The sequence below is a fragment of the Leptosomus discolor genome, chromosome 15, assembly GCF_034619465.1.
Source record: "Leptosomus discolor isolate bLepDis1 chromosome 15, bLepDis1.hap2, whole genome shotgun sequence".
Lineage (NCBI taxonomy): Eukaryota > Metazoa > Chordata > Aves > Leptosomiformes > Leptosomidae > Leptosomus > Leptosomus discolor.
Window position 1 is genome coordinate 1537590 of NC_141405.1, and position 124060 is coordinate 1661649.

At 41.3% G+C, this 124060-nt stretch overlaps 5 protein-coding genes across 8 annotated transcripts; 2 read left to right on the forward strand and 3 right to left on the reverse strand.

The window, feature by feature from the left end:
* The first annotated feature begins 10197 nt into the window (after positions 1 to 10197).
* On the forward strand, positions 10198 to 16621 carry MILR1 (mast cell immunoglobulin like receptor 1). Its single transcript, XM_086473427.1, has 9 exons — positions 10198 to 10231; positions 10322 to 10366; positions 11199 to 11486; positions 11806 to 12090; positions 12589 to 12702; positions 13158 to 13247; positions 14318 to 14380; positions 14728 to 14787; positions 16589 to 16621. The coding sequence occupies exons 1-8, from the start codon at positions 10198 to 10200 to the stop codon at positions 14778 to 14780; spliced, it is 972 nt and encodes a 323-aa protein (XP_086329553.1). The 3' UTR covers positions 14781 to 14787; positions 16589 to 16621.
* Positions 16459 to 21935, reverse strand: POLG2 (DNA polymerase gamma 2, accessory subunit). Its single transcript, XM_009955917.2, has 8 exons — positions 21389 to 21935; positions 20840 to 20963; positions 20577 to 20682; positions 20025 to 20198; positions 19151 to 19291; positions 18231 to 18311; positions 17562 to 17662; positions 16459 to 16658 (listed from the first exon to the last, which is right to left on the reverse strand). Exons 1-8 carry the CDS (start codon positions 21933 to 21935, stop codon positions 16493 to 16495), a joined length of 1440 nt encoding a protein of 479 aa, XP_009954219.2. The 3' UTR covers positions 16459 to 16492.
* A 2241-nt stretch (positions 21936 to 24176) lies between these two features.
* Positions 24177 to 31842, reverse strand: DDX5 (DEAD-box helicase 5). 2 transcript variants are annotated; one of them, XM_086473595.1, is made up of 13 exons: positions 31725 to 31842; positions 30031 to 30196; positions 29784 to 29880; positions 29567 to 29700; positions 29378 to 29443; positions 28775 to 28916; positions 28536 to 28696; positions 28186 to 28358; positions 27880 to 27990; positions 27584 to 27645; positions 27447 to 27506; positions 25969 to 26193; positions 24177 to 25383 (listed from the first exon to the last, which is right to left on the reverse strand). In XM_086473595.1, exons 1-13 carry the CDS (start codon positions 31730 to 31732, stop codon positions 25001 to 25003), a joined length of 1788 nt encoding a protein of 595 aa, XP_086329721.1. In that variant the 5' UTR covers positions 31733 to 31842; the 3' UTR covers positions 24177 to 25000. The 2 variants fall into 2 exon arrangements, with proteins under 2 accessions (XP_086329721.1, XP_086329720.1); XM_086473594.1 differs by having other exon boundaries at positions 31701 to 31842.
* Positions 31843 to 35619: 3777 nt separating this feature from the next.
* Positions 35620 to 53148, forward strand: CEP95 (centrosomal protein 95). 3 transcript variants are annotated; one of them, XM_086473563.1, is made up of 22 exons: positions 35620 to 35646; positions 37156 to 37284; positions 38244 to 38351; positions 39230 to 39340; positions 40618 to 40723; positions 41156 to 41265; positions 41974 to 42108; positions 42949 to 43163; positions 43574 to 43643; positions 44248 to 44348; positions 45554 to 45672; positions 45993 to 46125; positions 46306 to 46417; positions 47194 to 47372; positions 47646 to 47738; positions 48569 to 48719; positions 49897 to 50057; positions 50557 to 50631; positions 51148 to 51300; positions 52395 to 52541; positions 52634 to 52705; positions 52777 to 53148. In XM_086473563.1, exons 1-22 carry the CDS (start codon positions 35625 to 35627, stop codon positions 52951 to 52953), a joined length of 2679 nt encoding a protein of 892 aa, XP_086329689.1. In that variant the 5' UTR covers positions 35620 to 35624; the 3' UTR covers positions 52954 to 53148. The 3 variants fall into 3 exon arrangements, with proteins under 3 accessions (XP_086329689.1, XP_086329690.1, XP_086329691.1); XM_086473564.1 differs by having other exon boundaries at positions 44302 to 44348; XM_086473565.1 differs by having other exon boundaries at positions 44302 to 44348; positions 45996 to 46125.
* A 4818-nt stretch (positions 53149 to 57966) lies between these two features.
* Positions 57967 to 121595, reverse strand: SMURF2 (SMAD specific E3 ubiquitin protein ligase 2). Its single transcript, XM_086473824.1, has 20 exons — positions 121544 to 121595; positions 92818 to 92856; positions 91105 to 91213; positions 84538 to 84567; positions 82662 to 82795; positions 81400 to 81465; positions 77490 to 77574; positions 76110 to 76193; positions 74518 to 74720; positions 74264 to 74348; positions 71422 to 71580; positions 66952 to 67162; positions 65363 to 65466; positions 63736 to 63850; positions 63106 to 63284; positions 62474 to 62611; positions 62125 to 62245; positions 60472 to 60673; positions 58589 to 58664; positions 57967 to 58366 (listed from the first exon to the last, which is right to left on the reverse strand). The coding sequence occupies exons 1-20, from the start codon at positions 121593 to 121595 to the stop codon at positions 58267 to 58269; spliced, it is 2292 nt and encodes a 763-aa protein (XP_086329950.1). The 3' UTR covers positions 57967 to 58266.
* Between the last annotated feature and the right edge of the window lie 2465 nt (positions 121596 to 124060).

Sequence of the window (124060 nt, forward strand, 5' to 3'; positions counted from 1 at the left end):
CCTTTGCTATTCGACCTCAGCAGATCTTTGAGCAAGTATTTTCCTTCATCCTGACATGGAGAAGTCTTTCAGAGAATACATGTACATAATTATTCATTTTTCCCTTTTATCTCCGTTTCTAGGTCTCTCATCTTTGCTGTGGCAAAGCACAGCTTTATATAGGGTGCACAATAAATTCAAATTATCTCAAACCATAGCTACTGTAATGTTAGACTAAAATATTGACAGGCAGACGTCTCATACTACCATCATACAACAAAACCACGGAACTGCACAAGATTTTATTTTATGTAGTTAGGACAGTGCAAATGATACACAATCATAAAACTTAAACTCCACAGGAAAAGAATGAGTTGGAGCTTCATTTCTCAGCAGAAATCTGAAGCAGCACTGGCACAATCTGAAATAGAGAATGCTGGAGCAGGCCAGTAGCTTGACACTGTTTGAATTCAGGCATCCCTAAGAGATCTGCTGAACTCTTCTGCGTTGTTTAATTTTTTGCAACGGTATAAGTAGCCTGACAACATGACAGCCAACCCGAAATCAGGGATGATTGACTCTGCATCCAAAACACTGAAAACAGAACTTGACAAAAGTAGTCAAGGAGCAGGAGAAGTTCCAAACATTCTACTTCAGCATTTTGCCCTCAGTTTCCACAGGTATATAAATGTCTGCCTGAGATACAGTCAGGAACTGACGTAAAATTCAGAACACTTGAATTACTTGACTTCCTCTAACAAAATGGAGGGGGGGTTTCTGATTATGGATGAAAGCCTGAGGAAAGTAAAAAGCCTAAAGAAAGCCTGAACACAAGTAAATCAGTAGCCATCAGCTTTGATTTAGGTGGAATTGTTCTGAAGAAGACTAGTTGTGAAGAAAAGTAAAATGTAGTCATTATCCAAAATCTCATTACCATGGCCAGTTTATTGGTATTCAAATAGAGAGGGGCTGGGAGAGATGGGCAGAACAAGAAAATCAAGAGGATTACGGAGATACTGTCCTGTCCCTACCTCTCCTCTTCTGCTTTTCTTACTTTAGTACTATAATTTTTTTGTATGAATATGCTTTTAATCTTAAATACTCTGACACTGAAGAAGTGGCAGATTTAACACCAATTTAATTTTTCCAGAAAAAATTTACTCTGTAACGTTTAGGAATTCAATGTTCCGTACCTTTCAGTTGTTCAGGGTATTCCTTTCTCGGTTTATCAGTCCACTTCTAAGTCAGTCCACTTCTAAGTCAGACTTAAGTCATTCCACTTGAGCCCTAACACTAACTCAGTCTATATGCTTGATAAAGCGAGTTGAAATCATGCCCTCCAAAAATTGTTTCTCAAGTTGTGTGTTCTAGAACTTCCTAAGCAGTGATTTAGTTATTCTTGAAAATTGAATGCTCAACTCAATCCTTTAGTTTCTTTCCTTTGTAGACAGTCAATGCTCTCCTTTACTTCCAGTGACATTTTCCAGGCTTGTTAAAATACTGCTTCAAACAATACTAAATATATTCACAGAAGCCTATAAATGAGATGTACAGTTCTCATAAGCTTTGCTGTTCATATGAAACCCCTTTTTTTCTTCTGGGGTCAATGAAAACTGTATTTTTTTCCAAAAAAAACCCAATAGTTTAAAGCTGTAAGTGTACGTTAATGCTCGTATTGCACACATAAGCGTGGTATTTCACAAAAGGAAGCAGGAGGGAAACACTCATCAGTTAAACAATGTATCAGCAATACAAACCAGCATCTACCCAGCTGCTTGGCAGGGAGGGAGTACAGAATGGCACAATAGTCACAGCAATTAATGACTAAGAAGTAAGCTGGTTAACTAGCTGTCCTGTTTAATCTAGTTTGCAATACACCACTAACAAAAGACTGATGGTTTGGCTGGTTGCCAACAATGGTCTCCAGAGCCAGGTAAAGGAAAAGGGGAGGAGGACACGAGGCAGGTGGAGAACAAAGGTAGATCAACTTTTGCTATTGATAACAAAAAATAGGAAGGAAGGAGATTTCCCCTTTCCCCATAAAATAATTCATCAGGACGTACAAAGCTCAGCAAAAACACAGCAGTCTTTCCCACGGAGGGGACAAAGGCTCTCCTCTTAGCCACAGTGAGGGAAGAAGAAAGTGAGTCGGCCAATAGCCTTCAGAGTGAACCAATACGGTTGAGTTCAGAACCAGGCCAGTTTCAGACTGAGGTGGAAAGGCCAGCTTTTAGGACGAAATCCTAACAGGAGTAAGGTTTAATGGTGCCAAAACCTGAGGCTGTTGTGAGATGTTGCTCCCAAGCGAAGGATGTTCCATTAAGTTCTTACAGGCCAATTAGACTGTCATTATCTTGATAAATCCTCAACATTGCCCTGGAGAGGAAAATCTAGCTGGTACTGACCAAAACTCAAGAAGTAAAATTCAACCGCAGGAATTTAAACCAAAATATCATGAAACTTGGGAGAAAAGCATTTCAAAAGCAAAAAAAATGGCTTGAGACCAACTTCCATTGTTAAAGTGGAAATCAGATTGACCTAAAGAATTTAAACCTAAAAGTAGATGTGCCAGTAATACAGCTGCATATTTTCCTAACGGTCATCTTACTATAATCCTTCAAGATAACTTTGATCTTGCGTATTGCAGAAAAATGTATTCTGACATACATCATATAAAGAACTCTATTCGGTCCCTAGTATATTTGTGGGAAAAGTAGGATTAACCTCAAAAATGCAACACACCTTCCGAAGCAGACAAAATAGTCATTATAATCTGACACAATGCTCTTTGAAACCTCTGGGAATCCTTACGTTTAACCTACCGCGCAATGAATCAGACCTTTAAATGCAGGCTGGGTCCCCTGCTACTTGCTTACATGTGACATTTCCTTAAAAACATCAACTCTGTCATTTGAACAGAGCCTAAAATCAGAGGCAAAGCCTATTTTCCTAACTAAGGGCAAAATGCTGAATAAGATTTTCAAATTTTTCCCTCTGCAAACACAACGTTTTCAGCCAGACCCTTATGACAGGAAAGGAAGCTCGTTCACACCACATTTCAGCTGTTTGTTTTCATTTGCTCTCCAGCTGGCTGGCATGACAGTAAAGAGCACACCGAAGTGCCGATCTTTAGGACTGACATCTTACTTCCTCACAGAGCACACGCTGATTCCAGTGAATCTTCTGGGACCCCTAAACTTTGTTTCCTGGTCTCAAATGCCCATTCCTGATGGGAGTTTCACTTTCTTCAGAAGAGATGAACTCTCTACATGTGTTGCCTTCAAGTTCTATGTCACTGATTTCCTGAAATTTCTCTTAATACAACATTATGAGGTCATCAAATTTTGTCCATGCTAATGGAGGCTCCAGCTAATTTCTTGCTTAAGGTCACTGATTTTAAAAACAGTTAATTGCTATAGAGGTCTATCTACAAACGCTTGGGATTTTCTAAATTTTATTTTTAAATGTATAAAATTTCAGAGATCTATGTCCATCTACAGTGAAGTCAACACAAGCTTTCCAGTAACTAAATCAAGAATAGAAAAAAGCTCTGACTTCTAATCACCCAGTCCCTGATGCATATAATCGTGTAAATGTTTCGGTTCCTTACAATGTGAATTATTTTGCTTACTTACCACTTTCTGTTTCAGTATACTCATAGATAATAAGAGTTATAACAAACATTGCTGTTTTCACAGATCTAGACAAATCCCTGGGGAACTGGGAATGAACTGAATTTGTTCTACAAACATTTTTGGGGTATATTGTCTTCTCTTGTACGCGCGACATTCGCATAATTTGTCTTTATTTTAAGTGTCTCTTTATACCTCCCTGGAGAAGAATAAAAAAGTAATTTTATCCCTGGATTTGAATATTTACAAAGAACATTAAAGAAATGAACATTTTTTTCCAGAAGGCTATAATTTACAGAAACTGCAGATTGCCAAAAGTTTGTGCTTCTCAGAATAAATTGCATTTCACAATGGCACCATCTACCGGGAGATGGCCACTGTGGTTCCCTCACTTCTCTCTTTCGCAATTAAACCTATGATTATTGATATCCAGCACCTCCTCCAAATGGCAATATAAATTACAGCCGGAAAAGTAACTGAAGGAAGCAGGAAGCTGATAATGAGAGAATATCACTGAGGCTTTCACACTGAAATTTTGCTTTTGAATACAACAGGAGCTAATATTACTTGACGCTTCCTTACCAATACGGTGAACACCGAAAAGAACACTAGGAATCTGAAGTCTTGTATTGCATGTAGCAAGCACCTCCACGTACCTTAAAAATTCATTCAGACAAAAGGAAAGAAATTCCTTCTTTCAGAGGTGTGAAATCTGTTTGTTGGTTTACATTATGATCGTGGTCTCTGATAACACCTCTCAAACTTTCTCTGTTCCAGCAGTGTGCCTAAGTGACTGATTCCACCCCTTGAGGGCATTTTTAACTGCCATCTTCTACTGGGTTAACAAGTTCCTCAGTTTAGAAACAGACACCACAGCCTGTGTCACTATCACACAGTGCGCTTATCTGGCGATGTACCAGAATTTGCACTTGTTTTGCTTAACATCCAGTATTTCTGGATGTAGCAGAAAAACAGCCTTGAGCTCTGCAATAATATTCATCGCGGAGTATGGACAGTGCCAGAGAAAAGGTCAGAACCTTCTGGCTGGAGAGGGAATTAATTCTGGAAATATTTTTCCTTCTTTGTACATTCCCATTGTTTCGTATTGCTTGATGATTCTCCAAGCATTATTCCACATCAGTTTCATAAGCAAAATTCAGTTGGCAGTCACTCCACAAGCTGGTCCAAGTTGACAGAAAATCTTTCAGCAGACTTTACACAAACCAAGACGACGACTTTTTCTACTTCCTGATCTGCAGCAGGTGTCCACACATAGCCATTGCTGCTACTCACATAACTCCTGGTTAGGATGCACACAGGCACAGATACTCCTCAGAGTACACAAACAGAAGTCTGAAAAGGGCTGAAAAACAGATGTAGTCCCAACAGGCATATTTTTAAACAGTTTTTTCACTATGTTAGGTATTCAAAGGAAAAAAAAAAAAAAAAGGAAAGAAAAAAGTTAATTTTTATCAGAGATTAGGAAGCAGAAAAAAGTTAAAATTACATCTATGAATTTGTAAAGAAGGCTGATTAAGAGAGTGCTCTATATTTTTCAACCTATAGTATTCTTACAGCAAATCCTGATCACATTTGTCTGGAACACTTTTCAGACAGTGATGTCAGAATTTATCCCAAGAGAAATGCATTAGTAACCCCAGTTTCTGGTGTCTCATCAATTTTTTTTCTTTCTTTTTCCTTTTCTTAGAGGGAGGGAGAGAGAGGTCAGAGGGAAGACATACCATTTAAAAACATTTCATCTTTGGGGGATTTGGGATCTGCTAAGTTAATCAAATTAAGTACCCAAAAGTTCCTTTCACGTGCTGACATGATCCTTGCAATTTGTAGTTCATTGAAAACCATTCACTACATTAAAATTCTCATTCAGAACCTGAGGATCACAAAAGGAAATTTAAAGATACCTTAAGAGATCCTTTCCTCTTCTACCCTTACTTGTCCTCTAGAAAAACAATCTTCTCACAATCAAGTACCAAGTAGTTAAAATAAACAGCAGGCTTGCCACCACAGCCATTTTGAGTGGGAGTGTAAAATCATGGTATTCTGTGATGATCTAGCTATATCAGAAAAACCTTTCTGCAGACAAAACAGAAGCGCTTAATTTAATTCATCACCAGACATAACTGTCAGTATATGGTGATTTTTAGCAAACCTTCTGCAGACATCTACTGTAGCAGACATTCTTCCAGAATAGAGGACCTCTGAGGATGAGAAACTGGGAATAACTTTTACAAGTCTCCTGAAACATGACAATTCCCCTGGAAGCTTACAACAGGACAGATACAGTGTGAAGCCTTCACAGCCTTACTACAGAATGCTCTCTCACACTATTTTCATTCTCAAGTCAAAGAACTGACTTTGTGAATGAAAGTTCGGTTTGGCTTTTAATTCTCTTCCACCTGCTTGCTTGAGGCAGAATATTGTTACAGCACCAAGTGATACACATCTCCCTTTCAGACTTTTTAACTTACTTGTTTGGGCTGGATGACTTCTGTTCATTACTTTTTGTTAAATTTTCTCAGTTCTTCCTAGATATAGAAATACATCAATTCCAGGCAGGAAACACATAAATCTGGTAAAAAGGGAACTCCAAGCTCGCACAGTATCTTACTGATGCTATAAAACTCTATGCATATATGCTGAACTGATCAACATCATATTAGTCCAAAGTCAATAGCCAACTCTGCCAGAAAAACAATCAACATGGAAGTAAACTTTGTTTACTACTATCTAGGACACTCTTCAAGAGATTAATGAGCTAGTTAGTATTCAAAGTAAAAGTCAGTTTTCAAAACCTCACAGAAAGGTAATGCCAAGGGATATTTTTGCCTTTTTTCCCTGTTTCACATTGACAATATGGACAACTGAATGCCATACGGACAACATGGATGCTGTTCTCCTTGCTGAAGGGCAAAATAAGATAGTAACATTTTGTCTCAGAGTAATACTACAGGATTTAATGACGCTTGTTCTCTTAAATTTGAGACAATTCCAGCACATGTGGAAAAAATACTGCCTTAAAGCCTTTTACAAAGCTGCCATAAAGATGCTATCCACCTTCAGATCTGTTGAATACTCATCATAATTATATCCACATAAACCAGCAGAAATTAAAAGCATCATTCCAAGAGCAGTGCTTGAGAATAATAACGCAGCATTGGCACGCACAACTCCCATGAGTACACACAGTCCGCTGGACTACGCTTTAACAAAATTCTAGTACATCCAGCCCTTCCTTGCCCTATAGGACTGAGTAGTCAAGTCAGTTTTTCTGTAAGGTTCATTATATCAACCTAACATAATCATTTACATTATGAACTTCCTCTGAAGTCTCATTTTCTAACTAGTACACATTATTACTTCCCCAGTGGTGATCTAGCAATTGCAGTCTGGCTTTTTACAAACCCCATCAGTAAGCCTCAGCTACAAAATCCAATTACAATGGTTCAAAAATCTTTTTACATAGGCAGTGTCTCCATGAGTGCTCTGCAAAGCAATAGTAAAAGTTGAAAAGTAAACAGATATTTGAGCAGATGAAACAACTAGGCTCAAGTATTGGACAGTTAAACGAAACCCTACCATTCTGTGATTCTGTGAAACAGTTTTTCCCCATAATCCTATTGTTGAGATGGATGTGACATGTCAGAGAAAACATATTCCCTCCTGTTCCAGACTCTGAACTCAAATTTCAAGCAGAACAAAACCCAAACCAAACACTGAGGACACAGATGCAGGTAACTACAGGATCTCCACCCAAGGGAAGAGGGTAGGGTTGCTTGGCAGAGTCCAAACCAGCCAGAAAAGGCACAGTCAGCTCTGGAAGACTCTCCTCACGTCCCAAAGAGAAACTGGTGCTTTGAACCAGTCCTTGCCTTCCCTGGATAGCCAGGCCGCGCGTCCCGAGGTAACTGAGCAAGTTCCCCGTGCCCACGGTACTTAAAGCTGCTGTACGCAAGAGGTCCTAGTGACCACGAAACTTCTCTTTTTTTAAAAGGTCCGGACAAATTCACCAGTTAGAGTAACTATTTGCCATTAGACGCACACGCACAACATGAATCAGCTTCTTAGAAAATGTAAAGCTTTCAGTTCCGGGTGAGCACCGTCAGCCGGTCCCGAGGCGGGGGCCGTGCGCTCCCCGCAGGCCGCCGCCAGCTGCGTGTGTGGCAGCCGGCTGCCCGCAGCCCCTCCCGCCCTCCTCGGGTCGGGCCGGGCCGCCCCGGGCCGCCCGCGCCTCAGGCGAAGGGAGCGCGGCCCAGGCCTCCTCACCGCCCGCAGCCACCGGCGCAGCGCCGCGAAGACACCGAAACCGCCGGCGGGAGCGACGGGCGGCTTCCCGCCACAGCCCTCAGGAGCCTCCGGGCGGCTGCGCGAGCCGGCGCCCCCTCCTCCCGACAGCAGGGCGAGACACGGGCTCCCCGCAGCTTTCGGGACACTCTCCGCCTCCATCACTTGGCTGCGAGCGTGGTGAGGACTTTTTCTGGTGGTTTTTCTGTCAAAGAACAGGCTCCCACAACAGGAAAATGCACAAACACTCCCAGTTCTTCCGACAGCTGCGTTTACACACGTGCTTCCTGCCAGCTGCAAAAAAATATTTCAGTCTTGTGGTTAGTGGTCAGCATTTCCACATAAGAAACATTTGCGAGGGCAGGGCGCAGGTTGCCTTGAAAGAAGTTAAACAACAACAAAAAAACCAAACCAAAACAAGGAGGGAAGAAGTCGCACACAAAATTCCATGAGGAAACTTTGCAATGCTGTGACAGACCAGGCTTTGGGAGGGATTCTGCATGACACAGGCGAAGGGGACAGACTCTGTAGGGCCTTGTCTTGTTGCCTTCAGAAACTGGAGGCAAAGAAATAAGGCAAAGATCGCAACAACACTTTAAGGCGTTCTCTGTGAAAGCAGTTATTTCTTCGCGTACAACAGGGCCTGGAGTTGTTCAGAAGGCATTGCCCACGAATAGCTAAACATTACATTTACTTTGCCCGGAGGATGACAAATAAAGAACATCTGCTAGCTGTACTATGTTAGATGACCAAATTAGTTATCAAATTTGTTTCTGCAGTAGTGTTGAACTCAAGTTCATGATGAGATTTGTACCTTCTAGTACTCTCTAGTACTAGATCTCACTTCCTCACAACTTAGTATGTGAAGTTTGACCAAAATATTTCCCTAACAAGTGGGCTAGCTATAAACATTTATTAGCATATGCCGTGACCCACTCAGAAGAGAGGGGCATGTGACTCAGATTCACAAATCCCCAGTGGTGTGGACTAAGGTGAGACAACTCTCAGAGTCCATACACAAACATTAGCCCACAGTGATTAATGTATGTCTTAATTAGGTCCATGACAGTTGGTTAAGTATATAACAAATTACAGCAAGCGGTAAGGTATGCCTTGCGTTACTTAATTCTAAGAGAAAACAGAGGATGGGGGAGAGAAAGAGGTAAAGAGATCACTGGTCATGGTTCCCCCCTCAGTCCAGCCAACAGGGGTGTGCATCTCTGGTTCTTAGGAGCGCTCTTCTCTGTGTGTTTTCTTCGCTTATTTCCCCTCACGTTTTGTGGCACTTACCTCTTCTTTTATGTTCGCCATATCAGTATGACCCACCCCACCGTTTGGTTTCAGGTTCCTCTCCGCTCCCCCAGGTAATGCATAGCATGATCTGGGTGGAGAGACAAGTGCTATAGTCACATATGTTTAGCGTGATCTCCAAAACCTTCATTAGCATCTAGAGGGGGGTCAACTTTAATATGCATTTTGCGGATAACGAGGCAAAGGTCATTCATCGGACGATGGCCCTGAGAACAAACAAGTTGTGCCAGAGCAGAACGGCCCTGTCTCCACAGGGCTCCCTCCTCCAGCCACATCCTGTGCTATCCAGGCACACAAGAGGGAAGCAAGCGTAGCCTTATCAGTTCGTTGAGCACAAGGTCTGTGTTACCCAGCAAGTGTTTGAGACATTCCTTGGGGAAGCTTGGAGGGCCTTTGCTCTCCTCTCCCTTCTCAGGCTTTTGTTTCAGGGAATTCCAATTCGTCTCTTGCAGCATCTTAAAACGTCTATAGATTTTTTTTTTTTGACAATTCTTTTTACATTACATTGCTGCTAAAAAAACCCCGGACAACACACTCTCTTAGTCTCAGCCATACAGTTACTTGCATTATCTCTAGCAATTGTGTGACTGTTTGATACGAATCAGTGATCGCATTCCCTTATAAGAACACTGCTAGAGAAACTACATAGTCTTGTATACTGCATGGCAGCACGGTTCTACCGCACGGCTCTCACATGGAAAAGCTGCTGATTGTGTCAGCAACGTCCCAGAACGACTGTATGGAACATTCAGTTGTATCCCAGACTGCTGTTCCTCACTTCACAGCTTTTTCTTCTGCCCAGTGCTCTGCCTGCCATAGGCTAAGCGTAAGTGGAATATGACAAAAGTCTTTACACAAACATCAGTGAAGATCCGCACTGTTTCCGTATTCAGGACTTCCTCAACCCCTAGAGCCACTCCTCAAAGATCTCATTAGTGTAACTCTACCAGCTCTCTTGCTCAGTAGCAAGAAAATGTTTTTTCTCACAATTCTGCTGTTTTCCTACTGTAAGCTAAAGACGTAATTCTTACATATTACAAATCTTTCTAAACAGGAACCGTTGATTTTTGTCTGAATGCTTTCTTTTCTTCTCTTAGTTCAAATGTCTCAGCAGATTCAGAAAACCACTGCAAATGGCAAAGGTAAGTTCTCTTTTTTGGTTTTGGGATATGTGCTGAAATCTGCTGTTATAAAAAAAGCGGGAGGGATTTAAAAACATCCAAAATCTTCAGTAAAATTTAATCTTTTGCCCCTGTCTGTGCAGTGAGACAGTTTACAAGTTTCTATACAAAGTTAACTGTCTCTTTGCTGACTTTTATGTCCAGTCAAAATTGCTCTAAGTTGTTAAAACATAATTTTTCTCCTCTAGAAGTGTCATAATTTATCTTAATCATGACTACTTTATCACCATTTTCTATGAAATTATATTATAAGCTTTTATTGCCAATTATTTGTATAACCTCATAAAAGCAAACTAATTTGATAGACTATCAAGGCTCCTGCTGCTACTATTCAAAACTTCAATCTACTTACATAAGGTTAATTCTGCCTGTTTACATACAGCCACAAATAAAATACTGCTTTTACTTTCAGGTTCACATGCTGCCTCTCAACTAGCAGATAAGGTTACTTTCTCCTATAACTAGCATCCCATAATATTTATATTTTTCTTTTCTACTTCTTTTTTCATTGCTGCTGTAGTTCAAAACTGTTTTTGTTGGTTCATCTGACTAAATCTATTGGCTTTGTGTGTATATGCTCTCTTTTGCACAGACATGTGTTTTTAATTGAGTGTTCGAAGCTGCATCCTGATTTTGAAAAACAGAGAGTTGTGTTGCCTGCTACCGAAAGTGGAAAAAAATATAATTTTGACAGAAATAAGTATAGCCAGGTCCTCAACATATTTTGGGAAAAATATGAGAGTTTCTTGGATGATAGGTGCAGTGAACTCACTCAGAAGTTTCTTCTTTCCAGAGATGCTGTCCAATCCAAGGCTTCTATCTGTTCAGGAGACATCAAATGTAGTGATGAACCAGAACGTGACACTCTCCTGCCACTTGGACTCTGGATCTCCACCTGTCAGATACACATTGTTCAGACAAAATCAGAAGGTATCCACGTTAAATAGGACAGACTTGACCCCTGGTTTGTTTAACTTGACTATCAACTCTGCCAGTGACGTGGGTGAATACAAATGCAAAGCTCAGAATAACATCTCCAGAGACGGAAAATACAGCAACGGTCTCAACTTCACCCTTACAGGTATGTCTGGCTCATACCTTCTCAGCACATGGCACTGCAGGCGCACACAGCCGTGTCTGATGCAATGCACCTGCAGCAGCAGGAGTCAGGGGGTAGTTTGCAGCAGGCGCTGTTCTGGGCTGCAGCGTGCACCTGCCCGGATTGCGGAGCCGAGCTTCACTGCAGCCGGCCGCGACTTCCTTCAGAGCCGGCAGCGCTGTTGTGCTCTGGCTCGCCGAGCCCTCCATCCGCGATGCCAGTGCCGCCGCTTAACTCTGAGCTTTGCTTCGGAGCTTGTCCTGTGCTTAGTGACGCAGCCTTTTCAGTTTTCTTTTTGCAGAACCAATTTCCCAGCCAGTGCTGAGCTCACCCACCTCTCAAGCAAAGAGAGGCCAGAACGTGACCCTGTCTTGTTTCTCGGAGAACGGCTCTCTTCCAATCACCTACGTATTCTTCAAAGGAAGGCAAAGCATCAGGCCCCCAGTGAAGATGCAGAAGAGGGAAGCAGCTGTGATTTTTCTATTTATCAATTCCTCTAGTGACTTCGGAACCTATAAATGCAGAGCTGAAAATAGCTTTTCCAATAATACAAAATACAGCAACAGTTTCAACTTTACATTAGCAGGTATGCACGTGTGAAACATTTTACCACTGTCAATAAACAGGGATCGTAAAAATTCAGAATGTTGTAACAGTGCAAATTTTTTAGCCAGAAATTTTGTTCCTGCAATGTAATGTTCAAAAATAATTTAAGTTTCTAAAATGAATGCAAAAAGAGTATTCCAAGCACCCTAGATAGAAGTTGAAGCGACCATGAAGGATGACTGTAAAAGATTCACTTGTACAAGAGTCCCCCAGTCCACCTTGCTCCACCTTGGAGAGAGTCTAGTTTCACTTTTCTCTCTGGTTTTGTGAAAGTCTACTGGCACCAGCAAGCTCCCTTCCTTCTGCTGTGGCAGTGTGCACTTGGGACGCTCCTGTGCAGTTACATTAAAACCACAGTTAATCCAAAAGCTGAAAGATATGCAAAGTCTTTAATTTAATTTACGGAAAAAACTTAGAACATGAAACAACGTTTCATTGCATAAATACTTTTTTTTTTTTTTTTTTTTCTTTTTGGCAGAAGAGAGAAACCATTCTCAACACTTGATCATTTGTCTTGGGCTGATCTTGCCACTATTTGTAATAGGATTTGCTCTGGCAATTCTGTTTTTCATAATTCCTTCATATAAAGCAAGTGAGTCATTTGAATGTCTGTTTCATTTTCCAGAGCTGCTCATTTATGCTGTCAATACATTTTAGCGTAGAGTTAGGCTCTTGGTATTTTGGGACGTTGTCAAGTCTCCTCTTAACCAGCATAGCCAACTTAACAAGACAGTGACAAGGCAAAACCTCCGAGCGATGTTTTAGATGGCAGTCTGGGATGGGGGAAGCAAAGTAACACCTAATTTAATACTATATTTTTATTTTAAAACAATAATATAAATGTTGGAAGGAATTTGACCTCTGTTCCTAGTAAAGAAAGGAAATTCTATTAAAAATGCCCTTCATTTAAGAGTAATTTTTATCAAAATAACATTTTCCAAGATCACCAAGTATTCAAAGAATGTCATGGAGCTGTTTATTTCCCTGTAAGAAAAAAACTGATACATGTATATAAGCATGTGTTTGTTTTTCTTTTACAATTTGCAGAAAAACTCAAGTCTGCTAGGCCTTCAACCAGACTTACTTCAACAACGAACGCAGAAGAGTCTGAAAACTACGTCATATACACAGAGATTGGTAAGTTTGTGTTACTCCTCATGCAGTCATGAAACTTACTGGTGGGAGTTTGGTTGAAGAATGCCATTATACTTTCTGTAGCTAGCATGGGCAAGTTTCTTCAGGTACTGCAAAAGCAGCGGAAGGGGACACCTACTACTACTCCGTAGGTGAGCTGCTAATCCTCCTACTGACCGTGCCTGGCAGGGGCGTTATTTGAAGTCCCTCAGGATCCCCATTTGGCACTACCCGTCAGCCATGCAGCCAAAACTGCAACTCGTAAAATGAACTGAAGTTCTACACAAAAATCTATTGGAAAGAGCTGTAAAATGAAGAATCGAATTTGGCAACTCATGGCGAGGATTAAAATAGCCATTTCAGAAGAAAAGAAAATTAAAAGACAGTAAGTAGATCAGAGGTGCAATGCCCATTTACTAAGAGACAGAAGTGGGCTATACGCAAGTTGTAGCGCAATAGAACTTACGTAGCTCCTGCATTCTGTTAAAAATTGGTCAATATTCAATAGTTCTTTATTACGTTTCTTAACTTTGAAAAGACTCAAAGTATGAAGTAATGCTGGAGAACAAAGCAACTGACCTGCGTTAAGACACTGTGCTACTTAACTGCAGAGAACATAAAATGAAGACATTACACGAGAGCTGTGATGCTATCAACTTGTAGTTTTCCACATTTGCCTTATACATGAATGCCAGTATTGTCAAGGGAAAAAGAAACCCCCGAACAAAGCAAAGGCAAAGTATTAATTTCCTGTTTCTAAACACCAAAAACTGAATCAGTCGCTACGAACAAACCTACCTTCCTGTTCATGCAGCAGCAGCTCTAGCTGCTCTGCCGGGTTAGCCAAGCGCTCTGTGCAGATGCTCATGCCAGATACCAGTCAGCATTCTACCCACCGAGCCCGCAAGGACAGTGACAATAGCTCTCATAAGGCCCATGAACGCTACAGAAAGCATGGTAGATTTATATCCAATACGGAATCTCACTGCTTTGTTTCCAAGATTATTAAAAAAAATAAATTCTGGTGAGTCTCTTGTAATAGAGTTAACTGCTGTTCATCATCTTTAATCCAGAGCCTGTTAAACCAGAAGAAGAATATGTCAACTTTTCTGTTACTAGAAGAGAAGATGAAAAAGGTGAAAGCCTCAAGCTGTAACATTGGAACATCTGTTGTGCACAAATACAGGTTTGGGGGATTTTGCTGGGGGGAAGCCAGGTTTAAATAGTAGCAGTTACATACTGAAACTGCTTACTTACTATGGAGAAATTAAAATAACTTTTAAGACTTTGAGGGGAAAAAAAGCAAATAAAAAACCCCAAATAAAAAGCCAATCACCATCCCATGACCCAAAAATTCAACAGCCTCATTATGAAACGATGCAGGAGATACTATTACTGACCAAGCTGCTGATGGGATATTAAATCTTCTGTTGTGTATCTGTTCCAAAAAAGGAAATTTGAATTATGTTATTCTGGCTTTCAGCAGAGAAGAGGGAATGTACTACAGTCTATACGAAGGTCCTCATCAGAGACTGAGTGCAAGGTAAGATCTCTTTTGTGATTAACTTAATCACATATTTTAAAAGAATCTTTCAGTCCTCAGATGTGGCAAGTACCACCAAGTCTGCACAGAAAGAGATGATGTTTAGATGCTAGTTTCCTGGCCTAATTATGTTGCAGACAGACAATATAGCTCATTCTTTACTAGCAAGAAAAATCCCCAAGTCATAATCTCTAAGGACTTGAACTTAAAAGAAAAGGCAGAACAGATAAAAACTGGGATTAACAAAGACCCAAACAGCAATTAGACAAACAGCAGCTTATTGCCCAAATAGCACCATAAAAAACAAAACGATGCAATCACTGTCAGGTAAGATCCTGATGGACACTATATATATAGTCTGGCATTATATGCATCTGAACAAACAGAAAGGAATAAATGATGTGGAGCTTCCACTCAGAGCCAAGGTCCTGTACATTTACCAACTCTCCTGAAGTAGAAACCGGATTGTATGCAAACACAAGATAATCAAAAGGCTTTAGTCAACTATTAAAAAAAACCCCATCCCAACTGTGTTGTCCTCTTAGACACACGCTAGAGGATCCGTATTTGGCCTCTGTACCTGCTGTTACCTAGCAGCGAGGATGGCAATTTCTCAGTTCAACATTACTTCAGCTCTCAGAGCAGGGACAGGATGCTAAAATTAACTTTTGGGACTGCTAACTCCAAAACAAATTCTGCATCCTGCTATAGGCTGTTTCTCAGATGTTTCTGGCTTGTTTTAATGCCGTTCCATAGCCAGCTTACACAGAATTCCAGAAGTTCAGTAAGTCCCACAGCCACTGTATGCTAGCCTTGCATTATATCTGGCATAATTACACTATGCAGGAATTAATATTATTTAGTGTATAGCGCTTACAAGTAACATGTTTATAGTTAAATAGGCACCACGGTAATGTTTAAGGCAGGTTCTTGTGTTTCCTGACATTAATGACTATCCGTGGCCACCCGCCTTGTTGCGTACGCCCTAAAGCACTTTAACACAGTGACTTAAGCTGTACACGCGTGGCAAATCTACAGAAGATCAGAATCACTCAATTTTGTATCTATACAAACTCTTTTATCTGATTTTTACTATAACTTGTAAAGGATAAATATGATCACACATTAGTCCTTTTTCACCATTTTCTATGTCCACAAAAATGCTTGGCAAAAACTGTTGACAATTTATTTCTTTATCTCCTGTTATGCTTCATAATGTATTCCTGATTGTCATGTCTATCAAGTGCAAGTTGAAGTAGCTTAAATGCTGAAGAACTGAGGCCATATGATTAAAATACATTCCTACAAACAGATAACACAAAGATACTTACTGATGTTATTAAAACATTTAAGATTTGGAAGTCTTTTATATAAAATACCGTTTCCCAGCAGACACCATAATTGTGTCAGCAATACACAGATGAAAGATAAATTTGTAGGGTAGGATGGGAGTGTTCTCAATAAGACAGTAAAACTGAGGACATGAAAGAGAAAATGATTAGTCTGGCTAAGGAGGGACAAGTTTGTCTCTTCCTTCTTTTCAATGCAACCTGGAAGACCTAGATGGTCTAGGTTTGACAGAAAACAGATGCACCAGCAAGTTTTATCAGAATTATTTGCAGAGAAACCACTAAGTCCTTGGCACCATAGGAGCCAGTTCAGGCACAGGTGTTTAAGAAACTCCTTTTATTCAACAAATTTAAGTTTACACATTTCTGGCTGACGTTACATACTTAATTAAAAAGTCCTTCAGCCTAGAAATGTGCATCATTTCCTTCATGGTGGTGTCTCTGCTTCTCAGCTGGACCACTCCATTCTCTAGAGTGGCATCAGTTATCAAGACCATGAAGAGAACACTCATCTCATCGTACCTGCAAAGAAAAGAGCACACCTGTTACTGCTTTCGGTGTATGAAAATTCAGATAAGTTACCTACAAAGGACCATAAGCTGTAAATACTTATTTTTGCTATACTGCACGAAGTCCAGCGTGAAGTCACCAGTTTTCTTGTTGCCATATTCCTTGCTTTCCTGATTACATTTCTTTAAAGTATTTACTTACTTTAGTACATAAAAAGAATGCTATTTAGTGACCTATTACAAGAGTATTTTTGTAGAAGCAGAATATATCTTTCTTCTGTTATTTACTTTGAAGACCACTGCACAGAACAAATACTTGTATTTATTTTTCTCAGGAAAAAATCAGTATGCTAAAGATCCATTGATACGAGCAGCGATATGCTCAAAATTCATTCCTGATCAACAAACCATATATGAAGCCCTCAATTGGAATTGTAGTTTTTATCTGCACAAAAAATTCCATCACATACACTAATGGTAATGGTTCCAGACCTGAAGGACTTTGAAGTTCAAGATGAGGCACAGTGTGCTATTTGAAATAGCACTTAATGAAACACAGAATCAGTCCAGATGCAAAAAAGGGGGATGAGGGTAGGAAACAGTTCTGCGACGAACGACTCATCTGAAGAAATTTATTTTCCACAGGAAAGTCTCTACAAGGCATTTCACAGTTCCAGAGAAACAACAATAACATGTGAAAGGCTTATACTTCACTTCATTTTAAAAATGAACTACCTGAGATTGCTCTTTGTAATAAAACTAATTGAATCCAAGTTTATAGTTCAGGACACATGACTTCAGTCATGTGGTTACTGCACTCGATGACTTCTTCCTGAAACAGGTATATTTTTGCTAGTCCACACAGAGTCATCTTTCACCTTCACAGTTTAATTTACAGAAGATTGTTTCTCCTTACTTTGTAAAAAGCTGTTCCAAAGATACCTGCACAGTTTCAAGATAACCCGGCCACACAGAAATTCTATTTTCTGACAGTTCATTGAACAATCCTTGGCAAACCTGCGTTTATTTAAAAACAAAAGTTAAAAGACAGACTTTGAGGGTTTGAAATTAAACATTAAAACTCTTAGTATGTGTGGTATTAGCATTCCTAGCTGGGGTTAATTTTCTGACTGAAATAATCTCAGCAGCCTGGCAATTAAATCTCCATTTCTATTTAAAAACATGCCAGTGTAAATTTCCCCCCTTCTGCTGGGACTGGCTTAATGACTGACTTGAAAACTTTTTAAAATCCTTCTGAAGATATGCCCCATGTGTCAAGATAATTCTGAAAGATGAAGAAGCTGTGAGGGATTGTTATTTTCCTTAGTTTTGCATGCAACAAATAACCATCTCTATTAGCAGTACTAAAGCAGCCTGTTAAGACAAGGAAGGCCGTCTGCAGTGTACTCCTGCAGCTACCTCTCACAAGCTGCACAGCGGAAGGGCTGTGAAATGTGTACAACCACAGATCTCCAAGAATCAAAGTAGCAGCATGATTTTCACCAACATAAACAGTGTCTGAATTGTAACGGAAGGTTACGCGGAGAGTCAGTGCTCAAAGTTAAAAAGCTTTCTTACAACGTACCTGTCTCAGCTCTGTCGTGGGGCCTTTTCCGACATCCAAGGCCACTTTAACAGGTGCTAAACAAGGATGAAGCTTAAGCACCTAATTATTTTACAAAAAGCAACAGATTACTAAGTGTAGTTAAGTGTAAAATTCTAAACAGAACTAAGAAATATTAAAGTTTTTTCACTGAAGTTAAGGTTCTAAACAGTCAAAAATTTTCTCATAGTACAAAATCCTGAATTAGAAGCAAGCTGTACTTTATCTAACTAACACACATGCCAGCTAGGTTAGTGTGGCAGAAATTACTCCATTTTGGCTGAGCCCCAGAAAAAGAGATGGAAGTTTTGTTAGCAGAGCTCCATCATCTTTAATGGAACCAGAGTGATCAGACAGCCCAGCAGTTACCATCCAGTTTGCTGCCTGTCCTTAAAGACCAAACAGCTGTTTGATTAACAAGTGCTGTCTGAAAGCTAGCACTGTAACCCCAGAAAACCAGAGTAAAAGTGAGATTAATGATGGTCTTTGGGGAAATGCCCCATTACCACCTGCGACCCGCTTTTTCTACTCTTCTCAGCAGCCTACAGATGCCACGGGAAGAGACAAACTCCCCTTTCCCACCCACAGCAGCTGCATTCCAATTCCCCTGAACTCCTTCATCACTCGCATGGCTAAAGCCTACCTACTCAACAGAGAGAAAGAGGGTAAAACAGACGAGGTGACCTCAGAATGAGAGAAAAATTGCTTATGTGGGTGAAAAGGACCACAGAGGCAGTCCCATGGGGCCAGCCTGTTGCTACCAGTAAGAAGCGTTCTGCCTGCATCTTTTGGGGAACAGAGGATGGCCATGTGCAAAAGGGAGCTATTTCCATGCTTGAATTTACCACTTTGTCTGTGGGTTTTGTACTTAGACTTCCCTTACGCTTCCTACAGAAAGTTACCTTTCTCTGTGAATTTTTCTTTTTTGTTAATGGATTCTCAGCTAGCTGTAGAGAATCAAAGAGATAGGCTAATACTCCTCGGTCCAGATTTCCACTCATGGACAGAACATGAGGAATAACATTCTTTCTTCCATCTCGGCCCTGAAGAGGAAAAAAAAAAAAACACCACAAAAGGATACCTCAAAGACTGTCCCCAAAAGCCTTTGAGCTCAAGTACCCTGATTACATTTAAAATACAATCAAGATGTATATCTTAAAAAGTTACCAGCGATCTTTAAAGTGTAACACTAACTAGATCAGACTGTAACACTAGGAAAAGCAGATCAGAAGAGGATGGATTTATTTGCTTGTCCTGCCTCTCTGATCATGAATTTAATCTGTGGCCAAAACACCTGAAACTCTGCATTTTCGTTTGGAGGTTTATAGATTATTTCCAAGTGACCACAAGGATCTGTCCCCATATTTTGAGAAATCACTACATAACCCACAGTTTGTAGGTTACATTACAGTCTTCTGCCTTCTGTATAGAGATAAGATGCAAAACCAGGAAAGACAGACGCTGCAAAACACAGACTGAGTTTGTCTTGACATCTATTCACAGTTACAGGTAAAGGCTATGCAGCTGACAACAGCTGTCTTGTCAGTGTAGCTCATCTCTGATTTCAAAGAATTAACTCCTTGCAAAAAACCCCCAAAACACTACTTTATCTGCTTTTGAAAAGGAAGGTCTGACTGCAGAGTATTGATCGTTCTGCTTTTACAAAAAAGAATAAAAAAGACAGTCACGTGCAAAGCAACTGGACCAGCAAAGGAACCATTTCTCTCACACATTATCATCTTTATCAGAAGAGATTTTTAATACAGCAAAGCTTACAAGTAATTTTGAACTATCCCCTGGATACATCTGTAACAGTTCGGTATCACCAAGGTTCTTCAACGTTTCTATTGTTTCTGTTCCCCAAGGAAAGCTGTACTGTAACTTAAACCCTCTTCTTCCGTCTTCGTCCTGAAAGTCACTGCTACTGAAGTTAGATGGGCCTACTGCAAACTGAAAATAAAAGATATGAGATGATCACTACTGTGCATGCTGTATTAATTACAAAAAACAAGTCTGTAACATAAGCTGAAGTCTGTGATTTTCAGCAAAAGACTTTTATAAATCACAGCCCAAATCTCTTGTTTTACAGCACTTTGATCTCAAATCACTCGGAAACACAAAACATTTGCCTCTCTGCAAGTCACGTTATAAACTATTTAACAGGTTGGTCATAAGTAGTTTTTCGGTTTCTCACAAGAAATACACGTATTTCAGCGACAAGAATAGCCAAGCAATTGAACACTGTAAAACTGACCAGGGTGTCTATTCCCCCTCTCCCTGAGATATAAAGGAGCGGGCCAAGATGTCCCACGGGTGTGCTGCTGTTACCTTTCTCCACCATTGGAGCCTCTGGCGTAACCAGTAATCGAGCCACTGTCCTGCAGTTCGGGGAGAACTAAACCATGCAAGCAAAGACGTGGTCCTTTCGCCTATTCTTTAAAGAATAGCAAGGTCAGCAAGTTAACTCCTTCAAAAATAACAAGGAAAAAGCAAGAGACGGTACTCAAAAATAATCCAAAAATGAAACAAGTAAAAACAGTTAGCTTAAGTATTAAAATAGAAGGATTTAGAAAATCCTTCTATTACTCTACCTTATAAGTTTTTTGTTGTGTTCACTTTCTGGAACAGAGTGAAAGCATACTCCAATTTGAGCGAGGCCACAAGGCAGCCTTTTGTTCACCATTTCCAAGCAGCTAACATAGTGCGCCAAAGCACCTGTCAAAAGGCAAAACGTTAATTTTAGAAGCCCCAAGAAAAATTTGACGTTTTAATTCCACTGAGAGTGAAGGTAGTCCATACAATACACAGGCTCTTTGTACGTGCAGCCCTGCTAGCATTGATGTTTCGCAGAGATTGGCTCCGCAGTCTGTAGCCTGAATCCCCCGGGTACACTGGCAACTGACATTTTAACGTGCCTTTCCCCTATGACAAGGGGCTGCATCTGATGTGCACTTTGGCATTGACGCTGCTCGGGTCCTTGAAAAGGACCCAAACCCACAGCACGCAGGTGAAACTTTCCCAGCGCACTAACACAACTGGAAAATTCCCTTGAGCGCAGCTGCTTCGCTCCCAGCTCCCAGCAGGAGCCTGGGCTGTCCGGAGAGCCGCCTCACCCCCGCGGTGGCGGACGACGGACCTACCGGGAAGGAGGCTCTCACGAAGCATCCCCGCGCTGCCCAGCACTTCTTCCAGAGACGGACCGCCCGGCTCCCGGCTACAGTTCCTGCCCCGGAGGGCTTCGCGCAGCGTCTCCGAGTGCAGCAGCCGGAGGCCCGGCCCAGCCCGCGGAGCGCCGGCGGCGGGCGGGCTGTGGAGGGGGGCATCCACCGCGAACACTTGCTCCCGGAAAGCCAGCGCCGAGTCCCACCACTGGGCCGCCAGGTTGCCCCGCAGCGCCACGCCCAGCGGCCCGAAGCCCGGGTGGCAGCCGCTCAGGTAGGCGCGCCAGGGCAGCGCCGGCCGCGGCTCCGCGCCGCCCCGCAGGAAGTGCCGCCGCCAGCACACCTCCAGCAGCTCCTCCCCGCTCGCCGCCTCATCGCCGCCGGCCGCCACCGCGTAGGGCCGCGCCGGAGACCCGGCCTCCACCTCCTCCGCGATCCGCACGGCGGGCGGCCGCCGCCTCGGCACGGACCGCCCCAAGGGAGCGCTGCCGCACCACCAGCCCCCTTGGCGGCAGCCCAGCGCCATTTTCCTTGCCTCCCGCCTCCCTCATGGCGGGGAACTCGGACGGTGCGGGCACCGCGCACGCGCCACATCCTGCGCGCGCAGGAAGCGGAGCTGGCGCCAGGCCTGTCGGGGGGGGGAGAAAGAGAGAGAGACACACAGACACACACACAGACACACACGCAGCAGCCGCGCATGCGCACTAGCACTCCGCGACCGGGCCCGCCCGCCGGGGCCTTTCCTCCCCCCGTTTCCCGCCCTGAAGGCGGCCGCGGCCTGAGGGCCAGCGCGGGCCCCTCAGCGTCCCTCCCCTCGGGCACAGCGACCCAGAGCCCGGCCTTCCCGCGACTGGGGCGGCCCGGGTCAGGAGCCTCCCTCGCACGAGGGCGAGGCTGTGGGCTAGAAGGGGCGGGGGGCGGAGGAGACCCTGCCCTTCGCTGTCGTGGCACACCTTACAGCCGCAGCGGAAGATTTCTAGGGGAAAAGCCCACACAGGGCTCGTCAGAGCAGCTCCGCCTTGCCCTGTACGGCCTGAAGCGACACAAAAGGCTTTCCAAGGGGAACGCGGGGCTCAGGGTAAGGCGGCGCTGCAGCACCCAGCAAAGGCGGGCGAGGCACCGCCGCTGCTAACGCTGCTCGAGTTCGCAGCTGGCAGAGGAGCCCCACAGCAGAGCAGTGGAAATTTCCGTACGTGCTTCGTCACGGTTCTGTACCGCTGCCAGAAGCTGGGGCTTAAGAGGGGAGGAACCACTCTGCAAGCTGGCCGTCAGGAAAAATTAATCTGTGTTCAAGCCCAAGGCCCAGGAATAACCTCAGCGTCGGTTCTTTACTGCACAACCCCAGCGGCCAGGCCAGAGGGACAGAGAATTGAAAAGACAATGCGTTAGTAGGGCACTGGGTCAGCTGGAGGAGTTGCTACTCCTAGGCGCAAAAGTACTGCTCGGTGCAATTTTTATTTCTAAGGCAGATCTGCTGTAGCAGGTTACCTCTGACAATATTGTCAAAGCTATTTAGCACAGCTCTTTTTTCATCATAGGTGCAAAGAGGAATGCCCACCTTGCTCTGAGCAAGAACCCCCTCCCCTAGATGATGGTCATTTGGAAACACCCTAAAGGCCAAAAAAAAAAAGTTCCTGTTTTTCAAGTTGTGCCTAGTTAAATAAATTCAGAAATAGCACTCCAGTAGCCTACATCACATCTAGAAGCAAGACAGAACTTCTGAGTCCAAGTTTAAAATTACTCCAGTTTCTAAAAGGGAGCTGATTTGGCCATGACACTTAAATCCACCAAGACTCTACAGCCTTGAAAAACCGTGAAGTCATGAGATGTATCTCTTCCCACGATTTCCCGATTAACTTCCCAAAGCACATTTTCAACCAGTAAGACTTGCAAACACCAACCTGGGTTTCACTTAAAAAATCTGGTTGGTGCCATCTCTCATCTAAAGGAAGAGGCTATCTGTTCTTTGCACCACTGTGAGAGACCCCCAGTCTGTCAATTTTAACTCACAAGCTAGAAGTTTCCTACATATACCTTTTTTTGTGTAAAGTTTTTAAAACAAAAACAAGCTTTCTATGCCTTTTGTTTCAAGCAACTGACCTGGAAACTTAGCAAGTCACATGTCATATTTTGAAGATAACCATCTACTTCCTTGTCTTCAACATCGATGACACTGGGCAAGGGGAACCTTGCAAAACCAAATTAAAAAAAGCTCTTTCCACATTGCCAACTGCGGCTTTAGACTCCAGTGTCAACTGATACAAGTCCACAAAGGGAGAAATACATAATTAAGAGGTAATTAGACTGTGGTCGAGTATCACAAGCTGAGCCTCAGAGGAAAGCAATCACTAAGAGCTAAGCACAGACTCAAGTGTGAAGGAAAGTCTGACTTAGGTTCAAAACAACCTAGACAAAATCTAGCCTCAATACTTGCAGAAGTCAACCTTGAATGCATTAAGCTGTAGTTAAGCATTGTTAAACTTGAAGTGAATCATTGTTACTGAAACGAGAGGAAGGAACTGAAAGCATTAACTGGAATTTCAGTATACCCTGCTTGAGAGCATTAAGTACTTTAACCCCAGGATCAAGTATTATTCCAGCTATGCTCGTCAAGGAAATGCTGTTGCTTCACTCAGCATGGGCAGTGCTTTGAGATTAGTCATTTGCATGTACTGAAGCCTTGAAAAGAAATCCCTGAAGTACATTCATGGATCAACAGCCCACTTCCCTCCCCCACTTCCATAAAGAAATCACTGCTCAATACCAGTTTAAGTATAATTTGAAGTTTTAATACTAAGATCTTCCCATTTCTCTGAAGCTCATAGTACGCCTGCATGCTAACTCACAAGGCCTGACAGCTGTAGGTACATTACACTCGAGCCTGGTCCGCACATATGCTAGTTTGGAGGCGACAGTTACGGTGCTGCAAAAGCTTCCTACGCTCGTAGCAGCTCATCAGCAACACCACTGCAGAGGTGTGGTTCGCGAGACTTTTCGCTACCCCGTTACTCCAGTGGATCTTTTCCAAAGACTGGCCCTACGCTAGCGAGACAAGGAAGAGCACTGTTTCCAGCAGTTACTTAGAAGTCAGCTTTAGTTCTCTTCCCCATCAAAGCAGAGCCTGCCATGCTAAGCAATCTAGCCCAATCAAGGCAAGGCTGGTTTTTTTTTTTTTGTATAAGCTTAAATGTTTAATCAGACACAGTTGAGAAACCTTTCTAGAATTTAATATAAAAACATTTGACATTCCATTAATGTAAAGTTGTGCACATGTTGAGAAAATTGCCATCTGAAAGAAAATTCGGTCTTCAAATATCTTTATTGGAAGGCCATGCACTGCCTTCTGTTACTGTATTTCAAATCACTGTACATTTACTTTGAAAACACTGTCTGCATTTTCTAGTACAAAAAACTAAAAATTGTTTCAGGAATGTAGAGAAATATTCAACTTAAATAGCGAAAAAGTGCACCATAATTACTGCTGCACTGCAGTCATTTCTGCATTTCCCATTTCTTAAATAACTATCCTGTTTTGATAACACACAATATAAAGAGCAATTATGAAAAACTGAGACATTTAAATACACTAAGTTATTGAGAATAACTTGTCGGCATCGGGTAACCTATCATAGGAGCAGCACCAGTGGCAGGATACGCATACTGCTGCTGGTTCATGCCATTGTGCATATTTGCAATGTTACTCCCATACTGCTGCTCATAGCCGTTCTGGTAAGCTCCGGCAGGGTTACCAGCCCTGAAGCCAGCCTGCATGCCTGCAGCTGCAAAGCCATTCCCAAAAGGAGTTCCATTACTGAAACTTTGGGCACTGTAGGCCCCGTTTTGAGTTTTTGCTCCGAAGTCTCTCTTGCCTAGCGCACCATAGTTTCTCTCAAAGTTCTCCCTCTCTCTAAAACTACTAAATCCACCCCTTTTGCCCGCAGAATATCTGTCACGTCGATCACCTCGGGAACGACCTATTAAAAGAGACAAGACAGAGTTATGTATCTCTCTCATAAAGGCTGCATTTTACATACCACCAAATGAGTTCAGCTAGTAAGAGAAAAATCTTCCTTCCTGTGTCCCAGCAAGGAACACCTACTACCTTTCCAGCTGCCAACTGGATTCTGCTTAGATGAAGACTATTTTGATAGAGAAAGTGGTCTCACCTACGAGAAGTCATATACTCTCCCCTGTAACCGAAGTGGTGGCATCAAGGCAGAAAGTCACTTTCACCTTGCCAACAGGACACTTGTGTCCATCCTCCCTAGCCACGTCAGAGAGTGCCACAAAACTGAGCCCTGAAGCATTTTACTTCAGAGCAAACAGAAGTGCATCTCTGGCCAGCACCAGCCACAGGTGTGCCACAACATGAGTGGGAAGCATTTGGGGGAGGGGGAGTTGGGGTTTTTATTCCTGTTAATAAATACCTTTTCAGGTCACCATAACTGGTAGCTAAACCACCTTCCACATCCATTTTGGAGAGAGGTTGGAGGTGGAGTTTGAGTTTCCATTTTGTTCCGAGAGGAAAGCTATGCACTGCTGTCGAGAACAGCACTTACCTGAACCTCTGTCTTCAATCAACTGAAGCAATTTGGGGTTGATGGCTTGATTAGCCTCCCGAAGCACAGAGATGAGGTCATTTACTTGCTTAATATTGTTAGGAGTAAAGAATGTGTATGCTGTGCCTGTTTTGGTACTGCGGGCAGTTCGTCCAATTCGGTGGATATAGTCCTCTGAGGAGTTAGGGTAGTCATAATTGATGACAAATTTCACATCTTCCACATCTGTAAAGTGTTGCAGTGTGGCAAAAAGCAAGGTACAAAGTTTTGCACACCACAACAGCCAAATCGAAGATAAACATTAGACAATTGTACTTTAAAGGAAATAATGGCTGCAAAGAACAGTGTTAGAATCATCCATTTCTGCACGAGTATTGTGGAAGAGAAAGTTATGCACACTCCGTCTGTTCCCGTCTCATCACCCACCCTGTGATCCAAAACCTTACCATAAAGGAGTATGCATTTGCTTGTCATTCCCAACTCAAGAGTCCCCTTTACAAATCATCAAGTGACATCTGAATGCTTCTTGCAGTAGGGCCACTAAAGCTCACAGCAGCCTCTTCATGTGCTCATTTGAGGACCTTAGAGTAAAAACATACAAGGTCCTTCACATACACACTCATTAGAAGCTCAAAAAAAAAGGGGCCACACTGCTCGTCTTGCCAAGACCTTTGAACCGCAGCTGCAAGAAAAACATACCTGTCCCCCCAAAGTCACCAAGTTGTTTTTATGCACTGTGTCTCGTCTAGGCAAGCGCTTCCAAGAAGCCAGGGTTCACTTGAGAATGTGTCTCTCTCTGGCAGGTCTCGACATGACGACTATGTATAGGTGGAGGAACTTCGACTTTCAAAGGCATTTGAAAAGCCATTGCTTTCCTGCCCCACTCGCTAAAGTGAGAGGTGGACTTTTTCTCAGATTTCATGTGCCAGTACTCACCAATTTGTACAAGGCTTAGTACATTTTAAAGCTGCTCTCTCCATTTCATGGTTGAAAAAAAATTTCATTGAACATTGAAGTTTGTAATTATTTTCTTCGACATTTCAGCAAACTCACTGAAATTCAAAGACCCACAGATCACAGCAGACAGTATGCACAAAACTAACAGTACTGCACCATGGCAAATCATGCAAAGCATGGAGAGAAGAGAAATACCAGGGCAAAGTGAACTGTGAATGAAACTGCTTATTTCATGAGAGAACAGTTTATGGGGTAGTAGTTTATAAAGGATGATCTTTGCCTTTTGAAGATTACTGGCACACAATGCTCTCAGCTTTCACCTCTCTATTTGACTGGAAGCAGCCAGCCGATCACTTCCACTAGTCCTCCATCCCCCTCGAGTCCTCCGATTGTCATGCCTAGGCCTTGCCACAAAGACTGCACCTTTATGTGAAGAAAACTTAGAAAAATGCAGAGGTTAAAGAAAGCAATAGACTTTCTTTAAATAGCTTTGGGCAACTGGCATTACGAGTTGTACTAACCTAGACCTCTGGATGCAACATCTGTAGCAATCAGGATTGGTGCTTTTCCATGTTTGAACTCTGTAACACAAGCAACCCGTCAGTTCTTCATTCAGTAACACAGATCATACCCTTGTAGAAATCGCCGAAACACTCACCATTTAGGACCCAGTCCCTCTCCTGCTGACTTTTATCACCATGAATACCCATCGCTGGCCACCTGGAAATATATAACTCGATTGACCTCATGCCGCTCCTCAGGTAGTTTCACTAGTCAGAATAGGGCTACTGGCAAATTCCAAATAGCTTCTAGTTAGTTTTAGCATTTTAACCGAGACCTGGTGTCACTGTATTTGACAGTTTTGACACCACAGTTAAGTGGTCACTCGAGAACGATCCAGAGCATGCTCAGACTACTGGGGTGGCTCACTGATGTTCCAGCTGTTAGACTCACCCATCTCTCCTCATTTTTCTGGTAAGATCATCACACCGTCTTTTGGTTTCCACAAAAACAATTGTTTTATTTTCCTTCTCACTCATTATTTCTTCCATCAAACGAATAAGCCTATTGTGAAGAGATTATGGTTAGAGATGGAATTAATTTGTGCTGTGCAAGTTTAATTGCAACAGCCTGATTTTTTTTATTTGTAGTTGTCTCAGTGTCAAAAATGCATCTAGACCACTTCATTTTGCAGTGCACAAACGAAAACTAACCATTAAAAAAAAATATTGAACACTTTGCCCCTCACTGACTACTTACTTGTCATCTTTCTCTACATCATGACACACATCCACAATCTGAAGAATGTTGTGGTTTGCACTTAGTTCTAATGCACCGATGTTGATGTGTACATATTCTTTCAAAAAGTCTTCAGCCAGCTGCCTTACTTCCTTTGGCCATGTGGCACTCCACATCAGAGTTTGCCTGTCAGGCTGGAGAAGGAGACTAGGTCAGTACAAGACCAATATATGGTCAATTCAAATGCCCAACCAAACCCAAAAATCTCTCCAGGCAAGCTTGAAAAAGTTTATTCCACTACCCTCACTTTAATGAGCCTAGCAGCATTTGTTTCTGCAACAGTGATAAATGCATGACCCACTTATACTCACTCTTATCTGATCCACAATTTTTCTGATCTGAGGTTCAAATCCCATGTCAAGCATCCTGTCAGCCTCATCGAGGACGAGGTAAGTACACCTCCTGAGATTGGTTTTTCCAGCTTCTAAGAAGTCAATAAGTCTTCCAGGTGTTGCAATGCAGATTTCCACACCTACAAACCAAGGAGTAAAGTCAGCTGAAGTAGTTTTCACATTGCCTCATACAGAGATGCATCAAGGCTTATCCATACCTCTTTCTAAGTCACGAATCTGTGGTCCCTTCGGAGCACCTCCATAAATACACGTAGACTTCAAACGGCACGCTCTGCTGTATTCAGCAGCTACCTGCTGCACTTGTTGAGCCAGTTCACGAGTTGGTGCCAGCACAAGACACTACAAATGAGATACCCAGCTTTTAGTTCAATACCTGTTTGAAGCTTCTAGTCTGATACTAGCTTTAAATGGAAAGGTTTTCATCTATTCCTTCAGTGCCAGAATGACTAAAGCGGATTTAAGTAGCCCAGACCAGCAAACTCAATTCCCTAGCATCTCAATTACCCAACACTGACCTGTGCTGTGCACCAAGATACCTGAAAGTCACTAGCTTCCAGAGGATAGCAATTTCCAAAATGGGACATCTAGCCCTGTTCTGTACAATTTTAAGGACAATCCAGTCAAAGTTCAGAGTGTTCTTGGGAGACCACCAAAACATGGAACCGCTTCAGTCATACAGAGAAAATCAGTACAGCTATGCATTCTTGTGAGCATGCACAATTGCACTGTAAAAAAAATAATTAAGAAAACAAACCACATTCTCTAGAAATCAAGATCCCCTTTCACTTAGGAATACTCACAATGGGTCCATCTCCTCGCTCCAGGAATGGCTGATGATTTATATGCACAATAGCAGGCAACAAGTACTGTTTGGAAGAAAGAAAAAGTCTCATTACAACCTCCTCCCAGAAGGGTTCAGCCTGCACTAAGCCAGGCCATACTTTTGCTGCTGAAATCCAGCAGCGTTCCAGGCTACAACCAAAACTTACAGACAGCGTTTTCCCTGATCCAGTCTGTGCCACTCCAACCATGTCCAATCCACTCAATGCAACAGGCCAACCTTGTGCCTGAATAGCAGTTGGTTCAGTGAAGTTCTGCCTCTGAATTACTTCCATAACATTTGCTTGAAGAGAAAATCAAAACTTAGTAACAGCCTTTGTCTTAATCAAGCCTGGAAGAACGACCAGTGTACTAGTTGTCACTTACCAGGAAAGTTAGCTTCATAGAAGTTTATAATTGGTTTTGGACAGTTATGGCCCCTAACTGTGACTTCTTTGCTTGATCTGTACTGTTCAACTTCTTGCTGCAAGACAAAAGAAAAAAATATTGGAAATAAGCTTTGATACCAAAGTTATCTTCTAAGTTACCCCATCCATGCCTGCTGGGCCTCATGACCCTCAGCATGTTTACACTTCATTTGTTTACTTTCATGGGAGTTAGATGGGGTACATACCACAGTACGTCTAACTACATCAGGATGTTCTTGATAGAAGTTCTTCTCAAATTTCGGCAGCTCATCTAAATTCCATTTCTTTTTTGTAAGTTTTTCCCCAGGGTTTCCAAATTTCTTCCCAGAGAGAGGTCCACCTCTACTTCCTCCGAAGCGGGGGGCTCCAAACCTAGAAGATGATTGCACCAGAGTTCAAGAAAAACATTTTGGTCCTCCTCTTATACAACTTAACCACTAGCTTTGCAGTCCATCCTGCAACTTCAGAATTCAGATTTATAAACCCCAGCTGCAGGACACAAACAAAAAAACATACTTAATTTGCAAATGCCACAATCTGCCTAGCTACAATTCACGTTCAGAATCTAAGATAAACATATCTTCCAGTTTCCTTGAAATTGAAAGGCCTATTAGCAAGTTGCAACATGGACAAAGGTCATTAGCACCTTTTTATTACCCCATGATCAAAATGGTTTCCCACCTAAGCAACACCCCCATTGTGTGTCAGCCTACAGAAAGTGAGCATGGGCAGTTATGAAACCTCGGGATAACTTTCCCATAAGCTGTTTTCTTGTATCCCAAAACATAAAGCCTTCTCAATAACCGTGTTTTCCAAAGCCACGCATTTTACATGAGCATTTTCGGTTCTGTCCCTCGGCTCAGAAAAGGCTCATCTCGAACGCCTGCCCCGGCAGCCCGGAGGCGCAGCTCGAAGCACCGCGAAGCCCTGCCCTGGGGACGGCTACACTGGATCCGAACGCGGGGCTCCCTCCCCTGCCCCGATTGCTCCCCAATTTCGGCCGGGCGGGCGCGGGGAGCGATCCTTCCCCGCACAACACAGCGCTCCCAGAGGGGACCTGGCTGAGTGGCCGCTGCTTCCTGCCAGCGCTGTTTCCTTTGTCTCTCATTTCTGTCTACGCCACATTTTCCAGCCGCTGCCATTTTAGAGTCTGAGCTGGGCGGGGGGAGGAGGAGGAGGAACAAAGGCAGCAGCAGCAGCCGGCATTTTGATTTCCCCTCAGTCACCGCATGGCGGGGCCGGCCATTAACATCCGCTTACACAACACAAAGCGGGAGCCGGCCGGCTTCTGCCAGCAGCAGCTAGAGCCACCGTCCCTTGTGAGAGGGAAGGGAGGAAGAGGGAACCGCCCTACCGAGAGCTCCCCAAGGCTTCGGCATCGACGAAGCGCCCGGCCAACCCACTGACCCACAAACCTCCAGCCAGCCCGCCGCTCCCCAGCCCACCCCCACTAGCGGGGGGGAAGAGGGGGGACGAATCGAGCTCTGCGTCGACCATCCATACTCGGGGGTGCGGCACGGGAGGGGTGGGGGGCGAGTCCCTTTTTCCCCACGAAAAAAAAAAATAACCCACCCGCGCCGCTCGTAAGCGCGGGCTGCGCCGAGGCGGACGGACCCAGCCCCGTCCGACTGTACGGCCACCCACGCTCAACGGCCGCCCTCGCCAGCTCTAAGAGCGCCTAACGCCGCTTCCCCTCCCCCGGCCTCCCCCCGCTAAGCCCCGGAGACGGCGAGAGCGGAGGAGAAGGGCTCCGAAGCCCAACCCCCACGACTCGCCGCCATTTTAAGCGGCTAAAAAACAACCACCAGAATCCCACAGTCGGTCTAAGAGTCCGGACGCTGGCGGCGGCTAGCGCCGGCCGGGCCCCCGGACTCACCCTCTATCCCTGTCGCTGGAATACCCGGGCATGGCGATGGTGGCGGTGGGCGAGACGATCCCGGTCACTTAAAGTGGGTGGCGAAAGGTAGCTCAGGATCCGGCGCCGCTGGTGGGGGCCACTGAATGTAGAGCGCCTCTCTGCCCGGATGCCGGTTATATAGGGGGCCGCGAGCGTTGCTGGGAACCGGCTGGTGACGCAGGCGCAGGACACGCCCCTTCTGTTATGTAAGCGGCCCGATCTGGCCGGAATCCCCGCCCCCTCCCGTGTGGGCGTGACCGCGGCTCAGCCGACTGACCGGCTTCTGCACTGGCGGCCGGAAGTTCCCCTCCTCCTTGGGGCGTGGCCTCTTGGCCGTCACTGCCCGCAGCGCCCCACCTGGAGGGGCCTGTGCTCCCCCTCCCCCTACCCCCCGCCCACGCAGGGAAGGGCGCGAGCGGCCGCGCCTGCGCAGAGCCGCCGGCAGGCGGCGGGCCGCGGCCTAGCGGCGCAGGCTCGTCCTTTAGCCGAGGCGTCTCCCTCTGCGGGACTCGGGGCCGCCACTCGGCTTCGGTCTGACGGGAACGGGCATCTCCCCGCTCCCAGCCTGTGAGAAGTGCGGCCCGATGCCCTGCGGCCTCCCGGTTTGTCCGGAGAGCCGCCTGGCCACAGGAGCAGCGGCGAGGCAGGGTGCTTCCCTTGGGGCCTGGCGGAGCAGGGAGTTTCCCCGAGCTCAGAGCCTCACGGATCCTCGCAGTCGTGTGAGGTGTTGGTGGGAAGCCTCCTGCAGATCAAACCCAGGCTCGAGTGGAGTTGCCACCTGTTAACTAATAACTGATACTGGAAGGAACGGCAGGTTCAGCCACACACCGACCCGGGATTGGGAGAGCCTGGAGGGGTTAGTGCAGATCCTCACGGTGGCAACAGGTTGGACACAATCATAACAGCTGACAGAGTATTAAATGCTGCTTTGAGCAGTGCTTTTAGGCCGTTACCCGCTGCCTTTCACAAATGTTAAATATATGCGATTGGAAACAGTTACTATTTTTATCGTTTCAAATTCCACAAGGAGCTGGTAAAGCAATTCAAAGGTCACGCGAAGTGCACCAGTGCACTGAAGGACGGGGCTGTTGGGGAAGCACACATACAATAAACATCAAATACCTGAAGTGGGTGCTGGGTTGCTTCTCTGCCCTGCTTTGCAGCTTGAGGAGTAACTCGAATGTCTTGCTACCTGAGGCTTTAAGTACACAAGAGAAAAGGTGGAGCTTGAGGCATAAATACAAGCAGCCATATTGCCGACCACCTGCTTCAAGCTGTGGCCAATGCAAATGAAAACAACATAAGGAAGAAGTGCCATCACAACACTCTCCGTTTTATATCCTCCCACCTTCTAGCAATCCACGCTTTAAGGCTTCTCTGAGACAAAAATAACTATTTGATGGCCATTTCTTCCCATTTTTGTTCTATTTATGTTCTTAGCTTCTAAGATACTATGACAATGTGTTTCACAGTTTCATTGCACATTACCTGAAAAACATTTCCTTTCATTTTCAATGCGTTGCCTGGTAAGAACAAGGGGTACGAAACAAAATGAGTTAGAACTGGTGAGTAATATTTTTCTGTTTACTTTGTGGGCATTAGTACCTTCTCAGTCAACCCCGCTGTAAACCAAAGCTGGTCTATCCAATTCTCCTTCAAAAGCAATTCCATACTTACAATTACCTTTGACATTTTCTCTTTATTGACAAGAAGTGCACAATAGTCAAGACCTGGGCCCCATACAGATTTAAATAACGAAGGGGTAAAGATGCTTTTGATCTGTTGTGTACTATTTCCTAATGACTTTTTTCCTTTTTTTTTTTTTTTTGATGGTTTCTAGGAATGGAGCAAGATTTTCAAAGAATAGTACTAGATGTTTTCATGATCTCATCCTCAAAAGTAACACCTTAGTTAGGCTTATCTTCCTCAAAATTAACACCTAAGTTAGGCTAATCTTTGTTGTGAATAGACACAGCTGTTCCCCCCTCAGCAATCTGGAATACTACCTCGATCAATCAATCACTTTTTCTTATTATTAATTTGGTCTTTTAGTAGCACTTCAATGTGACTAGGTTCATTCATACTATCCCTGCAAATTTCTAATAGAGGATCCTCCCAAATTTTTTTCAGTGTGGCGTTATCAATTTAATATAGCTTATTAAAGATTTTTCTCCCAAAAACCTTTTAACACTCTATACCTACGATGCCTATAGGCTTCCTGCCTCTGATGAGTCTGAAAAAGGTTTTTGCAAAGGCATTTGCTATTTTGCAAATTGTCTGATCTTTTCTTGTTCTTGCCTATTACAGCTTATTTTGCTTTTTTTAAGCTGCTTAACACAGCTTATTTTGGTTTTTTTTTGTTTGTATGTGACTTAGTGGTGCTTGCTGCTGTGCTGTTTAACCTTGCCAAGGTTTTAAAGAATTGGAAAGACTAAACAAAAAACCTTGTTTCTGTCTTGCCTGCACGCATTTAGTCTGCAAGATCTCCTTTTCATTTCCTCTTTGAAAAAAAACTTCCTCATTTTTGCGTTCCACCCTTTTAAGTTAAACATCATTGATTTTCCTGTGTTTACTTTGAGGCAACATACCTGAAGCAAATCAACACAGCTTTGCAGAGCTGCCTATACATCAAACTGAAAACCTTGTTCTAGTGTTAATTTTGATAGTACTAATACGCATTTGCTTATATGCACGAAAGCCCTCGTGTTTATTAAAGCGGTATGTACATTTGCATCTACAAATTACATCCGTAGACTGTTAGAGCTAACGTTGCAACCCACGTTTACTTGCCACCAGTCGCTATTCTTACAGTCATCACCGGGATCTCAGCTGCTTCTGTCATGCTCCAGGAGTTTTAAGGTGAAGGGGCACCATTAGTTCTAGTTTTGCATGACTTGATGCAACATGGAAATTCCAGAATACCTGAGGAGGGTGGAATACTGTTGCTCAGTAAGGCAGATAATACAGTTTCACCAGCCCATGCCTCCAAAAACCTGTACACAAGCCACTAACAATAAAGTTTCACTAGACAAAACCTTCTAAGTCTTGCTTTTAATAAACTTCTAACGCTCCTATCGTGCAGAAAAACCATGTTACCCCGCATTTCCCAAACCCACATCACCTCCCAGTTTAACCTGAGCTCTCCACCTGCACACCACCACTAACGTAAACACCACCTCCGCCCCTCAGCAAACGCCCCGGGACCAGGCCCGCAGGGCCAAGTGCTAGAACTTTCCGCCGCCCCTCTCCCCACCTAATTCTGCCGGTGAAAACGGGAACCACCCCCTCCCTTTCCGGGTGACCAAGGCGGAACCACCCCGCGCAAACCACCGCCTCACAGCGAGGGTTCATCACGCCGCCATTTTACATCACCAGCCACCCTCAGCAGCCGAAGCGCTCCCCGGCCAAACCCCAGCCCTGACGGGGGAGCTCGGGGTCGTGGGCACCGGGCGGCGACACAAGGCGGGACGGGAGGCCCGGGGGGGGGTGGGGCGCGGCAGGGCCTTCACGGCGCGGCCCATGTGAGCCCGCCGCAGGGGGGGGGGGGGGAGGGGGAGGGGAGCGGCGGCTACCCCGAGCGGTGCCCGTCACGTGACAGACGGTGCCTGCACAGGAAGCGGGGGAGGGGAAGCCCCGTGACCTGCGCTGCGGCGGGGCTCCGAGGCACGGCCCCCCTCCGTTTCCATGACAACCAGCCCAGCCACAGCCCACAACAGCGGCGCCGCCGGGTGCCTGAAGAAAACAACGCCGGGGGGTGGGCCCTCTCGCGGCGCAGGAAGGGGTGGAAGCCCCGCCCCTTCCGGCTGAGCATGCCCAATCAGCGCGGAGGACGCCCCGAGGGGCTATTTAAATTCCCCGGGGCGGGGCTGTTCGCGCCGGCCGTTGGTGCGTGAGGCGCCCGCCATGGGCAGCGCTGAGGAGAGAGGTAGGGGCGGGCAGGCGGGCGCCCCAGGGGAGAGCCCCAGCGACCCCCCCCCCAGGGGAGAGCCCCAGCGACCCCCCCCCCAGGGGAGAGCCCCAGCGACCCCCCGGCCCCGAGCGTGGGTTCTCCGGGGTTCGCTGCTCCCCCTGCCCGCGCCCTGCCCGCCGCTGGGGCTCGGCCGTGGCGCGTCCCGGGGGGCCGGGCGGATGCCCCCCACCCAGCTCCCTGCAGGGCTGGGAGAGGCCGGGTGCAGAAATCTCTTTTCTCTCCCCTTTGCCTTGTCATCCTCCTGCTGCTGGCGTTGGTAGCACCCTCCGTTTTATCCAGGCGTGCTTTTCCTTAAAGCCGTGTCTCGTGTTGTGGCTTTTTAAGCTCTTTCTGTTAACACCCCGCACCACCCCCCCCCCACCCCCCCCGGGACGCTTTGAAACTGAAAAAGCTGGAGGTGAACAGTTACTGAAGTTTTCTAAGACGTGTCAGTCTGAAATGTAGGAGATGCTACTTTAACCTTTCGTACACCTGAAACTATTAAAATGTCAAGAGTGAAGTGATGTCTGGAATTGAGTGAAGAGTGTGGAAAAATAATGCTCCCTCTGTACAGAAGAGTAAAACCTGTACAAGTTCGTTCCTGGTGCAGTAATAGTGTACCTCTTTGTCTTTCCAAAGATGACTTACCCATTCTCTATAAATTTAAAACCCTTGATAATACCTGTTAAAGTACTGTTTTGTTTGCAAATGCAACATGTAGGGAGGAAATCCAACCTTAAGAGATTGTGGACTGTCAGAGGTAGACTCTTGTTCTTCCAAGTTGATATTTGAATTGGCTGACAAGGAAGACTGTAGACGATAGCTTTGAATTCAGGACTCCAAAGTTTTGGGAAAATCGGGCTGTTTATGCACGTCTCATTGTGCTGAACAGAGCGTGAAGTTGGTGGGACCTACTCTGCATTCCTATAATCCCCAAACAGCAAACTAATAAAAATAGTCCTTGAATTTAGCTTTCATGAAGACTTATATTAGCAGTGTTGTCATTGCCGAAGAGTATTAGAGAAACTAGGTTTGTAAGAGAGAAGCTCATGTTTTTTGAATAAAGTATATGTGGCTTCTGATTCTTGATATAAGACATAGCAAAGCTTAATTTGAGGAGTCCTTCAAGGTTTGGAATTCCTGGCTCTGCGGCCAGACCAAAATTTGCTTTCCATTGTGTGGAAGAAAAAAGTAATCTGCCCAGTCTATGGTACTGCAGTACCCTTCAGCTCTCCAGTCCAGTTGTGCTATGACTGCGTACTTGAACTGGTGTGTGTTGTTCCTCACTCTCTGTCCATGTTTCCACCTGAAGTGAAGAGGGCATGAAGCAGAAAGCCTACATGTTCAATGTTTTGGATGACTAGGATTGATTACGTGTGGTAGAGTCAAAGACACTTAAACAGGTTCCATCTTTCACTGTAACTAACCATATCTTTATTTCTGTGTCTTTCAGTGCTGATTTTAATATGTTTTTCTTCTTAATAGATTGGGTAGATGTTGCAAATGATCTTTTAAGGAGCTGTCACATAAACCAGCACATAAAGCATCTCTCTGAGTGTGGTGCTGATGTGTTTGTTCGTCTTTATGAATCAGTCTTGGGAGAAAAAGTACCAGGTGGGAATGATAATTTGTAAACCTGCTTTTTTTTGTCTCTGTACGGTTTGTAATGAATGAATTCAAATTTGCAAAACTTGTTACAGATGCAGGGTTTTAAAGTATTTGTATCCTTCCAAAGACTAACACATAAGATTGTCATTCTTTAAGAAGATTTAAGTCATATTGGCCAATTATTTTTTTTGACTACTATGAATGGCAGCTATGAGGGGAGTTCACTAGTGAAGCTACAGCAGAACTTTTTCTGTTTCAAATAAGGCCTTGAAAGCTATACCTAGGCACAGTACCTTTGAAGGGTCTGAATTGTCTTGTTTCTCTTGAAGTGTTAATTCTGAAGTCTGTTCTCATAAAATGCTTAATACTCATATTCTGCTAAGAGCTAAGCTGTGATTTAACTGTGGTTTAACCCAGCTCCATTTGACTTCAGTGACAACAATAAGCAAGGGCTATACAATTATGTATTTGCATTATTGTAAACTGTTGCTTTTGGGAAGTGTCAAGGCTCCTACTTGCAGAAGGTAACTGCAAGAGGTAACTGGCAGCTACTGGTGGTAGAAGTCCAGTTAAATAAAAGCCCCGAAGTAAACATAATATTGCTCCAAATTAAGTAGAATACAGTCCAACTAGTTGCTGACAGGGGAAGAAGAAACCTTAAGACAAACTGCAATTCCAGTTTGATGATCTGAACTAGATGTGTGTGCTGGGAGTGAAGGAGGAAAAATACTTTAGTAGCTTCCATTCTTGAATTTAATACGTCAGCTGATAAGATTCTCACATCGCCCAGTGGGTGTTCTAGGTTTGTACTGAGTATTTATAAGAGATTTCATTACTTTTTGCCAGGTACCCCAGATATTGAAAAAACCCAGTAACTTGTAAGTGGAAATTAGTCTTTCCATCAAAACATCTGCAATAAGCTATCCATTTAGATAGCTTAAAATCTATTATTTATTTTTAAATAGATTTCATAGCTACTCCTAGAAACCAAGAAGATGATGCACATAATGTACAAGCAGTAATAGATTCCCTGGCATTGGACTACTTGCAGGTCAGCTTGTCACACATCACTGGTAAGTACTCACTGTAATGTAGGCAAACACCAGCTTGAGTATCTGTGTAGTTTAATTTGAACATTTTAGAAGAACCATATGTTATAAAGCATGCTTTCGTACTTACGTGAAAGGTCTTTTTCCTGTAGTGAATGTCATCAAAACACTGAACCCTTGCCTCAGACATCAGGTTATAAATTTAAACAGCATGCAGAGAACAAATAAGAGCCATCTTGTATGGCACAGACCTGTAAGATACGTCAAAGTTACCAATCAGTCATGCTTTACTTGTCTGCTAAAGAGTTACCTGAAGTCTGTTACTGGCTCAGTGGTTTTCTGTATACAATTAAAGCTTGGAGACTGGGTTTTAAAACATGAGCCTTGAATTTCAAACTTGTTACTGAATTTTAAAAAGTTGGTGAGTAAAGACTTGAACCATGTTGTGTCTGTCCTTTGTACACAGATAATAGCTTTCATTGAGTAATCGTCTGTATAGTCTCACATAACATAGCCTGCAAAGGATGAAACCTGCTTGATTGATATGAAGTATCTCTGATTTGGTGCCTGTACAGTATGGCTAGTATTTCTAATCCTGCCTGCCTGGTTCATGCTGTAACAAGTATGTATAAGAAAATACTAAATACCAACTATGGCCAAAAATATCCGTTTTTTTTTGTAAGTAATAAACTTCCACTTATTAGAGCTGAAAATATGCAACTTTAGGAAATGCTTAAAATACCTTAAGCTTACATATATAGACATAAATGAGTGACCAGTTGTCTTCTGAGCTGACACCTTCACAAGAATTTCCAAGTGCTCTTCTCCAGAAAACCGCAGCTTTGAGAATTTTTCTTCTGTGAAGTACTAATTATTAATATGTAGCAGTACCTTCTCTTCAGGTGAGAACATCGTGAAAGGAGAAAGGGAATCTATCAGAAACCTCCTCGAAATATTTGATGGTTTGTTAGAGTATCTTACAGAAGAAGCCAGTGAATCATCTCAGAATGGAGGTGAGTAGACAGATGCCCTAGTTTAAGGTATTATGTTCTGCTACTGCTGTATTATAGACAGCTTACTTCTGTTTGTCTGCTATCAAGTCAGCTTGCTGAGGGCTTTGCTAGGTTCTCATGGCCATAGTTGTTGGTGTTCATGGACAGAGTACAGCTGCCATAATAGGTAAACACTTTCTTTGCTGTTCTCCTTGCTAGCAGCTATAGGGAATGAAATCCATTGGAAGAGGTAAGCTTTCTGAAACCTTGTTTTGGGATAGCTGAGGTGTTTCAATGTAACAAGGATTTATTTGGTGGCTTTGCCTTATTTATAACCTTGGTAATACAGAAGAGCAGAGACTGAAATGGACCATGGGGGAGGAAATTTCAATGGCCTATCTGAGTATTTACATTCCTTATTTTCATAAACAATAATGATAAAATAGATAATTTATTTTCCCCAAAACTCGATAAAAGGCAAGAATTGGAAAACAATTTTTCTGCTTCATTCTTGTGGCAGAAGTCTACTCCAGACAATTCAACCTCTGTTAGCATGTTGCTTTTCAACTCGTAAGCCAAATGATTTATGGTTAGGATTCAGGGAGGGAAGTGTTTACTTTAGTTAAAACAATGAGCAAATGTTGCTTTTACTTACGAGGAGACAAACAGAGGTGTGACTTAAGCTTTCCTGTGAAGTAGATCTTGGGAGCAGATCCATAGCAGGGGCTATTTTGATGAAAATGCTAAACAGGGGAAGAGGAGCTACTCAGCCCTTCAGAGGCATCATCATGACTGCAGACTGAGTACAGGCCTTCCTGTCTTAAAGCTGATAACTGTCAGCACTGGCTGTTGCACCCTGGGGTGAAGGGGAGAGCACTTGACTGAGACAATGGCCTCCTGTCCTGCTTCACTGGGAATGGCAGAAAGAGGGTAGTAGCAATTCTCAGTGCCTGTTCCTCTGCTTTTCCCTTCTCTCAGGCTGCCAGTGCTGCTGCCCAATAGCTCTTAGTGCCTCAAATTTTCTAGCGATAAGTACAAGATTTAATTTTTCTGAGGAAGAAGAAAGAGGTGGTTTATAATTGAAATAACAGGATATATGATACTTGTCTTGCTTTTAAAAACTTACCATAAAAGTTGCCTCCCCCCCTGCCCGCAAGGGGGGGAATTGCTTGTCATCATTTTAGAGACCATCATTACAATGTCTTATTACACTTAAACTGGTTTGATGATATTGGCAGTAATACCTGTTAGTTAATAGGTAGTTTTCCTGAAAATAGTTGCCTCTTCATTATTAACAGATGAGGCAAATGTGCTATCCAATGACATTCAAACTGCATCTCAAGAGCAGCTGGAAAGCAGTGCTGGTCAACTTCTGCAGCCTTCAATATTCTCATCAGTTGAAGGGTAAGAACAATTGCATTGACATGGTGAATGACTAATTTTTTTGCATATATGTAGAGAAACTAGTAGGTTTTTAACAGTGGGCAAGTAGGAAACATGCTGATTACATATATGAAATAGTGTGCGGTAACTTTCTCCTTATTCAGGCAGCAAGCGGCCTAAAATTAGATGCAGAACTCTTGCTCTTGAAGAGTGCTGATGGCATATTGTTTCCCTTAAGTTTACTTTACATGTGGAATAAAACAAGTTGAAAACTTTGTCTCTGTTTTAAATGCTTATATTTTAGTTAAACTGCATTTGATTTATCTTCCTGACTCCTACGTTGGTTTGCTTTGTAGAAGCTGGTCTCATGCCACTCTTCTGCAGCTCCATCTTGTGGACTGAAGAGGCAAACACTTTTAGAGTAAATATTTTACGGTTTTATGTTCCCTTTAGGTTGCAGTCAGCATTTTTTGTTCCTCCTTCTGATGTAGATGGATCAGAATCTACCAGTGAATTAATTAGACTTGGAGATACTGCTCATTCATTTTCCAAGAGAGAGAAAGGTGAGTTTGCGTGGAAAAAAAAAATTAAGACTACTCTGTAGTCACAGTGCTAGGCTTTTTTTTTGTTTCTTTTTTTAAAAGTTATTTTTCAGACAAATACTTTTAAAAACTCTTACTTTACAAAAAAGCTGACACCCCCCAAAAAACCCTACCCACAGTAAGTGAACATACCTGTAGTTGATCTTGCTGAAGTTAAAATGTAGATTTTTAAAGTATTCCAGACACTGTTTTTCCTACTCCTGAGCTACATTGTCTGGATGAAGGTTTGTTGTTTAACTTCTAATTCGATTTTCTCTACAAAAGTGTTTTACTTTGTTCAATAGAATAAGAGAGTTCTGACGCCTTTAATTTATTTCATTTATTGCAATGTAAAATGTATTAAGACTGTTAAAAGACTAGTAAGTTCATTCTTAAGGAAGACTTGTTAGGAGTGTGTGCCACTTAAACATAATGGGTGGCTCTGGATCAAATAATGTGCAGACTACTTAAATGGAGTCCATTCCTATCTTCCTATAAGAGTATTCTTATTGCCTCCCAGTAAAGGCATAAAGAAAGATTATGAATTACAAGTAGGAATTTAACAGACCTGTTTTGGTGATAGTATGGATTGCTAACACCAACTTATTAGTATACTAAACACCATCTAAACGGTGCATAGCAAGATGCTTTATAGTTCTTCGTTTACTCTCTTTCAAACACCAATTCTAGAATTCCAGTTGCCTGAATTGTTCCCAGCAGAAAAGGACAAGGGGGTGGAAGAATCTAAAAACTTGGAGGCTATTGCAGCAGTATCTAGTCAGTTCTCTGAAACTGAAAGGGCCATTGTAAAGGGAAAGGAAGATGGTGAGTATTCATTCTTCTGATAGCTGATCTGCCTGACTTTGACAAAGGGGTGTAGGTACTAAGGTAGTGTAGAAGAGAGCCTCAGTCATGGATGGAAACACTTCAGTTGTATTTTGAAACAAATGAATCCTTTTCAGAAATTTTCTCTTCTAGTGTCCCAGCATATGCCAACTCCATTATCTGGGGTATTTCTGCTTGGCTAGGATTCAGCTAGGTTTTTTCCTTCTGTGGTTCAATAAGCAAAATAGTAAAAGTAAAAAGTCCTTGTGGAAGATCCCAGCATCCAAAATCATGTTCTCAAGGGGGATCTCATGCTGTTCTTTTGGACAGTTATGGATAGATCGTGTATTGGGTGAATCATTCTGACCAGTGGCAGCCAACTTCTCTGGCTGCCCCTGGCCTCTGCTGACTATGGCTCTGTCATTGCTTAGAGTTCCTGCACACGGGCAGGCATTCCCCAGCACGTAGCCAAAGTGACTGTGGGGAAAATAACAGCAAATCGAAATCTATTTACTGTGTGTGCACGTAGCTACACCCACGCAGGATGAGGGCAGTATATTCCTATACATACATATATACAGTCATGAACAACTTGGTGCTCGTAGAAAAGTAGTGAGACAGGGAGGGGCTGCAGTATGGAGCTCTGTAAACAGAAGACAAGTAACATCATAAGGCTTAAAAATATTAAAGTACTGTTCTATGCAAGCCAACAAAGATGGTAGCTAACATTAAATACTTGGATACTTCCATCTAATACGTATGGAGAATATACAGAACTAACATTCTGCTTTCACAGATAAGACTTAAACTTCAAGCTCTTCGTATTTCTCTAACCTTAAGGATCAATGGAGTCTGTTCATACTACTGAACCTCAAAAAAACAGTTTGAGTGCCAGTGCTACAAAACTTGGGGAGCCTATACAGCAAGCAATTCCTTTGCTACCACCGTTTCAGCGTTCGGAAACCAGACCTCATTATCCTGGATGGAGAGATCATCAGACCTCACACAGCCAGCCAGCAGCTTTGGCTAACAGCCAAGGAGTGAAAATTCCTACTGTGAGTAAAAACCTATCCTTTGATTTTTATTTTTCTTTTTTAGTAATCAATACTGCTTTCACTTCAAAACTGTCTAGTAAACTTGCAGAATGGAGCAATTGGTCTCTGAAGAACACTTCTGAACGTGTCAGATTTTATCTTCAGTTCAAAGAATTTTGGATTGTGGATTTATTCTCCACTGAGTGTCCAGAGAAGAAGTTACTTTGAGGGGTGTGTTTATTTTATACACATACACATACACATCTCCATAATCAATGTAACTGTACAGTTTACAATATAGTCAAATAATTAGTGTATTTTTGTTTATCTATAAAATTAACATTGATTTCCATATGCAGACAAACCTAATGTATGACCTTCCTGGCAACACTCCTATGAATTTATAGAAAACATGTTGCTTTTCATTTCAGCTTGAAAAGTCACTTACAGAAAAATCTGAAGATGTTTCTGGTAGTCTTCCTCTATCAATGAAAATCCCTGGTGAGAGAGAATTTTGCTTCCTATAGGGTAATTCTTAAGTGTCATGTTGCATTTATTTTTGTTGGTGCTACAAGAAACGTGGTTTTGAAACTACTAGTGCATTTTTTTTAAATTCAGCCACAAGTTCATACTTCTATCTCTGTTTTATAGAGAAACAAAAATAGGTTACTTTTTAAGCTGTTCACTGAACTGGAGAAGAATAATCTGTGTCTCCTGTTCAACTCCTTTCTTAGTTAATCCAGTTAAGATGGGCCTATACTACAGAAATCTCTTCTAGCAGGTAACTCCCATTGCTGAGCCTATTCTGAGCAGAGAAACATGGATCAAACGAGCCAGTTTCAACTGTAGGAAAAAGCCATTAACTGATACTGTCGAAAAGCTTTGGAAGCCCATTTTCAGCACTTACTGTCTCTGGGAAAAACTGCTTACCTGTCTCGTTTCCATAGCATTCCCATGACACTGAGCATTCAAAACCTGAGAAATTACAAAATGAATGTCACACACGTGTGTACCCACAGCTGCTTTGTTATTCTGTTCTCTTTGAATAATTTGGATCCAAAGGCCACAGATCACACCTTTTTTAACTTGTTCCCCACATTAGCAGGCACAGTGCAGTCTGTACCATCAACTAACACTTATCTGTCATCTGCTTCTGCAGTGGGAGACGAGGTGGTATCAAACGATGCTGAGGACGCTGTGGCAAAGGTAGATGTTGCATCTTTACCTTATTTGTGGAAGTTCAGTCGATATTTTTTGATTTATGCTTAATTCTCTTTATCTTGTGGCACTTCTGGGCTCTTTTCAAACCTGCTTTTGGCTTGCTTTCTTCAATAAACCACTGGTGATGCAACGTTGTTAGACTATGACTATGCACAGTTTGTGAGTCACATCAGTTCTTTCTGGAGGTGTTTGCTCCAAGAAATGTAAGTGCCAGTACCTACAGAGTTCTAATTTATCACGGCCAACCAGTTGCTAGTTATCTTGGGTTTAATCAAAGATGTACAAAACACAAGAGTACAATGATGTCCTTTTGCTGAAGTGTATCAGTATTCTGAATTAGTAAGAATTTTGGTTTTCTGGTTTTGTTCAAACTCCAATAAAATTCAGATTTTGCTCCCTTCCTAAAGATCAGATGAACTGCCTGGCTATATTCTTTCATTTTATTTCCTTGCATTGTTGTTTGCTTTTCAAAAACTGAATAATGCACAACCCACAACTTGATCAGCAGCTGCCATCCTGTGCTTGTAGAAACATGTCTGTATAGGAAGTTCCTTGCTCTGGAAAACACTTTTTTTTTTTTTTTTTGCCTTCTGCAACCACAAGAGGTGCTCAGACTTCATTTGTTCCAATAGTTTCAACAGCCTTTAGTGCTACACTGTTTAAAAACCTTCCCTCTGTTTAAAACTCATTTCCCATTGGTGCCTTTGTAAGTACAGGCGTGCCAACCCCGAATTACTCCAGCCAGTTACCAGGCAGTGCTAAACCGGTGTAACTAAATGGCATAAGGACATCAGTGCTGTGAAGTGCAGCTTAGTCTATACTGGGTGGGGTTCAGCTTACATTAACTGGTATTAGTCCCGGGCTAATGAGGTAGTATGTAGGGATACTCATGTAACTTGACCTAGACCTTGTTCTTCTGATGCAGTGGTTTAGCTGCAGATGATTCTTGAACTGATCTCCTATGTTTTTGCTAGTCTATGTCTTTAAACACCTAATTCTCTAAAGCACAAGATCTTCAGTCAGGGACCTGGACATGTAACTACTTAAAAATATATATAATCATAGGGTTTGAGATTGTTCTCTTACGAAAGCTGTTGTAGGATCCCTCTGCTCACATGATCTATGGTATTTCTGAGCTTTACTCTGAAGATCTTAATAAAATCTGAATTTCCTCTCACTCATTTTCCTAGGTTCCTTGTGTATATGGGACTTCATCTGCTTCCTCTTCACATCAACAACCCTCACTATGTGCTGAACAAGTAACACAAAGCCCAAGACCTGAATCTAGAGATCTGCCCAAAAAGAACAGGCAAGTTTTGGTTTTTTGATACTGAGCCAAGCTAGCACTTTCATATACTTGGCCACCCAGGTCCCCCTGCCCCTTTTAAAAGAGGATCTCTTCCTCCTTGGCTGCATGACAGTGAAAGATTAATTTTAACAAAGATTTCCTGTTTCTCCTGACATCTATGCATTTTCTTAAATATAGTTATAGCCGTTTGCACAGCTTCTACTCAATCCTATACACACTATACAACTGTGTTCGTGCAAGCAGCGAACTAGAATTGTATGAGGTTGTGCTTATCTTCAAGTTTTTAGAACAGAAATGAATCTGTCTCTCTTCTGTTTTAGCAGATGTGAAAGTTCTACCACGGATTCACTTGAAGAGTCTCTTTCCCACAGACCAACAAAGGAGAAGCTATCTGGGCAAGAGCTTCACAAAGTGTCAGAAAAACTCTCTCGCAGGTTGAATGAACTAGACTCAGTAAGTGAAACCTGGTCTGTGTTGTATCTGAGCACACCAGCCGTGGTGATGGCAGTGGAGAGAACCAGAATATAAACGTGACAGTGATGGAAGGAAATCTGCAACAAACGCTTGACCTCAGACAGTTCTAAATTTTGAATGACTATGGAACCTGACCCCCACCCCCAATCTGTCCAACAGATGTTAGAGAGAGCTTTGGGTGGGCACACGGGAGACGAGCTGACAGATGAAGACAACCTGTCTCAGCACAGCGACAGCGTCATGGATTATCGCCGAAGGAAAGCTGAACGAGGTAACAATTCTTAGGCCAGTTAAGTATTAGGATGGAAAGATATGTAAAAAAACCCCTCCTTCTCATGTAAGGCCGATACACTGAGCTACTCATAGTTCCTACGTTTTGCGTTGTTAGTTTGCTTGTATTTTGTCTTAGCTCCAAACCTGAGCACCAGTAACAATTACAACTAAGTTCCCATTTAACACTTAAATAACTATGGTAAACCTTTACTAAAAACACAAAGCAAGCACAGCTGCAGTAAAAGGCGTACAGGAGGTAGGGGGAGGACAGAATACAAGCTCCCCGATAGGACTGGGATTCTGAAACGAGGGCCTGTTCACAGCACACTTCGCTGCAGGTTCTTCTGTGCCGAGTGCCCATCTAGGTACCTTCCGTGGTGCAGTGCGTGTGGGGTGGCAGTATGAGTAAACAACCCCCTGTCTGTACAGGGGGCTACAGAACTATCCTACAGCTTGATCTAATCCACGTGCACAACACCATAGTGCAAGATGGAGCTGGTTGACCCTGTCACCTTGAGCTACCTTCAGTGTCTTTGCTGCTTTTTGCTTTCCCACCCTGAATATCTCCTGGCACCTTTGCTATTATATAAGCCCCAAAATTTGTGATTTTGGGCAGGGATAATTCTAAAGGCAAAGGCTTTAGCTTTTTAGGACTTATTTTGTGCTGAACTTTTTGACTCTAACACTGTATGCGTTCTGGGGGGCTTTTTTTCCTTATGTGTTTTTTTTGTTTGTTTCAAGTTAAGAGACTCAATGAATTGCTTTTCCCTACAGACACACCACACCTAAGGTACCCAAGCAGGCCACGATCCCTTTCTCCACGCTCACCCTCATCTCAGCATCAACTTTCTTCTGAGTTGGAGGATAAACTTTGCAGTAATGGAACAGGCCAAATAAGGAAAATACGCAGCCAGTTGCAGAAAGAAAGGGATGAAAGAACAAAAAAAGCAAAGGTAATTTCTAGGTTAGACCTATTGGTCATTCTTACAAATAGTTATACTAAAAGCATTAAAACTGAATGCTCTTACTCAGTGGGGGCATCTACCCTACTTCAGTAATTTTATGCTGTTGTATGTGTAGACTGTTGAGGAAAAGATGTAACCCCTAAACTTTGCAAAAAAAAAGTTTAAAGTGGAAGAAGCTACTTTGACCCATCCACTGAATGAGTTAATGAGGTGGTCATATGGACTCATTTTCTCTGAAAAGTCCTCATTTTCATTTTCTAGATGGTCACTAAAGCTTATGAAGATGAATTAAGAGTTTATGAAGCCAGGGAAAGGGTGAGACTTTCCAAGCTCAGAGAAGGCATCAAGGAAATGGTATGTGATGCACTACGGTGATTGTTTTAAAGCTGTCTAGTGATCTGTCCGGACACTGGATATGTCTTTTGGGTACAAAACCTCCCGCACTTCCAGCATCATAGTTACAGCACTGTATACAACTGAAGTAGTAAAGAGAAGGACAGCTTTTCCTGAGATGGGTAGAACCAAGGGGCAAGTAGTTCTAGAAGTTTCAGCGCTTCTGTGTATTAAGAGTAATACCTGTTCTTATGGGTGACGTAACCACTGCACTTTTCATATGAAGTGGTAACTTCAAGACACTCAGATTTTAAGAATTAAAGCTAAGTGAGCACGTAGATCGCTTCCACAGACTGGTCTGAACTTCTCTGTAGCTGGACACTTTGCGCACACCCCTCTGACAGCTAGGCCACTAGGGTCAGCTACTCCAAAAGCTGGGTTTGTGCAAGGATTCTCTAATGTTACGAATAGGGCAAAGGGGTTTTTGCTACTTTCCTACATACTCCTGGAGCAGCAAAGAACCTGAGCTGAAAAGCTCTGTCATAGCAATGTCATAGCAACGTTGGCTGCACTGGCCCTTCTCCCAGCCTTTGCAGAAGCCGCCCGTAGGCTGCTGCAGTAGTGTTGAGTGCTGCAGAAGAGCTGACGCTATGCAATAGTGGGATTTAACCTTTATTTGAACCCTGACCTGCATTTGGTAAAGTCTGGCCTTCTGGAGAATCCAATGCAGTATGTCCAAGTTCTCATTCTAAAGTTTCAAAGACATTTAAGGTCTGATATCCAAACTATGTGATCTATCAGTCTTTCCCTTCTCATACCTGTTCTCCATCTGTTTTACATCTGCTCCTAAGGAACAAGAATACAAAGAAAACATCTTTCAAGAACCTCCAAAAATGTCTCAGCCAGTGAAAGTTTATTCTAGAAAAACCACACCTCGGAATCCCAAATACAGCCAGTGGATTCCAAAAGGAGGGATGGTGAAGCCAAAGAAAGCAGCTCCAAGTAAGAACTGCAAAACTATACTTGGTGGAAAACTGGCATCTTTTGAAAGCATGTGTTGAACTCCAAGAATAAAGGCATCAGTCCAACATATACCAGTCAGCTGTAGCATTTTCCCCTTCTTATGACCTCTGTATGTCTGGATTTTTGTTAGGGAAGATAATGCTTTAAGTAAATGTAAACCACCAATGCACAATCAAAACTGTGACCTGTTTGCTACCTCCTTAAAATCCCTTGGATTATTTTCAAGGCTCGTTTCCATTACTGCTGCTCCTATGCTTGTTCCACTATAGTCTGAGCTCAGTTGTCTTTTTTTTTTTTTTTTTCCCCCCCTCAGCATGTATCGGATTTAAAATTGGGCCTTTAGCTTGAGTGGGCTGGTGCTGAGCCACAAGTGGGTCACAGAGCAGGGTCTGGCACTTGCCATCATCTTCCTTTCAAGACACTGCTGTGGTGTGTTAACACGGCTGCTGGTTTTGCTGAGTGATGCTCCAAGAAGAGCCAGCACACCCCCCGCAGGCTCCGTTTTGGTAAACAGCAGGGTGTGTGCTCAAGTGTATGATAACCCCCTGCCTGTCTGAATGGTGCTCGCGTACACTGCCTTGTTTTTTCCAGTGTTTAAAGGGCATATGCTTGGTTAATATCCATTTGTTTCATCTCCCCATCATCTGTGACTGCCAGAAGGATCAAAGAGATAATGGGAAACCAGTTTATTTTACACCTGTTTACTTGACCTGCATCTGTCACTACCACGGCTGTATTAGCGTTATTTTGAGTTGCTGCAGCCACTGAGAGAGACAGATAAAGAAACTGCTGATTAGTGATGGTCAGAACTGTTTGAAGAAGAGGATACCTATCTTATTTGGATGGGGTAGTGGGAGGGAAATAACGCCTGAGCTATAAAAGCAATTCTCTGTCAGGGAAAAAAAAAACCAAAACACACACACAAAAAAAAAGACCAAAAACCAACAAAAACTTGGGATTACTTTCTCCACTGCTGTACTGACAGAGTGATGTGATGTCCTGCTGGGTTTATCTTGACATCGTAACAGCAGCATGGTAGTTTTACATAGTGTTCAATCTAAAATATTTCATAGTTTAAGCTGACACTGTCTGGAAGAATTTACCACTAAATCTCTTCTCCAGGAATTCATTGCTTACATCTGTCTTTACCTTGTAGTGAAAGTAAGAGATGATGACCTCCTAGTTCAGCTACTGGAAGAGTTTCCCCACCTGCAGATTTCCCACCCTACTATGAATAAAATGTGGCGGCAGCAGCTTGCACATACTGAACAACTTAAGGCAGCTTCTGGCAGAGCTAGACCGAAACTCCAAAATGAAGTGAGCATTCTCATTCTTACCTTCTAAGTGTCGGCAGGGGTAGGACATCTGACAGAGTAGGTAGCAGTCATCGGCGGGTTACTGCATAGTAAAATCCTCCTGGCTCCTTGTATGCAGCATAGACAGGGCACATGCACATCCAAAGCACAAGAGAAAAGAACACAGATCTGAGCTTGGTTAAACAGGGATGTACATATCTACACACGGGGGCTCAGCTTTTTATCAGCCACTTGAATATGTGCGTTTTTATACGAGTTTATCTAGTACTGCCTAGACTTGCTATTGCTTTTTTAAAAGCATTTTGCAGTTTCAAGTGCTAGTTCTGAACAGTGTCTTAGTTTAAAAGTTAAGTTACGAGACACAAAAGTTGATTCACTTACGTGTGGTAACTCCCAACATAAAAACCAGAACGTAGCAGAGGGGCAACGTTTAAAACTCGTACACACACCTGCCTGTCCTGCAGAATGATGGAAGTAATCAGCTTTTTTTAAACCTCCAGGTTCAACAAGCCCTGAAGAAGCACGAGCTTCTTGTTGCAATTATTAAAAAAGATCAAGACCATAACAAAAGACTGGTATGTTCTCTGGAGGGTATTTGTTACATAGCACAGAAATTCCATGCGGAACCAGCTCAAATGCATATTCCCTGATCCATGGGAGTGGCTTTTTATCTTATGACAATTTTATGCCCCTCGAGTATCTGTGGTGTCAGATGCCATGTCATCTGTTTGCTGTGTGGCTACTGAGGTCAAGGGAAGGGAGTATTAAAATTAAGCTGTGCTGCTGCTTTAAAAGTGCAAACAAATTCTAAGAATGTACAAGGAGGAGAAACTTCAGGCTCCTAGTGCTGCTGGTGAAAACACCAGCTACTGTGGCAATGCCAACTCCTTAGTTACATAGTGCTCCTGATGGCACCACTTTGCTCAATCGGTGCTGAGTACAGCTTTAAACCATAAATCCAGTGTAAAATTGGGGTAGGGGGAAGGTCCTTAATGAAGGACCCTATTTATTTAGCAGTGATTAACAAAGCTTTGTCTGCAGCAATATCTGTTGGGAGCTTGGTGGTCTTACAGCTACTGTTCTCCATTTAGCAAGAATTTAAGCAACGTATCCGCTGGCAGAAATGGGCTCAGAATAAAGTGAGAGAGAAACGCCAGCAAGTGGCTCGAGCCAGGAAATACTATGAAGATTACCGGGTGCAGCTGCGCGCCAAGATGATGCGGGCTCGGACCCAGGAAGAAAGGGTAAGTACAAGGTGTCTTGCTCTACAAGTGAGGAGTGAGTTCTTTTTTGTTCAGAGCCCAGGGCTGAGGACCCACAGTCTGGTGGTTCAAGTGATGGTACGAGTAGATGGAGAGCAAGTGAACAGAGCGCAGGAGGCAGGGTGAAACGGCTGGTCAGTCAGGGGCACAGATGAAAAGGTTCTTCCTTTGGTAACACTGATACAGTTTAGGACAAACCACTGTAAAACAGGAAAGGATGCTTTCTGGGGTTGAGAGGAGAGGAACCGTGAAGGATCAGTGTGGAAAACCAGGGCTGGTAACATGAGAAATTGGGGAAATGAGTTTTCAGAAACAGTAGGATTAAGAAGTTGTTCCTATAGTTACTATCCAAAGAAAACAGTCTAAACCAAATCTAAATCTTCAGTTAAGGAAACTGATCAAAAGGACAGCTTTGTTACTCGGTTATGTTTGTTAAACAAAGTGGACTTTTGGACAGATACGATCTCTAATTAGGGCTGGACATCAGAGCTAAGGAGAACAAGCAGAGTTACTCCGCTTTGCAAGAGTATCTACACGACTCTCACCTTTTAAAATAAAAGACTAGAGGTTTAGTGCATAATCCACTATTGGTGATTTGAGAACTTTGCCTCAAGCCGCACTGTAGCTGCTGAGTGTTCTGTTGTGTAAATGGAAAGCCCAAGTAGAGGCCGACTTCCTGCTGCTGGAAATCTGGATGAAGGTCCTGAAGTTAGACAACGGATGGCAGGGTGGGCTGGAACTCACAGCGCCTGTTCAAAGACCCTGGCTTGCCTTGGTGGGTTGTCTGAAGTGGTTTTAAGAATTTGCTGTTCCAGCCTCTTTCTTAGTGATACGGCTAAACTGACATGAAAAATTTATTTTATCGATCAGAACTTCAGCCAAATGACTAACTACAAACGCAGCCCGGCTGTGCCGGTATCCCCATTACTAGATACGTACCTGTGTACTTGCTCAGGGGCAGTGACGGTCCTCGCGGGATCGCCATTCTGTCAGGAGAGAAAGCAGCTGAAAAATGTAAATGCACACTTAAAAGTTTCTTGGGAAGTTTTACGTTTGCTTTTTTCAATTGCTGGCAGATATTTAAAAAATTATTTGAAGAAGGCTTAGAAATTCAGAAGCAAAGACTGAAGGACCTGAGAGCGTACGCTCAAGAGAAGCGTGCTGAGCAAAGGAGAGCGCATCAAAACGAGTTGGAGTCTATGGAGAACTACTACAAAGATCAGGTAAAGCTGAATCTGCATCAAAGACAGTATTTTTTACACCAGAGGTCTTTCCTTTCTTTACTGGGTGCAACTCAAACACATGTTATCCTTAGTTTTCCATGCTAGCAGAAGCTTTATCTCGAGAACGCCAAGAAATCCAAACCAGAGAGAAAGCACAAGCTCAGGTAAGTATTTTTAATTTTGTGTAAATGTCTTGTCTTTTATGTGCTGCGGCTGATGTCTGTGTTTTCTTCAGATGCTACAGAAAACAAAACAAGAACTGAGATCAAGGATGGAAAAGGAAATAGAGCAACTGCAAGCAGCAATAATGCAAAATGATGATGACACCTTTTTTCAAGAACTAGAAGCAGACAGACTGAAATCGAGACTGCAGATGGCTTCCTTTCAGTACAGCAAAAGCTGTGCCTTGTAAGACTGACAGTAGGTATCACGGCAGCGCTCTGGCCAAGAGGATGAGCATCCAAGAGCTGCTCTAACAGGAAGAGGGTGTGGGGCTGGTTTTCTCTAAAACATCTGGACTGTCATTTTGACATGTCAGAGGCGGAGCTGCTGCTGTCTGGGATCTCTACAGTACTTGTATGATCAATAAAGTTTTTGAACTACTCTACCTTCTTCAGCAAGGCTGAGATAATGTTGAGCTTGACACAAGGAAATGGGAGGAAGTCAGTGTGCTTTAGGGAAGTGATCTTAGTGGAAGGGCTGAATGCCAAGCCTCCTCTGTGCCTGTGCTGGCTGGCTGGTTGTCAGAGTTGAAAGGCCATGCTAGCACCATTAGCCAGAAATTACTGGCTTGCCAAGCTCCCAAAGAACAAGATCTTTAAAAAACACCCGGGGTTCAAGTTTCCTGGGAAAGGCCAAGTTCCAGAATGTCTGCACTAAACCTGACATAAAAATCAGTAATTTAAGTATATTAAGGCAAGGGAGGGCTAGTTATTCTACCCAGTGCAGTCATGCAGCTTTGGTGTTGCTGGCTTCTTCATGGCAAAGCATATCAAGTACTACCTTCCCCTGCTACAGCTGCACTGGAAAAAGACTGTTTTCTATTTAAAACTGCTCAAGCAGGAACTGAAGCCTGGGAAGGAGCTGGGGACAGCATTCCTACTTCTCTTCAACAGGGGCAGACTGTGCTGTGGATGCGCTGGGGCAGAGGTATTTTTATTTAGTACCCTTTTTTAGGGAAAAGCGGGTCGTTAGTTTTAGTTCTGTCAGTGTGAAGCCAGAGTAAATAGTCATTAAAAATTCCCAACATTCAGCTTTTACCTGATGCAGGGTGTAAGGTCTGCTGCTGGGCCGGTGCTACGCCTATCCCTGTAGCATCATCCTGTGCTATAACTAACTCCTTGTTTAGTAGAAAATCCACGTTCCGGCAGACAGGCGCTTATGGGCCCTGTGCACACGCGGTGAACTAAGGCTCATGGCGGGGAGGAGAGAGAGGTAAGCAGGAACAAAGCTCCAACAGCAAGAGATGCTTTCTTTACAGATTAAACGAAGCAGTTTTAGTGCATGATAGAGCTCACTGCAACCCAAACCAAACCCAAAATGCAACAAAAAACCCCCACACCCAGAAGCCCACACCCTCGCTGTCTTAACAGCCCTTTCCAGGGACTTCCTCTAAGCCAGGCTAATTTGAAGTCTTTATCTAAGGGACAATATTTACCAGCTAAGTTGATCAAATTTAACAAGTATTTACCTTTTTCCTTCCCTTAAGGAAGATGGTTTAGCTTTGCTGGATTTTGAGAGGAGACTGTTCACAATGCCAAGACAAAGGCCTTGCCGAGGCCCATGGACCTGACTACCCAAAAGCCCCTTTTCTGTTTGCCTAGAACATTTAGCACAGTACTCAGGGTAGGTGACAGCATGGAGAACCACTCTGTGTCTTCTGCTGAAACAGACTGGAGTTACTTAAAAATTATATCGTTACATTTCAAAGTAAATATTTAATTAAGAAAAACTTAAAACTTTTAAAACCATTGATGCTGTGACAGTGCAAACAGCATACAATTTATTGCTCAACTTCTGCATGGGTACATACATTAAGTACTTAAAAACCATTTTATACAGATTTTTTTTTTGTTAAAGCTCATGTAACAGCTGGGTGAAAAATACAATGATACCAATGCTAAACGACTCTGTAATAAATACAATGGAAATGATAAACTAAGAACTGTCAGTTTGTGGAGGAGTAATTACACTTGTATAAACTAATTACAACTACAGACAAAGCTCTGAGGATGTGGTAGAGCCAGAAACCTACTACATAGTGTAAAGTACAACAAATGGCACCTGTTAACTATATGGTGCTGTTTAAAATCTGAAGCAGTTGGAGCATGCTACATTAAGCTGTATGATGCATACTTATGATATAGAAGCAAAGCTTTTACTTCCATCAATGCAGCCAGTTTAAACGCACCAGAAGTTCAATACAGATGTAGTGTTGTAGAACAAGATTTTAAAAACAGCTTGTGTGCTCTGGACTTTAGTACAACACAAAAATTTGGTACAAATAAATCAGTTCAGGGAAACTGAAACTATGTGCAAAAAAAATTAGAATACATACTGTACAAAGCACCATTACAAAACTCTTTACACCGAGAAATTAAATCCTCTGAAACTCAACTGTGTACTGTATATTTGAAATCTACAAAAGTCACTGTTCATAATTAAACATTCATAATGAAAAGCAACAGCATAAAACCATGATGTGACATCTCTCTAAAACAACTAAAGACTGGATAAAGTAAGACCCAGTAAGAGGGACACACTGAAATAAATATTCACATTAATCATGGGGTGAAAGTCCAAGGTTAAAATGCAATATTAGGCTTAGCACCTTTTTGAGGGGAAAGTAGCTGACATGATCTTGAAATAAAATTTTGCAAAGGAATCAACCCTTTAACATTTTCAGATAAACATCTGACTAGGTGATGAGGTGCTTTAATTAAAGCTCTCTGTCATGACGAAGGTAGAAAGGCACTCAATTGGTATATTCGTCCTCATCTGTCAGCTATGGAAAGTCAAATGTAGATTTGTCTAGTTTTGCCTATAATATATTAAATTTACAGTATTTATCTGTGGCAGTTAAAAAAAATTCTCTATGCCATACCAAAATGTTTGGTACAACAAACATGCACTGCTAAGGCTGCTGTGAAAATGGATGGGATTTATCAGCTGATCTAGAGCCCAGATGCTGCAGAGCCCATCTCCTCCCTCCTCAAAAATGCTTCTGTGACGTAAGGGTGGCCGTAACTACGCGTTCAATAAATTTACCGGCTGAAGCAGGCTGACAGGGAGAAGGTTCCTGGGAGGTGGGTGTAGAGGATGTGGTCAGGAGACACTACAGAGACAGTCTTTAAGTAGCGCTGAGGTGAGCTGCCGGCTGCGGAGGGACCCGCAGCACGCCTCCCCCCGGATCACCCAACGCAGCCCTGACAGCTCCTAAAAGCTGGATCAAACTCAGTTTTGCATTTCTCATGTTTCATGACCGGGGAGGCTGCAGCCAGAGCCTGACCAAGAGCCGGGAGGGGAGGAAGGAAGGAATCGCTCACACAACACTGGAGCATCTGTCCTGCCACCAGTGGTCAAACGAACGTGTGTCTGTCAGCAGCACTTCACATCACACCTCCGACCGGGCATGGGGGAGAGGAGGTCTTTGGGAGTGTCTAGAGCAGCGGTCCCAACCACAGGCAGCAGCTACTGAGGGAGAAACAACCTGCTTTGCTCTCCCAGGCAACCCGGACAGATGTAGCGGGAGCTTCTCTGGCAACAGTACTGCCCGAGAGCCGTGCCTGAGGGACCCCAGCCGCGGGTGCAAAGGTACCAGCCGTTGTACGCGAGTGCGACAGTCCCGTGAAATGAAGAAAAAGAGCGTCTGACAGATCTCAAACCTGGCTGTCAAAGCAAGTTTCTTGGCTTTACGTTTACATCCCTAAGTAGCCTCATCTCTGCAGCCAGCCCAGAATGGGAAGCAAGTCTCTTAGAACAAACCTTCCAGCAACAGCTGTACAAAAAAAATAATCAAATGAACATGTGGATTTGGCTCACCAGATTCTTACCACAATTCTACAAAAGTAGTCCATTGCCCACGATTCTAATGTACAACATCCAGTAGTAGTTCACTCACTGTGGCAGTCAGATTTGGCAGAACGAAATTAAGTTCAAGCTCCAGAGAACAGACAGAAAATTAGCTAGTTCACTGTGTGACTTACACTGCAAAAACGGAAGAGCTGTTTACATCCCATTCTTTTAGCATTTTCAATACCCTTGACTTTCTTCTCATTGGCAGTGTAAAAATAGTGCAGATTGGATGATTAATTGTAACCTAAGTTAAAAAACACACAACACTGATTGGAAAAAAAACACGCTACTTAGTCCAAATATTCTCACCGCTGAGAGGAGAATGCCACCATCTCTTAAGCAGACTGATTTGTCCACACACCATGAGCAGATCATACAGATCTTTACTGAGAATTTCCAAACTAACTTCAAAGTTCAGTTCCCCCTACTGGTAGTGCATTTTATACCCCTTTGAAGAGATCAACCCATGTTATAATTCATATATATACTTACTTCCATCCCTACAATCAATAAATTATGTGCTTTTAAAACCTCCTTTTCAAAGCACATTACACATATTTCAGTTAATACACCATTTTTCCTTAGTTGTAACTTAAACCCACATGTCATGAGCAGCTAGACAAAGATTACAACATGTTTTACCTGATAAATCTTTAGCATCAACGAATACATAATGGATTTGGCTGCATTCAAACAAACTTTGGTTGACTGGACAGGATGGGTTATGAAACGAACTGCTGACAGGCTTCTGCTGTCAAGTATCACCTCGTCAGCACACTTAAAAAGTTGAAAAATGCCGTGTTTAAGTTTAAAGTCAAAAGCAACAAAAAATACTCTTGACAGACTTGTTAGAAAAATGCTGTTTTAAAAAATCAAAACGTCTACTGTTCATTAAAAAAGGTCTATTCCACATGTTAACACAAGTACTGTACCAAATACAGCATGTGTCGCTCACACTAGAAATTTTGTTTAAGGAATCTGACAAGTGATACAAATAGGACCCCAAAACATCGTATTTGTAATTCATGCTTGAAAAATATAAAAAAAGCCCCTGTGGTAACATTTACCTTGAATTTACATTGCAGAATATAATGTTTTACTATAAGAAAATGCAGTTAACATGTAAGTGGCTTGAATTAAAAAGATTAATGATTCTTTCAGCCAATTTTATGCAAAGTTAGAATAATCCAAAATATTTTTTTCCAAAAATAGCAGGTATAGATGCTGTTCAGTATCATACATTTAAAACAGGCTGAAACGTGTCTTGTACCGACTGCTGAAGTTGTGTCTTGGTATCTGAGAACAGAAATCAGGTAGGCAAATATAATAATTACCTTTTACAAAAATAGTAGTAGTCTTTAAGTATAGAATACTGCTTAACTGTTGAAATGTAGGAAAAGTCAGCATTCTGTATGTTCAAGATATTAGTTTTTAATAGCAGCTGAATGATCCTATGGCACAAACCACAGAACCTATTTTCTTGAAATTAAAAAAAAAAAAAAAAATTCCAAAGTTGTCCTTTCCCTCCCAGTGTCCTAGTGTAGAAAAGGGAAAGTTTCCTGTATTTCAAGCATTTCTTGAGTCTTGGCTGAGGGAAGGGCTTTCTGGCTGACAGGAGTATAAATAGAGTCTCAGGTAAGCCTGGGAAGGGTCATTCCACAGCAAACCCACATGTTTCTTCAATGGCAGTTAGCAGCTTCTCGTACAGCTTGTCGTAGCTTTCGTAAGGAGGAATGTCTATTCGGTTAAAGCTGCGGAGAGAAGGCACAGCAGGTTCAGCTCTCTGCACCTTGAAGCATCGCCTGCCAAAGTTCTGTTACACTTCATTTAACGTACCCGAAGCAACGACGAGGCAATACTTAACGAGGCCAACAGAACTTCATATAAATAAAAGCAATCTCTAATTTTCACACACCTTTACTGCTCTGTAACATTTATTATGTCAAAAAAAGGAGCGGAAGAAAATGTCTTACCATGTATGAGCTTTCGGCAAATTATTAGTGCTGGCATCAATCTGGTGTATTGTAAATAGTCGTGGGCCTGCGGCACCTGAAAATCCAGAAAAGATCTCTACTACTGTGGTATTGCATAACATGAAATGCCTTTGTTGCACTGCAACAACAAAAAAAGTAACTAAAACCACAAAAAAAAGAGAGAAGCTGTGCACAAAGCAAGCTGAAATCCTAAACAGGCAGGAAAACACTTAAACTCACAGTGCCAACCTGACAGACTCCTCCCCTCCACCCACACATGATAACCACGCAGTTATTTAAACCACTGGAAGATAAACAAGGACAAAGCACTGATAAGGAAGAATAAAATACCTGGTTTTACACAGTGCACTATATAATCTAACAGTTATGAATTTAACTTCTCTCACCCTTCCTAGAGAACAAAACTTACACAGCTCTATCTGTCCTCATTTCACAACAGGTCTTGAGTAGTGGCCAATTCCATTCAAATTCTGTAGAGGAGCCACAATAGCAACTTCTTATAATTTTCTTAAATTAATCTGACTATACAGAGATCCCCTTAATCCCTCTGCTAAAGAAAAAAGCCTGCAGCACAGCATTCTTTTAGACTCGGTGTATGTTGACTATTTCACAAAGGACAGAAAAGGTTACAAGCCCTAACCTCAGCAAAACTGGAATTCTTGCCTGAGTAGACAGACATTAAAGAATATAACCCACGGGGTCAGTCTTTCTCACGGGCATTCCTTGCTGCCAAGTAAGAACACGAGCTTGTTGTGCTGTGTGAGCACAGCTCGGTGTAAAACCTGACAGCCTTCTCATTCACATCCGTAGGAAAGCAGGCTGCATTTGCTCACGGAGTATTTGCTTCACTAGTACAGTCATACCACAACTTGCAGTACCGACGATGTTAAACTGGTGATACCGCTTCCACTACCAAACAGCTCACTCCACTACAGCAACAGCATGCATACCAGGAGCAGGGCTGGTATTACTTGTACCTATTCTGACAGGGCTAACAGTTACACAGTTTGCCACAAGTCCCTCTGCAACGTTATTTAAACACTTATTGCTTTGCTTCAAGTAACTAGGGTCTCAAAAACCTCAATATTCCTGAGCTTCTAACACACCTGAACATTTTATTGCTCAATAACAGAGGGAAAAGCAAATGAGGGCTTCCGTCTGATAATGAAGAAGAAACAGATTTCGGCTTTGTATGTGCCAGCTGTTACCACAGTATTTGTGTTCTGAAGGCATCTTCTACCTGTTAAAATGGTTTATAGTCAATGTTTCCCCTGGGCAGTTTTCTCTCAGTTTGTGAGAAGGTAAAAATGGGGTAATTATTGGGTTAACAGAGCAGCACGGCGGTTGCAGCCAGAGCTGCTACAACAGAGACCCAGCATCTGAAGTTCAGACCCAACTGAAGACAGGGCAGTAATTAAGGTGATTGTTTCTGATGCCTGAGCTGTCTGCTCTTTGAATAAAAGCAGTCAGCAGCACGAGTGCCTCTGCTGTCAGAATCAAGAACACTGCGTGTTGGTGTCTTCTGGTCCCAGAGCTGTCCAGGTGATCAGGGCTTGTACAAGACAGAAATTAAAAAACAAGCTTCCCGAGGAAACATAAGGAGAACCCCACTATAATCTCTGCTGATCAGAACTTCTTGCCAGAGAAGGAAGTGAAACAAAAGATCCATTTACAGCTCAGTAACAAGGTCATAAACAGACAAAAAAAACTATTTGTGATTGTTAATCATCAGACCATTAAAAATCACCCTTAAAAAGTCCCATTGCAGGCAACCAGCCTCATTTTCAGCTAATGTTTCTGTCATGTGTCCTATGGCTTGCCCCAAGCACAGGCATTTGCAGTTACTTCTGGAGAAAGGGTACCTTGTAATGCCTTGAAGCCCTGCAGAGGCACTCTGGAGGAGCCAGTCACAAACTGCAGAAGTCTTGCTCTCCTCTCTTCATCAAAAAACTCCACAGCTTTCCAGAACCATTTCACGATGTTGCTGTCTGGGGTACAGTGTTTTAACCTAGTATTTGCCTTCCAGTCATTAACATCAATTTTTCCCAGTCCACAAATGATGAGCTGTAAATTTAAAATATAATTAAATATTTCATCATGGATCAATAGAAAAACGGTTTTGGAACCAGACAAATGACGAATAACTTTTGAAAAATCGACAGATTTTATACCAAAGGCAAATTATAACCCCTCACTAATCTTAAGCAACGCAGAAATACAACTTTTTCTTTTTTCCTTTTTTTTTTTTTAATCTTACCTTTGTACACAATCCATTTTTCAAATGGCCTCAATTCAAATTAAAAAAAAAAAATCAACCATTTCATAAGCTTATACAAAAGTATGTTGATCTGTCAAATAACAGAAGCACAGATTCTACCTCAATTAAATAACAGAAGCACAGATTCCACCCGTGTGTGGAAGTACACGCGTAATTCTCATTTGAACTCAGGATTTCCTCCTGGAGTGTAGCTAAGTGCGCAGTTTGGCTGATCCCACTCTGGACCCCCAGAAGTAATCTTGTTCTTGTCATACCATACACGTAGCACAAATCAGATTTCGTTCCGGAGGAAGAGCTTTCAGCGCATCTAAAATGGAGCTCCACAATGTATCAGTCTAAGCTAAACAGGGGTGTGATTATAGAGACACTTTCTTGTGTCTAAGAACACGGGGCCTTCCCCTTTCTTACTCTGCAAGTGCAAAATGATTCTGGGTTAACAGTATGGCTGGCTGACTGCTGCTGGAGGAGAAGGTTCAGGATAAAAGAAGCACAATCACTGACATGGTAGCACAGCGAAGGGAAGAAAGCATGAATCATTTACCTTGTGGCCATTTTATATGGCAAAAACCTCAGCTCCACAGCGAACAGACTGTATATGAGCTTTCAGTTTTAAACCAGGCTTGGGCTCTACGGGATTTGACTTGAAAGGATATTGTTTGGATGCCGGCCCTGACATTTTGTAGCACCCTTCCCAGTGACAGCACCAGACAGCGCCGTTCCTTACGCTGTATCTGCAGCAGCCCGGCACAACTCAGCTCTACAAAACCACGCAGCTGCCTGACACCAAAGCCAGCGCAGGGCACTGGAAGGGCTGGGAGCAAGCGGTGGGAGGCAGAAGGGAGTGAGAGACTCTTTTCCTGGCAGCACCGAGTTTAATATCCTGAAACTGCACCGTGAGAAGTCCGCACCACCACCTCTGCTGGAGTAACGCGCTCTGAAACAACCTGAGGTCACTGCAGGTACTTCTCAGCGGGTTCAGCGGGTTTCCAGGCAGAGGAGAGGGTCTCTCTTCTACCGCTTCTGCAGTTGCTATGAAACGTCGCCTTGACAAACACTCTCCTAGCTCCCCGTGGAAGGTACCTGGTAACCCCTCATGCTGACTGTATTCCTTGCAAGAGCGCACCTGCAAGGCCCTAAAGCGCTGGGGAGACAACTTCGCCCGTTACTCAGGCTCAGAAGAACGCCTCAGGCTTTTATTGTTACGCTTGACGACGTAACGTAACATTAGTGGACTGACCTCTAACTCTTTCTCATCAAATGTCTTCAGCAGATGTTGTGGGATTACTTCATTAAATCCCTTCTGTAGAGCCAGAAACTGAGCTTCAATTCCTCGTAAAAACCGCCAGTTTACATAAAGTCTGCAAGCAAGTGCAAATTGGTTTTGTGAGAGATGTGTTCAAATACAATAAACCTGCAATTTATCCCCCCAAAAAAAAGCTCTTACTGACACGAATACACAGAACGCCACCATCACGCTGCCGCTTAGAGAAAACCAGTGACATAACAACTGTCAATTCCTTCAAATAAGTAAAAGTTCCTCCCCACCACAGAGAATACAAAAAACTCTGGAAGAGACATGGATGTACCTGACATATTCCTTTTTGTTCTCCTCTGTCACGGGGATGCTTTTGCCGTTGGGTTTCAGTTCATGTTGAATTATTTCCCCGTATGCATTGTGTTCTACACAAAACGTATGGTCCAAGACTCCTGTGATATCATTCTCACTGGTGGAAAAAAAATAAGCAAGTGACTCCGTGAAAACACATTCTGCAAATACGTTACAGCCGTAATACCTGACAGAGATCACAATCCAGTTTGTCAGCAGCATTTCAAATTACTGCTTGGAAGCAAAAGGTGAACATACATTTTTACTATGTTACATTTTAAAACCATTATCAAAGTTTCAATGTTGTGTTTTAATAACATGTTACTGTTAATAATAGATGAAATTAATATATTAAAATGTATTAACTGAGCACTTTACAGCTGAGTAATAATTTATCTCCCCCTGCCCCCCAAATTTGAACACCTTGAACATGTTAAGCCTTAAAGAAGCTGAATTGTGCAAGAAAGACGTTCCTTAAATCTACTCAAGCAGGAGATCAAAATACACTTCATTTCTTTTCAGCTGGATTTAGGAACATTATCACAAGTTAACTGAGACAGAATTCTAACATTCTATTTATTCTAATTCTAAGATACAATACACAGTACATACAGTATCCAGACTAAGCTGTTATGAAGATCAGGGTCAACCAATTCCATATCGTCCAAAGTAATCGGCTTCCCTAGCAACTGCTTATAGAAAGGCAACGTGAAGCCTCCATCAATATAGTGTCCGTGAAACACAGCCATCCCCATTATCCGTCCAACAAAATGGAAATATGATAAGTGTTCCTAGAATAGAAAGAAGAGACTAAACCATTCAGCTGAATAAGACCTCCAAGTTATACCTGCTGAATATGAAACAGAATTTCAATACAAAGAAAAGAAAACAAACAAACAAACCAACCAACCCCAAAGCATATCCTGAGATTTTCAGTTTGTTTGTTTTTATACTCAGCACATTGAGTATATTGCTTCCAGTCCAGAAGTCTTACTACTAAGAATAAAAATAAACTTAATTTCTCCCAAAGGAAACATAAATTGACATCTTACAGAAAACTAAGAACACATTTAAGAAGTATCTTAGATCAGCACTAAAAGGAAATTATCGTATTATTGCACAAATTCAGTCTCTAGCAATACTAATGTGAGAATCAGGTTCCTAAGTCGAGAAGACTCTCCAGACGTATTTAATTTCTGGTCACAAAACGATCATTTACAGAGCTCATGTTACCAGCCATACCGGGTTGACTGCAGAGTCTGGGTTGATCTGCAGCGTGTAGATATCATCGCGGGAATATTGGAAGAGACCATAATACGGATTCAACATTTCATGTGACAACAGGTAGAGCCACTCCCTGAAGAAAAAAAAAAATCATTTATTGCGTACTTCAGACAAAAGCATTCCTACACTGAGAATCTTTTCCAAACAGTAGGATTTTTTTAATCTTACTGTTAAACATAAATATGAAGGAAGATATCTCCGAACATGCTTAGATAAGGCTGAAATTAGAATTATTTTTACTGGCTCAGTAACCGCCCAGCGCCTGACAGCTGATGTATTTCTTGGCTTTCCAAGATTTTTCTCCAGGTTACTTATTTCCAAGAGTTTCTGACCAGGATTCTCCTTCATCCATTACACACTAAGACTCTCTGTATTCTGTTGACGATACTACAGAGATGTTAGAGTCAGAGCTTTTAATACAAACCATCTTCAGGTAATGGATATATTTAGTTTAAGTTTTAATTAGACGTTCACAGATCAGTAAATAACAGTCTAAGAACTGGGAGAACAGTAACACCTTCTACCTTGGTCTTCCTGTATTCCTGTATGGAAGATGGCAGAAGCTCCACGGCACACAGACCAGAAACAAAACCCTTGCAGACACTTTTGGAAAATTAGTGCACAATAGCTTCTGTTACATCCTCATTATAAACACTATTATCATCATCAAACGATTAATAGCAACTGATTCAACAGGACTGTGTCACTAGTTATGGCTAATCAGCACGTTAAAATACGCAGGACTGGGCGAAGTGCAAACCCTACGGCCCATTTGCCAACCCATGAAGACAGAGGCAGCGTGGCAGCCCAGGTCCCGGAGGTCACCTGCCACGCACCGACTGGAGATGCGGAAGACGGGATGTCTGGAAGCACTGTCTGTCCTTTGAGACAAACGCTAATGGCAAAAAACCGCGATGCAACGCAGCGCAAACAACGAATACTCCTACATGAGTCTCTCATTTAGAGAGAGCAGAGCCACGTGCCAGGGGTGGGGAGTATTTTCAGTGAAGTAAACCAGCATCTGTGCAACTGGCTAATACAATTCCTAACGCTGTTTTAAAATGCGAATTTTCGTACAATCAATAAATGTCACTTTTTATAAGCAAGGGAAAACTAACATCAGACTATTGACAGACTGAAGTGGCCTAGTAACTGCTAGTTTCTAACATTTTGCTTCAAACAGTAGTGGCAACTTGCAATAAAGCATACTTTCAATCAAAGTTCTGCCACAAAGCTGAGTATTTAGTGGTAAAAATTCTCAGACACCCAAGCTTTACTAACCAAAGAAAAATACCGTAATCTCAACAGATACCAAAAGCCTGTCTCGCATATATGACAGATGTCTGATGCGATCTGTAACATGCATTGATTTACTTCCAATAAATTAGTTCTTTTTTGATGCAGTTTTTCCTTTAAAAGACTACCTGGAAATACATATTCTTCTGACATACAGTCTGTTAGAGAAATAAATAAGAATACTGTAAAGAGAAGCATAGCTGATACAAGGCTGGTTGAGGATTCAAAGCACAGGTGTAGCTGGTGGGGTTGGGGTGCGGGGGAAGAGACAAGAGTACAGACTGCTTACCTGGCAACCCCTCCATAATCAAGGCCTTCCTCCCCACGAAATTTTATCATTAATCGTTTCCACAGATCTTTTGGCCTCATCTTCATGACTTGCCTGTAGGATTCCTGTAAACATAAACTTTATTTTATCAACTGCTATTTATGGACAAGAAGCTACTGCTGTTTATCAGAAATAAAGGGAGCCTCAGACTCCGAGTCCGAGATACTAGTGAAGGGGATACTATTCTCCTAGATACTAACCAGGTTCTCGAATCACAGACTGTTACTTAGTTTTCTACAAATGTGATAACACTTGTCAAATAAAGCAGATGTGTAAGAACCACCACCTGCCGTTAAATTTCCAGAGGTGTACAGTGATCAGAGCATTCTCTCTCTCAATCTCACATAACTTATAAAAAACTAAAATCTGTGCCAGTAAATTCCTTTTGTTTTGCATAAAGGCTCACAATTTTTGCAGTCTGAAAAGCCATCAGTGGAGCTTCTACTCTGAGTAAAACACATGTGCAAACCTTCAAGAAGCATCAATGCCATCCCAGTAAATCTACAGAATTACTCCTCTATCGGTAAGACTTCACCAACAAAACACAAAAAGAAAGCTGAAAGAGGCAAAGCAAATGCTAATTTAAAAAAAGGAATTAAACCCAAATTTTCTAGTTTTTATTTGCCTGAATCTTTGGCTTTGCAGAACAGAAGAGGCAGGTTTGCCTCAACTTAAGTTTTCAGAACAAGAACACAGTAATTTTCACTGCTGTACGGCAGCCTTTCCTCCCGTTCTTTTTTAGTTGATTATGAACTGATTTGACCGTCTCCAAAGGGAAGACCAACACAAATCTTTCTTGGCTGGGAAAAACTGTGACAACACAGTGGGGCTATCAAGTTTGTGGGTGGGGTAAAAGTGGAACAGGGATGGGTGGGATGGGTGATAACATTCTCAAGACGACAGACTGTTCTCCAGAAAAAGCCAGTGAATTATAGCTGTGTTTAATCGATGCAGCAGAATGATTCTGCTGAATAATGTCACAAAACACAGTGCGGGTATCCCACCGTGAGCACCTCTGGTCATTCAGAAGCCCACACAATTCATAACATCGGTCTGGTTCGGGGAGACAGGGCAGGGGGGGAACAACCAGAATTGAGATAGATACCTAGTAATCCAAACTCCAAAGATGAATGCTTAATTCATCTTGCACTTAATCTACAACAGATCAAAGATCACTAATAATTGTTTGGTTTTCAATTTGTAACATTCCCTCTGTAACAGACATTAGCGTTCTTACGTTCAAGGAAGAAGCGAGACAGAATCTTCAAATGCATGAACTGCTCAGACTCCCTGACACAGCCTGTACATCTCTAGCCACAGGGAAAGCTTTCCTCATTTTTCTTCTCTAGAGGGTCAATACATCTACTTTAAGTACACAGCCGTTCTTAACATCCCCTTGAAATGCTTCCTCTTCCCATTCACCACTGGTAAATTCCACTTTAACTCCAGACCTGAAGACTTCATCTACCTGAATAACTTCTTCAGACAGTTATCAACAACCCTCCTCCCCTTCCCTCAGTGTTAAGAAATGGGTCAAATTCTCAAATTACCTCAAAAATCTCTTCCCTGGAGACCTCAATACGACAATGGCCAGCTTGAGGTTGCTGCTGCGACAGCTCTTGCCTCAGGATCTTGAGTTTCTGCACTAGGTCTCGCTTGTACCTTGGCACAGTCAGACACTCCGCCTCATCAGGAAGCTGACAGAGGGACACTACCTGCTGCTGCTGCTGGTGTTGCTGATCTTTAAGTTGATTCTGGCGGCTAGAAACAAACACAGCTGTTTGCAGACATTCAAGTCATACTTCCCTGTTTTCTTCAGATGTTTATCAAATGTTAAGTCTTTGTAACTAAACTAGTTTCAATTTACTATGATTATTACTGTGACTATCCTAAAAATGTCCGGGTCCAGTAAAAAATAAATTCAGAGATATTTTATCCTGACTAAAGACATACGCTTCTGTCTTTCTTGGCAACCGTCAGTTGTTTTTAGGGTTTGTTATTTTTATTAGTACTACTCTACAGAGTATGTAAAAGGTTACAGCACTGTATAATAAGGTATTATCCATACAGTTTTACTGCTAAGCTGCTGACACTGAATTTCTCAGATACCATTTCCGTATTTCCTTTGCGTGTTTTGCCTTCCTCCATTTTAAAATTCAGGGAGCTGCCAAACGCTACGCCTCTAATCTACAGTCAATACCATCGTCTGTTTTAAATGGCTTGTCTGAAAAAGAGTAAGCTTACAAAAAGATGTTTGTACTGGCAGCTTGGCAAGGACCTTGTCCCTTGTACCTGGCCTAGTCTGGACCACAGGAATGTGGGAGTTCACATGTAACTAATTGGCACAGATAAACAAGTATTTTTACTAGCAATTCTAAGAGATTTTGTAAATCTAACTTCTCACTAGGAAAAGTAAATTAACCGTGTTACAGAGATGTCCTCTCTTGTGTTGTTTCTTGTACACCGTAAATTGATATTTTTATAGCTTTTTAGTATGGCATGTCCAAGTAATACAGGATAAAAGCTGCATTTTACCTAAACCATGAGAAGGTATTTCTGTGTGGAACACAAGGGAATACCCTAAATTTACTGGATAAATAAGAAAAGTTACAATTCATAATGTTTTCAAGTGGAATGTTAAAAATTGGTTTTTTCAACACTAAAAAATACTAGATGGAACCAAACACCGTTTTAATATATTTTAACATTTTGCAGCCTATTGTTTGTTTTGAAACAAGGTCTACTAGGAAGCTCTCCCGGTGAACCAAAATTCACCCCCATCAGGCTTTCACCACAGGAACATTCAAAATTGGCAATTAGAAAAAGTGGTGGGGGTGTTCCCAGTTTGCCTTGTGGTTCTGCATAGCTGTTCCGTTATTTGCAAACCTTCTATTTGAAATGATTTTGCACAAACCATCCTCAAGGGAAACCAACACCAAGTGACCACGAAATCTTTATCAGGAGTCTTACAAGCCTAACATTTAGACACCCCTGTAACTGCACACATTGTAGATCACTTCAGCAATAACTCAAAGCTTAATATTAATAATAATATGATTTTACTCCTGGGCTCTAAGGAGGGAATAATGCACAGAAATCCTACTTTGTTACTACGTCCAAGGATGCAAAACTTCTGAAGTTAGCTTAACCCATGTTGTTAGTTGCAGTGTTTTGTTGTTTGCTTCTGTTTTTTTTTAAACAAGCCTGCCTTTATTTGCAAGCTGATCACGTTAGTCTTACAATAAACTACAGTTATTTTAAGTTGTTCCTGAGAAACCAAGTCATTACAATAATCTAGAGATACACACTTGACGTGGTTCCAGAATATGGCTCGATGTCATTTGTGCTATGTGCATGGTAATTTCTTTTCACTTGTGATTAGCTTTAAACACGAATCTCACTTAAATTGTATTTACCTGATATACAAATTAAAGCAAAATCATTGTTCTACCTTCTGAACTTTCTAATTCCATATGACGAGCATGTGAAAACATTCCTTGTATATGCCTACCAGAGAAGGTCAAAGTGAGCGTACGTTCGTTCTACCTTGAACAGTACAAAAGACACAGTCCCCTAAACACAAAGCTAGTCACTGTCAGTCCTAAAGAAAATGTCATCTCTGAAACGAGCACGAACTTAAGATCTACGCATCAAATTAAACCAATCTGAAATAGGGCAGTACTAGGAAGAGAAAAACCAAATGCCATCCTCCATACGAGACTAAAAATAATCAGTGCGGTATTAGCTAAACAATCTGCAGTGCTTAAAGTAATTAAAGCTAACTTCTCAGATTGTTTTCACAGCTGAATCACCATGCTTCATTCTGTACAAGTGCTTTAAGGATACAGCTAAGTACTTTTCAGGTGTCATAAGTATCAAAACCTACCAGAAACTCTTGGCCAACATTTTAAAACAGAATGGGCTAACAAGTCTGATTATTTTCATAACTTATGTCATCACTGGAAGAACAAACTGCTTTACTCAGCTTGATAGAAAAGTCAGTATCACTGAGAGTAAACTTTTTACTATGCCTTTGAACCTAAAATGCTATGACACCCACCCCACCCAAATACTAAACTTATTTCTCAGATTAATTTACAAAATGACAGGCCTAAGGCAAACCTTTATTTTTTTTTTAAAGAGCAAAGAAGGAGGTGGACTTAAGGGGGGGGGGGGGGGGGAGAGGCTTTCACATATCCTGTTTGGTGCAATAAAAGAATAAACATCAGAAAAGATTTATCAGGCAGCAGACTTTGCCGATGACACTGTTGATTGAATTTCTGAAATCCTTCTCTAATGAAAGACAGATGTACAAATGAAAAACTTCAGCACACTGTGGTAGTGCTTTTAAGTTTAAAGAAATGCAAAATGGTTCTGTGATTCCGGAACTTGAAAGTCAAACCGGATTTTCCAAATAACAAAGCTAGCCATGTATTTGTCCTCCACAATACCTGGAGAACTAGCCACTATGACCCTACTGCCATTTAAAAATAAACCTGTACCTGTGAAGGGTTATTCAGTTATCTGAATTCTCTACAGTTTAAGAATTGCACTGCTGTAGCTAAGAGGGTCTGAAGTTTTTCTTCAGGTGAAATATCTAAATCTGAATTAATTTAATGAACTTTTCTGTGTTTCAAACACGAACATGCTCCTCCACTGGTAAGTTTTTTCAAGATCATGTTCATTTGAAACTACCGATCTAAATTCAGCTAAAACTTTAATCATTTCTTTGTTTTAAATTAAAAAAAAAAAAAAAAAAAGAATCAAAAGTGTCTGGATGATTTGAGCTTAGTCAAGTTCTGCAATATACAGGTATATAACCAAAGATTTCTCTAAACAAAATACCTATTTGTCAATATTTAGACTCTTCTCCCTCTTGGTGTGTTAAGCTCAAATGTATATTGGGGAGAAAAAGGCTAGCCAGCTTTTATGTATTACACAAAAGATATGTTGACTTCCTGGATATTACTTTCCATTCCTCGATTTTGTCTTTTCAGTGCTTGTTCCCATTATTCTTCCCTTCGGCTTTCCTTCCCAATGAATCACTTCCTTAAAAGGATTATTACTCCTTGCCCAGGGCTGCATGACTTTCTATCTAACCAACTCTTCATTGTTTCTTCCACTTAACACCTACTCAATACTTTACAGGTGTTTCTCAAAGAGTATTAAAAGGTGTTAGTAGGAGGAACAATAGTGTCACACTTCCAAATAGCTTGGACAAACGGATAGCCCTGTCTACGCAGGTATCAGGGGTGGGGAAGTTTGTCTGCTTTTTGGTTTCCATTTTTGGTAGAATCCCCCAGTGTGAAATGAGTGCCTAGGGAATGAAAACAAGAATCAGAATTCTTTGGAGTTTGCCCTTCTCTTTTTAAAAATGCAATATGAAAGTGTGATATCAAAACACTAAGGCAGAAAAAAAAATACAGTTCCTCTTTTATTTTATTCTTTTTGTAAAAAATCTGAGTTAAATTATTGGGCTCTTATTCTGAGAAAATCTCAACTAGTCTTACTCTAAAACTGAAGGCAGGAGCTGATTTATTTCTCCTTTATTCTAGGAGAATAGTTGGGCACTTGTGCACCCTTGCCTAACTCATCAGTATTTCACACCACTGAATGCAACCTCATACTTTAAAAACCAAAGTTCTCCATAACTGAAAGTAGCATGAAGTATAAAGAAAAGGAAAGAAAGCATGTTTCTTGCTGTTAGAAAAAATTCCACGGCCCAATTTTTTCCACCAGACAGCACTTGCTTCCTCCCCTGCTGCCCCCAACTCCCGGCATCACAATAGCCACATTCCTGCCTAAATGCTGCTAGAGATTTTTTCTTCCCCCCAAGAACAAACCAACCTGTCGGCTTTGCTGTGTAACAGAGTAAGTTGGTAGTGTGTTAAAGAACACCTCCACTATACTTTAAACACTACTGAATGGCAGAATACATCTTGATATAAAGTCAAGCAACCCCCAAGAGTCACTTTCTTTCCTCTATTACACTCAACATGTGCCGGAGACTTTAGACTTACTTTAAGACTAAATGCAAGTTAGCAGACAGCCGTGGATCTGTAAACTGCGTTGTCCTGTTGTTATGGTCAACAAAATAAACTCTGCCTGTTGCTGTATTTCGGATCTCCCATCCAGGAGGCAGTGGACCAAGCTCTTCACAATTGATGTTGCTAAGATCCCTGTGAAAACAAATATAAAACGAAAAATACCTCAGCATTTGGCCTCTGAGCCAAACAAGCGTAAATGTAACAGAACAATTCCATGAAGTCTGAGAAAATGTATTGTTTCAGAAACTTGATCTGTTCAGCTGGAATCTCTACTCCCAAGGTGCAGGCCCACCAAAGAAAAAACACACACCCCAGAACACATGCCATGGGGGAAAAAATGCTTATCAAATAACCTTCATTTTTACAAACTAACTTCAGATGTTAAATTAATACAGGCTGAAAACAAAAATAAAGACCGTTGCCTCATTTGCCAAAATGGAATTGCAGTTCTACACCAATTCTGACAGAAAACATTTTTAAAACAACATTAGTCATGTAAGGAACTCTGATTCACACTTTAAAAATCCTACAAAACAAGACTATATTTCGGAAGAGTTGTACTTTCCGTGAAGAATTACGCATGGGACATGTATGTATGGCACAGGTGGTTTTGCCCAAAACCCCAAGCGCTAGTGGGAAGCAAACAGCTCTCTAACAAAATGTTTGAAATAAAATATTATACAAACAATGACTCAGCTCTGCACTGAGCAATGCAGACAGAGCTTAATGGTCTCAAGAAAATTCTGCTGAAATCAGGAAGATGTAGATTCATTCCAGAGATTCACCAAAACCAAATACTAGTCTTCAAAAATGTACACTTACTGGTTTTTCATGTGTATAATTCACACCTCAGACATCTCACACTGTCAAGTGCAGCTCTTTTTAAAGGTGTAAGTCTTCAGATCTCCCTGTATCATGTGAGTTGAGGGGAGGAAAGAGCCGAGGGAGAGGTGGCTACAAAGATGCCGTCTGCAGGGACTCAAAAGGCGGCGAAGCCACTAATGGAAATACAACGCTCTGGGATTGAGCTTCTTTACCCAAACACACACTGCTGCTGAACTGCAGCACTTATTTTTATTAACTGATCGTAGCATATTAGCATCAAAATACAATATTCCTTAGAAATTACAAAAACCCTACCCTCATGCAAACAGCCAAATTTTGTTCTGAGAGACACGCGGCTTCTGCTGCCACACCTAAGAGCAGCGCTAACTTAGATTTCATACCAAATTGTTACACCACAAACTCAAGATCTTAATATAATATAAACTTAGACCTTAATATATTTATTTTTTTAAGAGAAGTCTAGTTTCTAGAAAGTTTTGTATAACATGCAAGTCATGGACTTCCTAATGTAAAACTGCCAGTTGAATCGCACCCTCAAGTCGACAGATCATGCATCAAAGTATTTTCTTGTAACACAAAAGTAGTAACAAAACCCAAAAGAATCATTTGAAAATGGCAATGAAGTTATGGCCATGATGCACTTCATCCTTCCGGGGATATCCCTGCCCATGGGAATGAACACCAGCAGCAACTGACAATGTTGCTGCAGTTCTCATAAATGCCAATTTCAAACGACACCCACTACTTTACAGCACCATCCACAAACTTTAGGAGGCAATAATTCGCAACAGGATTTCTTGGTTCTTTAAAGAACAATCAGAAGCTAACAGTACTTTCTGCTATCATTCTTTCCTTTCAAACACATCAGAAAGTCACGTATACAATCATGTACAATAGGTACACGTGTACCGTGTAAATAAGGATGCTAAACTAAAAGGACACTTCAGATTTGTTTTCTCCTGAGTGTTGAGACAGATCCAACAGAAATAGCACTTTGAGTATTTTAATCACAGGTCAATGACGCCTGAAAGCATATACAATTGCTCTAGCAATAGCTGTGTCAGAGCATTAGAAAGAAAATAAATATTCATTTCTGCTCTGTAACAGGAAGCCTGCTGTAAAAAAGCTTGTGCATTTTTAGATGTTTGCTACCATACGCAAATGTTACAAACTCCTTTTTTTTCCCCCCTTCCTTTTTTTAAAAAACCCCAACAGCCTGGCACTTCACCAGCTCACCATTTCAGCTTCCAGGCTTTTTATGACCCAGTGTCTCCAATTACTTTCTTCAAAATGTACTGAGTTTCCCATTCCTTGAGAAAATTATGTTTGGTAGTCTGAACATGGGACAGTAATTCTCACAGACAAGTACATTTAAGCTAATTTGATGATGAGACTACAGTGCTCTACAAATAGTGTTCTCTAAACATACACGGAGGACCCACTAGATTATCCAGGTTTTCCCCTTTGTCTGCTCCTCCATCAAAAATGACCACGTTTGTCCAGCCTATTTGTCACAAAGTTTGTTCTTCATAAATATATGCTGCCAATTTTTCAGGTCTTGGTAACTTCCAAGCCTGAATTAAAAACCTAAACCAATCCAGTCTTCACTCAGGTATCACAATAAATCTAAATTTCTGAAGCGCTCAGATCCTACTTCTTGTTTTGTTGTTTTTGCAGAGTATTAAAACCTGGACTGGGCTATAGTTCCTCTGCAAGATTCAGAATCAGTTAACTATACCTGTTTTCAAAACACCACTGTAATTTAGTTCTTGATTTTCCATCTTTGCATTAAAACAACATCTTGAAGAACTGAGGAAGAGAGACTACTTTATTTTGATGAATGACTTGTTAAAATGATATATTAGGGGTGAAGAGTCAGAAATATAAATAATAGACTGAGAAAACTGAGGAGAGGACTGCTTCAGTTATTTTGATATGACACCTTAACAATACTTCTGTCCTTTCTTACCTAGGTACTCTTGGATCATGCCACGTGCTAACACCAGTCTGAGTATGCAGAAAATAGACCTGACCTTGCTGAGTTGTCCTTTGCTCTGTGAAATGAAGGTAAATTAATAAGAACAAAAAATGCAATACAAGAATTCACAAAGACTGATTTCCCCAAAATAAGGAATGAAAAGGACCTAAAACACAAGGAGAAGACCCAACCCACTTTCCCAGTTTCTTGGGAGACCTACAATTAAAAATTTTTCATTTGCATACCATATCCTTCAGGTAAATCAGGAGGAGTGTGCAAGTGTGTCCTGCTCATGTAATTTCTGTGCCTCTGTGACCTGACTCTCCTCTCCGCCAGCCGGGGATCCGATGACTGCCCACAGGTCGCACCGTTTGTTCCTGTAATCGGAGTGTTCTCGTCCACAAAACAGCTCAGCGGTCTGCCTGGACTGGAGTATTCAGAGGCTGGCCTGTGGGGAAAAATGTGAGAACTGAATGGCTGACTGGACATGGGGCTACACAACACACTTCATGGAAGCTTCACCTAAGGGCTCTCGGGAGATCTTTGTGGAAGGCAGAACCGAGCAGCTGACTTGTCAAGCAGGACACCTTGATGATGGGCAGAAAGCTTCTGTTCTGCGCTCACTGGCTCATCCCAGAATAATCAGTAAATCTCACTGATCTTAGGGCCTGACCTGACCCTTCGTCAATGATGCTGCAGGATCAGGATTGTACCAAATGCTCACATAGGCACTTCTCACCTTAAACGAGCAGAGTGCCGAGTGTAAGACTTTTTTATTTTTTTATTTTTTTTCTCCTTAAATGAGCAGCATGCAGCCCAAAGTTTCTCACCTTGCCTTCATATGGCTGAGGAAGTGATCAGGCCTTGTTGTTCCTTCTAATTTTTAAGGAGTGAATTTTTTGGTGAAAAAGGGCTAAGCAAGATAAAACACAGTTGCTGTTGAGAGCTTGACTGCAAGAGGAAACACTGAATTACGTGGGTTTGTGTCTCAATGCTGTTTTCAAAAGGATTTAAAATGGGTTAAAGGGGGATTGATAAGGATGCAGGAAATCCCGGAAAAAAATTATATATTTTGCATTTGTTTTTCTACTGTAAACGTGTCTAGAGCTTAGAATAGGTATTTTAACATACCAGGAAAAATACAGATAGGTAAATTAAAAAGCTGTTCAGTACCTTCACTTACTTGAAAACTGCAAATATATACCAGAGCCGGCAGCGTTAACAGTACAGATTATTTTAAGTCAAATATATCCATACAGAGACTGGAATAAATTTTTTGAGGACGGAGACAGTCCGCAGGCACAGATGGTCTGCAGAAGAGCATGAAAAACATGCAATGACACTGTCTACGATTCAGGTAACAGCAAAACTGGTTTGAGGAACAGCTTTGCAACATACGTCTATGGTTATTAAAAAAGGTGATCGTAATGAGGTCAAAACATGCTCTTTGACATTCAGCTTTAAACGTTCTGGATTACATGGTCATAGCATGTACATAGACAATGTCAGCTATTCATGATCTCTTTTCTTCACCATTATGATGTCTACACATTGTAACGTCTGTATTTATAGTGTTCTACCACAGCAGCTCTACAAGAAAACAAAGATGCTAGTATTAGGGGAGGAAAAAAATCTAGTCAGAATGATTCTTCTGACTTAAAATACTAGGCAGACCAAAAGAGTAGGATGTTAGAGAAGAAAAAGCACACAGCCTTTGCAGAGTGATGCGGAGGAAAGCCGCATACCCCTGTTAGAGCCACTTAGAATCACTCGTGCTCAGGGCTCCTGGTCAGCAAGCAACTTCCTCGTATGCACAGTCTCCTAAATAATTTCTTACCGTGTTGGTCGCTCCCACTGAGTTGTTCGTGTAATATGATTTAAATACTGGATTCTTCCAGAAGCAGTTCTCCGCTCCTCCCACCTGGAATTCAGACGTTGAGAGATAAGGCAATGAGTGGTATTTCCAGGAAACCAGGGCACAAAATGCTTCCAACATAAATGCCAGCTCAGGAAGACTTACACTATTATGAATCATGTTAGCTGAACAAGGTAACAGGAAACCACTGAGAGTTCAACTCAGAATTGATTTTACATATTCTTCCCTTGGAACCAGGCATATCATTAACAATATCACACCTTCATGTTCAATAACTATTTGAATTCTAATTAAATCCAAATAGCCATATGCAGAAACTTCTTGAAAACATCATGCTTAATAATGCATTTAACTTCTTTTGACCACTGATCCTAGTAAGTGCTTTCACAGTATCTTCACACACTACTTGCTTCCATTAAAAAGTCACCATCAAACAACATGACTTTATTATTACTTTTGCACTCCAAAATATAGGGGACTACACAACTAGCTTCGCAGTTGCACAATTAAGTAAGTGACATTTATACAAGGAACGTTTTGAAGTGAAAATTTAAAAGCATTTTCAAAAATGTTTTTGACTTCTCCGGACTCCAAATTAACAAAAGAATGCTGTTTAGGACTTACATGATAATTTACGTTTCAAAATTAATCATCTGAAATATCAGTTTCTCCTGTCTTTACCTGCCAAGAATCACATTCAGAAGGTCTGTGTTTGCTCTAAAAAACTTGATGACAGCACCAGAACCTAAACCAGGGAATTTTTCTGTATTCGCAAAACTGTTTTAGGTATTAATGATGTCATTAACTCTTACAGGGAAAAATCAAAATCCTAAAGCCAGCCTTTGGCAGGTAAATACAGCAAGAACTCAAGCTCCATTACCTTCTCCAATCATGTTTTCTTCACTACGATTTACACGGAAGAAGTAGTGATCCATTTGCAGTACTGTATTCCTCTGCACAGCACTGCAGAAAGCCGCCAGGCTCACTTATTCACTACCGTGTTACAGAACTACTATATGGGTGAAGTCAGTTTTCTGTCTGTGATTCAACATTATATTAGTTTATTAGTCCTATAATTTGAAAGACATATGCTTTCTTAGACAAGTATATTTTTTAATGTATTTACTCATATATGCCACCTCCCATTTTCTAAGAGGAGACAAGACAAGGGTCAAACTATTCTGTGTATCCTAGCTGGCTTATCTCCTGCTCCTAAACTCAAAACTGTGAAGAGTGCGAGAATAAACATAAATTAACCAATTTGTACACTGACTTCTCATTACTGCAAGAATTTGTTGTATGAGCAGTATTTGTATTTACATCACGGTGATGTCAGCTTACCCATCTGGCAAATCGTTATCAAATAACCGACTGCAATCCACCACTTGTCCTCCTGTGCCTATTCGGTCTCTGGACTGAAGACTTACTATTAAAATAATAAAAGAATTATCAAAGATATGACATCGGAAAGCAAATTACAGTTATATGTGAAAGAGAAAGGGTACAACCTGGAGGACTAAGCTGAGCCATGTTCTGGGTATTTTCCTCCTTCCCACAAATCAGAGTTACACAGAAACAGTGTATGCTTTCAGTCATGTAATTCTCTAGGTCTTACTTCAAAAAAGTTAGCTTAAAGAGTATGAATGCAAGTTGAGGCAGAAAAAGAAGTTAATTCCGAAGCTATCATTAACTTTTCTCCGTATGAGACGGACTGTGGCACTCGTCTGGCGGCAGCAGGGTGGCTAACCGCAGGCAGAGCTGGGACAGCAAGCCAGACAGTGCTAGTGCCACACTTGGGCTGCTAACGGGAGAACTGCTAATAGAAAGGGCTAAAATAAGAAATTCCCATATGTTTTTGACTCCTCCTTATGTATTTTGTGTGCCCATGGGATTCAACACACGCACGCAGACACACACAAAACCAGGCAGAATTCAACTGCTAGAAGCACTACGCATTTGGTTTATTGGCTACTTTCAAACACCAGTGGTAAGAAGTGAAATGCAACTCACACAAAGCAGTGCTCAGCACCCTGAAAAGCCCCTACTGCCCTCAGCAAAGCTGTTTTACTTTTTAAAATTATTTATTTTTACATGTTTCATTGTAATACTGTAACGGGTATTTATGCCTGAAGCTTTTGTACTACAATTATGAAAACAACTTTTTTTTTTAGGCAGCTTTTGTTCCCAATATCATCATTTGCAAGTGTCCAATCTGATAATTTATGACACTTGTGCTCCTGTGGAGTTGTTGGTGGTTTTTTGTTTTGTTTTGTTTTTATGTTTCATTTTGCCCTTTAACAATAAAACAATTGCTTACAAAGCTAAGTATGTGCTGTGGTGCACGTTTCTTGAGGTGGCACTACTGTACCTCTGGACAACTGCCTTCAAGTCCTATTTATGTATGCAGTGAAATAAACCTGCAGACCTTAACCTAGACACAACCAAACTTTTGTCAAGATCACAAAGTTTAAAAAAGATGTAATAGTACTGGCAGTTTTTGCCAGACAGTCCAAATTTTTGACAACATGTTTCGAAGCTTAGGAGTTTGGGCCTTCCACAGACCAACCCAGGGAGCCCTGCAGTACCTGCTTTCTTTATTCCTAATTAATTCCTCATGTTACAAAGCAACTTAGAGCAAAAGACACCTTAAATTTAATTTCAACTAAAACAGAATCTTAGATGATGTATTTATTCTGAACAAACCCACACATTACAAGTTCACATTGTTGCATGTAGGCAAGATTTGGCAAGCAATACACACAGACAAAAATGAAACTAAACAAAGGCAATTACCTCCTCTTTGCCTATGTGAGGACCAAAATTTGTGCACGGCTTCATTTTGTAATGAGTAAGGACTCATTTTTTCTGCACCGCCACATCAGAAATAAAATGGTGGCACAGAAGAGAGCTGCAAGATTAAGACACAGTTCAGGTGCCCTTTGCATCCACCACTCGCAAGCGTCCCCTTTTCTTCCCCCCTTTGAAGATAACCCCAGGTATTTAAGATAAAGATCCCCTTGCTCCCTGTCCCAAATTATAAAGCTACACCCACTGTGCACTTGATTTGTAAGTTGATCATCTGCTGAAGGTATCAATTACATTTTAATATTGTTTTCCAATCTTGCATAGCCTCTTAATTTAAGCCAGTTTATCATTAGAAGGACTGAGAGTATCTTTACAATTTATTCTACCATCTTACTTTTAATCAAGATTTCTCCACCACGTAACTACTGAGCAGAATTATCTCGTTTTACCCAGGCTCACTCATTCATTCAACAAAACTACATTAGTGAAGAAAGATTAAAATATATGGAGATCAATAATGACAATCTAAATAAAAAAAAGACAGGAGTCTCTGGAATCTTACCAAGGATGTATTAAATTAAAACACAGCCATAACTGAGGAAACCTGACCTTTCTGATGATAACAGTGGGAAGCAGAACATACACATTTGTTCTCAGTCTCCGCTGTAACCTGACAAGCTGTGTTTTTTCTAGGTTCAGTGCATGATCCAGCAGCTCCTGCTAATTAGGGACAGCCCCAGCAGCATGCCAAAAGAGCTAATGCTGCTTTGGCTACACTACTTTTCATCATCACATCAGGTTAAGCCAACTGGTCAGTCTAGTTTATGCCCACACTGCTGACTAGTTATCTTTGACAACTAGTTACCTCTGAAGCGTATTTGCCATGTCCACACTGCATGGCACTCGCCCCAGGCTTCCCATCTGGCATCCCAACAGCCTTGAGACCTTTCTGCTTTGGGGTGGTTTAGGTTTTTTTTGCTTGTGTAATTAATGCTAGCATTGTCAAGTCATGACGACAAGGATGCACGTTGCATACTCTGGAGGGCAGCATGTCACGGTGTGTGGGTACAGTCCCTGCTAGTGTCACATCTGAAGGACTGCTGCAGGCAGAGTAGATCGCTGCTGCTTAGAGCAGACCCTGAACAAGCTCTTCTGTTAGCCGAGCTCAGTTTCCTCTTAAAAGGAACCCTACGAACAAAATCGCATGTATACAGCACGGATGATCAGGGGACCAGTATACCAGAGCAAAACCAAAAAGCAAACCAAACTGACAAGGTAACGCATCCTAGAAAAATGGCTGGTTTATCCTCTACTCTTCTGTGCAAGCTCACATGGAAAATTTAGTATTCAAGAATGGTCTGACGTGTTTGCAATGCACTTACAATTCCACGTTTCTACCACCATTTGACTCTCCTGTGCCACCTCACTCTTATCTTAATACTGTCCAAACACTTACAGATCAGATGCTAGACAGATGGATAAAGCAACACAAAGAGGTAAAGTCACAGGTTATTATTCAACGGAGCACTTTGAGGAAGGCGAACGAATGCACTGAAGCCCTTATTTGCTGACTGGTATTTCAACATCTTTCCCTGGCTGACAAAACAAGAATGCTGCTTGGATATTATTTGAACTAGGAACTGAACATAAAACCAAGTATACACATTGACTTTTCTTTCCCCCATGTCCAAACATTAACACCTTGCCACAAAAATAAGACCCCCTTATCCTGACCAACATTTTTTTTTTTTTTTTACCTTCAAGTGACCTACTAGAAATGCTGCCTTCTGAAACAACTTAGAACGCACCAAAAAGAAAGTGTTTACGAAGTTGTTTGTGGATACTTGTTTTTCAATTTGCCAGCTTCATTTTAGTTCTTAAGTTACGTAAGGTTTGAGTTAGCAGAATAACAAAGCACAGCTACTGAGATTGGTGACAGACTTGTTAATAATCCGTGAAAACACAAAATGGATCGAGCAAGTTATCCCAGACACCAATTGACTCCTGTTACAGCAAGGTGTTTTACCCTTTTGCAAAATCTACAGGAAGCACAGCTTTGCTAGAACTCTCAGTACCAAGAAGTGGCCAAGAAATTTGCAGTCAGTTTTTCACAGGGAGTTCAGGCTGAAACTGTCACTGATCTTTACAGTGAAATTAAAAGCTTTCTAAATAAATCTCATGTTATCTATGGTCTTATCTATCACAACACTTATAATAACATTTGTCAGGGTAGGGTTGTTTTGAGGTTTTTTTAGGGTGGTTTGGGTGTTTTGTGTTGTTTTTAATTCTCTACATACAGACTTCTAGCTTGAGGTCCAAATGGCTCTGACACTAGCCAATGAATTTGGAAAAAAAAATTCAGTACAGAAAAGTCACATCTAGGAAGGGTATTTCTATAGCTACTATTAAGCTCCAAGAGAATTAAAAGACAAAACCCATTACTTACCTACTATCTGTCCTCTAACAGTATCATTGTCATTTGGCCCAAGCTTGCACAGATCCAATCTCTGATCTACGAAACAAGGACACAAAACGTAAGTCATACAATATTTTGCTGCTTTTGAAAGGCTCATCAAAGTACTACCAGAACGAAATTCAGCCTAGTTTAAGATACTTGCATTCATGAGATGGGGCAAGGGAAGCAAAATTTAAAGTCTTCAGCCAAGACTTCATTTTTCATAATTTTAAATCACAAAACAAGACTAGAGTACTTATGCTTTACCATTTTTCCTACTTCACAAAGCTCTTTTAAATGAATAGGAAATGACATTATCCTAGACTGGATGTATAAAGCGACTGTAAGAAGTATTTTGAACTGTCTTCCCTTGTGAAGGCCAGCCGTTGCCATAACGCACTTCCAGTTCATCACTCATTAGCACAGCCCAGAGCCAACCTGCAGTGTCAATCCACGTGTTCCGCACCACAGAGGCAGACCTTCATAAAACTGAGCAGAGTGCAACGCACTGAAGCACTAATCTAGTGACAAATACTTTAAAATGAGAACTTCAGTTATGCCTTTATCGCCAAGGAATGTATGATTGAAGGTAAAATCACAAGGCTTCTCTACCAGCATGTCACTTTTTCCTTTTTTGAAATTATCTGTATAGCCAAGCACTACTTTTCCATCACAAACAGTGCGCTACATTTTTTTCAGAAGTAAATGGCACCCATTAGGATAATGAGAAAACAGCATCTTACATGTTAATTAACTTTCAAAAAAGTAAATACAAAGTGCTCAAAGTGTTATAAAGCACTTAACATCTTACAACAAAAATCACTAATTTATTTTGAAGGCCCATTAATTTTTAAACTACAAATTTGGCTTCAAGACAGATTTACCCTTTTGTTCACCCCTCAAGACTTGCATTTTTGAAGGTAATAAAAAGATCATTTGAAGGTAATTAGAATTTGTCTTCCTTTGGAATTCCAGCAAGTTCAGTCTCGACAATCCACAACCAGACTGCAGCACTGAAGTTACCATTGCCTATGGTAATGGGGCAAAGGGGTTGAAAAGCCAAAGGTAAGTTACATTCTCTAACCTACTCATGCTGTCCTCAGCCACAAAATACTGTTAGAAACTACCAAAATAACTGGAATATACAAGCTTTATAAATCCAACAAAAACCCAATTAACTGTCACTCTTTCAAAAGTCTGTGCGTAAAAGTTTGGTCTAAAAGAGAAGAAATTCTAGTCTTTAGCTTACTTACAACCAGTGTCTTTAAGGCGGTTGATTGCGTTTGAAAGAAGTCTCACACAACCCAGAAAACCAGCTCCCTGCTTTTTATGAATTTTCTTGTGATTCCACACACTGATTGTTATTGAATCTGACTTCCCAATATATCTGAAAAACGTGGAAAAACAGTACTGTGAATGGCACTCACTGAATACTCTGAAGATGCTCCAGAAATCACCTTGGGGAAAAAAATATTATCAACAATTACATTAAAAATTTAAGCACACTGTATTGGCAAGAGAGTAAGTCATCTTCAGATAAGATGTACACATTACACTTTAATGAAAGCATGTCTTATGATGGAGTTTACTTGAATACAAACTAATCTAAAAATCCTGATTCTGGAAGAAGGCATTCATGTGAATCCCAAGTCTACCGAAACCTGTTTAAAACAGTAACATGAACAGGCTGTGGGCTGGCCTGGTGACCACTTCTCTTCAAGCAGCTACAAACATGCTTAGATTCATGCCTATGCTCAGCCTAACCAAAGAGAATGGCAATGCTCGTGGCAGCACGTGTTTGTGAGCAGCACTAGCAGGCAGAGCATTTCAAATGCTGGGACAGAAACTATCAGTTCAGCATCCTTTTGCAGCACTTCGCCTGCCACTGCTTTTCACGCCACTCTTCCAACCACTGGCAATGCAAGTCACCCTCGCTTAGAGCTCTTTTGAGTGTTCAGGGAAAATATAAGGCAAATTTTGTTACACATCTGCAGTTAACAAATCTCTGGAAAGCTAATTTACTATGAAGAAAGCTTCAGAAAGGCCCTGTGGATAACATACATTAGATACTATGAATGTGACCCAAGGCAAAGTTCATACAGCATCTCGGTGGAGAAGGGCCACGTTCCCCTCCTGCCCCCTGCTCACACATGGACTGCATCCTTGCAGCATTACCACAAAAATGCTTTGCAAAACCTAGGTCTGCCTTTCACCGACTTGGGGAAACCTGGACACTGTAGGCTATTTTATTTTTGCTATTTTGTTTGAAGCTCTGTCCTTCAGAAGCAATTACTCTGTGAGCTAGTTTTTGTTTTCAAAACTTTCAGAGGACAATTTCAAAACACCTAAGATAAATCAAGTATTGCCAATACTGAATTCCTATAGTTATTTTAAGTTGAGAAAAAAGATTTTGTAACTATGGCTTACATCCCAAGAACTGCTTATAGTTCTCCTTTCCCAGACCACAAATTCTGGCCTTCTGCAGTTTAGTTCCAACTGCTTTTTTGTTTGATTTTGAAGGAAAACTGATCACACAAACTCAACCAATGTCTGAATACATCTCTCCCATTGACTGAGACTTTATTTGCTTTAAAACATCTTAATATTTTCCTAAAGACAGAAATGATACTGTCAAGGTTGGCAAACCAAACAATTGAACTAACTGTCATGTCTTAGAATTGCAGCTGTGATCAGGTAAGATCTCAATTAGCACTGCTCCCATTTTTCCTTTTCCAAAAAGCACACTTTGACAACTCTTCTTTTTCCCACCTGCAGACAGGGACTGACCCAAGAAGTAGAAGACAGAAAAGCCTAACTGTAGGCACCTACCCATGAGCCTGGTTTAAAATAACCAGTGCACATTTAAAACCAAAAACATAAAAATAAAATAAGCAAAACACAAACTTCACACACAAAAAAGCCCCAAGATTTTTTGAATAGCAAACTGATTGCATAACATAGGTCAGATTTTTGGCCTTACAACCTTGACAATGCCAATTTTGCATAAAGAAACGAGAGATGAAGATGGGTATTCACGTGCACAGTTGCAGTCTACAATGTTTCATGTACTTAAAATAAATTCTTATGAGAACAAGTTAGGTGCACTTAAAAATAAAGACTTATCATGACCTGTCTTGAATTTTCCAGTTTTCCTTGTTGCTTTAAAAAAGTCAAAGGTATATGGTTAAACACAATTTCATAACAGAACAGTTTGAATAATATGTAGACAGCTGAATATACAACACAATTTCCAAGAATTACTGTAACATTTCAGGGTGAGGTTCTCATGGCTGAGATGCAGACACTTAGCCATCAACAGCAAACAGGTGAGGACTTCCATATTACCACTATAACCTACTCTGAATTTTGCACCAGAAAATCTGGCTGATTCACACATTTAAAGGAAATAAGCAAGACAAGCTGCATTTTCCAAATAAAAATGCCTTTTTTTTCCAAAGGAAGAAAAGAAATAGCTCGGTAACTGCTAGTTGGCTTTATAGCAAATTGTTTCATCTATATTTCTGCATAATTTCAGGCATGAAAATACATGGTTGCATTCAGAGAGTGATGGTAGAACAAGTTGACATTTCCAATTCATAAGTTACATTTGTTTTACATCATCTGGCAATAAAGTTCCAACATAAAAGCCTGAGCTAGGAATTTTATTTGTTATTAAAAAAGAATGTTCCAAAATATAAACCGAATAAGTTTAAAAAAAAAAAGAAAAAACCAAAACCAAAACAGAAACAAAAAACCACAAAAGCCTCATTTTGTTGGATCCTTCTCTTCCTCACAACTAAAGTTCTTGGAGCGCCTTTTTTTTTTTTCTTTTTTTCTTTTTTAAAACACTCTACCCTATCAACAACATCTATTTCACAGCTTCAGTACTGCAATAGAGATAACAGGATTAGTATCAATGAAGCAGAAACCTGGAAATTAAATTTCCATATACATTTTGTTAACTCCCATATTTCCTGAATCCGTAAAATTACGACTCTGGATAGAAATTGCATGTTTGGAAATTTGAAGAAAAATGCCTACTCTTAGCATGTCCACTTTGAAACAGAAATCAAGTATATGCAATACTGGAAACCTCTAAAATACTTTAATCAGATTTTAAAACACAGGGACAATTGTTACTTTGTCTAAATAAAATTATCTTTGCCAAGGTGGTATTTCCTTCTGAGCCAATACACCACTCAGGAAGGTTTGGCATCAACTGACTTTTCATCCCCATGGCACTATATACACTTTCCCTGAAGAGTTCAGCTTGGTAGAGAAAAGCAGAATGAAGAAAGTGGAAAAAAAACCCCACAACATTATTCCTGAAAAAACACACCTCTTCCTGATCACGAGCCAGATGTACTCCCTCCAGAAAGAGAGAAAAATGCAACATCAAGAGGTATGAACTCAGGCTTGGAAGCCAGGAATTCCCTATTTCTAATACATGCTGTCACACAGACTCTTTTTAAAACCTGGATGAATTACTTAGTTTGTTTCTCCGTTTTCCCATTTCTGAAATTTTTCTAATACAACGGTAGTGTTACGCTTTGAGATGTCAGCCGTTTCCAAATTGGGGGAGAAGAGAGCACAAAGGGACGTAATGTAAAATACCATCCCAATTTTTCTCTTCTCTCTTCCTTCACGCTGACATTGCTCTCATCTCTGGTAGCAACTGAAGGGTGTTTGAGTCTCCGGGATGGTCAGAAGAGAACCAGCCAGAAGCTGTGGCTCAGACAGGAACACAGCACAGACATGTGGCACCGACCGGCTGCTCCTTTCTCCTCCTCACTGCTACTCAGCCCAATGTTGAGCTGAGCCTACATGACACTGTAAAAGGAGCTGCATCAAGTAAACAGCAAGCAAAGTGGGCTTCTACTCCAGATGTTCCTAACAGACCCACCTAAGAAGTTCAGCAAAAAGACTTGCACGACTGATGTGTTGAGCTGGAATGGTCAGATCTGCTGACACGGGCCCAAACACAACTCAGAAATGCTTTCACCCCCAATACAAAGGGCATCAGCTTCAAACCGGTCTAAACAACCAGGTCAAGAAGGCAGAGCTCTTGCAAGGAGCTGTACGATGGCTCTTTAGGAGTCTAACCTAGGATGGGATCGTCTAAACCAGCACTAAGCAGGGCTGTTGCCTGCTCTGCCTGAGAACAAAACCAGGATCATTAGCAATAACTAGGCAAAGTAGAACTGGACGGTTGGGGGAGAAAGACGATTCTGCCAGGGCAGCACCGAGGCTTGAGAATGTGAAGGCACCAAACAGCACTAGAACACTCAGTGAGGAGATTTTGGGAAGAGGAGGAGCTGCAGAACTTGGGCGAGGTTACATTTGACAAGCATAACAAAGCAGGAGAGCAACAAATCCATGCTACAGTGTAGGGGTGCATACTTGAAGGACACAGAGTAAAGATGGGACCAGGACGAGGTTTTGGTGGAGATCACTGAACAAATATCTTGACTTGCTATGCCTTAAGGGCAGAGGCTGCTGGGGAGGGCTACAGCAGGCTAGAGGGCACAGGTGAGTGGGGGAAGGCTGTAGAGGAGATCTAAGCTATCATAGAACAAAAGAAAGGGTAAGGAAGAGAAAAAGGGGATATTTTAAACTGCTGGTTTAGGTAGTGTTCAAATGCTTTGAATGCAAGAAGGTCTGTAAATGTGTTAAGTCTGGTTATTCAAAGCTTTGAGGAAAGACCAGAACAATAAGCAAAACACTAACCAGACTGAAAATAAGGAAGGGGAACACATCCAGGGCAAGCATGGTATTTTACTGACATTAAACTGCATCCAGACAGCAACTATTTGGCAATTTCTTTCTGGAAAGCCTCCCAGATTTCCCCCTTCCCTTACACACACCCATCTAGACTGAAGAATCTCAGCAACTAATTCAGATGCTTCCTTTCACGCTAAGATCTGAATTAAGAACCATGTAAGGCAAAAGCAAAATCCTTTTTGTTCTTTATAACACTGCAGATGTCTTTAAAAAAAAAAATCTTATACAACAGAATATCTATTATGCTGAATCAGTTCAGTAAGCCACAAAATTCCCTTGGAACTAGCAACTTAATTCAGACATTATTGCATAAACACATCACAACAGATCCATCTTACTGTATCATTTGCATATGCCATCACATGATACATGAGACTGTTAATTAGCAGCAGTGCTAACGTGTTATACAAATTCCAGGCTGGGGATGCTTCAATCAACCCAACATAGCCAAGAGACAGTTTTACTGCACATAAGCTTATCACCATTATTTAAAAACCAACAGAAATCTTCATGGCAGGAAAAAAAAGCAGGATTTTTCTTTTTCAAGTTCTATATAAGTGCACCTTCCTCCGGTTGATTTCCTACAGCGCGCGGTGGCAGGAGCAGGCAAGCTGCCACCGCGACTCCATCTGTTACGCTTGGTGTGCAAAGCATTTCCTGGAACAGTGGAAGCGTCACAAGGCAGAGACTGGCGTTCCCATGCAGGGGTGTGTTGTTAAGGTAAACACTAGGAAGTTCAAAAAACCGTATTATTTTCAAAGGGTGAGAAGAAAGATTTAAGTCCTGTAATCGATAAGGTCTGCCATCAGGCACTCAGCAGCAGGATGGTCACTATTCCTATTATTTTTCTTTTTTTTTTTTTCCCCTCAAAAGTGAATTATCTTAATATCTGGTGCAGATGAAAAGCTGAGACCTGACACCAGGTACACTACAGTAAAAAGCTACCTTAAGATAAAAGCCAAGTAGTGAGTAGTTGTATCAGAGACACAATCTTTTACTGCTGTTTTAAATAGGAACTGAAGACTAGGTGACTGATGTTTATAAATGGAAATAAATTTCCATAGAGTAAGGAACAACAGGCAAGATAATAAAAGGGGTTAAATGATTATGAAGAAATTTGAGAGGGAGAGGATTATTTTCAAATTACAAGGCCAAACATAATGCTAAATTTTACTTTGGATTAGAAATGCTGTATTTACTTCTATCATCAGGGAATTCAACTGCCAGAATCAAGCAAAGTAGTATTCCCTACAGGACAAGTAATTTATCTTGAAAACAGCATCTTAGCTAAATAAAACCTAAGGGTTTTTTAGGGATCATCTTCCCAAAAAAAGAAAAAAACCCACACCTCACAAAACTGAAAACGCATGCACCAAAAAAGAATAGGCATTTCACGCAGGTCTAAGTTCCTTAGGACAATCCAACAAGAGATGCCCCAAATCTGCCCAAGCAAAATATTCTCCCAGAAACCCCATTTCTCTCTCTGCTTTTCGTAATACGATGTGGGCTGCAATCACAGTCTTTCTTCAAAGCTAAGGGAACTACAGTATATCCAGATACAAGCATGACTTGTTCTAGAAAACAACATAAAAATACCTTCTCTTCATCCTTCCTTGAAAGTTATAACCAGAAAGGAATTTTTTCTCAAGATTTTACTGTTTGGTTTTTGTTTGTTTGTTTGTTTTTTCATTACTCTCATTGCATATTAACATCATCTCTCTTTTCCCATGTCTTCTGCTCCTTCTCTTCTCCAGAAGGGAACCCAGTCTCCAAGTCATCAGCCCATGCATCACTTACCATCCCTCACCACCCATTCCTCTCAACTGCTTACTTGCGCTGCCACCACAGCACTTCAAACACCAAGACACAACTGGCAGATACTGGGGGAGATGCAGGGAACCTCTGACGTTTTCAACACAGGATTTGGTAGCAGGTAACTGCCAAATGACGGGCCACCATTCCTTCTTCAAAAATATCCTTTCCCCAGCTGTACAAAGGTTATAGGAAGGCTTTACACTCCAGTCATGTTGGCAGCGCTCTCCTTTCCACCTTACTCTCCTTTTAGCCCTGTAAAGGGCTCACCTAACTAAACAACAAGAGAAGTCCGTGCTCGCATTTCATTCCTGCGGCAAGAGCGCATCGGTGGTTCTCAGGGGATGCACCTTGTGGTCCAGCTTCACCCAATGAAATCAGGTTCGTGTACTCCAAGACCGCTTCATGAAGGAAGCCAAACCACGGCCAGTGGGAATGACCCCTACAAAAGCTCCCTCCTGACGCAAGCGAACACGCTGCTGCAGGCACACCGTTACTGACCCAACGCAACCCATTTAATCAGCAAAGAATTACACGCATTTTTTCCCCTATCCAGCTGCCTTCCTGTGGGTTAAGTGAATTGGATCCGTTTACCCAGAAGCCAGACGGAGCCAGTGCAAGAGAAGCAGCATAAACACACACAGTAAATTGGGAAAGGGGTTGAAACAAGAGAGAAAGGGGGCCTTCCATTTTTGGTGGCAGCAAGCTGCAGTATTAGTGCAATCTACTCTCAGATTTCACCGTTAGGACACTGCACGGAGTATTAACTGCTGTTGGAAAGAAAAAAATGTTCTAGCTACATCTTCACAACTGGATGGTCAGTCTTGGAGAGGATGCGGAAGGGCAGAGCTCTGAAACCTGCATTCTGTATGAATCAAGACTTTGACAGGTTTAATAATATAGAAAAATCAAATTAACTTGGAGTTCTTTTAATATGAAAATAAGCCATTTCTTCTACATGAACTTAGACTTGGTTTATATCCATTTTTCTAATGACTATGAATTAGTCTCACATGCAGAATCCTAAGCTCGGACTGAGTCTGAATAACAAAATTATAATGCTATAGCTTTCTTCAGAGAAAGTGCTATTATTTCACTAAACAGCCAACGATTATTTCAAGCAGTAATGAAAGCGTTTTGTATACTGCACTAAAACATTATGAACAATGACTTCACATATTCAGTCTTGGATATTCAAATAAAGAGTAGGTCAAGACATCACTTTAAACCAGGCCTTGCACATTCTGCTGAACAACCTATCAAGCTGCTTTTCTTCACTGGGAAAAAGGGGGACAAGAAATTCTCTGTGTACTAATACTTGATTTGTTCTAGGTTTGGTGATGGCCAAAGCTAACAAATATGCTCAAACAATTTCTAATAATATAGATAGGGAATGCAGCCATAGGAAAAAAAGTTAGAGATCAGAACAATGTCTTAGAGAGGAGAATACAATGAGGCAAAACTGTTCACTTCTCTTCCTCATCCCCAAGGAAAAAGAATAAAAGGATAAAAGACGGAAAATAAAGCATGCACAAACATAGAAAATAAAAAGCTTTAATAACTTATATTGTACAGAATATTCTATGCTTTAGAAAGACAGAGGAAAAACATGACATACACGTGCCATACCGATTATACTGCTCAAAAGCACTGAAAGATGCTCAAGTGATGATAACAACATAACAATTTATAGTGAGAAGAACATTTGAGACAGAAAATGACATAAAGGAGAAAAAGCCGAACAAGAGGCACACAGAAGAAAAGACACTGTAATACTGCGACAAAAATAGCAGTTTGAGGGAAGTATTGTCAATTATTTGCTTCATTTTACAAAACGGTTAACATGAAAATATTACAATAAAATAATGCTATAGTACATGTAAAGAAAGCTGCAGACATCATCACTAGAACACCAAGTGTAGTCTTTAGAGTCTGAGGGAAATGAGAAAGTGGTATTTTGACACATTGACTTTTCACTCAAGCTAATAAACTCTGGGATATTTTTCCAAGCTGTAAATAGGACACTATTACGAACACCTGACAACATCTGTGTACTTTAGAGGATTTCACTTCAAACCTTTGGTTATCACTGTTACCACCTACAGGTCATAATGCTGATTCCATTTTGGATCAAGTGTATTCTTCACAGTATCTGTAGAATGGCATTGGCCAGATCCGTCCACCACAACCTTAGCAAATGGATCAGGAAGTCCTAAGAGGAGGAAAAGAAAAAAATGTCGCAAATGGATCAGGATGCTTTAAAGTCCTGTATCATAGCACAATTGAAGTTGTCTTTTATTAATAAATGAGAGCCATATTTAATGAACGGGAATAACATGACATATTACGCACAGCAAATGGCTAAACTAGCAATTTATTTCACTGATATAGATCAAGAAAAAGTTGTGTAAGTGAAGCACATTGGGGAAAAAAAAATCTGAACACTTTAATCTTTCCAATTCAAGAATGAGTAAATTCTCAGTATAGAGAGAATTCAGCAAAAGGCAGAGAAAATAGATTTACATTCAGAGAAAACAGATTTACACTCTTCCTAATTTTAGGATTAATTACAATCATGACTTAGGTTGTTATTGGTATCACAGGAAATCACCTATAACAGGTTATTCCTGCTTTTGAGGCCCACTTTGTTTTCTGCTACCTTTCAACTTCATTTTCTGGCAGCTTAGTACCTTGGAAACACTAAAGAAAAATCAGTGCAAAGATGGCGCCAAACTAGACAGTTGAGGATGGGAAAGAAGCAGGACCAAAGCACCCTACAATTAGCCCTGCTGCAACTGCTATTCTAACCAAGGTATTAACTGCCGGGGATGGTCCCACCACTAATGGCCCCAAGTCACGCGGTCCTACCTCTTTGTCCCTTCATACTAATTCCTCCCCTCATCTGAGTGCCCAGTGAGTCAGCTGAAGGAACTAAGGCGATGAAACATTATTCACATTTTCTGTAGCATAAGCTTTGTACCAGTTCTGCTTCCTCAGGTGACTCACGATGGAGCCAGTCAAGCAGCAGAGTGGCTCAAGACAAAGCACGTGGGGATAAAGACAAAGCGTGTGGGGAAGGGAAGGAACAGGACCTTGCGAGACTTGTGCTTCAGTAGAGAAGCGCATCACAGATTTCAAACCTTGAGGGGGTTTTTCAGGCATTATTAAACTGTTAAGCACCTGGAAAACCTAGATATAAAGCAAGCTTTGTAAGTATCACAAATTACAACATAATTCTGCATCACGCCTGTTCAAGGTCTGCTCAAAGTTCAGGTCTGATCTTTCAAATTCTTCCTTCTCCCATCTGGGAGGTGGCAGGCAGGTGATCTGTGTGTGCATGCCTACGCAGCCAATAACATTCCTTTCTGCCGCCTTCATCCACCTCTCAGCGTTTCTTTCAAAACATTATTAAAATTAATTAAAATATAATTTTAGAGTATGTAAGTATTATGACATGATTATTAATAATTAAGATTTACATCTGTCTGCTGGACAAAGTTCTTCTATGAAAAACATTTTAATAAATATATGGCACCAATTGAAAAAGATGTAATTTGCCCAAGAGAGTAAGTTTGTTTCCCACTCCCATCAAAAACAGAGAGAGTGTGTCAGTGTTTTAATTATTATTATGAAGCTCTGACAAGTGTCACCTAATTAAAAATTAGAAGCCCAGAAATACAACGGTGTGAAAACATCAAAGCCCCCAGCCCCCTTAATGCAAATAACTTAATATAATGATCATGCACAAACACTGACAAACAGAACCTGCACAATATTTATCCCATCTATAAACGTATAAAACTAACAGCTACTTACGGAAAAAGTCCTTTTTCACCAAGTTTTTTGCACACAGTACTGTAAGAAAAACAGAAATACAAAATTAAGTCACCGATTCCCAAATTTACAAAAAACCAAAAGCTACTTTACCTGTCCAGCATTCTGAAAACCCCGCTCAAAATAAAATGAATGAACATAAACGAATTGTGCTCCTACATCATTTATATTGTCATGTAAAATAACTCCTGAAAGCTGAGCCAGGAGTGTCATCTTTTGGCAATTTACCTTTAGGTAGATTACAGTGGAAGTGATATGATAGTGGTTTCCTCAGGCAATAGTTTCACATGCAATTTTTTTTTTTTTCTCTCAATGGTTTTGCCAGCTTTGTGTTTACCTGGCGAGGGAACCGGACTGTTCCTAACTAGCTCACCATACAGTGGCACAAACAATTTTGCCAGTAAAATTAGTAGTGTTACACAAGCAGGGTCTTGCGTTAAGTTCTACAGACCAGCAAAGGCTTCCTCGACCATAAAAACCAGTGCGTTAGGCAGTCTAGGTTTTTCTGTTATCCTGTGTGGTAATTAACTCAAAGTTTTTACCTGAAAAACATTTGGGTGGAGTAGACTAACTTGTAATGCCAGAGTTTTGATGGCTCCAAGGATACATTTTATTTGTAGAAGCTGGTAATTGTTTCACACTTTTTTTTGTTTAAATTAAAAGGGAGGAACGTTTGCATTTGTCAACTAAAAATACCACAGAGAAACCAATCACATGAGTATAAATAAATTTTTAAAAATTTTAAAAAAGGTCAAAGGGGACAACTTTCGTATAAAGATGCCAAGGTACACACAGAAGACTTGTCACAAAATGCACCACCGTTCAACTATATATGCTTATCTATTATCACAGGTTTAGTACGCAGGAAATATTAGATTCCCCCGTGAAACATTAAAATATTTACTGATAACACAGGATTCTTGAGTACTGAGTGAAAGCATGAATTCCCACAGCTAATACAAAAAAAAAAAAAAAAAAAAAAGAGGAGCAGGGGGAAGAGGTATTTGGTTGGAACCAATGCTGCTCTCATACTGAGAAGGCTCCTCAGTATACGATTCCTTTGGATATTTTTCCTATGAGATCGCCAATGTTTATTACTACCAGGAAATGCAAAGGCAGAAGAGTGCATCCAATAATCACATCCCACAGACACCACCTAAACCCAGACAAAACTGATCATGCTTCCGCCCCCCCCCCCTCCAAATATCCACAAACTGATCTGCAGGGCTACCGATTCTCCAATTTCTTTTACAGTATCTACCCAAATAAACGTAAGAGGAGAGAGTCCATAAGCACTCTCATGGAGACTTCCATGGTCAGGGCAAAAACACCACCTGACGAGTTCTGCATGCTAGCACAAAGTTCTGTATTATTCTAATTCAATGGAATTAATGTTTTCCCAATTTCTATGTTCATAAAGATGTTGGTTTTAGTGAAACTGTTTTCCACGGGAATTCACACACTAAAACTTAGCTAAAACTATGCTCATGTCTAACGAGGTCCGGTCCCCCATAAAACAGAAGGGGACACCTATTAATGACTACAGGTAGTCACAAAACAACCCCCTACACATTGACATATACCAGAGAAGGTATATATAAGCTCCCAGGAAAGTTTCAGCATATTAGTTTGATGCAACTGTGTTCTAATAACAATACTGTTAAACTGAAAAAAACTGCCTAGTAACAGGTGTTATCAGTTGATTGGTTTTGTGGTTTTTTTTTGTTTTTTGTTTTTTTTTTTTTTTAAAAAAAAAGATTATAAAGGTAAAATATTTTCTCTCCATTCAAAGACATAATGGCCATCTTAAAGCAGAGCTCTATTTAAGGGATTTTCACCCAGAAATTCCACTGTAAACAGTCAACAGTGGTAAAATACTAGTAGAGTCTCAAACATCTTAGGTATTTCTGATACCTGGAGTTCAAGCATTCATAGGAAAGAGGCTGTCACATCACCATCCGCTCCACAAAACATTCAAAGAAAGTCCTTAGGATGGCGTAATAAAAATCTACAGTTACTAAAGACCTCCGTGTGCCCAGCAATTTAAAGTCTACTCTATCCAGACAATTGATAACAACTTAAAAGACATTTAAAGAAACAGAGAATAAGATAAACTTAGAAAAATGCTTCTGCAGTTCCTTAAGATTTTACTACCCCAAGAATATCCTCAGCCCGAGTTCTCAACAGACACCACTTGCCCAAGAACTGAAATAGCTCACTGCTCACCAGCCACCTTTCGTCTAGTGGTGAAAAACTTCAAGTAAAATAGATGCTTATATACACGGCCACTTTTTTAAATATCTCAAAGATAGAATTATTTACACAGTTTCACCCATGAGAAGAAATCCGAAGTGTCAAGTGAAGCTGAATGCTTCAAATCAATAGTTAAGTCAAAATTCATCTATAGCACAGTGAACCATACAGTATGTTCCCGAAATTGTATAATGTCCAAAATAAGAGGTGTGTCCAATCTTTTGAGAGAGAAATTGCAAGGTTAACTAATTATAAACACTTCTTTTCAAAATATTAAGCAAGCCTGCCAGTGAAATTTAACCAAAGTCTCGTTTTTATAAGATTAGGCACACGCACAAATACAGACTAGTAACTGTTTCCCCAACAATTAGCCATGAGTGAACAAACTAATATTTTTGGCTCAAGATTTCCCTCACTAGTAACCACATTTAGGGAAAGTCAGATGTCAACCCACTCTGGCTTTGCCAGATTAACAAAACATGAGAGATGCTGAGAAATCTTCCACTAACAACACCCTCTCTGCCAGGTATTTCTAAGTGAAAAAGCCCAGGTCCCAGGAGCATCAGCTCGATTCTAAGTGAAACAATCTTCTGCACACAGAGCTCTAATCTACCTCAGGGCTTTTTTTTGGACAAAACTTTTCCCACCGGTGGGAAAAGTACCAGAGTTTATGCTCCACTCTTCCACCAGTTTCAACACTGTATCAAAACCTATTCTGAATATTCTGATAACGAACTGATTAATAGTTCCTTGAGAATAAAAACTAAGGAAGTTTGGTTTCCTATGGATTTATGGTTTATGGTTGACTGAAAGCTATAGCTGAGGCTTTTCCCACCGGTGGGGCTTTCAGACAGATGCTCTCCTACGCAGACTCCCCAGTGGTCTAGCATCACGGGACCTCTCACTGCAGCTTTTTCCTCTCATTTCAGGTCACTGCTAGGGTCTCCTCTTTATCCAGGCAATGATTCTCATAAAACTCATGGGACTTCATTATCTTTGAGGCCTCTATCCTACGTCAAATTTGAGCTAAAGATTCAAAAACCAGAAAGAACCATCGCAAGATTTATTTTCCCGTGACGAAGCCAAGTTAAAACACTGATGGTTCTGGACCCAAACCCACATCCTTCTACATCAGACCTACCCAGTTCCACCATTAATAGATCCTCTAGAGGCACAAGGGCACTGAAGAAGGTTAATTGTTATTTGTACATGCTTTTTTAAAAACATTTTTTATTAAAATTATCTTTAAACAGAAAAAAGTTAAGCTGTTTAAACTCGCACTGAAGGTTTTTGGAAACGATAATACAAACCAATGCCTGTATATATTGACATTGGTCTGGGGGGAAAAAAAGGGGGGGGCGGGGCGGGCAGGGAGCACTGTACCATAAATGCATCATCAAAAGACTTAATGGCTTCTAGTGCACATCTGTAGATCAAGTATTTATTACAAAGCATCAGTGAGTCAGTGGATAACTATGTTTTGTATTTATTACAGACTTCCTGGGTAGTCTACAGAAAAAGAGAACATTAATATTCCAATATGAAGGAACAATATATACGTGCCAAGACAAACACGCACATCAGTTTTACATACTATCCGTTCATTAAATATCTTTTTATCATGCCTCATGATCTCATGCTAACATAGGCTACCTGGGTCCGGTCATAGAAACATGAAAAGAGCACAACATTAAAAGCTACCTAGTCTCCTTCCATGACTGCTTTGCTACACATAGTTCTCAAATACTCAAGAATAGGAATTAAGTGCATCACATTTGCCAATTTCCTTCTTCTGATTTATTACTCCAGTGCCTGACAAAGAACAGTTTACTGAAAAATGCTTTAACTATTGCAAGTAAATGCAAAACATTTAATATCCCCAAACTCCTGTAATCTAATCTATGTGTTAGCTATTAAAATTTACACGCAACTATAGAGGGGGATGAAATAATTGGTTGAACTCAGAAAAAAACTGAAAGTAACTCTGGCTACTGAAAACGTGAATTTTACAGAAAGATAAATGTTTCTCATTTTCTGAACTCTTCTCACTCTTTTTGCTAGCTACTTAAGAACTCTTGTTACAACTGCTTTGTACTTTGAAATCATTTTTACAGAAAAAAAATCAAACTTTTTATGACATCAAACTTGTTACGGAAGGTATCCTATGTTACATACTACTAGTATTTTATGTAAGTATTAAAAAGTATATTTATTTCAGAATAGTAAGTATATCTATTACACAAGGTCTCCATACCTAAAGGGAAGAACAGCATGAAGTGGAAAGGACAGTGTCATTGTAGGAAGTTTACAATGGAAACAAGTAAAAAGTGATAAAGATCTATGAGATTTCAAAGAATCTGCCACATCTTAGATATGATCTAAGAGTCTTGAATGATCTATTCACCTTCAATGGCTGGATAACAGACCTAGAATGAGTGCTGAAGGCGGCAACATTAAGAAAGGAAATGCTACCTGAATTTAAGGAACCTGGACATTTAAGGGTAGTGAACTTGTATTCAACCCTGACTGTATTTCCAACCTGTATCAAACTGTTTATGCAATCTATATCAAACTGCTTATAGCCAATTTGTTCACCACATTCCTTCATACCTGCAAAGCAGGAATAATACTACAGGTATGGTTTAGTGTTCTGTTATCTGTATGTTTGTACACTCTCATCTGTTATCATGTGTCTCTTGATTTACGACAAATTACAAGTTTCTGTGTGTACCCAGAAACATGAGGTATCACTGCCTCAGGGCTACAGTTGAAGACGATCCCAACAGAAATACATTGTTTTTAAAATTTCTGTATTTTAAAAATAGTATTGCTTAAGGTAGCATCTTAAGTAAATATTTTTTAAATGTGTATATTGGAGACACAGCAATACCATCAGTGAAAGATACAGGAAGACAGGTAAGAAAATAAAAAGTAATCATAAATGTCCATGGATGGGAGCCCACCAGCTGAAGAAGCAGAAACACACACAGAAGTACATGACTTCATGAGAAAACACCCCCCTATCTCATGTCAGGCATCCATAAGCCACCAATACTGTGTCACAGACAGCCTCGAGTTTACAGGGGGAAGAAAAGGACCGGGTCCAAAGCTAAGATTATGTTTGCTAATCTTCTGGCTTTTCACGTGTCATCGCCATAGAAGAACTAGTTCATCCTTCTGAATCCAACCAAGAGTTTTAACATTATAATTCCTGTTGGGTTTTTTTTTCTTTCCTCAAGGATTTTTCTCCCAGAAAAAGTGCTTGTTCCAGAACATACGTAACACATGGGATAGCGAGAAGGACAGGCTGCCTATCCATTTTTACCACCATTGTTCATTTTCAAGACAAGTCTTTCTTCCCCCTACAGAAACACCACCTTTTAACGAAAGCCATTAGCATTGCTTTTTGTGATCAGATCCCAGTTGTTTGCATGTAATACGCAGCGCAACACAATCACTAAAATAAGTCCCAGCTGTAGAAACACAATGCTATGCTGTTGCTAATGTGTGTTGTACTGATAATGAATGGCCGTCTATGCTTTAATCTGAATAAAGCTCCCAACTGCTCTGCCTCTCCTTGCCAAAAATTCCCCTTCCTCCTCCAGACTGTGGTTGCATTCCAATTACACTGCTGATTGGAATGAGCCTGCTTGGGGGAGGGAGAGGGAGGGAGACAAATGAACGTGCACACACACCCCTCCTTCGGGTGGCTACCCCTGGGACGCGGAAATTGTTTGGGGTGTTTCAACCTATGGCTGACACGACATACTTTTCTCCACACTGTACAAAACTCTTCATAAAATTATTTATTTATTTTAGGAAAACGACAGGCCAACAGCACACCAGGCACAGGTTCCAGCAGGATAGCTCAACGCTTTAAACGCTTCTAACAAATTCCTCCCGCTTTCTTCCATTGTCGGCATGTTACCGAGAAACTTATATTTTTCTGCTTGCATTCCCTCCTCGGACCTGCCTAAATTCCCACATGGGAAGATATAAACCAGGAGGTCTTCAACTGTTCATGGAACAAACAGCTGTAAATAGCACCATACAGATTTGCAAATAGAGCTGTGGAGGTAATAACTTTCTCAATTAAGGTTTTGAAACAAAATTGTTTATCCCAACTACTCACATTAAATTTTATTTTACAATTAACCCCTCCGAGGATTTTTTTTTTAGCTTTCATTTCCTTTCAATTTTCACCTCCTTTGAAAGGTGTTTTTCTGCAGATGAATAAAGTGACAAAACACGATCATAAACTAAGAATCTACTTTCAGTTAACGAAATTCAGGCATGTTAAAAGACTGCAGTCAATTATCGTCAATAAGGGATACAACAAAGACAGGCAAACCTAACAAATGCGTGTTTTACAGGTGCACAGGGGTTTCGAGTAAAGAAGGCATTGAAACATGAAATGGGTAAGGATGCAGCAGCTGACCATCATTCTAACCATGATCACTGATCAACAGGAGTGGAAGGTTTCATATTGCAAGGAACAATGAAGAGGGCTGCAGCTGCTCCTCTCCCAAATCATGTCTAGCAATCACAGGGGTGCAAGGTAGATCAGGAAGCTGAACCAGCTTAACAGAAAATTAACCTTCTGGGGAGACGGATTAGTTTGCCATTGTCTCCCAGAGCTGCGCGGACTTATCCTGCAGTCACGCCATCCGTAGCTCTAACGCAAAGGAAGCGGCAGAAGCACGTGGCCGCAAAGGAGGGAGGATTAGCCCCACTACCCCCTGATGGCAACTTGCAGTGGCACTGTAAAAAAGTGCACTCCATAATGAGTTCTTCAGCTCTAACAACAAAATACACCCCCCAATATTTTCATTTAATGCAGATTGCTAGTTTTTCCTCCTCTCTTTTGCAGTTCTAGATATATATTTTAAAAGAAGAAAAAAAAGTAAAATATTTTTTTTAAAAAAAGCAGATTTTTGCCATCAGGATACCAAAAGTAACAACCTAACACCCTTCAGGTTTTCAGAGACACAACCTTAAATATCTGGATGGAGTGTTACTTTCTATTTCCCAAAGCAAACTCAGAAGCACAAAATCAAAACAGTGAAAAAAGTATTTTTCTTCCAAGTATACACACCAATGCTTTCAAGCTGCTCCATTTTACCTATTGACAGCTGCTCTTTCTGAGTCTCACAAAGCACTAGACATTTAGAAAAGCCTAACAAGCTCTAAACTAGAGTTAGTACAAAACACGTACAAACACAGAGGCCGGCATGCCCTTCTTGAAAAGGTTTAATTATTTTCCCCAACACTTTATCTGAAATTCACTGTTGCCCAAATTAAATCTCCAAACACCATCCTCTGACAACGTTGAGTGAGCTGAAAGGGTCACTAGTCACCTCAGTAACTTTCTTTTTCTGGGACCAGAATGGAGGCGGCACACACCGAGATAAAGGTGCCATACGACAGGCACCGGGAAGCCCAGTTCACCCAAGGACACCGGTCGAACTGATGCTGGTTTCAGACATACTCTGCTGGATTAGATTAAATATAAGCACTCTCCACCATCCACTAGAGCCACAGTTCTGCAGCAGAAAGGCACAATGTGAGCACTGCCTTCTGGAGCATCCAGGTAAACTTCAAACCACCATCACTAGCTGTTTCATCTAGACTTTGTTTCCTGATGCGAATTAGGAAACACCTACTGTGATCCCGGCTGCCCCCACAGCAATGGGAGCCAGCACAGCCTGGAAGGGACGGTAACTCTTCCAACAGGCACAGCTACCTGCCCATATTTTACCACATATACTTACAGGTCATACTGGTAGGAAACTAATTTCCAATTCTCTTTCAGAATTATAAATCTAGTTTAAATCTAATGCAAATTTAGAAACATACCAATTCTAACTGTCTTACTAGGAATATGCGTTAGAACAATTCGGAAGTACTAATGAATTTTTAAAATGCTATTAAATTCTAACCTGTCAGGTTGAAAAAAGAAATACATATATTCAACACCAGTTCTAAGTGACATATAAAAGCCTTATTGCTAGGCTAATACCCAAACACAAGGTAGACAGCTTTAAAAGAAATGCTTTTAAAATATGTATTAGGATAACTTTAGTACTAGAAAAGCACTTTAACAAAAATTTCATTTCGTAATTGTTAAAATTCTAAATTGTCCCATAAACACACTTCTGCAAGTTCAAATTCAACACAAGCCAGATGCTAAATCCTTAATACACTGCATGTAAAATGAAACCCATTTCAAAGGATCACATGCACCTGCTTACAAGCATTGTCAGTTAGAAATCTGCATCTCGACAAATCTGAATTATTCCTCTGGGACTAAACAAACAAAACCACAATAACCTGCATTCAAACACCAAACAGCAATACGGATTACCCAGAAGTGAAAAATGTCCTAATAATGCAATGTAATTTAAATCACTGCAAAATATGCCAGAAACTAACATAGTAATAGTACATTTTTCTTGCCAACAGATTCCCTGTATTAAATTCTGCCTGTAAGAGCAGGTTGTGCTTTGACTGGATTTAGCATTCTAGACCCGCATTACTTGGATGCAAGATAACTCATGGAGATTAAAATTAAAAATCACACATTTATCATGAAAGAAACGTTAATAAAGATGCATTGCATCACTGAATATAAACAGTTAAGCCAATACATCATTCATCTCATGCAAGAATAAAATCTCCAGGGCTATTTTAAATTCCCGTAAGGGGAGGACAACACGACAGCGACTCGAGACTCCAGCAGTCTGTGCTGGGGATGTTGGAATGACTCGTGGACACGGCCAGATGGAGCCTGCCTAGATTTGCCATGTTTAGACTCCTGTTTTAACATCATGATGTCTACTTCACAGCATTGTTTTACTGTAAACAAAAGGCTTCCTTTTCCACTTCTCCTCCCTTATTCCACTCCAAGCCAAAAGTAAAACAAAACACACCCCCCCCCCCACCATTGAATTCTTCCTTCAAGCAACTAACGCATTCACATTTCCTAGATTCATTCAGCGATGGGCTGGCTGCCACACACGTCACCAACTCTATTCATGTGTCCAGTTTATTTGATACGCCTGTCAAGAGGTAAAGGAAAGAAATGATGCTGCCACTTTTGCAATGAAGGTAGCAACCCTCCCCAAGCATTTCAGATCTTACCATGAAGTTTTACAAGTTTCTTTTATGGAGATTCATGTTTGAAGCAGTGGAATTGAATACGTATATGCAAAACCTTAAGTAGTTTTAGGTTTTCAGGTTTTTTTAGCTAAATACCAAATATGCGAATTAAATCTGAATGATACAGGATTAAACCATCCCCATCAGGGCTCTGTGCAAACTAGGGCTTTAGTCACAGCCTCAAACAGAGAAAAAGAAGCAGAAGTAACACGTGGGAAACTTTAAGAAAACAAAGGCTATTGCGAATATTTGCATTTCCTGGTTTAGTGTGGATGGAGCCTCTCGGACCAGCCAGGATGTTTCTAACGCATAACTTCCATACACTAGAAACTCCATTCTCCACCCTACTCCAAAATGGCCTAACCCCCACATCTCATCCAGTTTTCAACACCTGAAAAAAACACTGCCGTACCATGAAGTCATCATAAATACATCACTTACAGAGACTGAATACTCTGATGGTCAGTTGGGGTCGGGGGAGAGGAAACAACATTGCTTTAAATTAACAGCTATTAGAATACTAAAAAACAAAGTTAACAGTCCAAGATCAATTTTCAGACCAATTTCAGATTTATCTGTTCCTCACATTTGTACCAAGCATAAAATTGTATTCCAGTAAACAAAATCAGGGTGGGAAACAGAAAGCCATTAAAGATAAAGGAACCCACCAGCTTTGCTGTTATATTTGCTGTATGATCCTTTCTTCTTTTTTTTTTTTTTTTTTTTTTAATTATTTTATCTTCTGGCAGTATAAAAAAACAGAATTCCCATTAAAAAAAAAAAAACTTTCAAAGTAACATTACCAAGATTAACTAATTTCAAACCTGCAGAGGTGGTTATTATAGGCAAGGGTGAGTGAAGGAAACTATTATGAGCATTAACTCAATTATCCTAGAAATACAGAAATAAAATACTACTTAAGAGCTCAGGCAAAGAAAAGGGAGTACTCAAACTCTTAAGAATCATTGTGCTAAAATCTTACCTCAATCCTTAAAGACTTGTTTGAAATCCCAACAGCTAGTTTATAACCAAGACCCAGTTTAGACAGCAGTGATTAGTCCAAAATTATCAACTTGCAACATACTTAAAGGGCACAGGATTCTTCCTCTGAGGATGGGTAAATACAAAAGACAACATGGACATTTACCCGTACATTTCTCAGCTTGTTTTGATAGAAACAGGGGTGGGGGGAAAAAGCTAACACGAGAAACAAATTACAGCTCTGTTCTGTCTGATGTATTTCATGCACTTCTGAAAATGTGCTGGGGGAAAAACATGCTAACAAGAAGCAGAGCCCTCGGATTTGTTTCACTGCAGTAAAACTCTCCACCCTCTGAATGATCTATAGTAGAGGCAACAACAAAAGAAATTCATGATCTAATTACCAACCAGACAAAAATGCCCTGAATTTTAAAAAGGGCTTCAGACAAGAGGCACCTGCAACTAAGCCAGACTCCAGGAGCTGTAGATACCAGCAGCTTTCCAGACTGCAGGACCGCTGCCATCTCTGCCGGGACACAGTCACACACTTGATTTCAACAGGAAGTCTCAAAATTCTGTCTGCCCTACAGACATGATCCTAGGGAAACACTGCTACTGCTGGGGCTTTTCTGGGAAGAGGCGAAAGGAAAAGAAGCACAAAAAAAAAAAAAAGGGACACCGAAAGCATGTACATCATTTACCCTTCATGAGTAATTCTCATGCCACTATTCAGCAAAATGCTGTAAATATTACTTTCATCAACACTAACAAAAGGATTGTCAGCTGCTTTGTAAGGAACAATTCCTTAATCACAAGAGCAGCTAAGGTGACAACTTTTGTCAGGGGGAAAAAAGTAATTTCTGGCATTTCAAATATATAACTTGAAATATTTTAATAATTTTAATAAAATAATTTGCTAATAAATAAAACTATGTTAGAGTTCATGACAAGCATGATTTTGATACTATCACTAGCAAAAATCACTAATTAAGCATCCACCCTTAACCTAAACTCCTAGTTCAGCACAATTTTGTTCTACTACTACATCTGATGTACTGAAATCATACCACGCAGGGGAATACAGATGAGTGATGCACTCTTTACATCCTCCTGCATCATCACCAATATCCACATCTTCAGACACGGATTCTGATCTGTCTCCCTGATAATATGTGGATCCTGCCTCCTCCTTTAACGCAGCTGAAAAATTTAAGCACAATGTCCTTATATTTACTTTTTTGGGGAAAATTGGGTTTAGTGGAATGCCTTCAACTCAGGAAACTGCCTCTCTCTCTCTGGAATTTGACAATTTGGCTTCTGACAAAAAAAAAAAAATAAATTAGAGTCAGCAGAAAGATGTGTGAACTACATACACACCTTTACCTGGTTACTAAGCTTCTGCCTCTGGTTACATAATTCTGTCTCGACCCACAGAAATGCAATACCATGTAAGTGGGGAAAACACTGGCTGATTAAAGAAAGGACATATGGAAAACCAAGACGTCACCATTCATACATTACTAAAATTCTCATGTACCTCAGTCCAGTCTTTTTCCCCCATCAGATAACCATGCGGCCTTATCTCCAGGAGATAATGATATCAATAGACTATACAATTTATAAACTGATTTAGTTAAATTATTACAGTCCTTTAATATGAAGAGATTCAGTTTAGTTTCTTTTTGTAAACAGATGTGTTCTACAGAACAAATCCAAACAGTTTAAGAAGCTGTTGCTGCTAAACAGAGATGAGCTAATTGGATGAACAATCCTATTTATTTCAAGCAAAGCAAAGAAACTTATATTAAAGCCTCATTTTTCTTATTTTGCTTTGCTTTTAACAAGTTGCTTAAATGTAGTAAAATCAGCACAATTTATACACTATTGTAAGAAGTAATACAAAAGGGATTTTAAAAAACCCCAAAACAACAGAACACCAAGAGACTCAGATGAAATAGCTCAGCAATACATAAAAATAAAGAATCTTGCCCAAAAAAGCTTACTATGTAATTTCAACAACAACTTCAGAAATCTTTTGGGAAGACGCAATGTTCAAGCAGTGAAAAGACGAGAATTTTTTTGAGAAAGAGGAGCACATGGTTGAAGACAATAAGCAGTAGGGAGTGAAGCCCAAGAAAGATAACGGGAAGCTGGTGAGACTGAAAGGCAGAGCGTAAAGCTGATTACATTAATGTAAAAAGGGTAACACTGTGAACCAACACTCCTGGCAGCAGAGCAAATGAATAAAAATCCAGGAAGGTATTTCCAAGAAGTTAGAGGATATTTTACTACTAGGCATCTACAAAGGCAGAACAGTTTTCTGTGGAATGAGGATGCAAGTATCTCCACTGATCTCAAACACCAGTTATGAGCTTCAGAAAGTCTGAGGGGACCCAAAAATGGAAAGCCCTCATTCACTCCTGTGCCTTTCGCTCCAGAAACCCTCAGCCTCTTGCAGTCTCACTCACAAAGCATTATGTGAAATATCACTTTCCCTGATTTCTACCATTTCCTATATGGTTGCACACGGAAGGTTAAGAGCAGACCCAGTTTTCCAGAGGAATCTTTACATTCATTTTCTAGACACACGGCTCCTTGGATATCTCAGCTGCTCATCAAGTGCTGTCCCAGCCCCCACCCCCTACAATTATTTGCTGAACAATATATTAAAGCAAAATAGTGCTTCCTCTCAACTATCTTCTCACATCTCAATTATTTAATACTAAACACCTTCCAATGACCTAATTCCTTGAGTTCCTCTATCATCTATGTATCTTAGAGCCAGTACGACATTTTATATTAAAATAAGACCAGAGACATGCTAAAACTCCCATCAGCTAGATGAACAATGAAGGAACAAAGACGGCACAAACCTTTTCCCCCTTTACATTCCTACAACTAGCTTTGTAAACTGTATCTCCTTTCGGCATTGATTATTAACTAAATTTAAGGATTCACAAATATATTTCCTGTTTATCTTTGTGCATTGCAGACTACGAATGGCATTGTCAATGTTAATTAGACACGAGTTTTTAAAACACTAAAATCAAAATGCAATGACCGCCTTGGAAACTGCATCTCCAGCTAATTATGTATTTTCACTAAATATAAGCAAATAAACTATACTAAGTCAGTTCACCAAGTTCTGCCAGCATCACTCATGTCATGCTTGCATTCCAGGCACGTAACAGTCCTCTCTAAAAGGTGATATTGCCAAAGGGTCACAAGATGGGAGTAATTTTAGAATGCATGCAAACATTCTGTGATTTAGCTAAAAGTCAAAAAAAGTACCTAAACACATTCAAACTTACAAAAGAGAAATCAGGACAAACAAGCGAGTCTCATAGATTTTGATCCTAAATACAGACTGCTGTTCAGGAGACAATAAAAAACATGGGATTGGAGAAGATAAAGTGTTAATCGCATATTTGGTGGTTTATGAGCCAAAGCAGTCTGAGGTTTAAACTGCTTCTGCTCAGTGCTCATCCCATTCAGAGACGATGAATCATTTCCCATTTGGCAACACTTCTGCCTACAAGGCTGTCTTCTGTGAGATTTCTCCTGTATCCTTGTAATAGATTTTGCTAATTTAGTACACCTGACTTTGAGCAGAAGCTATTGTTGTCAGCTGTCAGACTAGACCTCGTCCTGTTTATCAGACACATCTAAACCATCCTGTTCTGCCCTAGTCAGAAACAGAACACTCTTTACTAATCCCAGGGCAGTAAACTACTTTCTAATATCCTTGTTTTTCTTACTCTGCCAAAATACCAACACACCATAGATTTAAAGCAACAGCAAAATCAATTTATCCACAGCAGCTGGGCTCCTACCAGTTTATCCAATAACCACATTTTTTTTAAAGTCATCTTTGCTGTTCTAGTCATTCTGTCCATGAATTCCTGAGTTTCAGCAGTAGAGGTTTGACTATTTTAAACAAAGGTAATACAAGCTCACAGGGAGTGTATTTTAATTTTTTAGGCAGGCCTCCACAGCTCTTTGAAAGATAAATCAGAGCAAAACAAAGTACTAAACGCCTCACACACACTAAAACATTTCCTCATTTTCCCCAGGGCTTTGTGCATGCAAAAGAAACTGCATTACTTTCTGTTTATAAATATTTGTCTGGACAGCAGCTTAAAAGGGTAGGGTAGGGGCAACAGAGAAAATATGTGGGGTTTTTTGTTTCAAGCTTGGTTGTTTGTTTTTAGGTTTTTTTGGTTGTGGGTTGTGTTTTTTTTTTAAACCTACCTACAGAGAATCTGGGAAACATATGAGAAAGCAATTTGTGTATGACACTTTTAAAATCTAAAATCTAAACAAAAATCTACTAGAACGTCATTCTTTACATTCTAGATTACATAAAGCAGTTATACGGATGCAAAAAATTCAACTCACTCTTTTCAGGTTTTATAAACTGCCCAGAACTCCTACTGCACCTAAAAAGCTCACTGTGTTCACAGAAACACATCCCCACGCGTTAGATGCACTTTTGATACTTTTACTCTTCCAAATATTTTAAAACTCAACATAGTCAACAAAAATATGAGAATATCCACTCCACTAACAAAAGATATGGACATTCCTCTCTCCCATTTTCAGGAGGCTGTGGAGCTGCTCACTCATAGGAGCATTCAGATCCGGATTTGCTTACTCATGCTGAGCCGGGGAGGAAGCACACCTGGACTCCTCCACCTGGGACTGACTTGGAAGACCAGTCATAAACTGCCATTGAACATGCAAAAACCTCTCACTGCGAGCAGGTTCCACACCATTCTATGGTCACCTTCTGCTATGTTTGTTGCTAAACATTCAATTTAACTGTATTTGCCTACTTGCAGGCTAGCAGAGGATCCCAGCTAGCGTCTTTCTTCACGGCAATATCCGTGCAATGTTTAAAACAGGATGATGCCTTGACTGGTTTCAGATAGGAAAAATAAAATAATTGTAAAGTAAATAAGAGAAAACAAGAGCACAAACTCTGTATAGGAAAGAGTTTGAGACTGTTAATGCTATGGGTAGCACAGATTGCTTCAAGAATATAGATACGGGGAGGACTGCTGTGAAAGGGCACAAACAGCATTGCTAACCCAGGGGATGAATGAGAAAAGTTGTGGCAAGTTCCTGAAATGAGAGGAAGTGAAATGCCAGGAACTTATGGGTGCAAGGAAAAAACAATTTAGAGCAGTTGACAGTGACGGAGCAAACCTTCGTGAAGAGATTGCTATGACGCAGTTACGGCCAGGGCATGTCTACCTACAGGCAACCAGAGAAACTCTATGGGGATTTGCAGAACATCCTCTCCCCACCCCAGGCCAGTATCTGCTCATCCTCTGTAACCACCCTGCCCTCACAAAGGGGAACGGACCTAGAACCGCCTGCTGCAACCTCTGCTGCAGAGCCAGCACCTGTTCCTCCAGGTGGGACAGAGGAAACGAACCTGGGAAACAGGACAAGATCTTGGGATTTTAGGAAATGGAGATGCAGTCAGAACAAGTAACAGAACTGAGAAGCGGTATTATTCCATTGCCCTACAACAGCTACACAGCCAGTCTATAGTCCTCCGTAAAGGTGCTGTTCTTGCAACCTTTAAAAGGAAAAAGACCTATATTCTTTTTTTTCCACAAGGTTTTTCATTGTAACATTTGAAATGATGAATCAGATACTGTATTTCAAGTATTATTCATCTGTACAATTTAAGCTAGGCCTGAGTAATCATTAACGAAAAATATTTGCCAGGAAAAAATAACCCAGAATACGTGATTCATTCACTTCTGAAACAATAAAATGGTTCAGTATAACAAAAATAACTATATTGTAAATACTTAAATCAAAAAGCTAAAAAACAGCCAAATACAATGAAGAAAGCATGCCCTTAAAAAAACCCCAAACCAAACATGCGTATGTGCGCAAATAACAAAAAAAAATTGTTAGAAAAAGGTAATTCCATGAAATACAGTCAATGCCGTATCTGATGGAAATTGTACTCTGTTCTTTAGCTATTTAATAGTCTTAAAACAACAACGTTACACGTCATCTCTCAGCCTCTGAGAACTCAGTATTAAGCTGATAAACAGGTATTTACTTCACTGCAAAGGTGATGCATGCAGTGTGTACCTGAAAAAAGAAACAGACCCCTAGCTCTGGAAGTGCAAGACAGTAACATCATAGAGGCCCCTAAACAACTCCCTGGGAAGTAGTTAGGGCTTCCACAGACCTTAAATCATGAAAGAGGGAATCAGCTGGGAAAAAAAAAAAAAAAATCAAGTATTTAATAGCTTTGTAATTGTCCAAAGCTCAAGAAGGTGTGAAAATAAGCAGCTTTTTGGAAGAGAAGTCTTCATAGGAGCAGATTTTGTTTCGGCCTTGGATCAAACATTGGGGGGAAAAGAGAAGCACTGTTAAGCATCAATGAGTAAAACCGTACAAATATGAAAACAGTTTAAAAAGCTCACTTTTCTTCATGGTTAGACAATATTAAATGTAAGTTTACTTAAGATGAAACCTTGCAGTTTCACATTGTATCAGTTAATTTATTTTTAGTTGACTAGAAAAAAAAAAAACATACATCTGACAGCACTCATAACTGCTCCTGACTTTGTCTATATATAGCCATTTTCTGAACAGGCCTCTAAAAGTAACTTCAAACAGAACATGATGCCTTTCTCTTGCTGGAGATACACCTGCCCACTGCATGTAATTTCTGATTTGTTTCTTCACTGTTTTAAGTTCCTTTGCAGACTTGTGCGTGTGTTTAACATAGAGAGTGAAGATCAAAGTTTTCCACAGCAGACAACTCAGTGTAAACACAGCCCAGCACATTACATCAATCCACTAACACAACAAGCTGTTCCTGTACAAATCCAGTGGTGACAAACTGTAAAATTAGAGGATCCCCGCTTCTATAGAGAATCTTTACATACAATGCAACATCCATCAGAGTACACAGGTGACGACTGCCATAGCTTTCTCTGTCCATTTGATATTTTAATAGATTTGTATTGACTCTAAAAAAGGTCAAATCTTTCATGCAACTAATTCATCAATAGCAGGTAACACTTATCTGAAAAAAGCATTAATTGTAACTCCAAAACTTTTGTGAATAGATGGCATGTACATTACCCAAGGAAACATTAAACCCTACATAATTCAATTCTTATCACATATTACTTCACAGAAAGTCTTCTGACCCTTTTAAAGCAAGAAAATAGTAGCATCAATGACGTGACCAAGACATCACGTAATTTCTTAAAATCGAGGATATTTTTGAAAAAAAAATTCTCAAGTTTGCTAAAAGCTGAAGAATTCCTTTTTTGTTCTACATGTAAGGAGTAATCCCGACCTTACCTGCAAGCTTTTCTTAGAATTATGTTATGAATCGTGGCCGCTTAGAAGCCTGCCCTTAATTCCCTATTTCTTCTATATAGGATCAAGGCGATGAATATGCAGAGCAAAGGAACAGATGGGAGAAATTTTGGGGTGGGTGTTTTTTCCTGTTTGTTTTTAAACTGCTGTCCTCTATCCAACTGTAACTGCTTACATTCTCTGCATTTGTTATATATCTTAAGTTCTTACAAAGCACCTCTGCTGTAGATGACAACTTCTTCGAAGTAATACCCTCCAATCGCTAGCAGTAACGTAGCACACGCAGCAACGGCACTCCCCAGTTACAAAGCCAAGTGTTCGGAAACACAAGAACTCGGGCTGCCCCTGCGACCCTGTGTCATGTTGACTGCTCCAACACTAGAGACCGGGCACTAAAAGATCCCCGGCGCCTTGTCCTGCCAAAAATCAGTCTCCACCACCCACCCATTTGTCCCAGACAGTTCCTTGCTTCCAACTCACTCCCTTCTTCTCCACCCTCATCCAACTTTTGAACCCTCTGCATTCTAGTTAATGCCTCTCTTCACACCAGGAGCGCACCGCTGAGTTTAGCGTTACAGGACGAGATCAACTCCCACCCCCAGCCGCGTGTTGAACCGCGCACTAATTCCTACTTGGCTCTTACAGAGATATCTGCCTATTACCGCGTCCCCGTTTGATAGCGCTCCTGCCCAAGAACAAACGATTCACAAGGACAAAGGATTTTTAAAAGGTGTGCAACATGATTTTAGTCTCCTTGAAACTGACTGAACTTTAACAGAATATTTTCAAAATAAATTCAGCCCAACTTAGCAACTAAGCAAAGTATGAAAAATTTCAGTGTTAGCAGGCTGCTTAACAGCAACTGAGGAGTCTTCTAATGGGAAGCGCTAACTATAGCTGGTGTTACAAGCTCCAACTTGGTATCACAAGTTCAACCACGGTTATAAACTCCACTGACAGCAAATAAAAAGCAAAGATGCTCAGACAGACAAAGCAATTCAAAACTGTGTTCAAATTACACGAAGTAGAAGCAACGGCAGGAACCAGTGCTCCTACCCACCGCGCTGCTGAAGGGTGAACATAACATTCAAAAGGGTCAGGCTGACCAGGGACAATTTTTCTTTTCATTTACTGCTACTCCATTGCAGCAACACAGGGTGGGTGCAGAACAAGTGCGTCTCCAGTCTTGGGCCGTGCTAGGAAGAACTGTTTAAACATAGACAGTGAAGTTTCCAAATTTCAATAAACTTACAAAAAATAAAGCTTTTGAATGGGTCCAAAGTACCACCCAGCAAAGATTAAGTTACATTATGCTGATACACAGGAAATAGCTGACTTATTCTACAGGATGAACAATTCACCAGAGGAAAGGAACTTTCAGGCAAAATGATAAATATTGTAATGAGGAAATCCGAGGCACATATTCACAATGCCACATTCAGATCTCACAAATGAACAGATATTTCTTTAGGATCTCTTTGCCAGAAGAGATCACAATTGATACAGAGACAAATACAAACATATAGTACCTCCCCAGGCAGAAAAACCACTTGCTGTTAGGGAGGGGATCCAAAAAACTTTATTGTCTATCCTTGTAGATGGGTCCACAGAAATTTTAAACTCCTTTTCCCACCTCTGTGTAAGAGAGGCATTTGGAGAGCATTGTGAACTGCGGGAACAGCTTAAGAAAGGGAGAGAATATTTTATTTTATGACAAGCCAGGCACGACACATGTACTACAGAAAATTACTGCAAGTCCCTCTTTCCTTGAAGGCCTTCTCTTCACCTGTTGCAGAAGAAAAGCAAAAACCGACAATATTTTAAATCATCCTTTGACCCAGTTCTTAAGTAGAAATCCCAAACATGAAAGATTTTCACCAAACAGATACAACGTTACATGACATCACAACTTCAGGATAAATCTTGGCCACCCCTGCATTAGTATGATGATGAAGACTTTAAACCTTTAACTTTTTGAGAAAAAGCACACATCCGGTGTTTAAGGCAAACTGGAAATACCGCATGGCATCTTGAACTTAGAGACAGCATTTGCTGCTGTAAGAACACACGGGCATTTCCCCTGCGCAGCAGCATCGATCAGCTTGAACAGAGATCAACAGCCATTTTCCCCTATTCCACTCATCCATACTTGACCAACAGTTTATTATAATAATCTGTGATACATACATTTCAAGATTCTATTCACCAACACCTTATGCTTTACCAAGCATCCAGAACTGCTAGTTAGACATTTAGACATGCCATATATATGATCTATTTGAAATTATTAAAGATTTTACAGTTGTTCACAGGCTTCAATTACCAAGAAGCTTCTGCACTAGCAGTATAAAACATTTGTGAACTTTCTACTAGAATCATCTAAATAGAAGTCCCAGGAACCTTCCACTTTAACACGCATTATACTCTTCTTTAAAGTTTGGTCAATTAACGTGTCATTCACTGTGAACCCAGGCTTAAAGAAGCCAGTCATTTTTCTTTTCATAATAGGCAATGCTGAGCAAGTGTTCTCCAACATACGCCAGGACCAGGCCCTTCACGTCCATTTAACTGGAGCACTTAGCAACACATATATTTTGTGTCTCTTAAAACGTATTTATTAATATTAGCATGAGGAAGAGAAACATTTGGTATCTTCAGATCCTCACCCTGAAAATGCAATCATTACTACTTGGCAAGAGCAGTATTGAAATCAGCAGCATGAAAGGCAAGAGAGATTTCTGTATGTTTTAGCCCAAGTCCAGGAACCCACTTTGTTCTCTGCTTCCACTAGAAAGTGACACAAAACCGGCTATATACTTATATATACCTTATAGTGTCTTCAGGTCAGTGCAGCCAGCTCTTGAACACTTTTGCCCCACTCTGTCCTGTTTTACCTTTACAAATGACGCCTTTCGCCTCTGAATGACAACACCTGCCTACACCAGCTCCATCTTCACTAAGTTCCATGTATTACATCTGATACCTCCTTTCATAAACTAAGACAGAAATACTTATTTTGCAGCTAAACAAAAAAGAGGATACCTTAATACTACTACCCGCAGGCACAATGCTGTTACTCCTTTAGTCCTGCATACAGTTTTCTATACAGAGCTACAAACCATTATTTTAATAAATCTATCAGGGAAAATAGTGGATGAGAGCTTTTCCTCTGAAAATAAATAATCTACACATCATAAGCTACATATTTCAGAACAATATACAGTGAAAATTCTCTGTTAAGAGTTGAATCAAAGAATTATTTGTCATAAGGACACCTAAATACCTGGCACAGTTAACGCTGTGAATTTCTAATCCCCAGCAGTTAAGCATGAATGTAATTCTATGCATTTTATCCAGACATGTTTAGTTCCTTTGCACGTTTCAGGATTTTTTAATATTTTTTTTAACCAGCCATGTTTTTAAGTACTCTAACCCAGTTAAGACCTTTTTTCCTCCATCAAGAATAAAAGAGGATTCATTTTAGTACATTTACATGTTTTCCATGAAAAATAATTGCAAAAGGTAGCAGACCACACCTTTTACTACAATTAAACAGCTAACATTTATTGAGTACACTCCGTCCACTTCCCTCACGTCCTATGACAGGCACAAAGCGGACGTTTTGCCACATGCAGTTTTAGAAGGGCACAGCCTGGTCTTTTTTTGCATTATAAAGAAATCACCAAGTTGGCCCAAGTTTTCAGAAAATGTCTCGAGTATTACCAATGCAGATTCCTACCTTCAATTAAATACAAGCACAACTGCATCTATAATTGATTTTATGTCTGTATCTATACATAAACTCCAAATCAAATAGTTAAGTATGTTAAAAAGAAATCTCATTACAGACGTAATTAGCTATGACTCCATTTAACCCCATCAGTAATATTAAAATCTGGGTCAAGTCAGAATGAAAATGAGCATACGTCACTTGTTTAAAACTATTTCATGGGATCAGCCAAGATACGCCCCCAATCCCACAAACAGCCGCTGTTCTGCAAACACCTGGCTGACTGAAGCCACAACTCGCACACATAAGCCAACCCACAACAGTCCTCCTCTACACCCGGTTAAAAAGAAAAAGGGGGATGAGATGAAGAGGTTGGTTTTAACGTGGATATATTCCTCAGCCCATCCCATCTGACAGCACAGGAGGGAGCAGAGGGATGCGTGCATCATGAAAAACGGTGCTGCGCGTTGGAAAGCTTTACTACGGCACTGTCACTCCAACGTTTGTGGCAAGACGGCATCACACAGGCTAATTTAAGCACGAATGGTAGAATCTGGGTACGTATTTTTACTGTGACCTGTAAATCACAGAGTCTGTACATGCTCTGCATATTTGAAACAACTTAAATGAACTCATTGTAGAAAGGACGCATTGAACCAGTTTACACTGACAATGCCAAAGCCATGGTTGCAGTGACTCTCCCTTTCTGCAAGAAAACAATCCTTGTAAGTTGTGTTAAACACGTACTGGCCAAGAGTCGTTCCACAAAATTAACAATAGGATACAGCCACATAAAGTCACATACTGCTAATTTTTCTTGCACTTCCAGAATTTTGAAATTCTGAAGAAGAAGAATAAAAACGTGAATAACATTTCACAGAATCATAGAATGTTTTTACTCACTTTCGGGGCTATCACTCCTCCTATTCTAATTTACCTGAGTCACCACAAAAGAAGTATTCTGAAGTAGAAAAAAAGTAACTGCCAAGAATTTGCAGGATGCTGAAATACAGCTGATAGTGCAAGACAAATATGGCATGTAAGAGAGAACCGAACCTGAACCACCCTAAATGCATAGTCTCAGAAAGCCCAAAACAGAACCATGTTTTCTGTGGATTTAAACTCAAGAGAAACAACGTCCATGGGCAGAAAGTCCAAAGACAGCGGCTCTAAATCCCAGCTCTACCTGGTTCATCCTTTTTATGATCTTGAGCACATCTATTCTCCATTCTTTATCAGTCTCCCCACTTAAACTCAGCTGACAATGTTTAGCCAATTTTGTCCTGAGCTTTGTTATCTACAGATGAAAATTTCTTCAGTTACAAGTGTTCTTACCTATGCTTTCATTGCAAGTATTTAAAGTTGAAGTAGCAATAAAAAGTCAGCAGTTTGCTTCCTTGAATATGCTATTGCCCAATGTCCCTCAAGATTTTGATTCTCCTTCCCAGATAGGCAATGGGCTTTGCTAATAGCAGACACACACAGTAGCTACTTTTAAACACAATGCCTAACCTTATTGAGATCAATCCTTACCAGCCTCTCAGAAGTCACAGGAATGATCTCAGACATTGGATGTGTCACGAGCATTTACATTTTATGTGTTAAAGCACGCACGTAACAGCCTGCATAATGACATGCTCGTGCCATTAAGCCAAGTCAGAAGTCAACTCATCTCATTATTGTGATGAGAGGAGCGAAGACACCCAAAAGAAATCATCCACCTTTTCAAACACCCGCAAGAAAGGTCTGGCCCAATGGTGAGATGTCATTTTACGTAAGGTGGCAAAGCAAGGACACACTTCAAAGGCCATGAGATAGAACAAAACATTAAAAGCTGTCTTCTTTCAGGGATCAAACCATTCATCTTAAGGACATAAAGGCAAAATGTCTATCTGGGGCCTGATCAGCTTTTCAGTGTGATTAACAAACAAAAAAGAAAAAATAAATAAATTTGTCACCCCTAGCTGAGTTACTCAGCTAAGTTCAGCTACGCAAACAGACGTTACGGGACAACTTAAACCCTTTAAATGTAACTGAAAAGTACAATTCTAAAAACTACTTGCTATTTTTCCACCCCCAGGATTTCCCTTTTATTTTTTTTCCCCTCAACAGTTTTATTTTTTTTAAACATTAACATTAGGACTGTCTGCAGATTTCCCATACGTCTCCTGCATATGTCCCATATGTCACCTACACACATAAACCCCCTACTAGCTTCCACCTGATGCTTTCCTGATTCTACAACCAAAGATGAATATCGGGCCTTACTCCTTTAATTGGAGCTCCTGTGGAACTGTTTTCCTCCTGTGATTTCCTCCCCCAAATCCTTTTTGATCTTTGTTTTCCTTGCCATGATACCCCATTACATATCGTTGAACACAGACACCTAATTTTATACCCAGATGGATAAAACTTTGTCATATAAGCAGATTCCATTGAAACAAGCAGTTGAGACTGCTCCATACAGCTGCTCAGTTGTTGATTACAATTCTTTGGCATCTGTGTGATCCACAACTGATTTATATGTATATAAATATCTATAACTATATACTGTATATATAAAAAGCATATATATACACACACACACTTTATACTTTGATGAAAATATTGAAGGCCAAGCATCCATCAATCCCTACACAATCTGATTAGACACAAGCCTATTGACTCTCTTAGGACTGCACCAGTCTAATCCACCTACTATGTAATTTATTGACTCTGATTTCTTAAGCACTAGTTTTCATGTGTCATTAAGTCAAATACACCTTACATGAAGGAACCCCATTGTTTTATTGTTGACCAAAGCCTACCTAACCATAGGCTGCTGGTAAAGGAGGCAGCGCTGCCCTCTTTTCAGCTTCTTGTACGCATCCCTCTCCTTCAATGCAAAAATCCATTTTTTTTCCTTGGTAGGATTAGCTTTCAGCTCATCACAGAGCTACACAGTCGCTGGAGTCAACACAAGGGAGGGCCCAGAGAAGTGAAGCCAGGGACTACAAAGCAAAAAAAGAAACAGCACTCAGATTTTAAACTGACCTAAAACTGCACTACAATTTAAGTCAACTACGAAACCACAGCCTTGCTACTTAAAAATAGAGGTAGCTACTTATCAGTCAGTCAGGAACGCTGTTCCTTCAATAAGGCTCTGCTATCCATAAACTTCAGTCCTGCTTCCAACAACACTAATGAGAATTTAGGTTAACTGCTGTTTCAACTGTATTAATTTAAATGTTAGATTTATCCACTGCAAAAAAACAGGTTTTACAAAACTCAAGAATATTCTGGCTTTTTCTAAATAATACCTATCTTTCTCAAGAAACATTATGAGCATCAAAAGAGTTTCTAGGAACTGATAAAAAGAGTAGCATCTTCTTCCTTCAACACTATAAACCTTAAGAGTAAAGTACAGTACCACCTTTATACTGTAAGGAATTAACAGACGGTAAAGTCAACAAGAGACAGGAGGACAGAAGATGAGATGCTGTCCATTTTCTACAACACAAGATCCAGTGCTTTTATTTCCCTAATTAGCAAACTCTGCCAGGAAACCTGAAAGCTTACAGTAAGGAGGAGGAAATCCCAATCCAACAACTCTTCAGGCTACCTCTGGTGCTTTACCAACACCACTCTTCCAGCTCATTCCAGTTTTATCCATGGGATATTTATTACCACTTTGTACAAAACAGCGTAACTGTGCCTTGTGGCTATCAAAGCATCTTTACGTGTTAATATTCTGACACAAACACACAAACTAACCATTATTCAACTCAATATATTCTAGTGCCCATGTAGTTTTTCAGACTTATTTTAAAATGTATCTTTCCCCTTGACAAAAACAGCCTGATGGACCTTCATTCAGGTAACTGTCATTGACATTATAAGTGAAAGCAGCCAAATGTAACTATTTTAAGGTTAGGTAATTCACAGATTAGGACATAAAATATTTACTGAGCAACTGAAAGCAATGGTCATTTCTTGATTTTTTGAAGACTATAAGATCAATGCAATTGAACGTGGGGGATGGAAGAAAGAATAGTACATTCTGCCTGAGAGAATAATATATTTACAAATTCACAAATTCAACACAACACTGAGAAAAATCACGGTAAGAATGGAAGAGAATGACTGTGCTTGCAGCTTTTGTAGAACTTGGATGTATTCAGGATAGGACTAGATAAAATGGTGGTAAAAATGTCAGAGTTGAAAGAACTTTCCTCTTATTACAGCTTCCTTGCATAGTGTTATTAAAAGCTGCTAAACCAAATTTTGGAGAAGACTAGTGCTGTTCTAGACGTTAGCTAACTTACAATTACATTGCCTCTGTGTTAATAGAAACAAGCATTTACACCTCATACTGGAGGTGAAGTATCATCAGAAGGCACGATCTTTAGATTTTAACAATTACCCAGTGACTTTCTACCTCAAGATTGCGCAAAATGCATCGACATACGTATCATCGAAGATTCAGGTGATATTTACAACAGACAAAACCTAGAAGCAGAAGAATAACCTTTTATAAGAAACGTATAACACAGATGCACTGTAAACGAAATAAAAACTTACTAGAAGTATGCCACCACTGTGGTTTTTCTCTGTTATGGAACCCAGACCTAAATAAACTGTTAAACACTTAGTGTAAAGGTATGCCAAACATTTCTCAGAACTTTCTTAAGGTCCCAACAAAGAATCAACCTTTTTTGCAAAATGAGGCCTAGGTTAAATATTTTATTTGGCTCCTCAAGATGGACTGAGAAGTTGGGCACTAGCTCCAGATCAGTTCTTGGACTCACATCAAACATTACGCTGTCATTTATCCAGTCAGTCAAAACAATGTTTTCCATCTAAACCTTTAATGTTTATGTCCTGAAAAACTGCTAATTGAATCCAGTTCTTGAAATCCATTTTTTAATCTATACCATCTAATTTAGAGATAATGAACAGAGAAGATAAGCATTATACAATGATTGCAGAATTAATCCTATAAATATTCAAGCCAAAACAGAAGACTGCTAGTTTCATACAGCCAAAGAAAATCAAGATTAAACAGCACTTGTCACTTCAAGAATAAACTTTCAAAAACACTGGATATACAGATTCTTTTAATTCCAAACAGTTTTAGAATTCAAGAGCCTTCAAACTGCTTTTCCAATCAAAAAGGGGTAATCAAAACCACGCACAACACTTAGAACTATTCCCAGGCAAGAACTGACAACATGTCAGCTGGATTAATAAAATTCAGTGTTTTTCTTAAACATGTAAAGCTTCCTTACAACAAATGACCTTATGTGAAACAACTCACAATTAGCTAAAGAATAATATACCTCAAGCCTTTTTAACTCGAGAAATAGGCCATGTTTCATAAAAACTTCCAAGTAACGGAACCAGTACCCAGCAACTGCAAAAGCTGCTAACCCTGGAACAGTCCCCAGAAAGACAATTTTGCCAACGTCCTGTGCTCTGCATATTCCCTTCCTGAAATAATAAGCTGACAAAACCCTCAGAAATGTTACTTAAGATTGTACCTGCTTCTTTTGGGGACTGACCGCACAACTACAACTCCGTACACAGAACCACTGCCAACTTCTTGCTCAGTCACACTCCCCACACATACCTACATTGTCACAGACACGATTTCATCGTATGCTTAAATCTTAATAAAAATAAAATAAATATGAAATGAAATCGAACACGAAATCCAAAGGTGAAAGAGACAACTCCCTGAGCAGTACTTTCCATGCTTTTACATAAGGCTACAGACCATTTTTAATGTTTCAAAGATAAGCAAGTCGGAGCACTCACTGCTCAAGAAAAGAAGTATTAAAGCACTGCATCAATAAAGCAATAACCTGAAGAGAAAGCTACAAAACACCCTGTAAAAACAAGGCAGTACTGCTCCACGCATCAGTCCCAGCTATGCTTATTTTAAGAGTTTTATTTCAAAGTGTAATACATAGACACTCACAAATGTCCATGAAAACTAGATTACAAATTTGGTCCAAGTATTTCCAAAGTAAAGCATAAGCAGATCCATTTTACTTCCCATGTAAAAACAAGATACTTGGAAAAATAAGTATGAAAGCACTTCTCTTCATTAGACATTAAACTGGAAATATAGCTCATGCACCTAAAGTAAATATATCAACTTCTAGCATTTTTAAAAACATTTGTTTTGCAAGCTGGTTAAATAAACCATATGGAGGGAAGAGTATTTACAGTGTCATCTAATATTTTCTAATTGCTTACCTTCATGCACTGACACTTTAGAATACAAAATACCGTTCATCTGCTGGGGGACCTAAAATACTTCGAACTAGCTCTTTTCTTTAGTCTCTTGTATTTTTTAAGAAACCTCTAGCAGAACTTCCAAGATTTTTGCTCTAAAACTATTTACCTGGGTTCTTATATGTAAAATAACATAGTTTTAAGTATTTAAAAACAACTTATTTTCCTTCCCAGCATACAGGTGAACAGCTTTTATGATATTTTAAAATATTAGAGGGCAAGTGGTCTTCTGGAAGAGGGCAGCAGAAGGCACTTTACCAAACCAACTGTGTACAATCTTAACTAAGGAAGCTGGTTTAAAAAAAAAAAAAAAAACACAAAAAACACAACAAAAACCCACCAACAAAAACCAAACAACAACAAACAAAGAGATCAAAACAAAGACTGTGACAGTTTCTTTCGACTCTACACCGAGTAGACGAAGGGGGGAAAAAAAAAAAAACAGAAGTTGGGGTGCGGAGGAAGAGGAGAAGGCGCCCAGCCTGAAGCGCGCACCGGCCGGCTGCCCCACGCCTGCAGACCCCGGCGGGCTGCGGGGGGCCCGGCCCGGGCCAGGCGGGGAGGGCGGGCGGCACCACCGCCCCGGGAGCCCGCAAAGACGTGTTGTTCCGGAGGCGCGGACCCCGCGGCGGGGCAGGGAGGCGAGGGGAGGGAAGCGCTCACCGTCTCCTTCCCTCCTTCCCCCCCCTCCTCCCGAGGCCTGAGGGACTCCTCCGGCCCCAGGTTCAACCTCAAAGACACATGGAGGGAGCCCGCTCCCGCCCCTCCAGCTGGGCTCCCCTCGCCCCGCTCCCCCGGGGAGGGCCAGCCCGAGACCCCGCGGCTCTTAGCTTCCTCCGTCCCTTCCCTCCCCCCCTGCCCGGCCGCCGCCCCACCAGCCCCGCCGGCGGCGGGCGGGCGGGGGGCGGCAGGCCCCGGCGGAGCCTGCCCGCTCAGCCTCACCTGTCAGTCGCAGCTTGACGGGCCCGTTCCGCCGGGCCCCTTGGTTGGACATGTCCCCGGCCGCTCCGCGGGCTCGGCGCTGCCTTGCCCGGGGCTCCCCCTGCCTCTGGGTCCGGGAAGGGAGACGGGGGGAGGGGAGGCGCTAATGGAGTCGGGCTGGGCGCTCAGGGTAGCGGCGGCCGCCGGAGGAGGAGGAGAAGCCCGGATGTGCCCAGCGTCGCCATGAGCGGGGCCGGGGCCGAGGAGGAGGCGGAGGAGGAGACGCGGCCGCCTTCCCCGCTTCCCTTCCCTCCGCTTCCCCGCCCCCTCGCCCGGAGCCCGGGCGGCGAGCACAACAAAGCCGGGGACGGAGCTGCACGGCGGGCGCAAAGACGGCCGCCTCGGCGCGTCTCGTCTCGTCTCGTCTGGCCTCCCCTCCCCTCCCCCGGCCCGGCCCGGCCTGCCCCCGGGGGAGGCCGCCCGCCCGCCCGCCCCCCGCGCACCCCGCCGGGCAGGGGGAGCCGGCGGCGCCTCGTTTCTCGCCCCGCCTCGGGGTCCGCCCGGGGATGCTGAAAGGGGAACGGCGTCAGGTGGCGTCGACGCTTGGGGTCCTCCCCGGGAGAGCTGGGGGGGTCAGGAACGACGGGGGCGGACGGGCGCGGCTGAGAGGAGGGGAGGGGGAGACGGGGAGGAAGGTGGCAGTGATGAAGTTGGGGGGGGGGGGGGAGACGACGTTGGGGCGGGAGAATGGAAGGTACAAATGGGAAAAGACCACACGGGTGAGAATTCAAAGCCGGGCTGCAACGTGGGGAGTACTGCTGATCCGGGGTGGTATTTCGCATGGGTAGGGTGTGACAGACTGCTCGGGGACGCTGTTAAACTTTGGACCGATTCACTTCATACCTGCACTTTGTAGGAATCGGCAGCCCAGTTCTGTCAGCTGCCATTCTCAAAATAATTAAAAAAAAAAAAAAAAAAAAAAAAAAAAGCGCCTTGTATCCATGCAGTGTGGCCTAATTTAAGTCCCGTCCCGCAGGAAAGGTGACTCTTTCCAGAGTTTTCCCAGCACCACAGCACATTTCCCAAGCGAGGAGCTCCGTGCTGCAGCAGTCTCGGGCAGCCTTTGTAGGGTCAAAGGGGCCTCTGAAGGGTGGGAAAAGCTCCCAGAAAAGCTACGAAGGTTGCCACAGTAAAGTTTACCTTAGAGGACTGAGCTAATAAACCACATGCCTATTCTTACAACCTTACTAATATTCTGTACTCATTTGGTCGTGTCATTGCACTGGCTTCTTCCTGTTGAGGCAACCTGTAAAGTATTATCATATGGGTAGTCATAGATTAGGATCCAGCCTGTGGATCAGGATCCAAACATGGGATGAAAAGATGACCTGTGCTTCACAGAGTTTATCATGTCACTTCTATGCAGCCCAGGAGATGTACTTTCTGAAGTTACACGTGCAGAACTGAGCTATAAGCATGTCTAGAGTGGTCCCATCTTGGCAGAGCTCACAGCTTGGGCCTCATTAAGTCAAATCTGGGGCAAGGAACAGTTTTTTTCCCCTTGAAGGCCTTGAAAGTGGGTTATGGTTCTCAAAGCTTTCATCCCTTAAAATGAGACCCCTCCCCACAGCGGGTATGTGCAGACTCGCTTCTGCTTCCTCCTGAAGTGTGTCTTAAGCGCCAGGTTCTTCCAAGTGCAGATTTTCAACGGTTCCTGCTCTGGTGGCACTGCTGTTCCAATGTCACCTCACCCGGCAGCAGAGGAGCCCTGGAATCAGGACCTGGCTTCTCTTCCTCACAGGACTGTGTCTGCTGCTTGTGCAATTGCGTGTTCAACACAAGCTAGCAACTGTCAGAAACTAACCTTTCTTCACAGCTTAGCCAGAGCACGACAGAAAATGATGATTCATTGCTTAGCCACTGTTTCAAGGAAAGAGAATTTGAAACAAGTAAAGTCTAAACTTCATTTGCTACAGAACACACACACAATATATCTGCCGATTTTATGGCTCATATGCTGCACTGAAACAGTGTAAAAGTTACTTTATAGTAGTTACGTAAATTCACACACCTCAAAGACATTCCAGGTGTCCTGATTCCTGCATTTAAAAAAAAAAAAAAAAAAAAAAGAGGAAGAAAAATGAGCCTTCATAATTGAAGGTCGTACTATTAAAGTTTCAAGCTTGCACATTCACATAGCCAGGTCATTATCCTTTTCTAAAACCAACTATATAAAGCAAATGTCTGATGGTTTGCAAGTATTGCAACACTACCTGGCCACTGCTGAACTGAATAGAAAAAACAAAATATAAAGCCACTTTTCACATACTTAACATATTTCTAGGTTACTCTAGATTTTTCCTAACATGTGATGATTATTTGTTTCTGGGGTCTTGCAGTACACTCTGGACCCAGCATTCAATAATTCTGATGTAATTTGACAAAAGTATTTAATGTTATGTTAAACATAGTACTCTTGCTACACGATCTTTTTCTAATGGATAACTAGTGTGTCAGACATTAATTGCAATGCCAATA

What these genes read in the sequence shown, in the direction of transcription:
- POLG2 (XM_009955917.2), bottom strand. Translation starts at nt 21,935, where the DNA reads ATGGCGCTGGGCTGCCGCCAAGGGGGCTGGTGGTGCGGCAGCGCTCCC. An exon ending in TCGTGAGAGCCTCCTTCCCG is followed by an intron (nt 20,964 to 21,388) that starts GTAGGTCCGTCG and finishes GCCTTTTGACAG; the next exon opens with GTGCTTTGGCGCACTATGTT. An exon ending in CCACGACAGAGCTGAGACAG is followed by an intron (nt 17,663 to 18,230) that starts GTACGTTGTAAG and finishes AAATAAACGCAG; the next exon opens with GTTTGCCAAGGATTGTTCAA.
- CEP95 (XM_086473563.1), top strand. Translation starts at nt 35,625, where the DNA reads ATGGGCAGCGCTGAGGAGAGAG. An exon ending in GAGAAGGCATCAAGGAAATG is followed by an intron (nt 47,739 to 48,568) that starts GTATGTGATGCA and finishes TCTGCTCCTAAG; the next exon opens with GAACAAGAATACAAAGAAAA. An exon ending in GCCAAAGAAAGCAGCTCCAA is followed by an intron (nt 48,720 to 49,896) that starts GTAAGAACTGCA and finishes TTTACCTTGTAG; the next exon opens with TGAAAGTAAGAGATGATGAC.
- MILR1 (XM_086473427.1), top strand. Translation starts at nt 10,198, where the DNA reads ATGTTTTTTCTCACAATTCTGCTGTTTTCCTACT. An exon ending in TCTCAACTTCACCCTTACAG is followed by an intron (nt 11,487 to 11,805) that starts GTATGTCTGGCT and finishes TTCTTTTTGCAG; the next exon opens with AACCAATTTCCCAGCCAGTG. An exon ending in TAGAAGAGAAGATGAAAAAG is followed by an intron (nt 14,381 to 14,727) that starts GTGAAAGCCTCA and finishes TCTGGCTTTCAG; the next exon opens with CAGAGAAGAGGGAATGTACT.
- SMURF2 (XM_086473824.1), bottom strand. Translation starts at nt 121,595, where the DNA reads ATGTCCAACCAAGGGGCCCGGCGGAACGGGCCCGTCAAGCTGCGACTG. An exon ending in CCGCCTTAAAGACACTGGTT is followed by an intron (nt 81,466 to 82,661) that starts GTAAGTAAGCTA and finishes CTTGTTTCGTAG; the next exon opens with ATCAGAGATTGGATCTGTGC. An exon ending in GGGCTTCAAGGCATTACAAG is followed by an intron (nt 58,665 to 60,471) that starts GTACCCTTTCTC and finishes CTGGATTTTCAG; the next exon opens with GTGCCGCAGGCCCACGACTA.
- DDX5 (XM_086473594.1), bottom strand. Translation starts at nt 31,732, where the DNA reads ATGCCCGGGTATTCCAGCGACAGGGATAGAGG. An exon ending in GATCAGGGAAAACGCTGTCT is followed by an intron (nt 29,444 to 29,566) that starts GTAAGTTTTGGT and finishes TCTTCCAAACAG; the next exon opens with TACTTGTTGCCTGCTATTGT. An exon ending in AAATTGTGGATCAGATAAGA is followed by an intron (nt 28,359 to 28,535) that starts GTGAGTATAAGT and finishes CTCCTTCTCCAG; the next exon opens with CCTGACAGGCAAACTCTGAT.